Here is a 132,159-nt window from a genome sequence, read left to right on the forward strand (position 1 = left end):
ACCTGTGGAGGCGCAAGGAATGACTGACCGCAACTCTGGAGGAGGCGGACCTGTGTGGGAGCGGCAGTGGGACCTGAGAGAAGGCGGAGCGGCCATAAAGGTGCGCTGCAGAGGAGGCCCAACACCGGAGGAGGTGGACCTACGTGGGAGCGGCAGCGGGACCTGAGAGAAGGCAGAGCGGCCATAAAGGTGCGCTGCAGAGGAGGCCCAACACCGGAGGAGGTGGACCTGTGTGGGAGCGGCAGCAGGACCTGAGAGAAGGCAGAGCAGCCATAAAGGAGCACAGCAGAGGAGGCCCGACACCGGAGTGCTGCGAGTTGGGAAAGAGTCCGAGAGCGGGAGCAGTCAAACAACAACAACTGCAAAACCACGAAAGTGACGTCACAACCAGGGAATGAGCTGATTGGTAAGTAGGACCTGGTGAGTATTTCTACAGTCCAGTCGTTGAAGTAAAAGTAAGGTCTCTAGTTTAGAGTAAGTAGTGTTTAAAGGGAAGTAAGGTCCCTAGTGTATTTAATATTCTTTAATTTAAAGGAAGTAAAGGGAGTAAGTTAAGGGTAGGACATGGCAGGACAGCTCGGTAGCGTGGAGTGCTCCTCCTGTGCTATGTGGGAAGTCAGGGACACTTTCGGTGTCCAGGGCGAACACATGTGCAGGAAGTGTCTCCAGCTGCAGCTACTCGAAATCAGCATTTTGGAGCTGCAGCTGGAGTCACTGTGGAGCATCCGCGAAGCTGAGATCTTCGTGGATAGCATGTTTAACGAGGTGGTCACACCGCAGGTAAAGAGTGCACAGGCAGACAGGGAATGGGTGACCACCAGACAGAGTAAAAGAACTAGGAAGGTAGTGCAGGAGTCCCCTGGGTCCATCTCCCTCTCCAACAGAATTTTCGTTTTGGATACTGCTGATGGAGATGGTTTCTCAGGGGAATGCAGCAAGAGCCAAGTCCATGGCACTACGAGTGGCTCAGCTGCACAGGAGGGGAGGAAAAAGAGTGGGAAAGCAATAGTGATAGGCGATTCTATTGTAAGGGGAACAGATAGACGTTTCTGTGGCCACAGACTTGACTCCAGGATGGTATGTTGCCTCCCTGGTGCCAGGGTCAAGGATGTCACTGAACGGCTGCAGGGCATTCTGAAGGGGGAGGGCGAACAGTCAGAGGTCGTGGTTCACATTGGTACCAATGACATAGGTAGATAGAGGGATGAGGTCCTGCAACAAGAATTTAGGGAGCTGGGTGGCATATTAAAAAGCAGGACCTCAAAGGTTGTAATCTCTGGATTACTCCTGGTGCCATGTGCTAGTGAGTATAGGAATAGAAGGATAGAGCAGATGAATGCGTGGCTAAAGAGTTGGTGCAGGAGGGAGGGCTTTAGTTTCCTAGATCGCTGGATCTGCTTCTGGGGAAGGTGGGACCTGTACAAGTCGGACAGGTTGCACCTAAACCAGAATGGGACCAACATCCTTGCGGGGAGGTTTGCTAGTGTGCTGTTGGGGGGTGTTTAAACTAACTTGGCAGGGGGATGAGATATGGAGTGGAGCTATAGTAGGGGGTGATGCACAGCCAAATATAGAGGAAAAAACAAGTCAGCCTGGAAGGCAGAGCAAATATGTAATGGCACAAGGGAGTATGGCAAGGCTGGATGGCATTTATTTTAATGCAAGGAGTCTTGCGAGTAAGGCAGATGAATTGAAGGTGTTGATGAACACATGGGAGTATGATATTGTTGCTATCACAGAGACATGGTTGAGGGAGGGTCAGGACTGGCAGCTCAATATTCCGGGGTATAGAATCTTCAGGCGAGACAGAGGGGTGTGTAAAAGAGGAGGGGGTGTCGCAATATTAATCAAGGAGTCAATTACTGCTGTAAGGAGGGATGATATCTTAGCAGGTTCCTCTAATGAGGCCATATGGGTAGAACTTAAAAACAAAAAGGGGGCAAGCACTTTGCTGGGAGTGTACTATAGGCCCCCAAACAGTCAGGGGGAGATAGAGGAACAGATATGTAGGCAAATCTCGGAGAAGTGTAGAAATAATAGGGTAACAATAGTAGGGGATTTCAACTTCCCCAATATTAACTGGGATAGTCAGAGTGTGAAAGGCTTAGAGGGTGCGGAATTCTTAAAGTGCATCCAGGAGAGCTTTTTGAGCCAGCATGTAGAAAGTCCTACAAGAGAGGGGGCGGTACTGGACTTAATTCTAGGGAATGTAGCCAGGCAAGTGGTAGAAGTGTCAGTAGGAGAGCATTTTGGTGACAGTGACCATAATTCAATGAGATTTAAGGTAGTCATGGAAAAGGACAAAGATGGACTGGAAATAAAAGTTCTAAATTGGGGGAAGGCCATTTTTAATATGATAAGGCAGGATCTGGCCAAAGTGGACTGGGATCACCTACTTGTAGGAAAATCCACATCAGAGCAGTGGGAGCCTTTCAGAAAGGATATAGAGAGAGTACAATGCCAACATGTTCCCGTAAAAGTCAAAGGTGGGACCAACAAGCCCATGGAACCCTGGATGTCAAGGGATATACAAGAATGGATTAGGAAAAAAGGGAGACTTTTGGCAGATACAAAGGACTAAAAACAGTGGAAGCCCTAGAGGAGCATAGAAAGTGCAGGGGGGTACTTAAAAAAGAAATTAGGAGAGCAAAGAGGGGGCATGAAAAAACACTGGCGGGCAAAATAAAGGAAAATCCCAAGGTGTTTTATAAGTATATTAAGGGCAAGAGGATAACCAGGGAAAGAGTAGGGCCCATTAGGGTCGAAAGTGGCAATCTGTGTGTAGAGCCGGAAGATGTGGGTGAGGTTATAAATGAATATTTTGTATCTGTGTTCACTATGGAGAAGGACGATGTAGGCATAGAAATCAGGCAGGGGGATTGTGATATACTTGAACAAATTAGTATTGATAGGGAGGAGGTACTAGTGGGTTTAGTGGGCTTAAAAGTGGATAAATCCCCAGACCCAGATGAGATGTATCCCAGGCTGCTGTGTGAGGCAAGGGAGGAGATTTCAGGGGCTCTGACACAAATTTTCAGAACCTCTCTGACCACAGGGAAGGTGCCAGAGGACTGGAGGACAGCTAACATAGTACCATTATTCAAGAAGGGTAGTAGGGATAAACCAGGGAATTACAGGCCAGTGAGCCTAACATCAGTGGCAGGGAAATTATTGGAAAAAATTCTGAGGGACAGAATTAGTCTCCACTTGGAGAGGCAAGGATTAATCAAGGATAATCAGCATGGCTTTGTCAGGCGGAGATCATGCCTAACCAATTTGATTGAATTTTTCGAGGGGGTGACTAGGTGCATGGATGTGGGTAGTGCAGTTGATGTAGTCTACACGGACTTCAGTAAGGCTTTTGACAAAATCCCGCATGGGAGACTGGTCAAGAAGGTAAGAGCCCATGGGATCCAGGGCAATTTGGCACATTGGATCCAAAATTGGCTTAGTGGCAGGAGGCAAAGGGTGATGGTTGAAGGTTGTTTTTGTGACTGGAAGCCTGTGCCCAGTGGTGTACCGCAGGGATCAGTGCTGGATTCTTTGCTGTTTGTAGTTTACATTAATGATTTAGATATGAATGTAGGAGGTATGATAAGTAAGTTCGCAGATGACCCGAAAATTGGTGGAGTGCTAAATAGCGAAGAGGGAAGCCTCAGGCTACAGGACGATATAGATGGGTTGGTCAGATGGGCAGAACAGTGGCAAATGGAATTTAACCCTGAAAAGTGTGAGGTGATGTATTTTGGGAGGACTAACAAGGCAAGGGAATACACAATGAATGGTAGGACCCTAGGAAGGACAGAGGATCAGAGGGACCTTGGTGTGCATGTACATAGATCCCTGAAGGCAGCAGGTAGATAAGGTGGTTGAGAAGGCATATGGGATACTTGCCTTCATTAGCCAAGGCATAGAATATAAGAGCAGGGAGGTTATGATGGAGCTGTACAAAATGCTAGTTAGGCCACAGCTGAAATACTGTGTGCAGTTCTAGTCGCCACACTATAGGAAGGATGTGATTGCATTAGAAAGGGTGCAGAGGAGATTCACCAGGATGTTACCTGGGCTGGAGTGCTTCAACTATGAAGAGACACTGGACAGGCTGGGGTTGTTTTCCTTAGAGCAGAGAAGGCTGAGGGGGGACCTGATTGAGGTGTACAAAATTATGAGGGGCATAGATAGGGTAGATAGAAAGGAACTTTTCCCCTTAGTAGAGGGGTCAATAACCAGGGGGCATAGTTTCAAGGTAAGGGGCAGGAGGTTTAGAGGGGATTTGAGGAAAAACTTTTTCACCCAGAAGGTGGTTGGAATCTGGAACTCACTGCCTGAAAGGATGGTAGAGGCAGGAACCCTCACAACATTCAAGAAGCATTTAGATGAGCACTTGAAACGCCATAGCATACAAGGCTATGGACCAAGTGCTGGGAAATGGGATAAGGATAGGGCTTGATGGCCAGTGCGGACATGATGGGCCGAATGGCCTCTTTCTGTGCTGTATAAATCTATGACTTCTGAATTTCCGCATTTATCTGCTAAATGGGCTAAATCCTGCAATTGTTGTCAGTTTCAGAAGGGTAATGACGGCGAACACCCAAACTGGCCTAATCAACCTGATGTTGAGCCCCATTCCTGGCGGGAGGCTTTTAAACAACACCATTTAACTTCAAAAATCTGGACCAAAAATGCCCAGGACCTGGAATCCTCAAACTGTTTGTATTTATTTAGGCGGAAGAAGGATGACGGCGAACGCTGACAGTTTCGTCGTCATTACCACTGCAAAATCCGGGCCAATTGTGTTATCAGAACCACTGATTTACGGTGGTATTCTAGTATTTTTACCTGTTATTTGAGATTGAACTCTGGAATTTTGATAATTTTTCTGTGAAAAGTGTAAATCAGTGGCCATTATTATTATTGCTGTGATATGTTCCTTTATATATGTACTCAATTTTATCTTAATTTTTTGAAACACTGAAATGGGCTGGTGCAACATTGGGAGAGAGGGAAGAGGCATAGGGTTCAGCAGCACTAGGGAAGTCCTGGGATTTCATAGTATTAGCAGACGGGTGAGCACTGGGGTTTGGAAGAACTGAGGTCGGGATCCTAGACTTTGGCAACGCTGCGGCAAGGGTCAATAATCGTTTTCTCCTAAAACATCTTTGCTCATAAAGGTTTCAAAATACCCTCCCCCGCCTTCTCTAACCCCCACTATTGCATTAGTTAAGAGTGTTTCAATTCGGCAAGGTCGGAGTCCCGTGCATGCACGTCAGCGAAGGAGGAAGTTCTCATTGCTTATCAATATGCACATTGAAGGGTAAGCCAAAAGAAGCTTCCGGATGAGGCTTGTTTACTCATGCGTACATTCTCGGCATTCTCAGTAATTGGTGGATTGTGTAAAGTTGAGGTTTTGCATCCGAAATATTATACACGCTACAGCGGCAATGGAAACAACAGAGGAGCCCCAGGTGATTGACTATGTGTTAGTGTACGAAAAAGGAAACGGTCACCCTTACGCTAAAGAGAGAATGGAGTTTCTGAGGGAAGTGAAAAAATTGGGGCTCAACCTGGACCCTGATGTGACCGACAAGGAAGGGGCTGTGAGTTTAGGTAATGAGGTAATGGCGAATGATGAAAACAAACAGAGAGACACAAATCAGATTATTAAAATCTACGCTCCGTTTAAGATATTGAGCCAAGCAGCTGAAAAAATGAGATTGAAGATGCCATTGAATGTTCAGGTAAGAAAATCATAACCACTTCTAAGAACAACTTATAAAGATTCAATGCAGCATCTGAGAATGATCACATTCCCATTGTAACTATTGCTTATCCACAGAAATACATGTATCTCAGAATGACCCGAGTTATTGATTATAATTTATAACCCCTTTTTGTTAAAAAGGTGTGTCGTGTACACGGTCTGAGGCCTTTTATAATGTGCATCCTTGGACTTTACACTCATGCCACAAGGAACTCTATTTATTGCAACAGAGTGTACTGGATATAATGTATAATTTAGCATTATTCAGAGTCACTGTGGAAGATCTTTCTGAGAAACAGTGTGTAGAAAGTATGCTTTCTGAAGGCTGGCATTCACGTCATAAGATCCCTTTTATAAAAAAAAAATCAAATTCCAGAAAAGAAACTTGTAAAAGGTGTGTGCTGTCCCATATTGTCCCTCTAAACCGGCTTTGTTCATCAGAGATTGTTTTGTGTTTTCTTGCACCAATTGGCAAAACAAAAACATTTTCAACCTCCAACCTGTGATAGATAAAATGCTATAAATGGCAAAAAAAGGTAAATAAAATTTTAAAAAGCAAACCTAAAGTCTAAAATTTAAACATTAATAGAATTTTACAAGTACCTCAGTCATAGAAAAATAATTATGGAGCCCTTCACAGAATCACACAGACCCCACAGTGCAGATAGAGGCCATTTCGGCCCATCGAGCCTGCACCAACACATATCCCACCCGATCCCCATAACCCAACGTATTTAATCCCCCTAACACTAAGGGTCAATTTATCATAGCCAATCAACCTAGCCCGCACATCTTTGGACTGTGGGAGGAAACCGGAGCACCCGGAGGAAACCCACGCAAACACGGGGAGAATGTGCAAACTCCACACAGACAGTCACCCGAGGCCGGATTCGAACCCGGGTCTCTGGCGCTGTGAGGCAACAGTGCTAACCACTATGCCACCGTGCTGCCCTTCTCTGGTGTTACTTGATAAAGTTCCACAAGTAACTGTTCAAGTATGAGTCTAACAATGAGTTGGCAAGCTATTTGGCTGAGCCCATTCCTGTCTTCACCCAACAATCACTTTCAGCAAGGGTTACTGGAATGACGTATGAAGAGAGATTTCGTCAATTAGGCTTATATTCGCTGGAGTTTAGAAGAATGAGAGGGGATCTCATTGAAACTTATAAAATTCTAACAGGACTAGACAGACTAGATGCAGGAAGGATGTTCCCAATGGCAGGGGAGTCCAGAACCAGCGGTCACAGTCTAAGGATAAGGGGTAAGCCATTTAGGACAGAGATGAGGAGGAATTTCTTCACCCAGAGAGTGGTGAACCTGTGGAATTCTCTACCACAGAAGGCAGTTGAGGCCAATTTATTAAATATATTCAAGAAGGAGTTAGATATATTTCTTAAGGCTAAAGGGATCAAGGGATATGGGGAGAAGGCAGGGACAGGGTACTGAATTTGGATGATCAGCCATGATCTCATTAAATGGCGGAACAGGCTCAAGGGACCGAATGGCCTACTCCTGCTCCTATCTTCTATGTTTCTATGATAAGAAACCCTGGCAGATATTTTCTCTTCCTGGCTCAGGGGCAACTGAGCCCAACTTTATGCTGGGCGGGAGCAGAAATGTGCTCGTCAATGCACGCCGCCCCATCCCTGCCTCCCTCCCCTGTTCCCTGGCATCCAAGTCCGATGGCGGAAGGTACAACCATTCATATATGGGTTAGCTTATGTAAAAGAAATGCAAATGAGGAAAATATGTCATCCAACATACCTCCAGCATATGCATCAGTTGAATGCTGGAAGCAACACTGGCCGCCTGTTAAGCCCAAGCATCCAAAGTTTAAAGCTTCAGTATTGTGGATCTGAGAGCTGGTTAAATATGCGTAAATGAGAAAGGTAAGTTCATGTGTCAAGCAACACTGAAACTCAAAAGGCAACAATAAGAATCAATTGAACTCCTGGGTCGTTACTGCCCACACCTCCCCCATCTCCTGTGACAAGTTACCAGGATCCTTGTAACAGTTATATCTATAACAAATTACAAAATGAAATATTTGCTTACAAATTACAAATACTAAAAAGCAAATTCATTTTTGTGTGTTGAAATTTTGATTTTGGTTATTTCAGAATGTTAACATTCCAACAACTGGTCTGTCGAACTTGCTGAATTATCTTGAGACAGACAATGAAGACGACTATTTCAGTGCACCTTATAGACATGACAAGCAACATCTATTTGCAGGAATTGATAAGAAGACCACTTTTTTTCGTCCTGCCGTGAGATCTCTAATTGTAAATTGCATTTTTTGTTGTGATAGTCATTAGTTTTAATTTGTACTACACTTGTTTACACAATAATGGTTTCTCCCTCCCCCAAAAAATGTTTTCCAAGCGTGTAAATACATTTCTGGAGGATTACTACATATGAATTTATAATATACTAGCAGGGGAGCCCGGCGTTGTCAGGGCAATTTTGGGCCGCGCGGTCTCCGTGCCCCTGTGTGTCCCCCCTCTCTGTCCCTCTCCTCGTCTCCCTGTGCTGTCCTCTCCCTCCCTCCCCTCTCCCTGCCTAGCGCCTGAGGCCCGGTGCTGTTGTGATAGCGGCCGTGCGGGGCCTAGCGGTTGAGGCGCGGCCAGGCTGTCGGACCGAGATGGACCCGAGCTGAGCTCCCCCGCGAATCGCGCGGCTGACGGCCGGCCGCTGCCGCTCCCCCGACCGCTGTGTGTGTCGGGCCGAGCGGTTGCGAGGCACGGCCCGAGTGAGCCCAACTTACCTGCCACTCAGGCGGAGCGGGATCGGGAGCCGGAATGTGGAGGTTTGTTTTGGTGTTGCTGTCCCCGTGGGGATGGAAAAAATGGCAGCGAAGTTTAGGGAGACTGGAGGATTAGGACCCGCCCGTGACGCACTGATTGGTCAACCATCAGGTGAGTGAACTGTAGGATTGGTCAAGCAGCACGTCAGTCAACGCTAATGACAGGTAGGATTTTTGAGCTTTTTTTGTATATTGTCATAACAATTTTTGTGTGACGAAAAAGTAAATATGCCTACGAGAGTCCCCTAATGATAAGCTTTCTTTTGATATACATATATGTGTAGGTACACTCTATAACTTTTGATTGTATAGCCGGACAGAGAGACAGACAGACAGAGAGACATACCGTTTTATATATATAGATTTTAACTCCTGCAAAATGCAGAATCTTACAAATTGTGCAACAAAAATGTGTGAGATCAGTGTTTTTAAACTTGGGTTGTGATTCTCAGTTCCTACAAGCTAATTGCAAAGACAAACAGGTAGATTCCAAAATGAATTATTTCTGTACAGAGTACAGATACTAAAGAAGGTCATTCACTTTTTTGAAATGAATGGAAATGATAATTAGACAGTTTCTATGACGGGCGGCTGATCCGTAAAGCCAGTTTTGCACCTGAGTAGTAAGTTGAAAATCTATTGTCCTGTGTGGCGCTGATCCCTAAAGCTCTTCAGACTGCAGTGTAAATATTCCCTGGTAGTCTTATTTCACTTTTATTTACACCTCTGAAGCCCCTTGAGACTTTTTCCTATGGTAAAGACATAATTGTAAGTTGTTGTTGTCACTTACACCCTTCCTCTCACTCAATGAGTCTGGCAATGTGCAGTGGAAAAAAATAATGTCATAGTTTTGTAAATTCTGCCAAATTTGTGGAGAAAATAGTCAATTTTGTAGTAAACGTTTGGTCAAGTTAAATTTCTTTAGCAGCCTCCTAATCTACCCAGAAGGATCCTGGATCATTGCCTTGATTGTGTTGGCTCCTGATGTTCACCCATTTTGAGCAGTGCAGCTGGGAGATTTGCCTGCAATACTTGGAATCAGGAATAGGTGATCAAGGATTCTCCTAAGACAGTTGTAAGGTCCAATGTTTCTGTTTACAGGAATGGGAATAACAATACATCTTTGAACTTTATTCTATCACTTACCTTTCATCCCTAGTATCATTAGTTCTTCATCTATTGCATCTATTTGATGTCAATATTTCTTGCTATTTGCTTGTCTTTTTCACCCTTTTTCGCTCACCAGTAAAGTTTTCGCTCACCAGTAAATCTTATCATTCCTTCAGTTCAGTGTTTGCCAGCTGCTGTTGAATTTGCAGAATTGATTTTTCTGCACATCAAAATATTTCTTACACATATTTCTTAGCATACGTGTCTTGTAAAACAATAAAGTCAGCTGTGATACTGAGCACACAGATCAATCCTGGGCCATTCCTGGTCTGAATGGGTTAGTACCACACTGGGTGGTGCATTTACCCGCTTAGCCAAAGGGGAGGCTAGCCATTGTGAGCTCAGACCTACCTGTTAGCAGCAATAAACATTGGACCTAAATTGGCTGGAATGGTGTGTTTGGCAGCGCACACCGTTAATTGAACTTTTCAGCTCACTGTTCATATCCATCTTTATTGATGTCATCATTTGCTGGAACGTCGATTCATCTGTAGCATGGTGAGGTCAGTGACGAATCAGAGACCTTGTGGATGGCTCAGCCAATGGTTAAGATACAGATCAGCCATGATCTAATTGAATGGCAGAACAGGCTCGAGGGGCTGAATGGCCTACTCCTGTTTCTAAGCTCTTACCCTGCACTATACTATAAATACCTGACAATAGATGCCATAAGGCAGATTGAGGTGTGGCACTGGGAGATGCAACTTCTGAAATCAACTTTAAAAAGTTAATTACCGTTAACAAAAATGTTTTAAAAGGCTGTTAAAACTAATCTCTGAGTCTGCACATCCCTATTAGGAGCACTTCCCCGATGCCCTTTGTTTACATGCAGAATGGACATCAATTGGGCATCATAGATAATTAGCACATTTAGCGAGTGATAACCTTTTCTGTTGATAAAAGTGACAGGTTCCTCAAATGGAGCGGCACATGGGTCCCAGCACTACAATTCACAATTCACAATTCAAATCGCTTTATTGGCATGATAAGTTACATCTTATGTTGCCAAAGCATCAAAATACATTTATGGTTTAGCACATAAACGCAGTTCTATTCATACAGTGTATAAACAGGTATACCCCTGAGTGTATAAATATACATTCGCATTGTTTATATATATTCTTTTCTTAGTTTACTGGTTGTCCCTCTGTTCATGGCAAGCTGTAACATAGTGTGCCGCCAGTGTTATACAGCTTCTCTCCTCTCCCAGTAGGAATGGGAGTTTTTGGTTGTCATTCAGATTTCTGAAATCAGGGCATATTTGTGAGAATTTTTGGTAGAAATTCTCCCTGATGCCCTGATATTTTCCACAAGCTGTGAGGAAGTGCATCTCTGTCTCCACCACTCCCTGACTGCAGTGAGAGCATATCCTGTCCTCTCTTGGCAGCCTGGTCTGCCTGTGTCTGCCTTTTTCGATCGCTAGGCTATGTTCGCTAAGTCTGTACCTTGTCAAGGTTCTTCTCAGTTTGTTATCCTTTACCATGGTCAGGTAATCAGCTATGTTGTATTGTCTGTTTAGGGCCAAGTAGCAATTGAGTTTGCTTTGGGTTTTTGTTGTTTCTGCCCAATATGTCAGATATTTTTCCTTTTGCTTAGCGACGATTGTGTTGGGTCGAATTCTTTGTGTTACCCTGTCACTGTCCTGGGGCTGGTTATTGTTAGTATTGTTAGTAGTTACTTCACTGAGTCCCAGGACTAGTTGACTGAGGGTATTCTTCTTTATGGTCAGCTCTTGGCATTTCAGGGCGTCGTAGTGATAGCATTGGGGATTGCTCATTTGTAGGTGATTCCAAAATTTGGTGGCTCTTTTTTGGATAGTGATTATTAATGGATATTGGCCTAGTTCCGCCCTGCATGCATTGTTTACTGTTTTCCTTTGAGTCCGGAGGATACTTTTACAGAATTCTGCATGTAGGATCTCAATTGGGTGTTTGTCCCATTTTGGAAATTCTTGTTGAGTTAGCGGTCCCCATACCTCACTGCCATAGAGTGCAATTGGTTCAATTACTGATTTGAAAATTTTGAGCCAAATGTTAATTGGGATTTCTATTTGGATTGATTTTTTGATGGCATAGAAAGCCCTTCTTGCTTTCTCTTTCAGTTCATTCACAGCCAGTTTGAAGTTTCCCGTAGAACTGATTTTTAAGCCCAAGTATGTGTAGTTAGTGGTTTGTTCAATTTTGGTTGTTCCTACTGTGAAATTTATTTTGGGTCCCTGATGTTTGGATCTTTGCTGGAACACAAGGACTTTGGTTTTTTGGGGATTTATTGTCAGGGCCCAAGTCTGGCAGTACGACTCCAGCAGGTCCAGGTTTTGCTGTAGCCCCTCTTTAGTAGGTGACAGCAGAACCAGGTCGTCTGCATAGAGGAGGAATTTAACCTTGGATTCATATAGGGTGAGGCCGGGTGCTGTAGATTGTTCAAGTAGTTTTGCCAATCCATTTATGTAAATATTAAAGAGTGTCGGTGAGATTGGCGAGCCCTGCGTCACCCCCCGCCCCTGTGGGAAGTATTTTGTTTGTTTGTCTCCAATTTTAACTGCACATTTGTTGTTTGTATACATTGATTTAATTACATCATATGTTTTCCCTCCTACCCCACTTTCGATAAGTTTCAGGAATAAACCGTCATGCCAGATGGAGTCGAAAGCCTTCTGGAAATCTACAAAGCATGCGTAGATTTTGCTTTTGTTATGGTGAACGTGTTTGTCAATTAGGGTCTGTAGGGTGAAGATATGATCGGATGTTCTATAGTTTGGCAGGAATCCAATTTGGCTTTTACTCAAGACATTGTGCTCCTCAAGGAAGTTTATAAGTCTTTTGTTTATGATGCTACAGAATACCTTCCCCAGGTTACTGTTTACACAGATGCCTCGATAGTTGTTTGGGTCGATTTTGTCCCCACTTTTGTATATGGGCGTTATGAGTCCTTTGTTCCAGATATCAGGGAAATAACCGACACTCAGAACCAAGTTGAAGAGTTTTAGGATAGCCAGTTTCATTTTGTTGTCTGTGTGTTTAATCATCTCGTTTAGTATGCCGTCTGTCCCGCAGGCTTTTCCTGGTCGCAGGTCCTTGAGTTTTTCAAGAAGTTCTTTTTCTGTTATTATGGCGTCCAGCGGGTTTTGGTTATCTTTTATGGCCATTTCTAGCTTTTCCAGTTTTTTGCATATTTGGTGTTGCTCTGGTCTTAGTGTGTTTTTCTGGTATAATTTTTCAAAGTGGTTTACCCATGTGTCCCCATTTTGAATGGCCAAATCGTCGTGTTGTTTTTTGTGTAGTGTTTTCAAGTTTTCCCAGAAACAATTGGAATCAATGGATTCCTCCATGGAGCTGAGTGTATTCTTAATATATTGCTCTTTTTTGGTTCTGAGTGTGTTTCTGTATTGTGTTAGTGTCTGACAATAAGTAAGGCGTAGTTCCTCGTTTTCTGGATGTCTGTGTTTTTGGTTTGATATTTTTCTAAGTTTTTTCCTCATGTTATGGCAATCTCGGTCAAACCATTTTTCATAGTTTTTTGTTTTGGGTTTGTTCTTGCGAGCTTTCAAGTTTGCATTTGTTGCCAAATTATCAAAAATATTGTTTAGTTTACTAACTGCCCGGTTTACGCCTTCTTTATTGTGAGTGTATATGTTATCCAGAAAGGTGTCTAAGAGAGCTTGAGTTGATGCATTGCTAATTGTTTTCTGGTATTTTTCCGTGTCGTTTTTGGCCCATCTGTACGATTTTTTGGTGTTGTACAGTTTACTGGGTTGTGTTTCTATGTTGTTTGTTTCTGTCTTTTTGAGGAACATAGTAATTTGACTGTGATCTGACAGTGTTGTTTGTGGTTTGACTGTGAATGCTCTGAAAGAGGATGGGTCTAAGTCTGTAATCATATAGTCTACTGTGCTGCAGCCAAGAGGTGAGCAATAGGTCGATCTTCCTAGGAGGTCTCCTATGAACCTACCATTGACAATGTACAGACCCAGGTTTCGACAGAGCTGTAGTAGCTGTTTTCCGTTGGTATTTGACTGCTTGTCGCAGTTATGCCTGTATGGAAGGGAAGGGATGTCAAAGTGGTTATTCCCGAAAACGTAATTGTTTCCCTGATTATTGGTGAAGTCTGGTTCTTCGCCCGTTCTTGAATTGAGGTCCCCACAGATCAACACGTTCCCCTGGGCCTGGTATTGGATAATTTCCCCCTCCATGTTGGAGAAGGTGTCCTCTTTAAAGTACGGGGAATCGATTGGAGGGATATAAAGTGCGCAAATGTAAACATCTTGGGTGTTTGAGATAATCTCCCTCTCAAGTTTGAGCCACATGTGGTTTTCGCCCTTTTTTATAAATTTGATGTAATTCTTAAGTTCTGTTTTAAACCAGATCAGTATGCCTCCGGAGTCTCTGCCTTGGGTTACACTTGGTAATTTATTGGAGGGGACCACCAGCTCAGTGTACCCTTGGGGACAGCCAGTGTGTCCTTTTCCTTTATACCAAGTTTCCTGTAAAATGATAATATCTAGGTCTTTAGTTTCATCTATGAACTCTGGGGTCCTACTTTTCACTTCTCGCAGTGAAGAGCGTAGACCTTGGATATTCCAGGTCGAAATATATAAGGATTTCATGTTAAGTTTGATCTTTTACTATGATAGGTTAAAGAGTGGTACGTGTTTGTCGTGTCTAAGTGTGGGAAAAAAAAATCACATCAGTTGTCTACAAAAGTTAATACAATTTGGTTACAGTTCTTTCTATTAATTAGTCCTTGATCCATAAGGCGGAAGTAGATGCTGCTGCACATCTGCTTATTGTCTCTTAATGGATTGTTTCTGTCTGAGGTATTGCGCACGTCCTGTGCATCTCTCCCTCTGTCTGGCTGGGAGCAGTCCTATTCCCCTGTGGGACAGGAGTGGTGCAGGTCTGATATTGTTGTTTTGCATGGGGATCCTCTCTGGTCTCGGTTGGTGTGTTGGTGGTCCTTGTAGTGTTCCTGATATGTACCCCGCTGATCTCTGGTGGTCGGGGGGGGGTCCTCTTGGAGTCTGGGTATGGACCCGGTTAAAAGCGACGTCCTTCAGGGCTTTAGCAAAGATCGATATTCTTTGCCTTTGGATGTGGACGTGGTCGTAAAGACATTCCTCATCGAGGGTGGGGTGTTGGGCCAGGTGTACGTTGTGGTTTGATTCGCAGTCTCTTGCTATGCTGTCATTTATCTCATGAATTGTGTTGTTGTTGAAGTCTGTTCTCGGCAATATTGTGGAAACAGTGATTCTAGTGTTTGGAAATGTACTGCTTGCTTTCCTAATCATTGCTCTGAGCGATGTTGCTACTTCTTTCTGTTGGGTCTTTAGGTCATTTGTGCCCGTGTGTATTATTATGTGTTGGGGGGAGCCTAATCTGGCTTTGGTCAGCCATCCCATGGCTCTGTTTGTTGTTGGGCACCAGATCTTTTCTACTTTACTTCTAGGGAATAGCTTTTTCTCCCATAGAAATTTCCCATTTGAGTCTATGAGTATTACGACGTCAGCCTTGTTTGTGTTTACTGTCTGGTGGCTTTCGCTTGGACTCATAGTGTGTGTGCTGGGCTGGGGTGTCTGGTGTGTGCGTACCTCTTGTGAGCGGCCCGCTTGTGGTTCCACGGTGGTGGGGGAAGATTGCGAATCAGTATGCTGGTCGGTCTGTGTGGCACCCCTTGTATTGTGTGTCTGTTGCTTTTGTTCCGTGTGGGAGTGCAGCCGTTCCGTCCGGCTCTGTCTTGTCTTATCTCTAGCCTCTGGTTGCTGGTCTAATGGTGTTATCTCTCCTCTATGGCTCTCTTCTTTTTCCTGCAGCTCTTTCACCTGATTCCTAAGTAGATTCACCTGGTTCTCAAGTAGCTTCAGCTCTCTCTTGTGTCTCTCCCTCTCCTGATTTTGATCGTCATTCATTTTGAGGAAGTCCTCTCTAAGTTTAACCATCTCTATCTCTAATTGATTAAATTTATCTTTTGGTTGTATCTGGCTGTGTGATCCCGGGGTATGTGTCTGGTCGGCCCTGGAAGGCTCACTCACTTCCTGGCTAGGCTGGTCGGCCCTGGAGGGCTCACTCACTTCCTGGCTATGCTGCTCTTCTCTTGGTGAGCTGGGAATGGTAGGGGGACTATGTGTGGCTTCCTCCCTGGTAGTTATGCTGGGGTTTGTCAGTTGTATCGTGTGGCTGTGGTTCCCCGGGGTTAGTGTCTGGTTTGAACTGTGTGGCTCGTTCACCTCCTGACCAGGCAGATTTTCTCCTGGTAAGTTGTCAATGTTGGGGGGAGTGCGGGCCACTCTGGGGCTGTTCCTTCCCCCCTTAGTTAATTTTTTCAGTGTCCTGAAGGCCGTTGCAAATTTGTCGAGGTTGCCTTGCACTAATATTGTTCCAGTATTGTACGCGTTGACCGTCATAGTTGAACTGTCTCCTGGTGTGTTAATTTTCATTATGGACCCATTTGCGGTATTTTCTAGCTTAACATTGGTATAGTGTGATTTTATTGCTGTGATCCAAGCCACTGGCTGATCTGAGTAGAAAATGAGGTTACTTTTTGTCCCATTGTTGTAACAGTCAGCAAAAAGTGTTTCTGGTTTTTCTCTCATCTGCTCATGCTTGATCGCTTTTATAGCTTTTTTTGCGGTGTTGGGGGGAATCTGGAAGCGGGGCTGTTGTGGATCTTCTGATTCGCTCATTTTTGGTAAAGTATTGTTGATCTTAGAATAAGCTTTTCTGGGGCCCCGGGTTTGGTGTTTCCCTCTCCCTGTTCGCGAACTTTCCCGGTCCCCCTCTCCGACCCCGTGGTCCCTGGGCCTCGGCTTCTGGGTTCACCCTTCTCAGGTCTGGGTCTGTGAGCCGCTGTTTCCCGGTGCCTTCGGGCTGTTCCCCTCCCCCTCAGAGGTCTCTGTGCCTCTGTCTCGGCCTGGCTCCTCGGGCCTTTCCCTGGCTTCAGTCTCCCTCCCTGGGCCCTGTACTCACAGTCTTGGTTTGCTTCTGGAAGCCTTCTGGTTGCTCCCCTTCTCCTCAGAGGTCTCTGGGCCTGGCTCCTCGGGCCTTTCCCGGGCTTTCTAGCCCAGCCGCCGCTCGGGCTGTGCCTCGTTCGCCGTTCGGGTGCTGGACTGCGGTCGTCGCTCGGGTGCTGGATTGCGGCCGTCGCTCGGGTGCTGGACTGCGGTCGTCGCTCGGGTGCTGGACTGCGGCCGCCGATCGGGCCGTGTCTCGTTCGCCGCTCGGGCTCCCCGAGTCACCTCGTTCCGGCTGCCGCTGTGTCTCCGTGCGGCCTCCCCGATTCGCCTCGTTTCCCGAAGCGGCCTCCCCGAGTCTCCTCGCTCCGGCTGCCGCTGCGTCTCCGTGCGGCCTTCGCGCCTCGGTTCCCGATGCGGCCGAGTCACCTCGCTTCTGCTGCTGCTGTGGCCCCGTGCGGCCGCTGTTCTTTGGTTTGTATATTTTTTTTTCCCTTATTTCTTTTTTTTCTTTGGCTTTTTTTTTTCTAATTTCCTCTGGTTTTTTTTCCTTTGGTGGTCTCTTTGATGGTCTTTTCCTTCCTTACTTAATCTAGACTAAACTAAACTTAAACTTAACTAAACAAACTAAACTAACTTAACTAGAACTAAATTTAACTTTAAAACCTTTTAAAACTTGAAATGAACCTTTTTTTTCCCCACTTTAAACACTAAAAACACTAAAAATTCAGCAGCCCATCTTCAGCGTGTGTATTCACTCTGTCTGGCTGTCTGGCACCCTGGGGAATCCAGCAATCCTGTAGAGGTTGATGGACCTTTCTCTTTGCTGTGCAGGGGACATGTTGTATTTAATGAAGTTGAATGCCCTGCGGAAGATAGCATCTGTCACCTGTTGAATTCAGGTCCTCCCAGCTCTTGGTCCTATGTTACAAAAGTTTGCAGTGCTTGACTGGAAGGAACCGATGATATAGAAATTGAGGACTGTTGTCACCTTCATTGCCACCAACAAGGCCTTGCGGGAGGTGGACTTTAGGTCTTAATGGAGAATCTCACAGAGATGGTCAATTGCTTCCCTGTTGGAGTGCAGTCTGTGCACACAGAGCTTCTCCGACAGTGCCTCAAATGACCTGTGCACTCTCCATGACAGGTAGTAGCGAAATTGGTTCAGTCATCGGCCATGGTGCCTCAAATGATGCGCCTGCTCCCTCTGCTCCATAATAATCGGGAACAGGGAAATGCCCAGTGGATAGGCCATTACAATGCTTTCACCTTCCTTACAGGTAGAAATCAGTGGGGGCCCTGAAAGTAATTGCCTTCAAAGACTAACAGCACTCTGGATGGCAGAACTGGCAAGAATAAATTGCCTAATTGAGAGATTTAGCAAAAGAAAATCTTAGAACAATTTCCAGACTGTTGGGGTGAGGCACCACAGTTTCTAGGGTCCCTTTTTGGCCTCCCAAGCTGAGAGTTGCATTGGCCATAAATCACGTCATTACCAGGTCAGCCATGCCATTACTTTTCAGCCTAACTGGCTATGGCACGAATAATGGCGTAACACAACTCATGGCATTACTCCATTATTTCCTGGAACTTTTACGTGTTAACAATGCTGCATGCCATTAATACAACATTACTGTGGTGTTAGTTTGCAGTAAATTCAGGTCCAAATATTAAAATAGGGGGCAACCAGGAAGTAACTCATCCCCCAAAGAGCAATATTGAGGGTGCAGTGCACTCCACCGCAGTGAGCTGGGCACCAGTGGTTATATAGGCTTCAACAGTCAAGGACAGCATTCTGATCTTTACACAATTTAACTGATTGAGTTCACCTAGCTAATGTGAAATTTATAAATATGGCCTTTTTTCATTAGCCATTTGCATTCTCACTATAGTACAGCGAAGATTCACCAGACTGATACCTGGGATGGCAGGAATGACGTATGAGGAGAGATTGGGTCGATTGGGCTTGTACTCACTGGAGTTTAGAAGAATGAGAGGGGATCTCATTGAAACTTATAAAATTCTGACAGGACTGGACAGACTAGATGCAGGAAGGATGTTCCCGATGGTCGGGGAGTCCAGAACCAGGGGACACAGTCAGGATAAGGGGTAGGCCATTCAGGACAGAAATAAGGAGGAATTTCTTCACCCAGAGAGTGGTGAACCTGTGGAATTCTCTGCCACACAGGGCAGTTGAGGCCAATTCATTAAATATATTCAAGAAGGAATTGGATATATTTCTTGAGGCTAAAGGGACATGGGGAGAAAGCAGGGACAGGGTACTGAGTTTGGATGATCAGCCATGATCTCATTGAATGGCGGAGCAGGCTCGAGGGGCCGAATGACCTACTCCTGCTCCTATCTTCTATGTTTCTATGTTTCTGTACTTGCTGAACAACTGGCTTATATATTTTGAAGATGTTTGAATCTTTTAGCACATTTGTCAGTGTGATCCAGCATGTTGTCACATGCTCCTGGTTTAGTCTCATTATGATTCCCCTGCTGACTGAGTCCTGCTCACTACTGCTGCCAACTGAATCCTGCCTATTGTCATAGTGGTAAGCTTTCCTCAGCCACCAAAAGTTCATAGAATTACATAGAATTCACAGCACAGAAACAGGCCGATCAGCGCAACAGGTCTATGCTGGTGTTTATGCCCCACACGAGCCTCCTCCCACCATACTACATCTAACCATATCCACATAGCCTTTTATTAATTCTTCCTCTTGTACTTATCTAACTTCCCCTGAAATGCATCTTTGCTATTCGCCACAACCACTCCATGTGGTAGCAGTTCCACATTCTCACTACTTTTTCTCCTCGATTCCTTATTAGGTTTATTAGTGACTATATTATATTTATGTCCCCTAGTTTTGGACTCTTCACAAGTGGAAACATCTTCTCTATGTCTACCCTATCGGCCACCTTCATAATTTTAAAAAGGTCATCTCCCAGTCTTCTCTTTTCCAGAGAAAAGAGCCCCAGCCTGTTCAGCCTTTCCTGCTAGTTGTACTGTCTCAGTTCTGATATCATCCTTGTAAATCTTTTTTGCACTTTCTCCAGTGTTTCTATATCCTTTCTGTAATATGGAAAGCAGAAGAGTGCACAGACTCCAAGGTTCTATATAAGTTTAGTATCACTTCTCTGTTTTTGAATTCTCCTCCTCTAGTAAGTACAGTGATTTGTATGTTTTATGGCTTGTGTTACTACTTTAAATGATTTGTGAATCCGTACCCCTAAATCCCTTTGCGCCTCTACCCCATTTGGACTCTTGTTTTCCAAGGAGTAGGTGGCCTCCTTATTCCTCCTACCAAAATGTACCACCTCACACTTACCTATATTGAAATTAATTTGCAATTTACAAGTCCATTCTGCAAGTGTTCAGTTTCAGCCTTGGCTTAGCACTCTTGCCTCTGAGTCAGAAGGTTGTGGCTTCAAGTCAGTACTCCTTCACGTTGAACACTACTTGGCGGAAGCACTGAGGGTATCAAGGTTACAGAATGTACTCTGGGTGGGAGACAAGAATGGCTTGGTAGTACCACCACTGACTGGTATTTATTACCAATCCCTAGTTGTCCTGTACAACTGACTAGCAAGCCGAGTCCTAAAGAACATAGTTGCCAAAGTGACTTGCAGCAGGTGGTGAGATAACCAACATGAGGAAACAACCTACTTGACTTTGTCCTCATCAATCTACCTGTTGCAGATGCATCTGTCCATGATGGTATTGGTAGGAGAGACCACTGCTCAGTCCTTGTGGAGACCGAATCACATCTTCACACCGAGGACACCATCGTGTCGTGTGACACTGCCACCATGCTTAGGGGACTAGATTATGAACAGATCTAGCAGCTCAACACTGGGCATCCATGAGGTGCTGTGGGCCAACAGCAGCAGAATTGTATTCCACCATAATCTGTAACCTCATGGCTTGGTATATCCTTCACTCCTGCATCATCCGCAAACCAGATGACCAACCCTGCTTAAAAGAGGAGTGTAGAAGGACTTGCTGGAAACAGCACCAGACATACCTGAAAATGAGGTGCCAACCTGGTGAAACTACAACACAGAACTACATGCATGCTAAACAGCAGAAGCAGCTTGCTATAGTCAAAGCTAAGTGATCCCACAACCAACAGATCTGCAGTCCTGCCACATTCAGTCATGAATGGTGGTGGACATTTAAGCAATTAACGAGAGGAGGAGGCTCTATGAACACCCCCGTCTTCAATGATGGTGGAGCCCAGCACATGAGTGCAAAAGACAAGGCTGAAGAGTTCGGAACCATCTTCAGTCAGAATTGCCAAGTGGATCATCCTTCTCAGCTTCCTGCTCACGTCCCCACCATCACAGATGCTAGTCTTCATGTGGAGTGAATCGAATTGGCTGATATCTAGAAGTGGGTGAGTGCACTGGACACAGCAAAGGCTTTTTTTATTATTCATTCTCGGGATGTGGGCATCGCTGGCGAAGCTAATATTTATTACCCATCTCTGGTTGCCCTGTATAACTGAGTGTCTTGCTTTGACACTTCAGAAGGCAGTGAAGAGTCAACCACGTTGATGTGGGCATCACATATAGGTCAGACCAGGTAAAGACAGCAAGTTTCCTTGCCTCAAGGACATTAGAGACCTAGTTGGGTTTTTACGACAATCTGACAGTTTCCTGGTTAATTTTACTGATACCAGATTTCAGGCCCCAACAACATCCTGGCTATAGTGCTGAAAACTTGTGCTCCAGAACTAGCCGCATCTAGCCAAGCTGTTCCAGTGCAGCTACAACTGGCATCTAACCGACAATGTAGAAACTTGCCCAGGTATGACCAGTCCACAAAAAGCAGGACAAATCCAATCCGGCCAATTACTGCCCCATCAGCTGACTCTCGGCCATCAGCAGCATGATGGAAGGAGTCATCAACAGTGCTGTCATGCAGCACTTACTTACCAATAACTTGCTCACCGATGCTCAGTTTGGGTTCCACCAGAAATTCTTGGCTCCAGATCTCATTGCAGCCTTGGTCCAAACATGGACACGAGCTCAAATCCAGAGGTGAGGTGAAAGTGTCTGCACTTGACATCAAGGCAGCATTCGACCGAGTGTGGCACCAATCAGCCCTAGTAAAATGAAATAAATGGGAATCGGGGAAAACTCTCCAGTGGCTGGAATCATACGTAGCATAAAGGAGGATGGTTGTGGTTGTTGGAGACCAATCATCTCAGTCCCAGGACATCGCTGCAGGAGTTTCTCAGGACAGCATCCTCGGCCCAACCATCTTCAGCTCCTTCATCGGTGGTCTTCCCTCCATCATAAGGTCAAAAGTGGGGCTGTTCACTGACGATTGCACAGACGATTGCACAATGTTCAGCTCCATTCACAATTTGCCACATAATGAAGCAGTCCATGCACAAATGTTGCAAGACCTGAACAACATCCAGCCTTGGGCTGATAAGTGGTAAGTAACATTTGCGCCACACAAATGCCAAACAATGACAATCTCCAACAAGAGAGAGTCTAACCACCACCCCATGGCATTCAATGGCATTACCATCGCTGAATCCCCACCATCAACATCCTGGGGGTCACCATTGACCAAAAACTCAAGTGGACCAGCCACATAAATGCCATGGCTACTAGAGCAGGTCAGAGGCTGGGTATTCTGCGACGAGTGGCTCACCTCCTGACTCCCCAAAGTCTCTCGACCACCAACAAGGCACATGTCAGGATTGTGATGGAATACTCTCCACTTGCCTGGATGGGTAAAGCTGCAGCAACACTCAAGAAGTTCGACACCATCCAGGACAAAGCAGCCTGCTTGATTGGCACCCTATCCACCACCTTAAACATTCACTCCCTCCACCACCGGTGCACAGTGTCTGCAGTGTGTACTATCTACAGGATATAATGTAGCAAGTATTCAAGGCTTCTTCCGCAGCATCTTCCAAACCCGTAACCTCCACCACCAAGCAGGGCACGTGGCAGCAGGTACTTGGGAACACCACCACCTCTAAGTTTCCCTCCAGGTCACACACCATCCCAACTTGGACATATATCGCCATTCCTTCATTGTCGCTGAGTCAAAACCCTGGCCCTCCATACATAACAACATTGTAGGAGTACCTTCACCACCTGGTTCAAGAAGAAGGCCCACTACTACCTTCTCAAGGGCAACTAGGAATGGATAATAAACTGCTGCTAATGCCCATATCCCAAGAATATTTTTTTTTAAAGCCCCACTCCAAGGAGTTGAACACATAGGAGGAGAAATTCGGCTTGTTAGCGCCTGGGGGGCCGCTAATGGGTTTGCGGCAGGGCGCGGTGAATCCAACACCGCACGCGACATTCACCTGGGATTTAGCTCTACCGATAACATTTGGCGCCTACGCCTTTAGCGGCTGCCAGATTGTGATGTCAATGCGTGTGGAACGTCCCGTTAATGGCCCAGATGCAAAATTGACTGCCGCCCACCTGCCTTAGCGCCTGGCGTGAACAACGGCAGGAAGAGGAGGCGTGATGCAGTCGGATGGCCGCTGTAGGAGCGGTATTTAAAGGGATCAACATCCGGTTTCATTTTAGTCACCAATCAATGCTGCCTTCTCAGCTTGATATAGGGAAACAGCCGTTTTCAGTGAGGTAAACGCTTATTACTTTCAGAAGTGTTCTGGCTGCTAAAAATTTGTTAGTTTCATTGTGCTGAGATTTCGAACTCCTACACTTGGATACGTTAATGGGGGCTGTACTGGCACTCGACCTCGCCCTCCAGTATCAACGTCGGAAGCGCCGGAGGCAGAGACAAAGATTGGAAAATGTGGCCAGAGGGAGGAGGGCCAACAGGGCTGTCAACAAGAGTTCTTACCCTCCCAGGGTATTCTGGGAACACTTCTACTTAAATTTAACTGAGGAGCAGTGTCTTAGAAGGCTCCGCTTCAACAAGGAGCTGGTCACAGAGCTCTGCCACCTCCTGCAGCCGGACCTCGAGCCTCAGATCAGGACCGCCACTGCTCTCTCAGTGGCAGTCAAGGTCACCGTCGGCCTCAATTTCTACGCCAACGGATCCTTCCAGTCTGCAGCAGGAGACATATCTAACATTTCACAGTTCGCCATCCATCGCATCTGGGAGGTCACAGAGGCTCTTTACAGAAGGAGAAGGGACTACATTTCCTTCCCCGTGACCAGAGAGAAGCAGGACGAGCGTGCATGTGGCTTTGCCAGGATTATGGGCTTCCTCATGGTGCAGGGCGCCATTGACTGTACCCATGTGTCTTTGCGGATACTCCGTAACAATCCTGAGGTATTCCGTAACTGCAAAGGATACCACTTACTTAATGTGCAGTTGGTGTGCGACCACAGGCAGCAAATCCTCATCCTGGTAGCAGCCACAAAGCCTTCATCTGCGCCAGGATGTGTTCCAGCACTCTTCCAGCCACCACATCAAGCTCGTGGCTGGCTGGTCGGAGACGAGGGCTATCCGCTCTCCACCTGGCTCATGACTCCCCATCGCAGCCCCGACACTGCTGCTCAGCACTCATACAATGAGAGCCATGCTGCTACTAGGAACATCATCGAGCAGACCATTGGAGTGCTCAAGCAACGGTTCCACTGCCTTGCCCGCTCGGGAGGAGCCCTCCAGTACTCGGCTGAGTGGGAGTCCCTTTTCGTCATGTTGTGCTGCGAGCTGCATGCTGCACAACTTGGCCATCATGAGGGCCCAGCCATTGCCACCAGGCATAGTGGGATCACCTCAGGAGAAGGAAGAGGGAGAGGAGGGGGAGGAGGAGGAGCAACAGGAGAAGGAACAGCAGTGAAGGAAGAGGCAGCCACTCAATCAGCCTTCTGGAAGGGCTGATCAGCCTGATCAGACTACTGTTCCAATAAATTCTACCCCACATCCTGGTTGCTGACCACTTCCTCATCATTTCATCCATTTTGCTTGCCATATCACAGCGTAAAAGCTGAAATGAGAGATAGCACAAAATCAGCAAAATTCCATTAATAAATGTATCAACATTCAGTAAACACATATATACAACAATATTACCTAATCACCCTTGTACAAACCCTCACTTTCCCTCTTTGCAGTGCCTTTTCCTAATCTATTGCTTGTGATATCTTGAGACACAGCATATATATACAACAGCACAACATAGCTTCCAGTAAGAACTGTACTACACATGGCTTTATATTATATACATCAGTAGTCCACCAGATGGCTCTATTAAACATCGCCCTCCTTATTGAAGAAGTTAATCATAGCAAATAATCATTGTGCATGACTTGCATGGTATACACAACTCTTGGTATACATATCTCAAATGGAATCCATTTTATGTTTCCAAATTCTACTATAGAATTCTGTAACACAAACAAAAGATATGAACTTATTTTCCATATTTACAGATTAAACTTAACCACTGGTTTTCTGTTTTGAAGAGGATACCTTTTCTTGAACAGAACTTTCAGATCTTGTTGTAGGACTTTGACTCATTCTAGGCTGAGCCTGCAGAGATTTTTTCTCTCCAAGGGCTGACCTTGATCTACATTTGGACTCTTTACACTTTCAGACTGTTTGTCTGCCTGACTCAGGCTCAGATTTAAATTCTGACTTTGTCTTGGACTTGTTTCTGGTACATCTGATGTAGGATTTGCTACCGGTACTCTACTTGTAACAAGACTATCTGACTCATCAGAATAAATTGAATCATCCCAGCTTTCAACTCCTTCCACATCTGTAGGTAAGATATGATCAATGTGAACAAACCTAACCTTTCCATGATCAAACATCTTGACCAAATATGTGCGAGGGCCACATATCTTCACTACTCTTCCTGGTAACCACTTTAACCATTTATGGTGATGGTTCTTCACTCTAACCTTCTGGTTCAACTTCACACTTCTCTCTCTAACTACCTTTATCATGACTCACTTTCTGCCTTGATTGTTTCTCTTCTACGGACTGTGCCAAGTTTGGCTTTAACAACGAGAACCTGGTTCGTGGCTGTCGTTTGAGAAACAACTCTACTGGTTTTCTACCAGTAGTGTTATGAGGAGTATTCCAATAGGTAATCAGAAAATTTGCCAGTTTACGGTCCAACGACAACTGATGTTTCTTTGGATTTGGATCCAACATTTGCTTGATGAGGGCATGTTTGAGAATTTGTACTGTGCACTCTGCTATGCCATTTGAGGCAGGGTGGTACGGTGGAACTTTGGTATGTTTCACACCGTTTCTGCTCATGAACTGTGTGAACACTTCTGAACAAAACTGTGGCTCATTATCAGACACAATTTCTTCTGGAAGGCTGTATGAAGAAAACAATCTTCACAAATTGTGTAGTGTTTTGCTTGTTGTTACTTTCCACATCGGAAACACCTCTACCCACTTCGAGTGACTATCACTCTGAACAATTGCTGTCCTTCTAGCTCAGCAAAATCTACATGTAACCTTTGCCATACTCTGGGAGGCCATTTCCATGGCCGTAATGGTACTGATTATGGTTTCTTGCTCACCGATTGAATTGTTGTACACTGACTGACTATGTACTTTATCTCTTTATCTGAACCTGGCCACCATAAGTAACTGTGTGCAAAACTCTTGGTCAAGCACATTCCCAGGTGCTGGTCATGAACATCTCCTAACAATTTAGACTTGAACCTATTTGAGATAAACATTCTTGCTCCCCACATGATACAATCTTTATCCACTGACAGTTCATTCCTGCGAAGTATGGATGGATATCTTCCTCTGATACCTGGTTTGGCCATCCATTTGCTATGTAATCATTCACCTTTGACATAATTAGGTCAGGTTTGGTTGCCCTACCAATCTCTTCATCTGTGACTGGCAGCGCATTAATGTATGAGAAATAGAACACTTCTTCCTTATTGGGTGTAACTTGTGATGGGGATGGCAGTCTGGACATAGCATCAGCATTACTGTGATCAGCTGATTGTCTGTACTCAATGTCATAATTATACGCTGACAAAATCAAAGCCCATCTCTGCATTCGGGCTGCAGCTAAGGTTGGAACTGGAGACTTTGGATGGAGGATTGCTGTCAGGGGCTTATGGTCAGTAACTATGGTAAACTTACGACCAAACAAGTATTTGTGAAACTTCCTGACCCCAAAAATCAATGACGAAGCATCCCTTTCGATCTGCGCATAATTCCGCTCACTGGCACTGAGAGTGTGTGAAGCAAAAGCAATTGGTCTCTCCTCCCCACTATCTCATACATGAGAGATCACTGCCCCAACTCCATACAGAGAGGCGTCACACGCTAGCTTGATCTCCTTAGTTACATCATAGTGAACCAACATGGTACTCTCTACTAACTGCCTTTTACACTCTTTGAATGCTGTGTCGCATTCTTTTGACCACTTCCAAGGGATCTGTTTTCTCAACAGCTCATTCAGTGGATGTAACAATACAGCCAAGTTTGGGAGGAACTTTCCATAATAATTCAAAAGACCCAAAAATGATCGCAGTTCAGAAACATTCTTTGGAGTGGGTGCATTTCTGATTGCTTCCAGCTCTCCCATGGTTGGATGTAAACCATCTTTATCTACTCTGTGCCCTAAGTACTCCACTGAGTTTTGAAACAGCTCACACTTGTGAGCTGTCACTCATACTCCGTGCTTCTCTAGCCGTTTGAGCTCTTCATTCAACACCTCATCATGGATTTGCCTGTTTGGTGCTGAAATGAGTATGTCATCCAAATAACACACTACCCCATCAATCCCTTGCAAAAATTTGGTTCATCACGCCATGGAATATGTCAGGGGCAGAAGACACTCCAAATGGTAGCCTATTGAACTGATACAGGCCTCGGTGAGTATTTATAGTCAAGCATGACTTGGACTCTTCATCTAACTCAAGTTGTAGGTAGGCGTTTGTTAGATCTAACTTCAAAAAGATCTGGCCACCTGTCAGCATTGTAAACAAATCTTCCACATTTGGCAACATATTGGGTAGATTATACTCTAGAACCTGGTTTACGGTTACCTGTAATCACTACACAACCTTACCATCTGACTGAGGTACAACAACAATGGGTGTAGCCCAATTACTCCGATCTACCTTAGAGATAATGTTCTCAGTTTCTAGTCTTTTGAGTTCTTGCTCAACTTTCTCCTTGAGTGCGTATGGTACGGGACATGGCTTGCACTAAACTGGTCTTGTGTCCTTCTGCACTCTGACAATCGTTTTGAAGTCTTGGATCAGACTGCCTGCTTCGCTGAACACCTTCGGATACTGCTTGATGACATCATCTTTCGATGCAAATTTCACTTCCACATGAAAAATCTCATTCTAATCCAGCTTCAATGATCCCAACCAATTTCGACCTATCAAGGCAGGCTTGTCTCCTGCCACTACTATGAGAGGCAAGTTCTGACACTGATCCTTGTATTTCACTAGTATGGTGACACTTCCTACTACAGGGATTTGCTCTCCTGAGTAGCCTCGCAGCTCTACCTTCGATTTCTCTAGCCGATAATCAAGCAACTTGTCACGATATAGTGATTCCGGTACTATGCTCATGGATGCACCAGTGTCGATTTCCATGGGTATCCCAGTTCCTGCGACATCTACTTGGATGACGATACCTCGCGAATCGCTGTTAGATACCTTCGTGCTCCTGATGACATGAATCTCCAGAAACTCCTCGTCCTGCTGCTTCTCTTAAATGGTATATAGTGTCTGGCAATTTCTTCTTCTAGCATTGTCAGTTGGTTTACTCTTTTGTCGGCACGCCTTCACAAGATGCCCAGTTTTCTTGCAGTAGAAACAGTCTGCCTTCACATATGGACAGCTATGAGCGATGTGTTGTCCCAGGCACCGATAGCACGACTTCAATGCACTGTTACCTTGGCCAGTTGCTGAGGCCTTGGGGCCCAACTGCCTTTTACTTTTAGCCTGCAGCCAATTCACCTCGGTTGTCTGACGACTGGAAATGGCACGGAACTCTCGGGAGTATCAGTCAGCCATATCCATCGACATAGCTGTCTGACAAGCTAAGTCAAAAGTCAAGTTAGGGGTTGTCAACAATTTACTTCTGATGCGTTCATTTTCAACCCACAAACAAAGCGGTCATGCAAAGCTCGGTCCTGAAGTTTCCGAAAGGACAGTGAATGGATAGCTTTTTTAAAGCTACAATGTACTCACTGATAGCCTTGCCATTTAATTGATCGCGTGTTCCAAAATGATAACTTTCAGCAATTTCCAGGGGCTCGGGACTGTAGTGTTGTTCTAACTTGGTTAGGATCTCCTTCAGTGGCGTGTCCTTTGGCTTGGCGGGAACAAGCAAATTTTTCAGGGTTTCATACACCTCGCGCCCTGCTTCAGTCAAAAAAAAAATAGCCCGTTTCACTTCTAAAACCACCCGGTTATGGTTTACATCATCGGGGACTTCGACAATGCTATTCGTGGTGAAAAACATTTCTAGCCGCTCCACATGCGCTCCAAAAGTCTCTCGGTCACAATGGAACTCACCCAAGCACCCTATTATTCCCATAGGCGTGGCCATCTGGACTCTGGCAATGTCAACAGTTCAGCCGCATGTACTCGAAATTTGCCTCGAATTTTTACGTTTTACTGCAAAACGAAGAACCTCTAACAGTTCCTCCATCGGTTGGCAGGATTATCCTCCAACAAAAATTTCAGCTAGGGAATCCGCAATCGCATCCTCATCGCCAATTCTGTGATATCTTGAGACACGGCATATGTATACAACAGCATAACATGGCTTCTGGTAAGAACTGTACTGCACATGGCTTTATTATTATATACATCTGTAGTCCACCAAGTGGCTCTATTACACAGGTCCTACGTAGTCTGAGTGTCGGTGTCAGAGACTACAGATGGCCTTGCAGGACGCCCTCGACCAGCTCTGAGCCTGGAGGCCCAGCTGTAAACTGCACCACCTCAGGCTGGGCGGCGGCAGTCTGGCCTGGCTGGATGACGGGCAGCGGCAAGGGGAATGGCGGGGTGGCAGTGGTGGGAGCAGGAATGCTGTCATCCTGAAAGAGGACAACAGCTTCCTGCTCCACTAACCCACTGGCACTCTCCCGGGGCAGCACCTTAGCATCCCTATCAATCTGCTGAAGCACACATTGCTGGCCTGCCGCGACACTGTGAGATCCCCGCTGGACTGTGGTGGACCCAGCGACGATGGCAGCAGTCAAAGCTTGCATGGCATCAAGCTGAGACTGCATTAGAGCAGTCTGAGACTCAATGGCAGCAACCATTGACTGCATTACAGAACTAAGACGTTGCGTGGCTTCCGCCTGTGCTCCAATGGATGCTGTCACATCGCCCATGACACGCGGCATGAGGTCTGGGTCCCCATGGTCTCTCAGGGAGTCGACCATGCTTTGCAGACTGCCAAAGATGGGCTCCATGGTGTGCGCAGAGCTCTGTGCAATGTTGGAGGCGGACTCCTCCATGCTCCTTACCATTGCCGTGAGGCTCACGGGCACCCTTGCCATTGCACCTATGATCTCAGTGTGCAACAGAACTCTCCCTCCAAGGAGCTGGCTCCCGAGCTACCCTTTCCTCCTGGCCTTGCTGCAGCCCATTCGTCCCCAGTGCAGCCCCCCTCTAGTAAACTTGCCTCTAAAGATCGCGTCGTCCCAGTATCTGAGGTGCTGCCTGTGGGTGTGACATGCAGTGACGCGGTGCTTTCTTCCTCCTCCTCTTCTCCTGCCTCACTCTCAGTGGGGGACTCAGGGACAGGCTGGTCATCTGGTTGCTGATTACCTGAAAGCATAAAGGCACAAGACTTGCATTAAGGTGAGGGCAGGGGGGCAGGAAGGGAGCAAGGAATGCAGACAGTATAATGAGCTGGAAAGTGGGAAAGGCTTGTGCTGTGAGGGGGAAGTGGGATGAGAGAAGGAGAGGGGATGAACATACTGTTGTTGCCCCCAAGGGGGTTAACGTCGCTGATAGCCACAGTGCCCACCACCTGACGCCCAATGACTCAACACTCGCTCCTCCAGGTCTGTAAGCTGTTGGATGTCTGCTTCACCCCCGCCTGTTCGTTGCTGCTCCCTCTTATTGTGGGCCAGCTTGGCCTGCAAGAGAAAGGAAAGTGTGTGAGTGAGTGTGGAGCAATGTGTTTGGGAAATGTGCCTGCCATAGTTGAATAGCTGTGATTGTAGGCAAGGCGTGAGATGTGGATGTGAGTTTGAGTAGGTGGAGATGCTTGGTGGGTGAATGATGGAGGTGTGGTGGTTTGTGCTGTGTGTACAGACTGAGGTTCAGATGCTGGTATGTAGGACTTGTTGAAGCATGTGCTCATCCTGACCACCCGAGTGAGGTCTTTGAATTTTTTACGGCACTGTGTGAGGGTCCTGAGGCCCACACTGCTGGCCGAGATGCCCTGGGCCACTTCCCTCTACATCGCCCTGAAGACATGGGGCAATGGCCTCCTGCCAGTGACCGGGAACAGCACTGCTTTCGACTGCTGTGCCCAATGCCTCTAATGCCTTTTCGTTGAAACGGCAAGCACTCTCCCTGGGACTGGGATTAGCCATGAGGATAAGAGGTGCAGCTGTTCAGTTGGAGGTCGCCTTCAGAGCCAGCAATGTTGAGAATGAGGTTGTGCTGAATGATTGAACCTCCCCTTTAAGAGCTGGAAGGAACCAGTGTGAATGATGAGTCCTGATTGGAGTGCACCTGAAATTGGTTATCGCTCTGCGGGTAGCGCCCCGCTCTGTGTGTAGCGCCCTAAGTTAGGTGATTAGCGCTTGATTTAGCGCTCCAGTGCTCTCCTGGAGCGCTAACAATCAATTTAGCGGGAGGTCAGAAGGATTAGTGCCTGGCGCTAATTCTCCAACTTTTTTTAATTTAGCGCCCCAACTGGGGCGATACCGAATTTCTAGCCCATTTTAAAATCTAGGCAAAACATTTTCAGTGCAGTACTGAGGGAATAATATAACATTGGAGGTACAGGTAGACTATCCCTTATCCGAAAACCTTGGGATCAGCTGTGTTTCGGAATTCGGAATTTTTCGGATTTCAGAACGGATGAAATGGACAGGGGGGAGGGGAGGAGTCGGACATGGGGGGGGAGTCGGACATCGGGGGGGGGGGAGTCGGACATGGGGGGGGGAGTCGGACATCGGGAGGGGAGTCGGACATCGGGAGGGGAGTCGGACATGGGGGGGGGAGTCGGACATCGGGGGGGGGGAGTCGGACATCGGGGGGGGGGAGTCGGACATCGGGATGGGAGTCGGACATCGGGGGGGAAAGTTGGACATCGGGGGGGGAGTCGGACATCGGGGGGGGAGTCGGACATCGGGGGGGGAGTCGGACATCGGGGGGGAGTCGGACATCGCGGGGGAGTCGGACATCGGGGGGAAAGTCGGACATCAGCAGGGGAGTCGGACATCGGCGGGGGAGTCGGACATCGGGGGGGGAGTCGGACATCGGGGGGGAGTCGGACATCGGGGGGGGAGTCGGACATCGGGGGGAAAGTCGGACATCGGGGGGGAGTCGGACATCGGGGGGGAGTCGGACATCGGGGGGGGAGTCGGACATCGGGGGGGTAGTCGGACATCGGGGGGGAGTCGGACATCGCGGGGGAGTCGGACATCGGGGGGAAAGTCGGACATCGGCAGGGGAGTCGGACATCGGCGGGGGAGTCGGACATCGGGGGGGGAGTCGGACATCGCGGGGGGGAAAGTCGGACATCGCGAGGGTGGGGCGAATCGGACTTCTCGGGGGTGGGGAGGGTAGGGAAGCTTGTTGAGCCTGAGGAAAACACTTCTGCTCCTCCTTGCCCACAAGCAGTGCAATAAAGGCACTTACCTCACGGTTCCAGCCCTTCGCACCTCCTTTTACCTTAAGCTTTTACACTGGAAATACAGAGAGACGCTCCACGAAAAAACTTTCGGTTTTCAGTGGTTTTTGGTTTTCGGAAGTGCGGATAAGGGATAGTCTACCTGTACTGACTTACAGATGAGAAATCTGGACTGCATGTACATTTGCAATTATCCTTGACTTGTGTTTTGAAATTTTTTCATAATTTTTCCATTGAAAGCTTTTAGAAAAAATAGTTACATTTAAATGTTTTTTGAAGCACACTGGTGGTGAAATTGGCCTGTGGTGGTAGTGGAATATGGGCGATAATGAATTGGCAGCACGCTTTATACCACACCTGATTTTCCTCTTCCTCAAAGTCAGTGGAAAAGAAAATCGAGCGCGGTGTAAAACGGGCTGCCGATTCATTATTGCCTATTTTGCACTACCGCCAAAAAACAATTTCGCCCCTAATGTGTTTGCGCAAGCTTAAAAAAAGCCACTTGAGATGATAGGTGTTTAAAATGCTGATGTTATCACATAGACCACAAATAATAAGAAATCCGATAGCTTGTCTTGGCAATTAATAAACGGCTCACACTCATCATGCTGGGAAATTTCTGATCCCTTTAGGCTATGATCAGAGGGAGATAAAAAAAAAGACAGTGTGAATGATGAGTCCTGATTGGAGCACACCTGAAATTGGTTATCGCTCTGCGGGTGGCACACCGCTCTCTGTGTGTAGCGCCCTAAGTTAGATGATTAGCGCTTGATTTAGCGCTCCAGTTCTCTCTTGGAGCACTAACAATCAATTTAGCGGGAGGTCAGTTCTTAAAGGCACTTGGCCAAAAATTTTTTTAAGGACAGCAGGTTCCAACAAAGGCTGCAAGAAGTTTAGAATTCAGGTGAGTAATTAGAAGTTTCTTTCAGTCAAGCAAGATAACCCACTGATATGGGGAAAGTATCTTGTTCATTATTACACAAAGTTGTACTGATTGGAATAAATAAATCTAATCGTAACTGTTGCTCTATATCGTCACATGATGTGAAATAGAGCAGTTTAACGATTTGTATTTGGTTTCTTTTTACCAAGTGCTTACTTAGTCTGCCTTTGGAGAGATTGAAGATGCATATGTGTGAATGACACACATATTCCATTCAGATGATAAGGGGATACTATTCTTGCCCTTGGGTTACTGTAAGATTATAATCTTTTTGCTTATTTAATTTTCTTTTTAATACTTTTTTGATATGTAGACAATCATAATTATAATTGGCAGAAGGATAGATGAGAAATTACTGAGTAGCTTGGCTTATAAAAAAGAGCAACCGTTTTAAAATAGTACATATAACTGAACAATGGTACATTAAGATATTGCAGCAGGACCTTGGCAAAGGCTGCGAACTGCTCAACCATAGCAAGAACTAGACTGATAAGATAGCAAAGCAGACAGACAGGGAAGATGCCTTAGTGTCAATCAAGCTTCTTGAAATAATTTAACTGCTGTGGAAATATACAAAAAAAAGGAAGGACTGGGTAAAGTTAGATGACACGAGATACCCTATGGAGAGAGAAAGGAAGGTTGCGTGTAAGCCAGCGATTGGATCAGTAAGACTCCATGGGGACAAAATTCGGTTGCTTTGTACCTCCCGTTAGCGCCCTGGGGGGGCGCTAATGAGGCGCAAAGCTCCTTGTGCCTGGGCGCGGCGCCACTAACACCTCCCACGAAATTCAGCGGGAGGTTAGCGGCAGCAGTAGCCGGTAGTGCCCCACTCGCGCCCTGGCCGCAAACTTCAGTTGCACCCCCTGACCTATTGGCGGACAATATGTCCAACAGGGTCAGGGTGGCGTTTTTACAGCCGCGGCGGCGCAAGTTAAAGAGCAGATGTCGGGCAGCCATTTCTTTTCTGGCCGCCTGCCAGCATCTGCCCCCTTTTCCTTTTTTTTCCAGGGTGCCAGCCGTGATCGCTCAGCCCGGCACTCCTCTTGAGTGCCGGGCTGCTCTCCCGGCACCCTGCTCCACTGTGGTCCAGCAGGGCCCCGGTGTGCGCAGCACTAGGCCCCTCCCCTTTAATTAGGGGACGGAGGCCTGCAATGACGCGGCGCTACATGCCGACACAGGTGGCGCTGTTGCACGTAGCGCAGCAAAATTCACTGGTAGCATCCCAAGCAAGTGAGGGAGCACTTCCAGTAGCGCCCTGCCTCCTGCTTGGGGCGCTACCACTGAACTGGTGAAGTTAGCGCCCCAAAGGGGGCGCCACCAAATGTCTCCCCCCACAGGTTTTGAATGAGAGTAAGGGTATAAGAAGGAGGTTTCGACAGCCACAAAGTGTAGAAGATTGGAGTCGAGTTCGGGTTACGTTATCGTATAATTAGATGCCCAGAACACTTAAGAGAGCGTCTAGTACTACTATACCCAAGAGAATATTTAACATGGTTCATTGTTTCATATATGTTCAATCACAAATTTAACTTGATGAATCTCTCATTCAAAAATATACTTTATTGTATTCCTTCATGTTTCAGTTAGTATAACATCAAACATAGTAAGTCCTGCTATGATAGTTCTATCTCTCCAAGAGGGACAGGTATAACAAAAACCATGCGATCATTTATAGAATGATGGTAGCATTCTTTCTGAAAAGTAATTGTATCACATTCTGTTTATTCTATAGGTTCACCACATTCTGAACGACCTCCAAATACCCATTGAAAATCATAAGAAGAAAGGTAACATTAGGGAGCCATCAATTTACAGTTTCAGCATTTCTGTTCAGGAAGTATTTTTTATTAAATGTCGATTACAATGATGTGCTGCACCAAAGAGCTACATTGCATTATGGATGGTTTGCAATAACCTACTGAACTTTTAAATATAAATTACATTTTATTAAACTTTTGGTATCCAGTTTGCTCTGCCTTTTTATAACATCCTTATAATTGTTGTTGTTAATTGCAGGGGAACCTAATGAAGATACAGAACTGCATTCCTTTTTGCCGCCTAGTAACACAGAGGAAGGTATGTCATTCACTCGATTTAGAAGTACAATGTCCAACCTAATTAAACTAATTTTCTTTCTTTTATCCCAAGAGATATAAAGGTCGACTTTCCTTTCCTCACCCACACCAGATGCTGGACAGGCCTAGCATGCACAAGTGCTGTGAAGGCCTCAATCCAGCCAATGTTGCTGTCCTGGGTCATTAGCGCCCCCGCCACAGCCCTGTGCCCTCATAAGGTATTGTACTATCCAACAGCAGCTTAACGGTCTCAAGGCACCTCCTCCTCCTCGTCCCCTTCCTCCTCTGCCTCGTCATCCTCCTGAGGTAATCCCGCAGCCCCCATGACTGTGAGGAATTGTTGTGAGCAGAAGCCTTTAACAAATAATGAGTGACTTCTGCACTTGAATGAACAATCCCTGTCACCAAAATAACTTGAAATAATTAAAGAGAGCTGTTTCAGTTGTAGGAAGGAGCAAACAGGCACTGAAACTGCAAAATCCTGTCGGCTACAGCTGATTGGGGATGGTGCCTTTAAATATCGCTGCTGCAGCCTGCTTTTTGTTTGTAGACGCCAGCTCTCCCTATCGTTGTTCTGCGCTGTCATTAAGGTAAGTGGCTAGATCCAGTGTTGGAGATCGGATGTCCAGTGAGCGTTGCACACTCACTGAAGTCACAATCTCCATCATGGCGAGCTCCCTGGCGATCAAGGTTACCGGCAGTGCTATTGGCACCACCGATATGGCGTGTGGTGCTGGAACCGGCATCAGCTGTCATTGCGGCATTTCAGCACCATCTCCTGGCGCTAACCGCCACACGAATTTCCCCCCGTTAAACTCTCTATTTTAGATTATTTAAATTAATCAAAAGTTAGTTAGTCTAATAGAGGAGAAATAATTTGATAGGACTGTAAGACTGTAATTATAGGTTTATGTTGCCATGGTCCAGATTCAAAGGGCCAATGTTAATTCAGCTGCATCCTTTGTATAAGAAACATCCTAATCGAGTTTAATGGTTTTAAGGACACCTTCAGTAAAAAGTATCTCGAGACTTTTCAGTGTTTGATCGAATTCTGTTAATGTTCAAATCTTGGTTTGTGTATTAAATACTATTGCAATGATCGTAATTTATTAATAAAATAAAATTTCTGGCTGCTAAATTATTTAAAATGAGTTGTTGGCAAATCAGCAATCTCCTCTGTTTCCTGATTGGCTAAGAGTCAGGAAGTGAAAGGAGCATCGCCCCACGTGATCCCAGGTTCGCATACACACAACGGTGCACTCCTGGGCTCCGTGGGCCACTACGCTGTGCACAACTCTGCACCGTTTGAAAGCAACTTCTCGAAGGGGAGTTCACACAAGGTAAGTGAATTTCGTTCAGATGTTGATTGCGTACTCCTCAGCTACGTCTCCGACCGCAAATTCAGGGCCATTATTTTTGAAGTGCATTCACCATTGTAATGTAGTGAAATGTGGCAGCCAATTTACACTCAGCAAGATCCCACAAACAGCAGTATAATAAACGTATGCTTGAAGAATGAATGTTGACCAGTACATCAGGAGAACTGCCTTCTTCAAATAGTGCCATGGGATGTTTTGCATTCACCTGAGAGGGCAGATAGGACTTCAGTTTAACATCTCATCCAAAAGACAGCACCTCCAGCAATGCAACACTCCCTCAGTACTGTACTGAAGTGTCAGCCTAGAATAAGTGGTCAAGTCCATGGAGTGAGGTTTAGAACCCACAAACTTCTGATTCAGAGGCGAGAGTATTAGTATTGAGCCAAAGCTGACACATTTCACATAATCCTTGAATGATGTTAAACTCAATTTCTTATTCACATATATTTATATTAAGACAGAATGTTCTCTCATTCCCTGACTGTTATTCTTATTAAAGCAGGTTGTTGTTTTCTAACAAATAGATTGTGAGAAAGAAGATGGAAAAATGAAAATGATTCGCACTTTACCATACTTACTAATGAAGAAAGCATTTCAATCTGCCTTCACACTGCATGAAGAACCCAAAATCAAATCTGAAGGGGAACCCAGTGCATCTTCATTACAGGAAAATGGTGGTAAGTAGAGAAAGCCTCATGACCAGTGTGACTGACTGCAGATGAATTTTGGTAATGGTGGATAATGCATCAGATAATTCATGTGAATAGTGGGTGCAAGATTTTAGCTTCTGCCTTATCTGCTCTGGTCCCTCCCTAAACCTCTCTGCCTCGCTATCCTCTTTTAAGACACTCCTTGAAACCTACATCTTTGATCAAGATTTTGGTCACCTGTCCTAATATCTCCTTATGTGGTTTGGTGTCAAATTTTGTCTGTTAACGCTCCTGTGATGCGCCTTGGGATGTTTTACTAAGGTGCTGTATAAAAGCATGTGTTGTTGTTATCTTATTATTAGGTTTGAGACTCCAGTGTCAGCAACTTTAATACTTTATTAAGAAATACAAGATTTAGCCTCTGTCCTAGCTTATATTGACACATTAATCATAGATTTCTTTTATTCGTTCATGAGATGTGGGCATCGCTGGCAAGGCCAGCATTTATTGCCCTTGAGAAGGTGGTGGTGAGCCACCTTCTTGAACCGCTGCAGTCCGTGTGTGAAGGTACTCCCACAGTGCTGTTAGGGAGGGAATTCCAGGATTTTGACCCTGAAGGAACGGCGATATACTTCTAAGTCAGGATGGTGTGTGACTTGGAGGGGAACTTGGAGGTGGTGATGTTCCCATGCAAATGCTGCCCTTGTCCTTCTAGGTGGTAGAGGTCGAAGAAAACACATTACTTACATGTAGACAATCCACTGGATGGATCTGTGGATGCCTTGAGCTTGAACTTGTCTTAAGTTCAAATCGCCCCAGACCAGTGGAATACACCAACCTTTATATCTCTTCTATAACACACCTACTTTAGTTACAGGATATGATGTAACCACAGCACCACGTGTTATTCCCTTCGGCTGAAAAAAGGTAGAAACCAGTTTTGTCTGGTTCTGTAATACAGACATCTGGGGGGTAAATTTAACCCCCAAAAATGGATGGATTTGGGTCAGGTGGGAGGTTAAAAAGTTAAAAATCTGAAACAGGAACCCAACCCATCTCGAACCCGCCCACTTCCGGTTTTAACGGAGGTGGGACAGGGGTTTGGGTGGGCGACCAATCTGCTCTCAGGAGGCGGGTCAGTTGTTGAAACCTTTTAAGCAGGCTGCGTGCCTTCATTTTAACAGTGTTTTTATTTTTAACCCATGTCAGCTGGGTTTCCCGGGCCTCGGAAACCCGACAGGCAAAAGGAGGCAAGAAGGGCAGGATCTGTAAGGTCAGTGCCTTCACAGCACTGCTTGTGGGCCAGGAGGAGCAGGAGTGTTTCCCCCCAGCCCAACAAGCTTACCTGTAAACCCCTCGCAATCTGTATGCTCACCGCCCCCTCCCGCGATCGGATCTCCCGACATCGGACCTCCCGACGATCATCTCAACTGCCCCCCCGGCAATCTCTACCTCCCAACCACGATCTCACTCCCCCGACTAACATCTCACTCCCCCCCGACCACCATCTCGTTCCCCCGACCACCATCTCGCTCCCCCGACCACCATCTCGTTCCCCCGACGACCACCACATTCCCCTGACCACCACCTTGCTCCCCCGACTAACATCTCACTCCCCCCAACCACCATCTCGTTCCCCCGACCACCACCTCGCTCCCCCGACCACCACCTCGCTCCCCCGACCAACATCTCGCTCCCCCTGTGATCTCTCACCACCCCCCTCCCTCGACCGCAATCACTCCCTGCCTCCCTATCTACTCCTCTGCTGCATTCTTCTGCTGCAGGCTTTCCCGCCCGACAGGCAGTCAGCCCGTCAATCAGGCTGGCTGTCAGGTGGGAGACCTAAAGAAAGAATGTAAACAATGTCTGCAGTTAAGAACTGCAGGACCTTCAGGAAACCTGTACGTCCATAACTCACTCCCCCCCCCCCCCCCCCCCCCCCCACGCAAATATTGGGCCCTGGTTTCATCTCTGAGCTCTTCAAGGTTGCTCTGAGAAATCTCCTGATCTCCATCCTGTAACCCCTGCTAGAAGCTGTACATATGTGGACATCTGGTGAGGATAAGGTCAGGCACAGGCTGCAATACCCTCTAGATTTGAATAGCAAATTAGATGCGCTACTGCCCCCTGTGGAACCAACCCCAGCAAGTCAGCACTTTCAGGAAAGCAGAAGAGAAAATCTGGAACCAAAGCTAAAAGCAGGGAGGTTCTCAATGCACAAATGCCTGTTAGTAGTTGTGCATAATTGTATTCCACTTCCTTACTGGAAGTCTTTCTACGATCTATGTTTAGGGACTCAATTTAATTGTTAAGAAAGGAATCAAAATAGTTTTTGTTTCACTTGATGCAACATCTGATTTTACATTTTGCAAATGTGTATTAAATGTAATGAGTCTTGTTAACTTTCTGCAGATCTTCACAACAGATGGACGGATCTTAATAATCTGTGGGCTAACACCTATAGATTTCAGCCATTATGGAAGATTAGAAACTATTTTGGAGAAAAAATTGCATTTTATTTTGCTGTGATGGAACTTCTTTTATTCAGCTTAACTTTTCCTGCACTCGTTGGTTTAGCTATTTTCATATATGGCTTTTATCAAAGGTAATGAAATTCAGGTGCTTACTTTCTAACAGAATTTGAGTGCAACGCCTTGTGATAAGAATAAAAAAGGTAGGATAGAAAGAAGGTTATTTTGTCTCTCAAGCTCACCCTGTCCGATTGACTCATCACATGAAGACCCATGCTCTAGCCTTACCTCTAAAGCACACGTGGTGTCAATATCTGAGATGGTGAGATTGAGTGACGCTGCACCATTAGGAAGGCTGGCCTTCTCATCCTGAAGTGGCAGAGTATGTCCACATCTTCAGCAGCTGAAATGAAAGAGAAAGACAAGAGTCAGTTTTTAGTGTAAAGGGGGAGAAGCGAGAGAAGTGGCTGCAGTTTGCCATGCAGAGTGTGTAGGGTGAGATAGAAGTAATAAGGAACAAAGAGGATAAGGTGTGAAGAGACCCTATGCAATGTTTTCTCTAGCGTTGCAAGTCACTACAGCCACGACTCTGCCCCTGCCCCTGATAGCCAGCGGCTTTCTTTAAGTGGGAGAGGCTGTGCAGTCCGGCTCGGTCTCCTCTGCTAGCACCCTGCCGTCTGCAATTTTGGGCTACATTCTGTAAGAAAGAAGGGAGTGTGTTAGTGACATCCTCGTGAGATGCTTAGGGAATGTGCCTGTCTTGGTAGAATAGCTAGTATGCAGTGTGTCAGATGTGAGGTGTGGGGAAATGAGGGCTGCAAAAGTGGTGAGTGTATGAGTATGAGGAGAAGGAGGCGTGAAACGTGGTGCAGTGATTGCAGGAGATTGTAGGGAAGCGGGAAGGGCAGCATTGTGAGTAATGAGGCTGGAGGTGTGAGCAGAGAGTAAGAGAGCAGTATTATTACCTTGATAACTCTGGTGAGGTCATTGAACATCTTTTGGCACTGCAGCCATCTCCCGGGAGATAAACTCTTGGCATTGACCTCTTCTGCAATGCCATCTCACTGGCGGCAGAGCTGTTGCTGGGAGGGCTTTCTGCTGCCTGGGGGGAACAGGATCTCCCTCCTCCTGTCCAGCGCCTGGATTAGGGCCTCCAAAGCAGCATCCAAGAACCAGGTGGCACAATCTTGCAGCCATTTTTATATTTAGAAGCTTTCCCTGTTGTCTGCAGCCAGAGTGCACCTCCCCTTTAAGAGGTGCTGGCCACCTTTAAGTGGCATCAGAGACACCCGATTTCCAGCCTCCCCAAACAGGTGTACAGGCAATGAATAATGCTGGCTGCTCACTTGACTCATTATAGCGAGCACGCAGCACGAATATTACATGCTGTCTGGGACAACACTAACAGGTGCATGCAGTGTGTGCCCCGCCCCCTGTGCATCAGGTTTCTGGTGCAGTTGAATTTCTAGGCCACAGTATAGTACATATATTGCTACAGCAGTAAACATAACATTTAAATATTCAAATAAATTTGATTGCTGTGCCAGTCAATGATCCCTGTAATTTTTCTTGGCGTCGCATGGCCCCCAGAAGGGGCTGCGCAGGCCATTCAAAATACTGTGTTTGTGCGGTTTTTGCATTGAAAAGCCGTCAAGCCTGTAACATTTGCATACTGAATTATCATTGGCCCGCAGGCATCTGTAAGGAATACCTATTATATTCACGTGATCACATGCTGAGTTGTCATTGGCCTGCAGGCATCTGTAAGGGGTCCTAACTCCATCTTGTCCCCACTGCGTTATAATTGAGATCGCAGACCTAGTGTTTAATAAAAGAGTTAAACTGTAATACTCCGTTGTCCTGCAATTCATTATTTTTGTACAAAGTGTGCAAAACAAGACGTGTCAGAACAGGGATTTGAAATGGACATCGTTGGAGCTCCCTTACCCGAATGAATTGGGAATCTTTGAACTTACCTAGAGAATGGAGCAAGTTCAAGCAACACGTGGAGTTGATGTTTTCGGGTCCACTGAAAAGCAAAGGGGAGGAAGAAAGATGCAGCTACCTACTCCTGTGGATCGGAGAAAAAGGGAGAGACATTTTTAACACATGGGCCTAGAAATTGAGTTGGCGCCGCGCCAGGGCTTTAGCGCCGGAAATTTAGCGCCGGCGCTAAGTCCCCCTGCGCGCGCCAAAAATTCAGTAGCGCCACGCCCAGACGGCTGCCGGCGCTACTGGAGGGTGTCAGCGCCTCGCAATGGGCGCTGACTGCCGCATTGCGGCGCTAATCCGCCGCTGCGGCACCCGATGCGGTGCGGCAGGCTGGGGAAGTGCAGGCCTCCTCCTTCCGTTGAGGAGCTGCCTGCACCCGACCGCTGGCCGTTGATCTGTGGAGAAAAATGAGCCCGGCACCTCGGAGAAGTGCCGGGCTCGCGGCCCACACGCATCTGTGCCGCGGGGGGGTGTTGGAGGAGTCCGGGGAGGGAGGTGCGGGCAGGCGGCTGCCGGGAAAGCGGCCGGCCGCCGCGCGACCTTAATGCGCCGGCGCTAAGACCCGTAGCGAACTTTTGAAAAATCGTTGGTTGCGGCTGCCACGGGCGAGGCGGCCGCAACTCAATTTCGGCGTTCGGGCGCGTTGCCACGGCAACCGGGACGCTGCGCACACCGATGACGTCATCGGTGCCGGCGCAGCGCAACCGGCTAACGCCGATGGCAGCGCCCAAGTGAATTTCTCAATCGGCTGTACTTGCGGCGCAAGGCCCTCTAGCGCCTCAAAATGGGCGCTAACCCCACTCAATTTCTAGGCCATGGTCTCTCACCGCAGATGAAGCAAAGGTACTGAAAAGTTATTTCGACCATTTTGAATCATATGTGATGCCCAAGCCAAATACGATATTCGCTAGGTACAAGTTTCAGAAGAAAGTACAAGGAGCTAGTGAGTCGCTTTGAACAGTTCGTGACTCAGTTAAAACTGCTGGTAAAAGTCTGTGAATATTCAGATAAAGATGAGATGGTCAGAGACCGCATCGTGTTTGGAATACATTCAGCTAAAGTGAGAGAGAAACTGTTGAATGTTGGGTCCGGGCTAACGCTGGACAAAGCTATGGACATAGCTAGATCACACGAGATAGCCCAAGCACAGTTGAAAACCATAACCGGCGCCACGAGCAGTTCGCGTGAACAGAGAGTGCACGCAGTTAATAGACACACACCAAAGAACACAGCCCAGAGAGCGTGTTTCAGAACAGAAAGAACAGAGATAGTTCTAAAAATGAGCGACACAGACATAAAACGCTTCAAAAACTGTAGATACTGTGGAAACAAGATGCATGGAGAAAAGGAGTACTGCCCTGCCAAAGGAAGACAATGTGGTAAACGGAACCACTTTGCTAAAGTCTGCAGGACTGTTTTTGGAATAGCAGTACACACAGTGAGTGACAGCCAAATGCCAGATAGAGAGCCAAATGCAGAGGAACTGTTTATTGATTCTGTGTCACAGAAATAACAGATTTCAGAGACTGAGCAAGCCTTTGCCGATATTGAGATAGGAAAACAGAGCACAGAGCTTAGGTTTAAACTAGACACTGGAGCTCAGGTTAATGTAATTCCTCTGAGTGAGTATCACAACTTGAAGGATGAGTGTGAGCTACAGCCCACCTCACGCAGACTGACCAGCTATGGGGGTGAGCAGCTCATTGTAAAAGGCACATGCGTGATGAAATGCAAGTACAAAGAAAGCGACATGATGTTGGACTTTTACATTGTTGACACTCAAGCACCTCCAGTGCTAGGTCTAAAGGCATGTTTAGACATGGACCTCGTCAAGCTAGTGCTATCATTGACAGCACCAGTTGAGAAGCAGACAGTCATGGAGGAGTTTGCTGACGTTTTCAAAGGAATCGGACTATTCCCAGGTGAATGCACTATTCACCTTGACCCAGCAGCAACCCCTGTGGTTTGCCCAACGAGAAGGATACCCCTTGCTCTACGTAGTCGCCTGAAGGAGGAGCTGCAGAGCATGGAGCATACAGAAATCATCGTCCGGGAAACAGAACCGACAGAGTGGGTCAACGCGTTAGTAGTGGTTGAGAAACCACGTACAGGCAAGCTCAGAGTCTGTCTCGACCCCAGAGATTTGAACAAGGCTATCAAACGCCCTCACTACCCTCTACCAACGCTAGATGACATCACATCCAAGCTAGTGGGAGCACGTTACTTCAGTGTAATGGGCGCACGATCAGGATACGGGACTATCAAGCTCACGGAAGAGTCATCTAAGCTAACAACGTTCAACACACCATTTGGACGCTACCAATTTCTGCGTTTACCATTTGGACTTATCTCAGCTCAGGATGAATTCCAGCGGAAAATCAACAAAACCAGGCCTCGACGGAGTAGTCGCAATCGTAGACGACATCCTCATCTATGGCAGGAATAGAGAGGAACATGACAGGAGCCTCCGTGCGATGCTACAAAAATCACGGGAGAAAGGTATCCGGCTCAAACCTGAGAAAAGCATAATCGGATCCACCGAGATCAGTTATTTCGGGCATCGCCTCTCAACTGCTGGCATTAAGCCGGATCCAGAGAAAATCGCCGCTGAAGAACCGCGCAGAGCTAGAGACAGTACTAGGCATGGTTAACTACTTAGCCAAGTTTGCCCCGAGCCTCTCCGAAATCAACGCACCCATGCGTCAGTTGCTCAAACAATCCAATGAGTTCCTGTGGGACAAACAACATGACACAGCATTTCAGAAAATGAAAGACCTAATCACCAGAGAACCAGGACCAGTCCTTGCCTACTTCGACCCCAACAAAGAGCTCAGACTACAAGTGGACGCGTCGAAATACGGACTAGGCGCAGTATTACTGCAAGAAGGAAAGCCCATCGGCTACGCTTCCAGATCTCTCTCAGACAGTGAAATCAACTATGCTCAAATCGAGAGAGCTATATGCAATCCTGTTTGGATGTAAGCGTTTCCACCAGTACGCCTATGGCCGACAAGTCATTGTGGAATCCGACCACAAGCCCCTCGAGTTAATCATGAGGAAACCACTAGCCGCAGCCCCACCAAGGCTACAAAGAATGATCCTTTAGCTACAGAAGTATGACTTCACAATCATTCACCGTCCAGGCAAAGACATTCCTGTCGCAGACACGCTCTCCAGAAAGTCTCTTAGCTACCAGGACAGCAGCCTCAGTGAAGGCATGGATGTGCATGTGCACATGGTGTACAACAGCTTACCTGTGAGTGACTCAAAACTGAAGGAGATCCGAGCAGGACAGAGAAAGATGCACAACTCACACTGCTGAGCAAAGTCATACATGAAGGATGGCCTGAGGAAAGGAGGAAATGCCCTCGGAGCATATCTGAATTCTGGAACCACAGAGACGAACTGTCACAAATCAACGGAATCGTCTTCAAAGGGGAGAAAATCATCATTCCTACCAGTCTCAGAGAAGAGATGTTGACAAAAATTCATGCTGGACATATGGGCATGGAAAAATGCAAACAAAGAGCACGTGACATTATGCTTTGGCCCGGAATGTGCAAACACATTGAGGACATTGTTGGAAAATGTTCCATTTGTCTAGAACGCCGCCCATCAAATGTCAAAGAGCCCATGATACCTCACCGTATCCCAGATAGGCCCTGGCTGGTCGTCAGCTGCAAGCAAGTGCATGCAAAACGTGTACAGAGACAGCAACACCAAAAGAGATACTATGACAGGTCAGCTAGACTACTGCCGCCGCTGCACAATGGAGAATCCGTCAGAATCCAGGAGCATGACTACTGGAAGCCAGCAGTCATCATCCAGCCAGCTGACACTGCGCGATCGTATCACGTCCGCACCCCAGAAGGACAGGTGTACCACCACAATCGCAGGCACCTCCTGAACACCAAGGAACAACACCGTCATTCCGACGAGAGGATCAGTTCAACAGAGTGTGATGAACAGAGCAATACACAAAACACATCATACTTACCTGAACCTAAACCTGAACCTGATTTGTTGACCGATTCAGGAGCATGCTCAGTTCCATACCACACAAGGTCGGGATGAGAGGTCAAGCCTAGAGTTATCCTTGACTTGTGAACTGTCAAAGGGTGTAGGCGGATCGCTGCCCTAAAAAAAAAACTGTACATCGTTATTGAAATGTTGAGATGTTTTCAGTGCTAGTTAAATGCTGAGTTTACTTATATGTTTGTGCTACCGAGAACATTATGTAGAAGAAAAGTTTAAAAGTAATGCATAACATTTTTCTTTTAAAAGAAAGGGGATGTAACATTTGCATACTGAATTATCATTGGCCCGCAGGCATCTGTAAGGAATACCTATTATTCACATGTGATCACATGCTGAGTTGTCATTGGCCTGCATGCATCTGTAAGGGGTCCTAACTCCATCATGTCCCCACTGTGCGGAATGATTGAGATCACAGACCTAATGCTTCATAAAAGAGTTTAAACTGTAATACCCCGTTGTCCTGCAAGTTATTATTTTTGTACAAAGTGTGCAAAACAAGACAAAGCTGGCTGTGCGGATCCCTGGAGCAGTGCAAGGCCCGCAGCTTAAAGGGAACATTCATGCCAACACTTAATCCAGAATGCTCAGTCTGAATTAATGTTTTATAAATGTTTACATGCTATTGTATTTCTCTTTTCAGTGTATCATGTTACAATTACAACAGTGACGTTAACACATTATTGTATGGATATAATTGTAGCATAGTCTGTTCAACTCCAAACATGATCTCAGAAGTGGCAGATAAGGCAGTAGATCAAATCAGGTAAATGTTCATTCAGGAGCATATTTCAGATGTTTTTTATGTCCTACTTTTAAATGTTGCTGAAACAATTTTTAGTGCAAGCTAATAAAACGGAGTTAAAAAATCTCCTTCATTCAGACTAATTTAGGTAATGTTTCATTATAATCAGCCACTCGCAATGCTAACTTTGGATTTCTATTAAGAGATTCACAGATGTGAAATGCAAGGGCCGATTTTCACTAGCATCCCAGGAACACGCACAGAAAATGTGGCAGAGACCCCTGACGGCTGGTCTCCGTCCCCTTTATGCTGCCCTGGGACATCCAAGACTTCCCCCGTGCAGTAGGCACATGCCTTGGCACGGTCATTCAAATGAGATGGAAGGGGCATTGCTGGCCCTGCTACCAAATTGCCCTGTTTGTTTGCCAGCCAGATGCCCATTTTTGAGGGGTGCCCTGCACCCAGACTCTCTCCAAAGGATCAGAGAGAGCAAGGCAGCAGCCCTAAAGGTGTGTCCTTTTTTTTTCTTGGGCCAGGGAAAGGTTGGAGTCCCACTGCCTGCTACTTGTGGACAGCAGACAGAAGGCCACACCCACAGCGGCCATCATCAATGCTGCAGAACTCTCACTCTGCTGCAGAGACCAACTTTCTTTTCTGCAACTACAGGCGGGTTCAGGTCACTGCTGGTGGAATAAAGTTTGGGTGAGCTTGGCCTGCCCAGTACCCTGACACAGGGCTCAGAGGAATATCCATCCTATAGGTTTTCAGTTCTCTATTTTGAGCAAGTTTTAAACTCCAATTACTTCAAGTAATAAAAAATTTGTTAAGTAAGATTAGATAGGGGTATTAAGGGATATGGAGCTAAAGCAGGTAAATGGAGTTGAAGTACAGATCAGCCACGATCTAATTGAATGGCAGAGCAGGCTCAAAGGGCTGAATGGCCTACTCCTATTTCTATGTTCTTATGTTCCATACCAATAAGGGCCAGAGAGTGAATAGAACACTGTCACTCACAAGTGAGATCTTTTTCAGACCAGTCAGACTTGTGATTTATGTCTTTCACACTTAACAAAAAATAATCACCATTATCATATCCGCTATACATTAAAAAAAATATATCTAATCTCACATTCCTTTCTTTCAGGGGTATATGTGACAATGTTGCTGGAAGGAAAAGAAATATTGAACAAATACTTAACAGGGCTTGTGCTACTGAGCAGCACAGTGATTGTATTTTTCAGTAAGTATGAAGTTCTTGACAGATCAGATAAATGAGGTATTAATGGCTGTGCCATAAACTTAATAGTTGTTAATGTAAACTTTGCCAATTAATTCCCATCATCTAAAAAGAGAGATTACCTAACTTCAGTCGTGTCTTCTTCATTATGAGAGTGATGCATTCTCCACACACTACAAGAACTTGCCCCTTATTATAATTGGTTTGGGGCAATCAGTTGACTGGAACATAAACATAAACATACATCTTTTATAAACATATGAAAAAGACAGGAGAAGACCAGTTGATTCATCAGATCTGTCCCATCCTGACATGGTGCAGCCTAATCACACTATTAAACACCCACCCTCCTACACCCCCCCTCCCTTGCTTCCCCCCTCCTCCCCCAGCAATCCACAGTCATCCAATCTCCCGGGCAAGGCAAATAATATATATAAATGCAAGTTGTTGTTATAGAGGCAAAGAAAAATCAAAAAAAATCTTAGGCCAATTTAGGAAAAAAAACTGAAATTCTTCTCTAAACCCTACAGGCAAATGAGCAAGTGCCAGGAGACGGCACTGACTGTATTACTGTCCCTGTTAACCCACCTACAATCTATAGCTTGAGGGGTCTTTCACTTGCAGGAACTTGTCCAGCTCCCTTTTGAATGCCTGCAGTGAATTCACACTTATTGCACATACAGGCCAACCAAATCCAGAGATCAACAATACTCTGCAAAAAGTAGTACTTCCTAGCACCTAACCAAGCTCTATGCTTTCGTAACTCCTATTGATGCCCCCCATTCTTCCCTACCTGTCCAGCTCAAGTAATCTATCCATGTGGACAGAATCTAATCCATTCATGGTTCTAAAGACCTCAATCATAACCCCTTGAAATTTACACTTTTCCAACGTAAAAAGTCCCAGCTTTCCAAGCCTGTCCTGATAACCAAGGGCCTTTAAACTGGGTATCAATCAATTGACCATCCACTGAACCTTTTCCAGAACCTCAACATTTGCCACCATATAAGGGGACCAAAACTGGACACAGTATTGTAAATGTGGCCGGACCAAGCCCTTGTACAAGGAAAGGATTGTACTTCTAGCTTTATATTTAATTGTCTTAACTATTTATCCTAACACCCTATTCACTTTTGCAACATCCTCGCAGCACTTGGACATTCAGTGACATGAACTGTAATCCCCAAGTCCTTCTCCCGCTCAGTAGCCATGAACGCACAACCTTACATGGTGTATACATGCCTGGAACTGCTTCTCCTCAAATAAATCATCCTGCACTTGTCGATATTAAGAGAGAGCTCCCAACTACAGGCCCGTTATGCACTTCAAGGACCGTTAATTAGGCTGCAGAGGAATCCGGGAAAACTGAAGAGCATGCCCGGCACATGCTCCGCTCAGTTCTGCTGAATTTTGGAGCGGGACCGTGAAACAGACTTTTGGCCCCTAATTAGCATATGCAAGGCACCGAATGCTTACCAGGGATGCCTAAATATCGCCCGAGGTAATATGGTGTCAGATGTACTTCAAGGGCCATACGAGTGCACCTGTTTTTGCTACCTGCAGCTCGTTGGCCACATTTAAATGAGGCCCAAACTGAAAATGGCTGGACTTGGGTGGGCGATGTGGCCGCTCCACCGACAGCACGCCCATTTCAGGCAGATGTTGAAGATCGCGCCTGAAGTCTCCCAAGGCTCCAACTGGAATTGTCAACTTGATTGGTCTCAGAATTGTACAGGCTGGGCAATTGCAAGGAGAGTAATTATTCTTTTTACTCACTGCTGCACCATATATATTCACAACAGGAGATCAATGAAACAAATAAAATATATTATGTTAAATGTGCCAATTGCTTTTGTTTTGTTGGTGTTTTTACTGTTTCTGTCACATTCTATTTTCCTCATAGGGTCCCTTTAGATGATGTCTTTAATGTAATCAAGTCTTCCTTTGACAATGCTGCTACACCATTTTTCGGACTTTTCATTTGTCTATGGGGTAAGGATCCTCTGTTAACTACAATACAATATAGTGGTTGGAAGAAAATAAGCTGATCACACATCGCATCTGAAGGAAAATATAATTTGAAGTACTATTTATACATTACATAAACTCTATCTGTGGGGGACGGTAAATTCCACGGAAATGCACATTCTTGCTAGTTAAACTCGGCTGTACCTTTCACCAAGCTGCTTTTGAAATCATTGTGCATTGCTTCAGTGAGTGAATATTTACAGGTGTGATTGATGCAAAATCAGTTGCTGTTTTTTCCCTTAAATAGGATATAAATGAAGTGGATATGAAATATGTTGCTTGTGTGGGACAATGGTGCGGATGCAGCTGGGCTCTGTGTGCTTAGTTGAGTGAATACCCTTGGGAGCTTTCAAAATCTGTGAGCTTAAACAGGATGACCCTGAATCTCCACAGCAGTTCTGGTCTCCTGCTATAACTCCAGCAGGGGAACTGGTGGAACCCGCAGTAACATTCAATAAATGGTCATTTCCCTGGCAGTTTTGCTTGCCTGCTGCCAGTGGGAGACCAATGCAACCTCCTGCAGAATTGCAGCCCCACTGTGTTTTAAATTAGTGTGTAGTTAATCAGAATATTTAACATTGAATTAATGGCAAAAGAATTGGGATTCTTAAAATGTGCATTTGATCAGAATGTACACTTAATAGATATTTTGGAGAGAGCTATGTGATTCACAATGACATGATAGAAAAAGTGATAATTATTCTAGTTTCTTCCCACAATTTTCTCTCCTGACTATGCTGATGCTTGCTAGTGTTATCATTTCACAGGCATTCCCACGTGGAGAGCCTCATCCCAAGTGATCATTCTTCACTTGTGACAGTGAATGTTGACAGGCTATTTAAATGGGGGGTGGGGCACCACAGCCTCGCCTAGTCTGGTTCTCCTTCAATGTCCAGATATGTGTACTGTCCAGGAGAGGTCACTGGCGTGGCTAGCTAACAGGAGCAGAAAGCATCACTAATTTTTCTCCTTTGTAACTCAGGGCCAATTGTAGCATCTCGATCACTGCTCCAGCTGAGATGAGCTAGCTCTTTTTTAAATGCTGCATTTTCTAACCGTTTGTTACAATTCAGACTTTCACCCAGCACTTTTAACAAAAGAAATTCCTATAAGCAGACCACATCTCCTGTGAAATTAAACTTGCACCCTTATGTGTGACATTAATGGGATAGTGTGCAACAAGACTAACAGTCAGTCCATTTCTCAAGTTGAACGCCCTCTTCTATGCTTGAGCCCATGCTCTCTGCTTCTGGAGTCTATGGCAATCGCAAAAATACTTTCAGAGTTTAATTTTAAGAATCGTGAGTAATTGAATAATATCTCCTTCGAGTCTTCGCTTATTCAGAGTAAACAATTCCAGGCTATTCAATCTCTCCTCATATCTCAGATGCCTTAAGCTAGGCGACAGTTTCTGCATTGCCTCAAATGCCAAGATATCCTTGTATGGAGGTGACAAAAATTCTACACAGTATTCCAAGTGTGGTCATACCAATGTCTTTCACAGATTCATTATCATCTCCTGGGATTTGTGCTTATCCATCTGGCTATACATTCCAAGATCCAATTAGTGTTCCTTACTTCTGCCACACACTGTTGGTTTCAGTGAACTACCACAAATAACCCCAGAATCTTCCTGTAGCCCAGAGCCATTTACTTTATATTCCCACTGTTTATTTCCCTTCCTTAGTCTTGTTACCTTATATTTAACCTTATTAAATGGTGTTTTCCACTCATAGCCCAACTTCCCAACCTATCCAGATTCCTTTGTATTTGATTTGTCTGCTCCCTAATGTTTGGACCTCCCCCCCCCCCCCCCCCCATTTGGTTTAATCTGTAAATTTAGACTGTTTTGCTTCTATACAGTTCCAAATTGCCGTAACTTCCCCGGATGTCAATTAGCCACAGCAAACCGAAGTCAATTTAAAAATGCTTTGCTTTATCTACAGTCATGCAAAAAACATGTAACAGAAAATGTCCTCTTTGAGGCACGATGTGACTCTGTTTCCATCACACTGTTGTTCCCTCTGTGACATGCAAAGAGAGTAAGCTGGCAACTTGCCCCCAAGCGTCTGCCAATACCACTCATGAGATATCTACTGGAATGTGTGCAAGAGCAATGCAAGTTGGCTGGTCCTCATACTTTTGCCGATTCTCCATTCTTCACTTTTCCCTGATGCCCCGACAGAGATTAGGAAGACAATGTGTGGAAAATCATGGGCTTGAACATCTTTGTTCTACCGTTTAACACACAGCACACTACTACACAGTGCATTACACTATTGCTGTTTGTAAAATTCTAAGCTGGATGAGTAAAGATATGGTTTCATTTCCAGGAACGATATTTTTGGAAGTTTGGAAAAGGAAGAATGCAGAACTAGTGTACGAGTGGGATGTTGAAAATTTTGAAAATGATGAAATAGTCAGACCTGAATTTTATGGAACAGAACCGGTATGCATTTCATTTATATATATATGTGATGGAAAATGGTGATATCCTTTGGAATTATCTACTGAATGATGTTGGGTGCTTAACACATCGACTCAAAGGCTGCATGAAGAATAACTCACTGGAGGCCACCGAGAGAAAGGTGGCAAGCAGGAAGATGGAAAGTAGGGAGACCAAAAGCAAAGGTTTGTGAATGGTGGACAGAACAAGGACAAGTGTGGCAGCACATGCCAGTGACCATAGGAGATATATAGCAAGTAACAGAGTGATGGCAAGTGAATGAGAGACAGAGTGTGGACAGCACGGGTAGTAGTGGATTGCTGGGTCTTTATGGAACCCACCTTTTTTCATTTAATTGTTTTCAATGGAATGAAATCAGGCGGGTTCTATAAAGGGCGGGTGACTTGTTCAACTAGATTATCACCAAGGCGGTGAAGACGAAAATCAACCCCGACAAATATCTGGCTCCAAAATCTGTTTTCATCTACAGGTGAAATGCAGAATAATAATTTATTAGACATGCAAAAAAATTACTTCAGATACACTAAGTATTCAGGATAAAAAGATTTGAAAGGAGGTGCAAAAGGTTCACCATATACAGGTATCATTAAGAGCAAACACAGTAAATGCTGGAAGCACTCAGCAGGTCAGGCAGCATCTGTGGAGAGAACAGAGGAGTTGACATTTGGAGTGTGGAAATTTGTCAAAAGCCACATTGTCTTTGTTCTCTCTATAGATGCTGCCTGGCCTGCTGAAGGTTTCCAGCATTTTCTGTTTTTGGATTTTGTTTTTTAAATTCAGAGGCAATTAGCAGTATTTAGTTTTTCTCATGTGTTTCTTACTGACGCTGCTGTCCCTCAGCGCTATCTACACTGTCTCCCTTAGGTGAAAGTAAACAAACTTGACTGTCAGTGTGTAAAACGAGCACCGTCTCTGACTTGTCCTAATATTCATCCATTTTGTAGGATCCAGTCACGGGTGAACCTGAAGCCTTCTACTCAGACTCCAGACAAAGGCTGAAGTTGGTGCTTTCACTTTCAGTAGGGATTGTAATGGTAAGCAATTTATTTGAAAGAGAATGTATATTTCTTTTTCTTTTCAATCTCTCCTTTTCTCTTGATTTTAATCTTCAAAATGTGACTTTACCCTGCTTCAGACTCCCCAGCCCACCTGGAAATCTGAAAGTCAAGACCGTCGGGACTGTGGATATCACCATGACTGCTATTAATGTTACTGTAAGACTGGCTTCTGACAGTCAGTCAGGGAGAATAATCGGTCAGCTATATTTTATCATAAAAGAGGTGGATCTTTCTGTCTCCCTAAATTGCAGTACTGAGGGAGTGCTACATTGTCAAAGGCGCCATGTGTGAGATGAGGCATTAAACCAAGGCCCTCTCTGTTCCAGCATTTGAGAAGAAATAGAGATTGTGGAAAGAATTCAGTGAAGATCAGCAAAGGTGATTGCAGATTTAAGTCACTGAGCTATGAAGGGAGGCTATCAATCAAAGCAGGGGCTGGGACAGTAGGCACGAGCTGGCAAACTATGTAACGCTGTTAACAGGGTGAGTAGGCAAACTATTTAAATGGGAGCTGCGGTGGAGAGGTTAGACCAGTCTGGCAACACCAGTCTGGCAGTGGGGTGTTACCTGGGGAAACAAAAGTCTCTGGCCTAGAAATTTGACCGCACAGCATCCATTTTTCGAGCGCTATTCGGCCCCTTAAGCCTCTAATCTGGTGGGTAGGAAGTGCATGCTCATTATGAGCTGGTGTAGGCAAAAAAATAGGCATCCAGGTCAATGTCCCCTTTAAGCTGCGCGGCTGCGTGGCTACACTGCGCTCTGCAGCTCCCACGCAGCCGGCTCACCGGCATTTAAATAGGAAGAACCACGCAGGCGCGGTATTTTAAATGGGCCATGCAGCCCCTTAAAGTGGCCATGCACTAAAAAAAAATTAAAGGGTGCATTGATCCACGGCCTTCGCCTGACAAATTAGGTCCTTTACATATTCAAATAGCGCTTATATGATGCTTCCTCTGCAATATTGGGTTGCCCTAAATGCTGACCATATTCTCCAACTTAGCATGTGACATGCCAATGGCGATCAACGGGTATGGTTGGATTCTAGTGGGTTATAATTACCTGTATCTTGCAGAAGTTCAATTACGTGTTGTGCATCTATGTATCTGAGCTGAACTCAATTTTGAACTTAAGTATTAAGAGCATAAGAAATAGGAGCAGGAGTAGGTCATTTGGCCTCTCGAGCCTGCTTTGCCATTCAATAAGATCATGGCTGATCTGATCTTGGCCTCAACTCCACTTTCCTGCCTGCTCCCCGTAACCCTCGACTCCCCTGTAGCTCAAATATCTGTCTATCTCAATCTGAATATATTCAATGACTCAGCCTCCACAGCTCTCTGGGGTAGAGAATTCCAAAGATTCACGACCCTCTGAGAGAAGAAATTCCTCCTCATCTCCATTTTAAATGAATGTATTAAAAATGAATGAGATAATTATATCAGTTAGAAAAACCCAATGTTCTTTTTTGCATTATATACAGGTGGGCTGTGTATTCATCAGTGTCTTGGCAGTGGTCATCTATAGAACCTGGGCCAGACTGCGAGTGACGACCTCGAACTCATTTGAGAGTTTTCTCTTAACTACTGTTGTTAGCTCATTACTCAATGCGTTGTCCATTGCAGTCCTGAGAAAAGTAAGTTTATTCGGTTATTATGTCTGATAATGCTGACCTAATGCTTCAATAGAAGCAACCTGACGACTGATAATTAACAAATAGCATTGCATAAAATCACAAAACTTTGTATGGTGTGAAAACCAAATAAGATCTGTAACTGACAAATTTCAGCCACATCTGTGCTGTCGCTTTCATAACAGAATACCTTCCAAGCTTGTTATTTGACGTATTGATGCGCTATCAATTACTCATAAAAGACTGAGAGTTAAGAGAGTAACTAAAGGCTTTTATTAACAAAAGAATGAAGGTCTGCCTCGAGTGGTCGACCGGTCCAGAAATACAAAGGGCTGGGGAGCAGTCACCTTTATACTAGGACTTGTGGGAGGAGTCAGCCGAGGCATGTCCAGGCATGTACACAGTGGAATACAAACAGTGGTTTACCACATTCACCCCTTGTTTAAAATTGAGTCCGGCGGGGTGAAGTGTATTAAAAGTTAGTGTATTGGAGTCTCTCCGGAGGTCTTGTCTGCCGCTGTGATCGGCGTGGTGACGGCAGGGGTAGTGGAGCTTCCGGCGTCGAGTCCTGCGTGGGCTGTGGCACAGGCGTGTCGTCCTCGTAGATGTCGAGCGGGTCGCGGGGCCCAGGCCTGCCGTCTGCTGGGGCTGGATATCGGATCGTGGGGGGGGGTGGTAGTGAGTAGTGGGTTACTGCGGCCCCCGAGGGTGCAAGGTCTCTTATGGAGACTGTGTCCTCCCGCCCGTCCGGGTATGCAATGTAAGCATACTGGGGGTTGGCGTGGAGGAGGTCGACCCTCTCGACCAGGGGGTCCGTTTTATGGGTCCTCATGTGCCTTCTCAGTAGGACCGGCCCTGGGGACGTCAGCCATGGCGGTAGCGATGTCCCCGATGTGGACTTCCTTGGGAAGACAAACATTTTCTCATGAGGGGTGGCGTTAGTGGCAGTGCAGAGCAGTGACTGAATAGAGTGGAGCGCATCGGGGAGCACATCCTGCCAGCGGGAGGTTGGAAGGCCCCTAGACTTTAAGGCTAGCAGGGCGGCCTTCCAAACTGTCGCATTTTCTCTTTCCACCTGTCCGTTCCCCCGGGGGTTGTAACTGGTGGTCCTGCTTGTGGCGATACCCCTAGTTAGCAGGTACTGATGGAGTTCGTTGCTCATAAACGATGAGCCCCGGTCGCTATGGATATAGCTGGGGAAACCGAACAGGGTGAAGAGGTCGTTCAGACATTTAATGACCGTGGCACTGGTCATGTCCGGGCAGGGGATGGCGAACGGGAAACGGGAGTACTCATCAATAATATTGAGGAAGTACACATTGCGGTCGGAGGAGGGGAGAGGCCCTTTAAAATCAACGCTCAGGCGCTCGAAGGGGCGAGTGGCTTTTATCAGGTGGGCCCTGTCTGGTCTATAAAAGTGCGGTTTGCACTCAGCGCAGACTTGGCAGTTCCTGGTCATGGTCCTGACCTCCTCAATAGAGTAAGGCAGGTTGCGGGCCTTGATGAAGTGGAAGAACCTGGTGACCCCCGGGTGGCAGAGGTCATTGTGGAGGGCCCGCAGTCTATCGATCTGCGCGCTGGCGCAGGTGCCACGCGATAGCGCATCCGGGGGTTCATTGAGCTTCCCGGGCCGGTACAAGATCTCGTAATTGTAGGTGGAAAGTTCGATTCTCCACCTCAAGATCTTGTCATTTTTGATTTTGCCCCTCTGCTTGTTGTTAAACATGAAAGCAACTGAACGTTGGTCAGTGAGCAGGGTAAATCGTTTTCCGGCCAGGTAGTGCCTCCAATGACGCACAGCCTCCACAATCGCCTGGGCCTCCTTCTCAACAGTGGAGTGTCTGGTCTCCGGGCCTTGGAGGGTTCGTGAGAAGAAGGCCACGGGTCTCCCCGCCTGATTGAGGGTAGCGGCCAGGGCAAAGTCGGACGCGTCGCTTTCCACCTGGAAGGGGATGGATTCGTCCACTGCGTGCATGGTGGCTTTGGCAATGTCTTCCTTGATACGGTGGAAGGCTAAGCGGGCCTCTGCCGTCAAGGGAAAAGAGGTGGACTTGATCAGCGGATGGGCCTTGTCCGCATAGTAGGGGACCCACTGGGCATAATAGGAGAAAAACCCGAGGCACCTCTTCAGGGCCTTGAGGCAGTGGGGCAGTGGGAGTTCCATAAGGGGACGCATCCGGTCGGGGCCGATGACTCCGTGTTCCACAACACAGCCAAGGATGGCGAGGCGGTTTGTGCGGAATATGCACTTCTCCTTGTTATATGTCAGGTTCAGGAGTTGGGCGGTGCGGAGGAATTTTTCGAGGTTTGCGTCATGGTCCTGCAAGTCACGGCCGCAGATGGTCACATTGTCCAGGTATGGGAAGGTGGCCTGCAACGCATTTTGATCTACCATCCGGTCCATCTCCCTTTGGAAGACGGAGACCCCGTTGGTGACGCCAAAGGGAACCCTAAGGAAGTGGTAGAGGCGGCCGTTTGCCTCAAAGGCAGTATACTGGCGGTCCTCAGGGCGGATAGGGAGCTGGTGGTACGCTGATTTCAGGTCAATGGTCGAGAAGACGCGGTACTGCGCGATCTGGTTGACCATATCAGCTATGCGGGGGAGTGGGTAGGCGTCCAGCAGGGTGTAGCGATTTATTGTCTGGCTGTAGTCGATGACCAGGCGCTGCTTCTCGCCGGTCTTAACGACCACAACCTGGGCTCGCCAGGGGCTGGTGCTGCCCTCAATAATCCCTTCCTTCAGGAGCCGCTCCACTTCGGTTTTAATGAAAACCCTGTCCCCGGCACTGTATCGCCTGCTCTTTGTGGCGATGGGCTTACAGTCGGGGGTGAGGTTAGCAAACAGTGGGGGGGTGGGTGACTCTGAGTGTGGAGAGGTTGCACCTGGTGCGCGGCGGGCAGGGACTCGGAGGCCATAGAAATCCGCTGGTGCGCAGGCAGGACTGGGAGAGAGCAACGCCGCACCGTGTCGGGGTGGATGAAGCTCTCCGTGCTCCCAGAGTCAAAAAGGCAGACTCTATCGTGGCCATTTACCTTAATGTCCATTGTGGAACTGGCCAGCTGGTGCGGTCTTGCTTGGTCCAGTGTAACGGATGCCAGCGTAGGGGTCGGTGTGTCGCTGCGGGTATCAGATGAGGCGGTGTTGGGGGCCTGCTGCGTTCCGGCTGTCGTCCAAGATGGCGGCGTCCCTGATCCCCATGTGGCTGGAGGCGTCCAAAATGGCTGCTGTACCGGTGGTTCGCACATGGCCGGGGAGGCCCAAGATGGCGGCCCGCATGGCCCACACGCGGCGCTGCTGGGGTTCGGGGTGGCTTTGGCCCTGCAGACGTTAGCGTAGTGTCCCTTCTTCCCGCAGCCCGAGCAGATCGCGTTTTTCGCCGGGCAGCACGCTCTGGGGTGTTTTGCCTGGCCACAGAAGTAGCATTTCTGGCCTTGGGGCACTGCTGTCTGGCCTTGGGACACTGCTGCGGTAGTTGGGCCGTTGCTGGGGTGTGGCTGGGGTGGCACGGCGCTGTGAGGCGGTCCTACCGTGTCCCAGGCTGTCATTCCCCGCGGCGTCCACGGTGCAGAGGAGTAGGCATCCATGCCCCGGTAGGCTGCATCCAATGATAGTGCGAGTTCAGAGGCCTTGTTGAGGTCGAGGTCACTCTGCTCCAACAGTCGCTGTCGGGTGTAATTGGATCTGTGGCCCGCTACAAAAGCGTCCCGGATAAGTTCCTCTGTGTACACGGCGGCCTTTACATCCTTACAACCACAGGCCCGGCCAAGCACAGACAGTGCCTGAAGGTATTCCACGGTCGATTCCCCAGGTTGTTGTTTACGACTCCCCAGAAGGTGCCTGGCGTACACTTCGTTCACTGGGCGCGTGTACTGGTCCTTGAGGAGCTTGATAGCGTCCACGTACGAGGTCGCGTCTTGGATGACCGAGTACACTCGGTGGTTCACTTTGGAGGCCAGGACATCCAGTTTGTCCTCGTCCGATTTGATTGCTGCGGAGGCGGTCAGGAATTTTTCGAAACACTTAAGCCAGTGAGTAAACTTGGTGGATGAGTCCGCCTCCCGATGATCTAAGTCCAGGCATGCTGGTGTGAGGATCTTCTCCATTATAAAAATTTTGTTAATAAAATTGATGCGCTATCAATTACTCATAAAAGACAGAGTTAAGAGAGTAACTAAAGGCTTTTATTAACAAAGAATGAAGGTCTGCCTCGAGTGGTCGACCGGTCCAGAAATACAAAGGGCTGGGGAGCAGTCACCTTTATACTAGGACTTGTGGGAGGAGTCAGCCGAGGCATGTCCAGGCATGTACATAGTGGAATACAAACAGTGGTTTACCACACGTATTTACCAATTAAATTCAAATCTCAAAATGTCTAAATTGTTACTTGTAAAACCTGGCTTGACGTTTTCAGGATCTATCTGTGTCATTTGGGGAATGGGTTACAAAGTCAAAGTTACACTTAGGTTTTCTGGCGTCTGTTTTAATAAACCTTTCTTCTATTGCAAGCAGTAGTGATAAGAAACCCTGCTATGTAAGATACTTTAATCTGTTCAAAATCATGATGGGTTTTGACAGAGTAAATAAGGAGACTCTGTTTCCAGTGGCAGAAGGGTCAGTAACCAGAGGATACAGATTTAAGGTAATTGGCACAACAACCAGAGGCAACATGAGGAAAAGAAAATTATGCAGAGAGTTGTTGTGATCTGGAATTCACTGCCTGAAAGGGTGGTGGGAGCAGATTCAATAATAACTTACAAACAGCTGCAAAGTCCTGGACTCCTGAAGGGACCACTTGAGCGATGGTCTTAAAGGGCCAGGTTACCAGCCAAGCATCACAACTGTCTGTTTTTTCCATATAAATTAATTATTTATACAGATTCCATTCCTCATCAGGGATATTAAAGCTAAATTTGTTATTGTTATTTGTGTCTGTATGTCAGTATTTATGCTTGTCAAATGAAGAGATGTCTTTTTCTACTTTTTGCACCTAGTTTTGACGTCAAGCATGCCCAGGTCAGGGGTAGTATAGTCAGCTGCAGAATAAAACTCGCTGTACCCTGTCATAAAGAGCACGCCCCCCACTATGCTGATGTAAGGTGTTTGATTTCCTTCAACAACTATCCATGTCACTGCCAACTTATTATTGGTGTCAAATTGTAAGCATCTTTATGCTGTTGACTCAGACTCACACACAGGAACTGGGCACAGACTGCCCAAACTGTTATCATAGGATTATTTTAGCCACCAGAGAATGGTAACTTTTATTATATCAGATATACTGGGCCTCAAACTCGGGTCTCCGAGGTGATAAAGCAGTGTATCATCCCACTGTACCGCATAGCCCGCTGTGTGTATTAATCTCCTCAGTGCTCTTTGATATTGTAATTTTAATAATCTGAAATGACCCTTTAATGGGATAAAACTTCAATGTTGTGGTATGCAAGATATATTATGTAATTTGACAATTGTTATTTTAATTTTAGGTGTACAAGATAATCGCATTTAAAATGACTGACTGGGGTAAGTAGTTATATATTTCAAGTGTTTCAACACTAGTCTGCTGCCCATGGGACATGACGTTTTCCATAAATTTTAGTATTATTATTCAAAGTAGCCTCCTGTATGTGGTTTATGAATATTGTAAATAACTGGGGAGCAAAATAGAGCCCAGCACAAATCCAGAGGACAATGGAAAGGTCGAAGGAACATGGAAAGGATGCACATCCCGATGAGGAAAACTAGCAAAGCCAATGTTATAGTGGCTGAATAAGGGAATCAAAAATAATCTAAAGACTGTGAACGTGTTAACATTAGTGTGGCTGTATGCCAGTACTCACAGTGTGATTTTACCCTATAGTTGTATATCATGAACACTAACTTATACCAGAAGATGATACTAATGTATAAAAAGAGGAAAGAACTTGTATTTATATAGCAGCTAGCACACATCCTTGGTATGTCCCAAAGCACTTTACAATGTATCACTTCCATTGCTTATTTCAGTCTTTTCTTTTCTCTGTAGAAAACTACAGGACTCAGACCGATTACAATGATGCTCTGATAATAAAGTTATTTGCCTTCCAGTTTGCCAACAGTTACTCATCTCTGTTTTATATTGCATTTCTCAGAACGGTAGGTAATGCATCTGACGGTTTATTAAAAAGTGTCTGGTTGCATTAGAACTCCAAAGTACTAATCACTGATCTAATTTAATTTTAGAACAATGAACAATTTTTCACATCACTTGGCTTGCCTGGTTTGGAGGATAACTGTGGAGAGCTGAACAATTGCATGACAGAACTTAGTTTTCAAGTCCTTACACTGATGATCACTGAACCACTTCCGAAATTTATAAAAGATGTTATTACACCGTAAGTCTGTCTTTGTAACGCTGATCATTTGCTTTAAAGATTTAACTGATGCGCAGTACAGCAGTTATTGGAAATGTAATTTTATGGTACATTTAAAATTATTTAGGTTGTGGCAGTCCAGTACTATATGGCTAAAGGCTTTGAGCCTCAAACCCCTCTGATTCTAGCGGCTTCAGCTGTGATTAGTTTTATTTAGATAGGCCACAGGTGGAGCCCACCTGTTAACAGCCATTGAGAGAGAGGCAGAGAATGCTGGAAACACAGAGGGGCCCCGATTTCAATCTGAAAGCAGCTTCGGGCGGGGGGGGGGTTGGAATTGCGCGGGGGGAGCCCAGAAGTCAACTCAGCGGGTCAGAACCTGCGACCACAACTGAATGGAACCAATTCATTCTGACTTCCAGGTTTCACGTCTCCAAGCTGCGCAGCGGGCGTGATACGCACCCACATGACGCGATCTCAGCTTAAAGGGACAATGAACAAATGTAACTTGGAGGTGTTCACGGTGGATGCAGCCCCTAGAGCAAGGGCAGCACCCAGATTCAATGATGTGCCACTGGAATTACCACTGGGTGCAGTCAGCAGCAGGAGGGACATACTTTTCCCCAGCAATGGAAGGAAGAAACCTGCTGCTCTCACTAAGAAGGCGTGGTTGGAGGTAGTCGAGGCGGTGAGCAGCAGGAGCATTGTGCTCAGGCCATGGATGCAATGTAGGAAGTGGTTTAATGACCTAACCAGGTCAGGAAAAGTGAGTACATTTGCTGATTCAACTACATCCTCTGCTTTTAAGCCCCGCTCCCTTTCACTCTGTCTTGCCAAGCGTTCTCCATCACATGACTGCTCACACCCACTCAACTTTCAGCAGCACCTAGCTTTCACTTTCTATGCACCATCACCTCCCTATTTATCCATCCACCATTGCCACTCACCCCAATCCTTATGCAATGCGATACAGGTGTCTCATATCACCCTCACCGAATGCACTTCATCCATCGGGTGAATACCTCACCTTCACTCATTCACAGGTCTGTTTTTTTGCCCATTGTAGGAAAAAATGCCAAATGCAAAAGAGAGGGAGAGGACTGCAGGTGGGCCACCACAAATAGTCCAGCTAACAGATACAGAGGAGTACGCCCTGGAGATAAGTGGCACACCAGGGTCCTTCTCGGTCGGAGATGGAGAGACAGGGAGCTCACAGATAGCTGGTGACAGAATTACAAATATCTCTGACACACTGACTTCATTTCATCAATGACTGTACTATGAGAAGACTGAGTATGTATTGTGAATTTGCCACAGCTAAATCATATCCCTTTTGTCTTCCAGGGCCTTCACGTGTACAACAAGTGTTGCAGGATATGCATGAGGATGAATCCTCAGAAGACCTCATTCCTTCTGAGGGTGCACCGTCACAGGGTATACAGCCATGCACCAGCACAGATACTCGCACTTCAGTGGGTTCACTTAGAAAGTTAGTTGGTTTTTCACCTGGTGATTTACAGTTTACAAGTGAACACAAGCAGACACTGGTGGCAGGGACAGCTGTAGAGAGTCCGCGTCGGGGGGTGCAATCCTCTCCAAGCTCTGCTTAACTGGACACAGATGCTGAACCCAGGGGGCTATTATTGAGAAGGAGAATTGTAGAGGTGCATCAGCAACTTAGCCAGGCACTGACAGACGTACCACGCACACTCTCCACAATAGCGGAGAGGTTGGAGGAGTCCATGTAGGCCATGATCACGGCCGTGCAGAAATTGGATGCCAACTTGTCTCCTGGCTTAAACAGGATGACGGAGCTTATCCATGGCCTTGCAATGCGTCAGTGATCTTCAACAATCTGGTCTGCAGCAGAGTGATAGGAGTGACGTTGTCCAGGAGAGGGATGGTAGCAAATGGGAACTCCACTCCAAGCGCTCCCACTTCTCACCCATTGTCACCCCCCCGCCCCCCTCAGCCAGTCCCCGACAACTGCCTTGTCTCCCAATAGCCAAGTCTGCCCCTGCATAGGTGCAAGTGGAATCATCTTTGGCAGGGCCCTCAGGGGCTCCAAAACCCAGAGGGTACAGGCCAAAAGCATCTCAGCAGTCAGGACAGGGATCTTAGCAGCCTGTCTCTAACTCTGCGGAAACCACTAATGTTGCACCATGTGGTAGGAAGCATACGTTAAAGAAATTGTATGCACATGGGTGTTTGACAAAATGTTATGTTATTAAGTTTCCATTTTATAATGCCACATAAAATCTATTGATTAGCATCACTTCCATGTCTTATTGCGTCCCGAGTGCCAACTCGCCCTTTCACTTGTTTCATGGTGAATGTCAATATGTGACGGGACCCATTGGGTGGATGTGCAATCAGTGAATGAGTGGTTGAAGGACTGTTTAGTGCAAAGGGCGAGGGATGGGGGTGCTGGTGGTGGGAGCGAACCGCAGGATTTCATTTCTTAAGTTTTACTGTGGGTCAATCCTCACACCTTCACTGCATTAGGGCCCCATCTTCATCCTCCTCCGCCTGCTCCTCCTCCTCCATGTTCTCCTCATACGAAGATGTGTGATGAGCCCCTTCGTCCTCCTCGATCTCCAGTCCTCTCTGCTGCGCAATGTTGTGTAGGACAGAACACACCACATTCTGGATACCCTCGCTGGCGAATACTGAAGGGCTCCCCCAAACCTATCGAGGCACCTGAAGCACATTTTCAACATTCCAATGACACACCTGGTGGTCATGTGGCTGTTGTTGTAGCACTCCTGCGTCTCATTGGTGGGGTTCTTCATAGGTCAAGTTTGAAGGGGGTATTCCTTGTCTCCTACGAGCCATTCTGGAAACCTTAAATGAAAAGGTCTGGGATGTTGGACTGCCTCAGTATGAATGCATCATGACAGCTCCCAGGGAATCTGGCGCGCACCTGCACACATCATCTTGTAGCTTATAAAAACTCCTGATTGCTGTGGTGGTGCTCAGATTGCCACGTGTGTGCAATCAATGGCACCCTGTACCTGTGGGAATCCAGCCAGAGAGGCGAATCTGAGTGTCCGCTCATTCTGGCTTTTGTCATCACAGGGGAAGTTTAAGTATCTCCCAACCCTGGCAAAGAATCCATCCGTTGGCTGCCTCATGCATTTATGTTCAGCCGACTGTGGGACCCTCGATGTCTCCACGAGCGCCAAGTCCAGCAGGGAGCAGGCTGCAGATGACGGCCACCACCAGACGTGACAACCTCAGCTTACGGAAGCACTGCTCTTCCGAGAGGTCAAGGTAGCTGAGCCTCTGTCTGTAAACCCTGTGATATGGGTAGTGCCTCCTGTGACCTCGACACCTCTCCTGTGCCCCTCCCTCCCGTGCCCCTCCCTCCCGTGCCCCTCTCTCCCGTGTACCTCCCTCCTGTGCACCCCCCACTATGCCCCTCCCTCCTGTGCATCCCCCCACTGTGCACCTCCCTCCTGTGCACCCCCCCACTGTGCACCTCTCTCCTGTGCATGTGCTGATTCCACCACAACACGACGCAGCTGCCGTGGATGGTGATTGTCTTCCTCTTCTGATGTGTTGACATCTCATCCTGATCTTGTCAGTTTGAAAGCCTCCAAAGTTGAGGAAAAGCTGTATCCACACAAAAACTCTCTGCCAAACGTTTGCCAGAGAGAACTGAGACACCAGCTGTAATAAGTGAGGTTTTATTCAGATGGGGCAACCACAAGTTCAAATACCCACCTGAACTGTGGCTCAATCTCGCCTCCGTTTCACTGATCAGTTTCCCGAGCCCCGGGAAACCCGTGCTGGACACGTTAAATTTAAAGCTAAGTTAAATTCAATTGAAAAACACCTCATTAACGACTTCTAAGGACATTAATTGCAGCAATAATGACCCACCGGCCTGCACTGAGGTTGCTCGCTGACATCCGAACAAACCTCTGTTTAACCCAGAAGCGGGCATGTTGGAGCCGGGTTGCGGTCACAGTGTCAAATTCAGTTATTTTAATTACCCACCCGCCCCAAAGTACCCATTCTTAGAGGTTAAAGTTCAGTCAGCATCTGCGGAAAGAACAGACAGGTCAAGGTTTTGGGTCGGACCCTTCTTCCGTCTAAAGGATTAAAGATGAGTAAGCACTTTAATAGAATCAGAGAAAAGGGGATGTGTTAAAATGTCTTTTCTTCTTTAATTTTTCATTTCTGAAGAAGAGTCTGTCTGTCCTCTATTTTTGTTGCACTTGCAGCTTGTTGTTTTATTTGTAATGGTAGAAAGACACCAGCCATGAAAAGGCCAATGGCACTTTCCATTGCTGAAGTCTTTGATGTTGCAGCCCTGAATAGCAAGTAATGTAACAACATTAGGGTAGAAAGTGGAAGTGTAGAATGAGCTATCGCACAAAATATTCAGCCTTCGTGCTGGAGATGATCCTGAGTCACGGGTGGAAACAAGAATGTACTTCAAGGTGATGCCAGGGCTGCATGATGATGAGTGTAGAACTAGCAAAGGAGCCACTTGGGAGCTTTTAGTTATATATCATTTTATGTAATTTGATGCAATTCTATAAATTGACATTTATATTTATATATAGTTGAATTCATATTGATTAAGGCATACATATTTCTAATTTGTATATTGTTCATATGTGAAGATATATTCAGTGCTCCCGTATTCCCAGTGGGGTGCCCTGCATCAAGGGAGCACTAGTTAGAGAGTCGGCGCTCCACTGTTGTAGCCCTACTCCCATCCTTTTGAGTGTGGTTCCCTGCTGGGATTGTGGCATCAGTGAATTTACCCTGCAATATTATATGTTGTATATTTCTCATGCAGCTGTGACGCATAGATTTATTTAACTGCTCTGCAAGTGACACATTCATTCATGTATTTATGCAATTACAACACATTCTGTGCATGGATTAATTATTTATGCAACTGCAATACAAGAGGGTCACAGATTTATTTTTTACTTATCTACCTGCAGTGGGTGAGGAAAATATTATTTATTTATGCACCCAATTCATATATTTTTATCCATGAGCTATGCCGGAGGAGATCCACTAATATCACATAAACATACTGTGGGAGTCGGGGCTAGATGAGGATGTGACTCCAGCAATATGCACCAACATAGGGGCATTCCTTTACACCTGCAAGTGCAGTGCTTAGAACTGATTCTGTTAACTCTTACCAGCACTGAACATTAAGAGATGGATACTCGGACATGTAGCAACCATGTCAGGGCCATCTGGAACGGATTCTACCTGACGCCTGCTTTTACTACCAATGGAAAATGAATAGTAAATCTATCCTCCCCTAGAGGATCCAGGAGGAAAACATTTCCAACACTTGGAATGTAAGGATAGAAATTATTTGGTGAAATATTATTATACGAACAGTTAATGCATTTGTATCAAATTCTTCTATCTGCTACTTCAATGGCGTGGTCTACCCCTTAATATTAAATGGGTTAATATCTCAGTTAAAATAGCAGATGGAGAACTTTGATACAGGTGCATTAAGATTTTGTATGATAATACTGCACAGCTTATAACATCTAAAAAAGAACCAACATATCATCCATCCTCAGTAAACAAAAACTGTAAAGAACAACATTGTGGGACAATATTTTATCTTTCGTTATCATTATTTTAACATTTTACCTTTGGGCAATGTTTTTTTTTAGGTGTATAAAGAAGCTGATGAAACGATGTGGCTGTGGTAAAAATAAAGAATCCCTTCAAAAAGACTGCAGTACAGTGGATGAGTATATTCTCATGGAGTACAACAAACCTGACCTTGGAGACTTCACACTGGAGGAGTACACTGAAAAAGTCACACAGTATGGTTACCAGATGGTAAGATTGAACACTGGTTACTACACAGTTACCAGAAAGGAACCACATTCATTAAAGTTATAAGTTAGAGAAGTGCAGACCGATAGAGATTTGACTTCTAAATTATGGGATTAATCAAACCTGAGATTTGAACTCCATGCTATACACTGTCTGAAGTGTGCGTCTCACGCAATAATAATTCCAGAACTTGGCCTGTGTGGTTCATGCACTTATTCCGTCTTTTCTTACTGCTAAGTTCAACCTTGTGCAGCAGCATAAAGAAGAAAGAACTTGCATTTGTAAAGCACCCTTCACATCCTCAAGATAACCCAAAGCATTTTACAGCAAGTGAATTATTGTGAAGTGTAACCACTGTTGTTTTTGTCGATTAAATGCAGCAGCTAATTTGTACATTAGTCAGGCAGTATGGTCAGTAAATGATGTTGGCATCGTAATGATGCCACACAGCCCTGGTGTACATTTGATCATGAGGTTCCCACCTCTTTCAGATAGGAGCTCCAGCAGTACGCAATTAGTTTTGATCCATTTTAATATATTAAATAATACTAACCTGTAATTTAGGACAAACAGTAACTTCAGTTGGAGAAATAAAACATATTTACAGTGCTGTGACTGAAATGTTAAAATTTAGTTTCTACCGGCCAGAATGAATCAATTAAAGGTGATTATTTTAATTCTTCACTGTTTGGTTTACAGCTCTTTGCTGTCTCATTCCCACTGGGACCATTCTTTTTCTTCCTAACCATCTTCTTCGACATACATGTGGATGCTAAACGACTGTTACGGATGTGCAAACGCCCCGTCGCTCACATGGCTCAGGACATTGGTAAGGAATTGACTTTAGTGCTGCAGGGAAGGAAATGGCATGAGTGCTATATATAAAGATATGTCACAAAATGTTGAATCTGGAAAAGATATATATAGCATCCACCTAATCTGTGACTGTCAAGTCATAAGCTGAACAGGAAACATGGTACCTAGAAATGGTTAATGCTTTGGAATCATTCTGGGCTATTTGTTTTTATATAATGTACACCACTAATTGTGCAAAGGAATACTCCGTTTTAGGTTTCTTTTTGTGGGTGTCAGTGCAGATGCAATTATCACGCACTTCATATCACTGACTGATGACTCACTATGAAGGATTATTGTTTATCGAATCATTGATGCAAATTTGAATAGAGACAATTCCCAGTTGACAACCTGGAATTTACGTGGCATTCCCTTTATTTATCCACTTCTTCACAAAACTCTATTAAATTTGTCTACGGTCTTGATTGACCCTGAGTAGCCACATCTTCTATGGTGGTCTGCAGCTCAGTCAAGTGATCATACTGCACGGATGCAGGTTTCTGGATTTCTGTTCAGCACATTCTGAAATATGCCATGAGGCGCTGATGTTGAACTAACAAAGTGTGTTTATCAGTGCCAGTCTGTATTTCCAGGCTGCTCTCTCCTGCCTCACCACCACAGTATAAAAGTTTGCACATCCATTCTGTCAGTGCACGCTGATACTTGAAAATTTTGCCATTCCCTTATCAAAATAATCATTTTCTCATGATAGATCATCAACAAAATCTTAATATGCCTTAACAAGCATTTTCTATTTTCAGTAGCAAACTTTAAACAGCAATAATAATGGCAGGAATGGAATTTACTGCTCTTTATCCAGTTTCCCATCCCTGGGTGTCCTTGTGCACCAGTCGCTGAAGGTAAGCATGCAGGTGCAGCAGGTGGTTAAGAAGGCAAATGGTATGTTGGCCTTCATAGCGAGAGGCTTTGAGTACAGGAACAAGGATGTCTTGCTGCAGTTGTACAGGGCCTTGGTGAGACCACATCTTGAGTATTGTGTGCAGTTTTGGTCGCCTTATCTGAGGAAGGATGTTCTTGCCATGGAAGGAGTTCAGCGAAGATTCACCAGGCTGATACCTGGGATGGCAGGAATGACGTATGAGGAGAGATTGGGTCGATTGGGCTTGTACTCACTGGAGTTTAGAAGAATGAGAGGGGATCTCATTGAAACTTATAAAATTCTGACAGGACTGGACAGACTAGATGCAGGAAGGATGTTCCCGATAGTCGGGGAGTCCAGAACCAGGGGTCACAGTCTAAGGATAAAGGGTATGCCATTTAGGACAGAAATGAGGAGGAATTTCTTCACCCAGAGAGTGGTGAACCTGTGGAATTCTCTACCACAGAAGGCAGTAGAGGCCAATTCATTAAATATATTCAAGAAGGAGTTGGATATATTTCTTAAGGCTAAAGGGATCAAGGGGTATGGGGAGAAAGCAGGGACCGGATACTGAATTTGGATGATCAGCCATGATCACATTGACTCTATGACTCTATGAATGGCGGAGCAGGCTCGAGGGGCCGAATGGCCTACTCCTGCTCCTATCTTCTATGTTTCTATGTTTTAGCTCAATTCCCTGTGGTTGTTATATTTAAGGCTTAGTGGGAAAATATGCCCCCTACTACCAGTAAAATGTTACTGCACCATTTTTTTTCTAGTTTGTGGATGGATATATGGGATGACTAATGTGGATTCTGTATTGTCAGGTCACTGGTTCACAATATTGGATCTAATAAATATCGTGGCTGTGGTGACCAATGGCTGCCTCATTGCATTCACTGCAGAATTTGGGAGGGAGAAGCTCTTTTATGAAAAACTTGCCATCCTGATTGTGTTTGAGGTATGATAATTATTTTAATAAATGGCAGCTTATATGGTCTGCTGGGGTAAACTGTGCTACAATACATTTAAGAAAAAAAATGAATGAGGTTTTACAGGTAGTCTGTGCTGTAATTTATAAGGTATAATAATTTCTGCTCACTTGATTAATCCATTTAAAGATCCATGATAGAGAGAAAAGTGGCTTGTGCCTTAATCATTTTCTCCGTTTTTTTCAGTAATAATGATGAAAACGTGTAACATGATGGCATGAGGTGCTAGGTGGTGCAATGGGTAAAATACTGGGACCTGGATTCAGATCTACCAGAGTGATGAGATGAATGTTTCCTTCTATTGCCAATTAGGATTGTATGTGAAATGAGTTTAGCTAGTCTCAACCAGTCGTAGCACTATCAACTCAAATCAGCTAATTAAGCACAAACCTGGAATCTTCCTGGTCTATGCTCCATACTGGGCGCTGCATGTTTGATCTTAAGCATGTCCCATTATAGATAAATATGAACTCTATATACTTGTACTTTGTAATAATTACAAAGAAAGTTTAACTATCTACTATATATATTTTATTGTAAATATATTAGTACTAATTCTACAGCAGTGGCTTACGCATGTCTTTATTTTATTCATTCCTGGGTTGTGGACATCGTTGGCAAGACCATCCCTAATTACCTTTGAGAAGGTGGCGGTGAGCCGCCTTCTTGAACCACTGCAGTCCTTGTGGTGAAGGTACTCCCATAGTGCTGTTCTTATTATTGTTTCTCATAGTGGTTTGCTAGGTCATTTCAGATAGCAGTTAAGAGTCAACCACATTGCTGTGGGTCTGGAGTCAAATATAGGCCAGACCAGGTAAGGACAGCAGATTTCCTTCCCTAAAGGACATTAGTGAACCAAACGGGTTTTTACGACAATCCAATAGTTTCATGGTCACTAGCTTTTTATTCCAGACTGAATCCAGACTGAATCCAGTTGCTGTGGTGAGATTTGAACTCACGTCTCTGGATCCATTAGTCCAGGCTTCTGGATTACTAGTCCAGTAACATAACCACTATGCTACCGTTCCCTTTAGATGGTGTACAGATGGTGTAAGAAAACATATTCTTTTATTTCTTTCAGCATATTGTATTTGTAGTGAAATTTCTGCTGTCAACTTTGATACCAGACGTTCCTCAGCACATAAGCCTGGCAATAAAGAGGGTAAGTCTTTAATGGCAGAATTATCTATCTAAAATGCTTTGAGTTAACAGTGAAAATGGGCACATGCTTGGCAACATTAATTTTGCATGGTTAATTATAGGAAATGATTCATGTCTAAGTAATGAACATATTAAAAGCATGTGCAATCTGAAGTAGTACAATCTGAAGTAGTACATCAGTATGGTCACGGGTTACTATGCTTCTAGTAAAATATAAAAATATATAATTGTTAGCACAGTCAAATCAGCATGCATGCCAGTCAGATACAAGCAAAATTCCAAATAAACATGTTTTTTCAATTCCAAAATCATTTTGTTACCATTCTTGTTACATATGCTGTACGTGTCTGACTGTACACAAATGAACAATACATAACAGGATTGCATTGTATTTGTTACTTTAGGAAAAATATGAAGCACAAAAGAAAATGGAAGCTAGGTGCTGCAGTTCATTTTAGCCGAAGTGCGATAGCTGTGTAAGTAGCTGATTTGATCACCTCGTATTCCTAATAACTAGTCTTTGCTTTTACTGATAACCTCATAATTTAACGTTTATTACAATTTTAAGGGGCTTTGCTGTGCCTTTGGGGAGCATGGAGAGGTTAACAATTGTAGGAACGGCTTGGAACAGAATGAGTGGTTATCAATGGAAATCCGTTGTGTACTAACTGCTAAATCATGGCACAGAATTTCAACTTCAGCATAATCTTTGAAGGAGCCAGCTCTGCTGAAGTTGTGTTATACCAATGCTAATAGTACTTATTCATCACAATTACAGTTTATCATAAAAAATGCAAATACTAAAATATGCTCCAGAGTGTCAGCTGTCGCTCCGTAGTAGTTCGATTTCCTCCAAGTCAGAAGGTTGTGGACTCGAGCCTCACTCGAGGTATGTAAGCCCACAATCTAGGCTGACACATCAGTGTAGTACTGAGGGAGTGGTGCACTGTCAGAGGTGTTGTCTTTCAGATGAGATGTTAAAGCGAGATCCTCTCCTGGATGTAGAAGATCCCACAGAACTATTCCAAGAGCAGGGGAGTTCTCCTGGTGTCTTTACCAACCCTCAACCACACCAATTATCTCATTGCTATATGGGGGATCTTGCTGTGTGAAATTGGCTGTCACTTTTCTCTACATTACAACAGCTACTGACTTCAAAACTACTTAATTGGCTGTGAAACCCTTTGGGAATTCGTGAAAAATTGCTTCATAATTATAATTTTGTTTGATCAAAAAAATTGCAACAAAAGTAACCAGCATTATTGGATTTTTTGACTTGTTCTTCAGATAATTCTGAACATTAGAGCACTTGCTTTGTTTTTTATCAATAAGAATATACATGCACTTTGAATATCGCTGAGCAGATTACTTTTTTACATCAGGAATTTCTCGTGCTAGACATAAATTCATGACAACAGTGGGACAATTGTTAGAAATGTTGAGGCGGCAACCATCTTTGTTTTTTTTATTTCAGCTAGGAGACGTTGGCACCATTCATTTGTGTGCTATGCTGTCTTTCTGCAATGCTCTTGTGCTGATTTTGAGCAGCAGAGACGGAGTGGTGGCAAAACTGCTTATTAATTTCTTTTCAAAGGGCTTGCATACCATAACACTATCATAATGATACCATTTGAACTTTTAAAACAATGACACATGAAGGAAACATGTTAAAGTGTTGATCATACCACTACAAATGACAGGCAACATGCAAAGCACGAATGAGGTATAAGGTTGGCCAAGCAGCAAATTCTGTGAATGCATTCCTCATTCTTTTGTGTGCCATGTTAGCACCATTTTTCATTTGTGTGTGTGTAACAAAAAGATAATGACACCAGTAAATGCCAAATAGATCTTCAGCTGATGCCAGAGAAAAACTATAGTAGTGACGGGGGGAAGGGATGGGGGTAAGCCTGGTGTTGCGGATTGCCTGCCCATTATACAAATCATCTGATTTTTATTTCCATGAAAATCAATGGCTCTATGGCCTAGAAATTGGGTTGGGGCGCCAAAGTGGCGCAAAAGTCGGCTAAGCGCAGGATTTAGCGCAGCGATCGGTGTGATACCGATCGCCAGAAATTCAGTTTCAGTGCCCCTCGAGGGAGACGGGGCGAGGCTCGAGGCGCTCCGCGTCCCTCTTAGGGCGCTGAAACTGAATATCGCAGCGCAACGTGCCGCAGCGCCACATGCTGCGGCACGGCACGCTGCGGTACTGCAGGCCTTCCTCCCACTGTTAAGGTGGAGGTGCCTGCAACAGCGCGATCCCCGAACGCGAGTGCCGGCAAATGAGCCCGGCACCAAGGAGAAGTGCCGGGCTCTCGGGAAACAGCCGGCAATGCCGCGGGGGCGGGGGGGGGTTAGGAGGCCAGGGACGGAGGTGCTGGCAGGCGGCTGCCGAAAAAGCGGCCGCCCCGCACCTCCACCTTAACTTGCGCCGCTGCCGGCACAGTAAGGCCCCGTGAACCGGGCGCGGGTAGCGAGCGGCGCAACTGCGGCGTTCGCTACCAAATATCGCGAACGGGGCACGAATGGGGCGCTGCGCACACCGATGACGTCATCGGTGGCGGCGCAGCGCAAATGCCTAACGCCACCATTAGCACCCCTACTGAATATCGCCGGAGACGCAGCCAGTGGCGCGACAGCCACTGACTGCCTCTTTAGGCGCTAACAGGTGGCGCTACTCACCCAATTTCTCCCCCTATGACTCTTTCTCACTCTTCCTAGTTTTGTGGAATTCTTTCCTTGGCATTATCTACTCTCTCCTGTATGTCTTTTATTCTCTTGCTATGTCTTTATTTCTTTTTTTTAAATTCGCTCCTTTTCCTTTCACCTGTAGATTCAAGGGTCAAAATTTCTGATTGCCCCAGAAATAGTCTTGTCTTTGTCTGGGAACGGGGGCCTAAAATGTGTATTGTCTTGTGTAAAGATAACAAGAGAATGGGGCGGGGTGTTGAATCCTGGGTTGGGAAGGAGTACGGTGTTACAGTATGCAACTTGGGATCTCAGGGAGTGAGGAGGTTTAAGTGGTGGCTCAAAGGGAATGGGGAAGCTGAAGCAGAGTGGAAGGAAGGGAAGTGGCAGAAACTTTGCTGCAGAGTGATAGTCAAGAGGAAAGCATATGAATCAGACCCTCATTACAAGAGATTATCAGTCACATGGTTAGCTGGACCAATCAGAACTGGGGGACATAATGGACAACTATGGATGCATTATTTTTATTAATAGGAATCTATATATATATAAAACGGTCCGTCTCTCTTTCCGTCTTTCTGTCTTTCCATCTGTCTGTCCGGCTGTACAATCAAAAGTTATAGAGCGTACCTACACATATGTTATATCAAAAGAAAGCTTATCATTAGGCCACTCTCATAGGCATATTTACTTTTTGGTCAGACAAAAATACTATACAAAAAACGTTCAAAAATCCACACATTAGCGGTTGACCAATCCTACCTCTCATTAGCGTTGAGTGACGTGCTGCTTGACCAATCCTACAGTTCAGTGACCTGATGGTTGACCAATCGGTGCATCACGGGTGGGACCTAATCCTCCAGTCTCCCTAAACTTCGCCGCCATTTTTTTCATCCCCACAGGGACAGCACCAGCCAAACAAACCCCCACATTGCGACTCCGGGAGCGGCAGGTAAGTTTACACACAGCGGCCGGGTCATCGGCAGCGGCCGCCCGTCAACCACGCCACCCGCGGGGGAGCTCAGCTCGGGTCCATCTCGCCCCGAGAGCCCGACCAGGCCTCAAGCGCTCGGCCCGACACACGCAGCGGGCGGGGCAGCTGCCGGCCGTCAACCGCGCGATCCCCTGGGGAGCTCAGCTCGGGTCCGTCTCGGCCCGACATCCCGGCCGGCCCTCAACCACTAGGCCCCGCACAGCCACTATCACAACGGCACCAGGCCTGAGGCGCTACGCAGGGAGAGGGGAGGGAGGGACAGAGAGAGGGGGAGAGACGGGAGGGAGGGACAGGAGAAGAGAGGGGGAGAGGGAGGGAGAGAGAGAGGGGACAGACAGGGGCAGGGAGACCGTGCAGCCCAAAATTGCCCTGGCAACGCCGGGCACCCCGTGCTAGTACTGAATAAATTAATTATTCCAAAATGTTAGATTATTATATAAATAGATTTTAAAGTAATTGAAAATTATCAAATAAATACTCAATAATCTATAATGGTTCCAGCATTTAATATTATTACTTGATTGCCAATATATGAATTAATCTAATAATATAAATTGTAATATACTACCGATAGATGAATGCTCCAACTTTAATATATAATAGATCCGTTACACATTTATCATTGTGTGACTGCCCAGAAATATCTGGATCTGGGCAGACACTGTTGAGTCCTTCCACTGAATCCATATAATTCATTTAAAAATTACATTTGTGTTATAACTAACATTTGTAGACAGGAGAAAGCACATTTTTAAGCTAATTAAACCAAATACATCAGACAGCGCACAACAGAAATCTGAGTTGAAGATGCTATCCTACAGAAGTTGGCAATCATGCAACAGTTCTGGCAGGACACTTCAGGTTCTTCAGTATTGAAGCCAGTTCATAGGATCATAGAATGGTTACAGCACAGAAGGAGGCCATTCGGCCCGTTGAGCCCATGCCAGTTCTTTGCAGGAGCACTTTAGCTAGTCCCACTCCACCGCCTTTTCAGGCAAGACATTCCAGGTCCTAACCATTCGCTGAGTAAAAAAGTTTTTTCTTATGTCGCCTTTGGTTCTTTTGCCAGTCACCTTAAATCTGTGTCCTCTGGTTCTCAACCCTTTTGCCAATGGGAACAGTTTCTCTCTATCTACTCTATTCAGACCCCTCATGATTTTGAATACCTCTATCAAATCTCCTCTCAATTTTCTCTGCTCTAAGGAGAACAACCCCAGCATTTACAGTCTATCAACATAACTGAAGTCCCTCATCCCTGGAATCATTCTCGTAATTCTTTTCTGCACCCTCTCTAAGGCCTTCACATCCTTCCTAAAGTGCGGTGCCCAGAATTGGACACAATACTCCAGTTGAGGCCGAACCAGTGTTTTATACATTTTATCATAACTTCCTTGCTTTTGTACTGTATACCTCTATTTATGAAGCCCAGGATCCCGTAAGCTTTTTAACTGCTTTCTCAACCTGCCCTGCCACCTTCAACGATTTGTGCACATATACCCCCAGGTCTCTCTGTTCATGCACCCCCTTTAGGATTGTACCCTTTAGTTTATATTTCCTCTCCTCATTCTTTCTACCAAAATGTATCACTTCACACTTTTCTGCATTAAATTTCATCTGCCACGTGTCCACCCATTCCACCAGCCTGTCTATGTCTTCTTGAAGTCTATCACTATCCTCCTCACTGTTCACTGTACTTCCAAGTTTTGTGTCATCTGCAAATTTTGAAATTGTGCCCTGTACACCAACATCCAAGTCATTCTTGCACCTCTCTGTAATTTCTCTGCAAATTTGCTCCTCTATATCTTTCCCACTAGTTGGTGGCCTATAGAACACACCTAGTAGTGTAATGGCACCTCTATTATTTCTTAACTCTAGCCATATAGATTCAGTCCTTGACCCCCCCAGGACATCCTCTCTCTCCAGCACTGTAACATTCTCCTTAACCAATACTGCCACTCCACCTCCTATCTTTCCTTCCCTATCTTTCCTGAACACCCTATATCCATGAATATTTAATACCCAATCCTGCCCTTTGTTGAGCTAGGCCTCCGTTATTGCCACGACATCATCTTCCTATGTGGCTGTTTGTGCCTGCAGCTCATCAATCTTGTTTACTATGCTTCATGCATTCACACACATACACTGTACACCTATCTTAGACCATCCTGTGTTCTCTCTTAGTCTGATCCCACCTAATACCTTACTATTTCTTGCTTTAGTGCTATCCGTCTCTCCCAATCCTTTGTGCCCTTTGTTTCTCTTTTCTAATGCTACATCCTGGTGCCCATCCCCCTACCAACTTAATTTAAACCCTCCCCAACAGCACTAGCAAACCTCCCCGCGAGGATATTGGCACCGGCTCTGTTGAGGTGCAAGCCGTCCGGCCTGTACAGGTCCCACCTCCCCCAGAACCGGCCCCAATGCCCCAGGAATCTGAAGCCCTCCCTCCTGCACCATCTCTCCAGCCATGCATTCATCTGCGCTATCCTTCTATTTCTATACTCACTCGCGCATGGCACCGGGAGTAATCCAGAGATCACTATCTTTGAGGTCCTGCTTTTTAATCTCATTCCTAGCTCCCTGAAATCCCGATCGGTGTTGAGTTAGTTTAATTCTGTTGGAGCAGAGGTAGGAGTGCAATTGGTTTCAGTTCCCCTAGGTAAGGGAGGGAAATAAAGCAGCTAAGATTCCCACTGCTAAATGTTTTCCTTAGGCAAGGAGTAGAAGGGTTCATCCCACACACCTATCGGGGAAACTGTGTATGAAGGAAATGTGGATCACAGATAAGGCGACAAAATGATAACCCTGATTCCCTAACCTGCACTTCCTGTGAGCGCAACTTCCTACTGGAAGTGCGGAAGCAGTAAGTTAGCCCTAAATTACCTGCTGAAAGATGTGAATGGCTATCAGATGAGGACAGAACGAGGGCTGGGCATTATAGCCAATAACCTGCTGACACTCACTATCTAGCATCACATGTGAGAAATGGCTGCTTAAGTAGGTATTGAAGGCTGCCTGGTATCTGTGGAACCACCAAAAAACTAACTTCAAGAGAAAGGGGAGAAATTGAAAAACAAATAATTGTAATGTGCTTACTATATTTTTTTCCTTTAGATTCACAGCAAGAGACAAGAACAGGAGTATGTTTTGTCCGTATATGTAACCATCACTGAAGAAATATCTGATCTGCACTGAAGTTGAATAAACAAAATATTGTAAGAGAAGGATTACTTGATCCTCCCACATTTAACTGTGTGAGGTGCAAACTAAATGACCAGAAAAACAAAATACTGGGGTTATGCAACATGTCCCTCAGTCTCTTGACTGGAAAAACAAAGGCAGTGGGGAATCTCACCCGCCTCCTGTACATGTTGGAAAATCGAGGGCTGCGCGCCCACAAATTTCTGTTTTCGTTGTTGGCGGGTGAGATTGCCCATCACTCATACGTACTTGGAAAATTATCCCTCCTTTGTCAGTGTCTGTCTTTTCCCCTTTTGGATTCTGGTGGCCCTGCTGTGCATTTCCAGTATTTTTGAATTCATATTTACGGCATTTGTTTTTTTTTCTTTTTATCTCTTAAAAATGAGCCATTTCACTTTAGTAAAGGCACAACCTCAGACTAGTTCTCTTTACTGAAACAAGACTTTTCAAATGTATGTAAAACAAGTGCTATATAATGTCAGTGTATGAAATCATTCTTGGTGCAGAAGCTCAACATCGAGCTGCATTTTATACTTTTGTCCCCAATGCCAAGCCCAATATGAACATAATGAGGAATAATTGCTCGAGTCACTATGCGCAATGGCATCGTAAATGTGTCCATGAGGATTTCCTCTGGTCAGTATTTCTAGTGAACATCGTTATGATTTCAAAGCAGAAAGTGCTGGAATTACACAGTAGGTCAGTCAGCCTCTGAACAGAGAAAAGAGACGTTATTGTTTCGAGGGCAGGCCCTTCGTCACGTGTTTATGATTGCACTACAAATACAAAGCAGAGGAAATCTTCCTGAACACGTTATAAAGATGCTACACATAACAACCAGAGCAATTCATTCACAATGGTCATTTTTGACTACATATCTGTGCCATCACTAAGACCGTCTGCTTCCACCTCCGTAACTTCGCCCGACTCCGCCCCTGCCTCAGCTGCTGAAACCCTCATCCATACCTTTATCATCTCTAGACTTGACTGTTCCAACACACTCCTGGCCGGCCTCCCATCTTCCACCCTCCATAAATTTAAGGTCACCCAAAACTCTGCTGCCTGTATCCTAACTCGCACCAAGTCCTGTTCACCCATCACCCCTGTGCTTGCTGACCTATAATGGCTCCCGGTTGAGCAACGCCTCGATTTTAAAAGTCTCATCCTCGTTTTCAAATCCCTCCATGGCTTCGCCCCCCTCCCCATCTCTGTAACCTCCTCCAGCCCCACAACCATCCGAGATATCTGTGCTCCTCTTGTGCATCCCCGATTTTAATCGCTCCATCATTGGCAGCCGTGCCTTCAGCTGCCTAGGGCCTAAAGTCTGGAATTCCCTCCCTAAACCTCTCTGCCACTCTACCTCTCTTTCCTTCTTTAAAACGCTGCTTAAAACCTACCTCTTTGACTAAGCTTTTGGTCATCTGCCCTAATATCTCCTTATGTGGCTCGGTCTGAAATTTTGTTTTATAACACTCCTGTGAATGCCTTGGGACGTTTTACTACGTTAACGGCGTTATATAAATACAAGCAGTTGTTGTTGTTGTTGAAAGCAAATAAGTATTTCCGCCTCCCTCCCCACTGCCAGCTAGGATTTTTAATGTCAACATTGGTAGAGAGAGAAAACTCAACTATTTGGGCTTCTGTTCATGTCTGTGTGGAGTTTGCACATTCTCCCCGTGTTTGCATGGGTTTTCTCCGGGTGCTCCGGTTTCCTCCCACAGTCCAAAGATGTGCGGGTTAGGTTGATTGGCCATGATAAAAATTGGCCCTTAGTGTTAGGGGGGATTAAATACGTGGGGTTACGGGGTTACGGGGATAGGGCTTGGGTGGGATGGCTGTCGGTGTAGGGACCGGGTGCTAGGGTTTGGATGATCAGCCATGATCTCGTTGAATGGCGGAGCAGGCTCGAAGGGCCGAATGGCCTACTCCTGCTCCTATCTTCTATGTTTCTATGATATGGCCAAGCATCTGTTTTTATTCATTCTAAACTTGTGTTATGCTGAAGCCAGGTCTCCACTCCTGTTTGGGCACGTAGCCTTTTACTCCATTGAAGGGATAATTCGGTAACCCAATGAAAAGATCTTGCCTACCTCTTCACATATTACATGATTATAACTTAATACCTTTCATGCTACCAGGTGGGGAGCCTGTGGTGGAACACAATCGCTGACCTGGAAATATCTTCATGCTGGCACAAACAGTATTTACATTACTCTGCCAAGTAAAAATATTTGCTCTTTGTTGAATTCATGCAATACACTGTTGATTGACAACATTACAGTGCAGTAGCAAAAGTTCTGAAGGGGGATGAAATTCTTCTGTGCACTATTTTCAGTGCAGTATTTCAATTTTCTGCATGTGCTATTTGACCAATGTTGTATTATATATTTGTAACTGCAAGGATTTTCTTACAGACATTAAAAATAAATCTTGTTTAATATTTAGGATTTCTTACTTTAACTAATTTTTGCTATATCACAGTAGATTACACATAGGAGTTGTACTCATATTCTGGCCTGAGATCTATTTGATGCATGTCTCCTTAATCTTTGACACTTGGCAAACTTGCTGTTCCATATGCCTCTGGGGCACCATTTACAACCTGCCTTTCTATGAGCTGTTGAACAAATTGGGATTCACAGTTGTTATCGCTCTCCAGCAAAAGAATTCTATTAAGAAGTAGGGATATCCAAGTGGAATCCCTTCCTGTTAATGAAGATTGCATGATTGACATAATGACCCTGACATTCCACAGAGATTCTACTAGGAGTCTGGTGGAACCCCCAGGAGATTCAATAGTGGCAGAACCTCTGTCCACCCTAAGGCAGGGGGCAGGTCTGGGGGGTGGGGGGCACGCCCTAAGCAGGAAGTTCCCACTCCTGCTCCTCATTCAGGACCTGGCATTGTGTGGCAGCCATTATGCTGAGTGAGTGGAGGTGTACTGGCCTCCACAAAGGTGGATGTGGGCCCTACCTTGCTCAGGGGGCCAATAGGAACATTGCTAGGATCTGGCGAGGGGTCTGAGCAACTTCCGCTCTCAAGTGTGGGCTATCGTGGGACTTTCTGTGGGCAAGGGGAAGATGGGTGCCACAGATGTACCTGTAGTGACGCTTGTGCTCATCTCCCCCAGTAAAGAGAGTTGTTACTTGAGCTCCAGTTTGCTCTTTTTCCTCTCCCTCTCTTTCCTAATCAAAATGTTACGCTGCTGGCTTTTTTTAAGCTGCCACAGCCTATGAACTGCTGTAGCTACATATGCACTTTCAACCTACCTTGTACACTAAGTTAAACCCCTCCCAGGAAAATGCAGTAATTTTCCAACAGGATAAGAACATAACATAAGAATGAAGAGCAGGAGTAGGTCATACGGCCCTTCGAGCCTGCTCCGCCATCAATAAGATCATGGCTGATCATCTTCCTCAACTCAACTTTCCCTCCCAATCCCCATTTCCCTTGATTCCCCTGATCACGTGGGCATGTGGAAGCCCTGTCTTATTCCTCCGCCATGCCTAGGAAAATTCAGGCCTGATTGGGTGAATTATATTTAGTGCATTATGTATTTCACCAATCCAGGTGAAAATTCATTGGATGGAAAATGAGCCAGTGGGGAATTCTGGGTAGATGTATATTCAAAAATCCACCTGCACTGCTTTCATTCGTAAGTTGTGGGATACAGCCTATGGTAATTTGGATGGTTAAAGATCCTCTCTATAGATCAGAAAGTTTATTACTGGAAAGGAACAATATTTATCTGTTGCATTTTCTGCAGTACTACTAGATTAGTGATTCATTTCTTAGATTATCAGACGGTGCAGGCAGCAGTAGGGTGGCGGGCGGGGGGGGGAAGATTGCAGTGGCTACAGCGACAGTGTGAAAGGAGCAGTAAGTCATTCCCCACCATGTCTGAGGCACTACCGCCCTGTTTCTGCCAGGTGGGAAGCCTCAAAATCTCCCCCTCTAAGTCCTTTGTCTCCAGGAAACTCCATTAAACTCTAGAAGGAATAAATTATACTAATTTTGGATCAAAACACTGCTTAAAAAAAATTCCTTTTGTTACAAGTAAACTAAAACATTTAACGCAGAGTTCTATTCTTGCTGAGGACTAACACATCTTGTGACAGTTTGGGCTGGATTTTGTGAATGGAGGCAAATTGGAGGCGGGACAGCTGCTTGTCGTGCCAATGTCCTGCCTCCATCCTTGCCTGACCAACCAGAGGGATTTTCCCCTGATTGAGCTTGTTAAGCCCGCCCTGTGGGCTCAGCAGACCAATTAGGGAGGAAGTCACTGACCGATCACGTCAACGTCAGACATGCCATCTGTCAAGACTTCTTCAGAGAAGAAATGTCAGCGTTTGACAGCTCTGTGAAGCTGTCAAACACTGACATTCTCTTTAGTTTGATGAGTCCTTGTGTTGAGGACTCATCAAACCTTTCAAATTTGTTAATTTCACATAGCTATTGGAACGGAGGTTCCAACAGCCATTCTGTGAAATTGACCAGCAGGATGTCGGCTCTCCCGATCCACCGCGGCTAAAGGCTGTATGAAGAAAACAAGGCAAGTGAACACTTTTTTAAACTTATCACTTGATATGCCTATCAATTAGTCCAATAAAAGGCGACGAGTTAAGAACGTAACTGAAGGTTTTTATTGGCTAAATAACAGAGCCCACCCTCGTGGGTGATCCGATCCAACAGGGAGGAATACTAGCCAGTCAGCTACCTTTATACCTGGGCAGGTAATGGGCGGAGTCGGAGGTGGTCAGCCCAGGTATAACAGTGCGACAAGAGGCGACCTCGTGTAGTGATGTGACAGTGAGAACAGTGAGAACAATATACAGTGATAACTATAACAGTGGTTTACCACATTCACCCCTTGTTTAGATTAGAGTCCGGCGGGGTGAAGTGTATTACCAGCTCTGGTATGTCAGTCTGTCCGGAGGCTTCGTTAGCCTCTCCGATCGTCGCAGCGGCGGTGTTACATTATCCGGTGTTAAAGCTGGTGTCTGCGTAGTCGGCAAAGGCTCGTGGGGTTCCGGCATGCCGTCTACCTCGGCTGGACTCGGGGGGTTGGGAGGGGGGGGTGAGGGTGCAAGGTCTCGTAAGGAGACAGTGTCCTCCCGTCCGTCTGGGTAAGCCACATAGGCGTACTGGGGGTTGGCGTGCAGGAGGTTCACCTTCTCGACCAGGGGGTCCGTTTTATGGGCCCTCACGTGCTTTCGCAGCAAGACGGGTCCCGGAGAGGTCAGCCAGGTTGGTAGGGTGGTTCCCGTAGTCGACTTCCTGGGGAAGACAAACATTCGAGCATGGGGGGTGGTGTTAATGGCAGTGCAAAGTAGTGACCGGATGGAGTGCAGCGCAATCGGGAGGACCTCTTGCCAGCGGGAGGTTGGGAGGCCCTTAGACTTTAAGGCTAAGAGGGTGGCCTTCCATACCATCGCGTTCTCTCTTTCCACCTGGCCGTTCCCTCGGGGGTTGTAGCTGGTGGTCCTGCTTGCTGCAATACCCCTCTCCAATAGGAACTGACGGAGTTCCTCGCTCATGAAGGAGGCGCCCCGGTCACTATGTATATAGTTCGGGAACCCGAACAAGGCGAAGAGTTTGTTCAGGCATTTAATGACCGTGTTACTGGTCATGTCTGGGCAGGGGAAGGCAAAGGGGAAACGGGAGTACTCATCAACGATGTTGAGGAAGTACACATTACGGTCGGATGACGGTAGGGGCCCCTTGAAGTCGATGCTCAGACGCTCGAAGGGGCGGGTGGCCTTGATCAGGCTTGCTCTGTCCGGCTTATAGAAGTGCGGTTTGCACTCAGCACAGATCTGGCAGTTCCTGGTCATGGTCCTGACCTCCTCGATGGAGTATGGCAGGTTGCGGGCCTTAATGAAATGGTAGAGTCTGGTGACTCCGGGGTGGCAGAGGTCATTGTGGAGGGTCTGAAGTCTATCACTTTGCGCGCTGGCGCATGTAATGCGTGAAAGAGCATCAGGGGGGTCGTTCAGTTTACCGGGCCGGTACAAGATCTCATAATCATAGGTGGAAAGCTCGATTCTCCACCTCAAGATTTTGTCGTTCTTGATCTTGCCCCTCAGCTTGTTATTAAACATGAAGGCAACCGAGCGTTGGTCGGTGAGGAGGGTAAATCGTTTGCCTGCCAAGTAGTGCCTCCAGCGCCGTACTGCCTCCACAATTGCCTGGGCTTCCTTCTCGACCGACGAGTGTCGGGTCTCGGGGCCCTGTAGGGTCCTTGAGAAGAAGGCTACCGGCCTACCCTCCTGGTTAAGGGTAGCGGCTAGGGCGAAGTCGGATGCATCGCTCTCCACTTGGAAGGGGATTGACTCATCCACTGCGTGCATTGTGGCCTTGGCTATGTCTCCCTTAATGAGGGAGAAGGCCGCGCACGCCTCTTCCGTGAGGGGGAAGGATGTGGTTTTCAGGAGGGGTCTGGCTTTGTCCGCATAATTGGGTACCCATTGGGCATAGTAGGCGAAAAGCCCCAGGGTTCTCCTAAGTGCTTTTGGACAGTGGGGGAGGGGTAGCTCCATGAGGGGGCGCATTCTTTCGGGGTCGGGGCCGATGACTCCGTTCTCTACTACACAGCCAAGGATGGCAAGGCGCGCTGTGTTAAACACGCATTTCTCCTTATTGTAGGTGAGGTTCAGCCGTTGGGCCGTACGGAGGAATTTCTCCAGATTCACGTCATGGTCCTGCCGGTTGCGGCCGCAGATGGTGACGTTATCGAGATAGGGGAAAGTGGCCTGTAGTCCGTTCTGGTCAACCATCCGGTCCATCTCCCGTTGGAAAACCGAGACCCCGTTGGTGACACCAAAGGGGACCCTAAGGAATTGGTAGAGGCGGCCATTCGCCTCGAAGGCGGTGTACTGGCTGTCCTCCGGGCTGATGGGGAGTTGGTGGTAGGCCGACTTGAGGTCGATGGTCGAGAATACGCGGTATTGTGCAATCTCATTGACCATGTCCGATATGCGGGGGAGGGGGTATGCGTCCAGCTGGGTGTATCTGTTTATGGTCTGGCTGTAGTCGATAACCAGGCGATTTTTGTCGCCGGTCTTGACTACCACCACCTGGGCATGCCAGGGGCTGCTGCTCCCCTCAATAATGCCCTCTTTCAGGAGTCGCTGCACCTCAGAGCTAATGAAGGCTCTGTCCCCAGCGCTGTACCGCCTGCTCTTAGTAGCGACAGGTTTGCAGTCGGGGGTGAGGTTAGCGAACAGGGAAGGTGGCGGTACCTTGAGGGTGGATAGGCTGCAGGTGTTACGCGGTGGGCGGTTTAACTTTCGCTGGTTGTCGACTGTGAGTGGGGGGAGGGGTCCACCGTATGCTAGGGTTACACTTTGGAGGTGGGATTGGAAGTCCAGCCCTAGTATGACGGCAGCGCACAGCTGGGGGAGTACGAGGAGTTTAAAATTTTTATACTCTGTCCCTTTAACCGACAATGTCACGACACAGTAGCCGCTGATGTCTGTGGCGTGCGACCTCGATGCCATCGAGATGCGGCTGCGCGTTGGCAGGACGGGGAGGGAGTAGTGGCTCACCGTGTCTGGGTGGATGAAGCTCTCCGTGCTTCCGCTGTCGAACAGGCAGGTCGTGGCGTGGCCGTTGACTTTGATGTCCATCATTGAGCTGGCCAGGTGGTGCGGGCGGGCTTGATCCAGGGTCACGGAAGCTAGGGTGTAGATGAGCGCGTCGTTGTCATGACAAGATGGCGGCGAAGATGGCGGCCCCCGTAGTTCACATGAGGCTCTGTTTAAATCGTTTGCCCCGCACAAAGGTGGCCGCCCCTGCTGTTCCCATGAGGCTCTGCAGGCTTCGGCTGCCCCGCACAAAGATGGCCGCCCCTGGTTTTCCCATGAGGCTCTGCAGGCTTCGGCTGCCCCGCACAAAGATGGCCGCCCCTGGTTTTCCCATGAGGCTCTGCAGGCTTCGGCTGCCCCGCACAAAGATGGCCGCCCCCAGGGTTCGCATGAGGCACTGCTGGCTTCTGAGGATTTGCTTCTGCAGGCCTTGGAGAAGTGGCCTTTCTTGAGGCAGGTTTTGCAGGTCGAGTTTTTGGCTGGGCAGCGCGACCTCGGATGCTTCTCCTGGCCGCAAAAGAAGCAGCCAGTGGCCCGATCGGGGTTGCCTGATGTCGGGGCCGGTACCGGGGCTAGCGGGCCCGGTCGGATCCGTGATGCAGACGCTGAGGTAGGTCCCGGGGGCAGCGCTGTGAAGGGTGGTGGGGTGGGGGTCGGGCCCGAGTCCCAGGGTCGCGAATAGTACCTGGCAAACGCTTCCTGGTCTTGCTGGGTGGCCTCTAGGGTGAGGGCGAGGGCTTCGGCCTTGTCCAGGTCTATGTCCTTAGCTTCAAGCAGTCTTTGCCATGTGTAGTCGGAACGTAGGCCTCTCACCAAGGCGTCGCGGACATTGTCTTCCATGTTCGCAGTAGCCGTCACCGCTTTAAAGTCACAGTTCCTGCCGAGTTGTCTCAGCGCTCGTGAAAATTCAGCTATCGATTCTCCTGGCTGTTGCTGGCGAGATCTTAAGAGATGCCTAGTGTACATGTAGTTTACCGGGCTCCGGTACTGCTGTTTCAGTAGGTTGATGGCGTCGTCGTACGTAGTCATGTCCTGGATGAGTGTATATACTCTCGGGCTCGCTTGGGCTTTCAGGACTCTTAGTTTGGATCTCTGAGGGACGACGGCTTCCTCCAGGTACGATTCGAAGCAGTCCAGCCAGTGTTTGAAGTCGTTGGCTGAGTTTGGTGCCTGTGGGTTTAGATCCAGGTATGATGGTTTCAAGGCTTGCAGCCAAGCCGGCTGGTGTGGCCCGTTGTCTGGAGGCTGCTGTTGCTGTGCTGCTGGGTGAGCTCCTTGCTGTTGCTGTTCATTATCAGACATCTTTAAAATTTAGTCAATAAAATTGATATGCCTATCAATTAGTCCAATAAAAGGCGACGAGTTAAGAACGTAACTGAAGGTTTTTATTGGCTAAATAACAGAGCCCACCCTCGTGGGTGATCCGATCCAACAGGGAGGAATACTAGCCAGTCAGCTACCTTTATACCTGGGCAGGTAATGGGCGGAGTCGGAGGTGGTCAGCCCAGGTATAACAGTGCGACAAGAGGCGACCTCGTGTAGTGATGTGACAGTGAGAACAGTGAGAACAATATACAGTGATAACTATAACAGTGGTTTACCACATCACTCACCTTGCATATTTACCACTCCACACTTGCACCCATCACTCACCTCTACATCTTACTTCCAGGTGCCTCTGACCGCCGCAGACCTCCTCCACGTCTCCTCCAACCCGGCGGGGTTCTCTGAGGTCGGGAAGCCTTCACCTGTGAAGGTAAAATGGCACTAACCCTTTTTTCTGCCTGTTAACAGACAGTTAAAAGGATTAAATGCCTTTCCCGCCTCCTGGCAAAAGGGCACAGAGGTGGGATGGGGGCGGCTTTGCCATCCGCCCCCACTTTCTCCGAATTTACTGGCTGTCCCGCCTCCTTGGGGCTTGGAAAATCCAGCCCATGGATTCCAAATAGAATATAAGATTCTAGTCTACCTGCCCTGTGTCAATATGTGTACGAACAATTCTACCTACAAAAGTAGCAATGCCAGACATCTTGTTTAATGATTAATATATTTATGGTCTATTAAACTCAACAAGATATTGTTCAGATAGAAAATTCAAGGCGATAGGCCTGTAAATTTAAGCTTGCTGTGTGAGATGTGCAATGTCGCAGCACGCTATTGCTTCAGCACTGTACCACAGATTGGGAGCAGGAGTTACTACTCATGATTGCTCATGCAACATGTTCCTTAGCTGAGCTGTCATAAATTGAGGCACCAAACCGCGAGAGAGGAACAATCAACAGGCGATTCACTCATGCCACCCTTATGGATCAACAGGAGCACTGACAGATGCTTAAGACTGAGAAATGAAAAAGAATAGTCACAGTCTCTACAGTTAATAACATACCTGTGAAATATGGGCAACAGAAGAAGAAACTTAGCACAAAATAAGAGACTGATCAGCACAATCTCACTTCAGAAAAAGAACTTTCTCAGAGATGACACTTTCACCCCAGCAATTTCAAATCAGATTCAAATCCAAGGTGACAAATGTGAAAGGACATGTAAGGAATTAGCACACGCTAGCGGGGTTGGGGTTATTTGTCGCTGGCCAGTCAGAAGCCTCTGAGCTGCTCCAGGGACCCCCTCGCGGTTTCGAAGCGCTCCCCTATTCCTGAGTTCTGACCGCCGGACTTATTCGGTAGCGATGTAGACAGAAAACAACGTGACTCGTGGTTTGGGTGCAAAACAGACCAGTATTTATTGAAAACAAAAGAAAGAAACAACTTAGAAAAATCGATATAGCTCTTATGCCTGGTACAACACTTTTGCTTAACGCAATACCCTCAGTGTCCACTAGAGCGCTCCCTGCTCAGTGCAACACTACTTTATTTTAAATCCAGCACCTTTTGCTTAAAAACCCTTTGCTCATTACAGCACCTTAGCTTAGTGGCTTTTACTTAAAAACAGCACGTTAAATACAGTTACTTAAAAAAACAGCTAACAGCGTTCACCACAGCACTTATTTGCTTGATGCAACACTCCTTTTAATACAGTTTTAAATACAGTACTTTGAAACAGCTACTCCTTTTTAATACAGTTTTAAATACCGAATTCAGTGTTCACTATAGCACTTCTCTGCTAGGTGCAACACTGTCTTACTTAAATAGGGGAGGAGAAACAGACACAACGAAGGAAGATCGACTAAAATCACAGTTCTTAACAAAATTCCCTTTAATTCCCACCCCTATACCTATCCTAAGTTGCCTTGTGGAAGGCCAGAAAATATATGCTCACCACTGGACATGCCTGCTCCGTGCCCTGTGAACTTAGATCTTCACTGCCCCGAAGTAAGAAACACCGCAGTGTTTTAAAAGTAGACTGCTGGTGTTCTACCTCCTCAGGGAGGCTCCCACGCTGTAGAGGCACACGGAGGCGAGGCCAGAGAGAGAGAGAGCTTCTGGGAAGCTATCTTTTATACCCCCAATCGGGGCCCACCCGGATCCAGAGGTATCTGGGCTAAAACAAAAGGGATCCAACTGCCCCATTGTCCAGTAATGGGTTTGGATGAATCACCCATTCATTTTAAACTGTTCCTTTTCTCAGTTTAAATGTCTCTTCAATTGGCTGTGCTGAGCTTTGAATGTATTTCCATTCATGATTGATGGGTTTTGAATGGAGCTGTCCTGGTTTGAAAAAAACATGTCTTTCTGTGATTACTATGTAAACAGCTTGGGAGGCTAGTGTAAAGAGAAGCCATTGTTAGCCATTGTTCTTGTGGTCAGGCTGAAACTGCAGTCAAGTGGTTAATCCTTTGTGCAAACATCTTGTAGCAGTTTCTGTAAACATATCGATTGTCTGCGGCAGGGGGGTGGGGACTCCCCTTTGATTGGCAGCTCCATTGAACCTTTCTCACAGACACACAGAAAGCTGTTTTCCAAGTCCTTTGTCTTCGGCCATGCAGTCTGACGGCATTTTTGATCCCTGAAACTTTTAAAGGTGTATCACCCAGGGATTCTTTACTCAAAATTAATCTTCGGAGCTGTAAAGTATCGCGAAATCTTACAGTCCCCCATCGGATACTAAAACTTGCTTGTAGTATCCTTGCCGAAAGTGAGCAATAATTTCTGCCCCCCCCCCACAAACAACCTTCCCTTATACTTAACTAAATCTATCTTTGATCCCCCGACACCTCCATCTCCCCTGCACAGAGAGAATTGTAGTATGGCAGGCATCTATTGACAGAAAACCAACAATTAATTAAAATAATCAATACACGGAGGGGGTCCAATGCCCCTGCACCACTTATATTCACAATAAGTCAAGCATGGAGGGGGTCCTACACCCCTGCACTGCTTGTAACATAATTTTAACATCTTTAAAGGGATTGTCATCTAGCCAACATGTCTGTTAAAAAAAATGGAAGACAAACGAGCTTCCTTTAACTCCACACAAACAGTAAAATAATTAACAAGTTCTGTAAATTCTTAGTCTTAAATTGTATTTCCAGCAGCAGTTTTTAAATGTTGTGGGCACCTACTCCTGCAGACCCCTTCCTTCATGGACTAGGGGTGCTTCCTCTCTCGAATCCCATGACTCGTTGGTCCCCTGTATTTTCCGGAACTCTGAAAAAGACAAAGAAAACATCTCGCCAGGTCCCCTGGCTTTGGGGAGTGTAATCGGGTCCCGCGACCTTGATCCACAATACAATTCTGGAACCGTACCACACTCAAAACTTATACACTAATATTAATTTCAATACAAAAAACAAAATTAACACATTCTACCTTAACACACGTTCTACCTTAATAACATGTTCTACCTTAATACACGTTCTACCTTAACAAAGCTATATACAAGTGCTGCCCATCTCCGGGCGGCCAGCTCAGTCCCTGGTTGGGCTGCCACAGACTGCTCCCTGCTGCGTGGCTGGACTGATTCCAGCTTCTATTCCCTCGCAGCTTATGGCTGCTGGTTGGGAACCTCTGCTCTTTGGCCTCTCCCTGACTCGGGAGACTGCCCTACTCCACTGAAAAGTGGGTGACCATACTTCCTTGGGCTGGGGTACCCGAAGAGATCTCCTAGGGAGTGTCACCAGTGGGGCTACCCTGGCGAGCAGACTCTTAGCTTGGGTCACGCTCCCTGCTGGCTGGGGACCTCCTCCTTCGGGTCCCTCCCTTCCCAAACCTGGGCTGGGAACAGGCAATCCCTTGTTGAGAGCCTTCCCCTTCAGGTCTAAAACCTGGTTCAGGCTCCTCCCCGAAGGCTCACAAGAGAGGGGGGAATCGCTCGGGCCAAGTGCTGGGGAGCTTCTACAATCCCAGCTATCTGCTCCTCTGCCCCCTGCTTAAACAAACTGCTTTGTTTGCTATAACTGGCTGCCTGCCAGTAATCCTGTTCAAAATCATGAATGGCTCCTCCCCCCACACAAGTCACAGCGCCTGCCTGTGAACTTGGGCCTGCTGTGGGCTGGGGATTACTATTCTCAGGTTCACTCCCAGCTGCCTGTTTCCCTGTGGGTCCCATTAAGCTAAACGGGACCTTGTTAGACTGGGGTGAATGGGTCAGGTCTTGAGTGGACCACCGTGCTGGAGGCTCCAGTCTCCACTGAATATCTCCCCTGCACCATCTCCTCCCCCATCTCAACATAGGGCCTGCTCCCCTCAGCATTTTTGCGGGGACACAGGTCGACAGGCTGCGTTGGCTCTAGTCATTGCTGGGAGTGAGGTGGGGCAGACGGGGTCAGAGCACCGGTGGTGGCTGCTATTTTTCCCTGGTTGGTCAGAAGAGACCGTAGGGACTGTAAAAATGACTCAATTGCTGCGGGAGGGAGGTCTGGCCCTGCCTTTTGGGCTGGGGCTGTGGGATACCTTTCCCTTGTCCTTCCAAGGATTTTTACAGTCTTTTCCCCAGTGACCGTCTTTCCCACACCCATAGCAATTTAACCTAGCCTGGGAGGGCCGGTTCCCCTCCTGGTGCCACTCTTTCTTACTCTGGCTCCCAGGTTTAACCTCATGGACTCTTCCCTTGGGTTGGGGAGCCTCGATACCCCTCATGTTCCTGAAGGCTACCGTGAGCTGGCGGATCAGTACTCCTTCAGTGGTCTGGGGGTTTCAGGGGTCAAACCAAGCCATGACCTGGGCTTGGATCTGAGGTAGGCTGTTTGTCATGAGACACCGGAGCCAGTGAGTTAATTGGACTGGGTCCAGTGCTGCCCGCCCTGGCATTCCCGGGCATGCACTGCGGTAGACTGGCCACAGCCTGTCTGCGAATGCCTGTGGGGACTCCCCTGGGAGCTGCACTGTGCTTTCCACCCGAGCGAACGGGCTACCATCATTGAGTCCCATGGCCTCCAATACCTCATTCTTAAGACCCTCATAATCCCTCTGCCCCCTCTTGCACTCGCCAGATAGGGACTGGAGGAGATCACCTGCCAGGGAAAACAGCAGCATTTTTGCTTGCTCTGCCTCATCGCAGTCGTTTACACAAGCTGCTTGCTCTATCTCCCTGAAGTGCAGAGAGGGGTCTCCCTTTTTAGTGAGCTTGGGGACATGGCTAACCATGTCCCTGAGCTGGTGGGTGCCATACGGCACCAGAAACTGATTCTGGATATCCCCTGGGTCATCTTCATCAACGTGCGGACCGTACCTCTGTTGTCGGAGGGGGTACACTGGTCCTGGTCCCGGCCTATCTAGCGGGGCCTGCTGTGCTTCCTCTACCTTCCCATCCTCCACCCCCCTTTGCTGCCAGAGCTCCCGAAAGCTCGGAGCCGTGGGTGGCGGTCGTGCGACCTCTGACTCCCTGACCAGCCTTTCCCTGGGTGTTGCCTGTGGGACGGTTTTAATTGGGTTGCCAGTAAAATCCGACTGACCTGCCTTCGGGCTGATCAGGCATATCATTTGCTCTTTTTAAAGCCATACTCAGGCTTTCTATCTCAGCTCTACAGGGGCCATGATCTGCTTCCTCAAACCCTTGCTCGCAGGCCAGCTTATATGCTGCCTTTACTTCCCTAACCTTCTCCTACTGCTCTTTTAATTCTTGTATGAGGTGAGCGTTCTCCTCCTGCACCCTCATCTCATTGTTCTTGGCCTCTGCCACTAGGCACTTCAGGTACTCTGACTCGTAACTCGCGTGGCTTTTGCCCTCACTAAACTGAACTACCAGGCGCTCCACCTTGGCCTGGTATTCCTCAACTTCCCTTTCCCTATCCCAACTCTCTGTTCTGGCTTCCCTAAGCCTGCGGGTAACCTAACCACAGACAAACTAGTGGGATAAAAAGGAACCCAATAACTGCTGCTCTCTCCAGACTCAAACCACTGTCTGCCACATCGCACACCGTTGCCGACGCTCCTGCCGCGGTCGCCATTTTGTAAGGAATTAGCACACACTAGCGGGGTTGGGGTTATTTGTCTTTGGCCAGTCAGAAGCCTCTGAGCTGCTCCAGGGACCCCCTTGCGGTTTCGAAGCGCTCCCCTATTCCTGAGTTCTGACCGCCGGACTTATTCGGTAGCGATGTAGACAGAAAACAACGTGACTCATTGTTTGGGTGCAAAACAGACCAGTATTTATTGAAAACAAAAGAAAGAAACAACTTAGAAAAATCGATATAGCTCTTATGCCTGGTACAACACTTTTGCTTAACGCAATACCCTCAGTGTCCACTAGAGCGCTCCCTGCTCAGTGCAACACTACTTTATTTTAAATCCAGCACCTTTTGCTTAAAAACCCTTTGCTCACTACAGCACCTTAGCTTAATGGCTTTTACTTAAAAACAGCACTTTAATACAGCTGTAAAGTGTTCACTGAAGCACTTCTCTGCTTAGCGCAACACTCCTTTTAACAGCACTTTTAATATAGAAACACTTTGCTCACTACAACACCTTAGCTTAGTAGCTTTTACTTAAAAACAGCACTTTAAATACAGTTACTTAAAAAAATAGCTAACAGCGTTCACCACAGCACTTCTTTGCTTGGTGCAACACTCCTTTTAATACAGTTTTAAATACAGTACTTTGAAACAGCTACTCCTTTTTAATACAGTTTTAAATACCGAATTCAGTGTTCACTATAGCGCTTCTCTGCTAGGTGCAACACTGTCTTACTTAAATAGGGGAGGAGAAACAGACACAACGAGGGAAGATCGACTAAAATCACAGTTCTTAACAAAATTACCACCCCTATACCTATCCTAAGTTGCCTTGTGGAAGGCCAGAAAAATATATGCTCACCACTGGACATGCCTGCTACGTGCCCTGCGAACTTAGATCTTCACTGCCCCGAAGTAAGAAACACCCCAGTGTTTTAAAAGTAGACTGCTGGTGTTCTACCTCCTCAGGCAGGCTCCCACACTGTAGAGGCACACAGAGGCGAGGCCAGAGAGAGAGAGCGCTTCTGGGAAGCTATCTTTTATACACCCATTTGGGGCCCACCCAGATCCAGAGGTATCTGGGCTAAAACAAAAGGGATCCAACTGCCCCATTGTCCAGTAATGGGTTTGGATGAATCACCCATTCATTTTAAACTGTTCCTTTTCTCAGTTTAAATGTCTCTTCAATTGGCTGTGCTGAGCTTTGAATGTATTTCCATTCATGATTGATGGGTTTTGAATGGAGCTGTCCTGGTTTGAAAAAAAACATGTCTTTCTGTGATTACTATGTAAACAGCTTGGGAGGCTAGTGTAAAGAGAAGCCATTGTTAGCCATTGTTCTTGTGGTCAGGCTGAAACCGCAGTCAAGTGGTTAATCCTTTGTGCAAACAGCTTGTAGCAGTTTCTGTAAACATATCGATTGTCTGCGGCAGGGGGGTAGGGACTCCCCTTTGATTGGCAGCTCCATTGAACCTTTCTCACAGACACACACATAGCTGTTTTCCAAGTCCTTTGTCTTCGGCCATGCGGTCTGACGGCCATTTTTGATCCTTGCAATTTTTAAAGGTGTATCATCCAGGGATTCTTTGCTCAAAATTAATCTTTGGAGCTGTAAATTATTGTGAAATCTTACAGACATAGAATAACCCACCACAGTATCCAGGCCCTAAAAGGTCATATTTGGTTATTTCTGAAAAATGTGGTATAAATACATATGGACTAGAGACAATTACAGGCTCAAAGAATTCAAAATAGGAGTATCTGGGCTTGAGTATTAAGATGGAGCATTGCATCCTTCAGATCACTAAGTATAAACTTCAGATTGGTTCACTATACTGAATGCTTTCCAATGTGACTTACAACAGCTACACTTACACTCAGCCTGAAGCTCCTGTACCTCCATGTCTGCATGCATCATCCAGAGCTAAGATCGCAACGATACAAATTCAAACTTTTGAATAATCCACAATCACCCTCTCCGCATCTTTCATAATTCAAATAAAGATCCAATGCCCAGAAAACAGAGTAACACTGCTGAATCAAATTATTTATTTCCATTTTATGCTGATCTAGACCGATTAAGATGAATTTCCCTTTAATACAATCTGCCTATAGAACAAAGTTCTGCTCCTTGTGGGTCTTGCAATGGAACATTTACTCGGCTCTCAACCAGGTGAATGGTTAACTTTCTTTGGCTTGATTTTAGACAAGCACAGCAGTCAAGTTGAATTGCAGAATCATGCTTAGCTGGGTTTGTTTTAGTAGCTTCAAAGTTTAGTTTCTGAATGTTCTCTTGGAAGTAAATGATATTCTTTATGAATTTTGTTGTTAGTCAGTCACTCTAAAATATAATCAGATCAGCCTTACTGATGTCCACCACTAAAGACTAATAGACACATCAGCAACGATTGTCAGGTATGAGCTCTTCAATACTCAGGCCACCGTGGAGGAGGATATTTGCCTGTGTCTATGACACTGCATTCTGGCAACATCCAGAGACACATGTCATGGCGATGTTACACAATAGTAAGCAGCTGACTGGGTACAGGTGGTGGAACAGATTGACTCTTTAGTTAACTTGCTGACAGCACTGGTGAGACCCCGGAAAGTTTTTTTTCCTCAGGGCCCTTGGGTTGAGCTCCCTTGAGTCCGATGCATGTCCGTCTGTTGGGGCTGCTCAGTCAGAGCCCAGTTATTCGGTGGTTGAACCTCTACCTCATCCAGAGTGCAACTCTGTCTTTTCCTGAGTGATCTGTCCAGCCGGTACTTCTGCGAAATCTGTAAATAGAACAGATGTGAATAGTATTCAGATATAATTGTGGCAACGCTTTCAGTCTCAGACAGTTTGTTTGGTGGAGAGTGGAAAAGATTGGAATGATGGCTGTAAATTTGAAGGCTGATAAGACTTTACCTGTCGCACTGTAATGGAACTGTTGAAACTTTCACGTGAAAATATTTCAGCAAATTACAGCAAAACTGTTTAAAGAATTACTTATTATTAAAAAAACTCTCGCTGAGGTCAGCCTATTTCATGTGCAGCTGATTATGACATCACTGGAGTGGAAAACTAATGTAATGATTGCTTACGGTTACCACGTGGTCTGAAAATAATGGCCAATAATCTATGATGGCAATGTAAGTCACAGAGTTCAGGAAAATAGCCTTGTAAGTTATTTTCATGAATGCTCACAGTATGTTTAAGATAAGAAACAATTCTTTAAATTGAAAAACAATTGTGCAGGACATCGCAAGTATTAGAAAAAGTAGGAGCAGAGATGAGGTAAATCAAGAATAGGTGACAAAATTTGTTTTTAAAACTTGTAGATTGTAGAAGAAAATTAAAACTTTGAGGAAAGGAGTCCCACGATTTTGAGAGCCAGAGGAAAAAAAAAGAGTTAGACTGGGAGACAGTGTGGTGAGCCTTCAACAGAGTAAAAATGCAAAGAGGGGGAAAGCATGTAATGCAATGAATAATGAAGCGTGGTTTAACCTTTCACTTGCTGTATACAATGTATCGTCACAGACTTGTTTAGTCTCCTGAAACAATGTTCTGTAAAGCCTCTCCGCGCCCCACCACAATCAGACAAAACTCTAGATTATCCATCCAACCTTACAGCCTACATTGTTTATTGTAATCTTTGTCATCTCCATTATTCATCTTTTTCCCAGTTGCTTTTCTATCTATTTAGTCCTTATAACCTTCAATATTCCTCCTAACCAGATATTCATCTATCAGTGGAATAGCATGTCACTGGAGCACCCAGTCAGTGGAGGGCCCAGTCAATGGAGCACCCAGTCAGTGGAGCACCCAGTCAGTGGAGCACCCAGTCAGTGGAGCACCCAGTCACTGGAGCATCCAGTCAGTGGAGGGCCCAGTCAGTGGAGCACCCAGTCAGTGGAGCACCCAGTCAGTGGAGCACCCAGTCAGTGGAGCGCCCAGTCAGTGGAGCGCTCAGTCAGTGGAGCGCCCAGTCAGTGGAGGGCCCAGTCACTGGAGCACCCAGTCACTGGAGCACCCAGTCACTGGAGCACCCAGTCACTGGAGCACCCAGTCACTGGAGCACCCAGTCACTGGAGCACCCAGTCACTGGAGCACCCAGTCACTGGAGCACCCAGTCAGTGGAGCACCCAGTCACTGTAGCACCCAGTCAGTGGAGCACCCTGTTGGTGGAGCACCCAGTCAGTGGAGCACCCAGTCAGTGGAGCACCCAGTCAGTGGAGCATCCAGTCAGTGGAGCATCCAGTCAGTGGAGCACCCAGTCACTGTAGCACCCAGTCAGTGGAGCACCCAGTCAGTGGAGCACCCAGTCAGTGGAGCGTCCAGTCAGTGGAGCGTCCAGTCAGTGGAGCGCCCAGTCAGTGGAGCACCCAGTCAGTGGAGCTCCCAGTCAGTGGAGCTCCCAGTCAGTGGCGCGTCCAGTCAGTGGAGGGCCCAGTCAGTGGAGGGCCCAGTCAGTGGAGGGCCCAGTCAGTGGAGGGCCCAGTCAGTGGAGGGCCCAGTCACTGGAGCGCCCAGTCACTGGAGCGCCCAGTCACTGGAGCACCCAGTCACTGGAGCACCCAGTCAGTGGAGCACCCAGTCAGTGGAGCACCCAGTCACTGTAGCACCCAGTCGGTGTAGCACCCAGTCGGTGGAGCACTCAGTCGGTGGAGCACCCAGTCGGTGGAGCACCCAGTCAGTGGAGCACCCAGTCAGTGGAGCACCCAGTCAGTGGAGCACCCAGTCACTGTAGCACCCAGTCAGTGGAGCACCCAGTCAGTGGAGCGCCCAGTCACTGGAGCGCCCAGTCGGTGGAGCGCCCAGTCGGTGGAGCGCCCAGTCGGTGGAGCGCCCAGTCAGTGGAGCGCCCAGTCAGTGGAGCGCCCAGTCAGTGGAGCGCCCAGTCAGTGGAGCGCCCAGTCAGTGGAGCGCCCAGTCAGTGGAGCGCTCAGTCACTGGATCACCCAGTCACTGGAGCACCCAGTCAATGGAGCACCCAGTCAATGGAGCACCCAGTCAGTGGAGCACCCAGTCAGTGGAGCACCCAGTCAATGGAGCACCCAGTCAGTGGAGCACCCAGTCAATGGAGCACCCAGTCAATGGAGCGCCCAGTCAGTGGAGCGCCCAGTCAGTGGAGCGCCCAGTCAGTGGAGCACTCAGTCACTGGAGCACCCAGTCAATGGAGCACCCAGTCAATGGAGCACCCAGTCAATGGAGCACCCAGTCAGTGGAGCACCCAGTCAATGGAGCACCCAGTCAGTGGAGCACCCAGTCAGTGGAGCGCCCAGTCAGTGGAGCGCCCAGTCAGTGGAGCGCCCAGTCAGTGGAGCGCCCAGTCAGTGGAGCGCCCAGTCAGTGGAGCGCTCAGTCAGTGGAGCACCCAGTCAGTGGAGCACCCAGTCAGTGGAGCACCCAGTCAATGGAGCACCCAGTCAATGGAGCACCCAGTCAATGGAGCACCCAGTCAGTGGAGCACCCTGGCACTGGAGTGTCAGCTCAATTTATACACTCAAGGTCCTGGTATGGGGCTTCAGTCCGCCCTCTTCTGGCTTAGCAATGAGATTACTTCTAATTGAGCTAAGTTATGAAGCCTACCAGGCAAAGGGGAGGTGTAGAACTTAGGTAAGTGTATAGGGATTTATTAAAACAGGTTAAAAGGAGAATATACCGAAGGATGTTAATCACAATATTAAAACATTCTTTCAGTAAAAGGGTAGTTGAAGAGGAATTTGGAAAATCTTTATTCTCTGATTTTATTTTGTTTATTATGTTTGTCATCAGAACATGTATGCAATGTTTATGTAGAAACAAAAACAAAAATATTGTCTGAAAAAAATCATTGGAAAGTTAACTGTAAGTTCAACCTTTTACAACCTATAAGAAGAAGGGATGTAAAAAAGGTCTCTTACAATACAAACTTTCACTGAAGCTCAGGGAGCAACAGAGCAACAGAGCAAGGCACAGTGCCCCAGGTTGATTAGAGTCGCAAGTTAAAATTAATGCCAAGGGATGCTTTTAAAGCAATACATATTGATATAAATCGTGCCATTCATGTAGAAATGACTTATGAAATATACTGGGCGGCCTGCTGGTGGCACTGTCCAGGGAGAGTATAAATACTCGGGCACGGGCCCAGCTTGCTCAGGGACGTTTTGTAAACAGGAACTAGTGAAGGATAACTAGACTTCCATGTTGTGAAACAGTCGATTAAAGCCTTGTTTAATACTCTGACCAAGTGCCTAGTAGTTTTCTTACATCACATATTACATGTTTGAAGTGGAATAAGATAAACAAAGTCAAGCTAGGGAGATCAGATAGCACGAGAGCCAACTTGGCCTAACTGACTAATGTGCAAATCAACATGTCTGTAAGCCCTAGCACAGCTACCTGGCAATGACGGAAGACAACTGCCTCTGCTGTGAGCTACCGTTTCATTCTGGCCCACTGGCAGTGCTGACAGGCTGCTAATCCTGGCCTACAGTGACAGAGAAGAAACAAATGTTCAAAAGCCGGTTCTGAGGCACACCTTAACGTAGCTTGCTTTGCCAGATATTGGGGTAGAAGTTGGTATGCATGCGTGTGCAACTGTGCATAACGCTGGAAAATTTAGCAGAGGGATGGCCTGCACCCAATCGTTCAGGCCAGTGCTAAATTCGTCGGGCTGATATTTTAGGCGTTCTGGGCGGCCGACTGAATCAGGCATTAGGCTTCTTGCATATATTAGCTAGGGGCCTCACGCCTGTTTAAGAACCCCTCTGGGAAATTTATTTCCATTGAACAGAGCAGGTGTAGGCCTGCCCCACTCAGGAATCTACAACGGCCGCTGCAGCTGCCAACAAAAATAATTTAAAGAAAAATTAAATTTATACATAAATTTTCCTGTGGAGCCAGGAGGAGCAGGAGTGCTCCCCTGACTTCACAGTCATCATGTTGCTCCCTGTTGCCCGCTCTAACTCTCCTCCCGGAACTTACCTTCGGGCCGCTAGTGGCGAGGCAAGCACCCCGACATCTTCAATATGTGAGCTGGCTCTGGAGGCACGACAAGGGCCGGCAGCTCGCACATAAAATGTTAATAAGGCCCACGGTCTCCCCGTTGGGGCAGCAGTGCCAAGTCAAATTTCTACCCCATAGTGTGGGCTGTTTGTGTGGTTAATATGTATGACTGCATGAAGTGAATGAGGTGAGTGAGTGAGAGAAAGGTAACAAGGCTTAAAGGAGATACAAAACACAAGAGCAAGATGGCATTAGTTTGAGGAAGGCTTGTGTCTTCACATTTGTCGACTTGCTAGATACATTTATAGGCAAGGATGTCCACAATGGCCTCCACAAAGGGATTCAAGGGTTTGTAATTTCTGGTTAATCTCCAGTTTGGGCTTATTCCCTTGTATTGTGTGCCATTTTGTCATGCAAGCAGAAAAGTAGTCTTGGGATGTTGTAATTTGAAAGACCTTGTACAGTGGTGGATATGTGTCTAATCTGTAGCTCATCCTGTGTGTAGGTAGTTTACCATGCATCATATAGCTAGGTTATGTTGCTGTGACAATGGTTTCAGTAGCAAGTTGCACTTTGACTGTGTGCCCTATTGGAGTATGGGCATGCATGGTAAGCAATGAAAGAGCTATAAGATTGTCTTAGAGCATGGCAGTGCATGTGTAGTAGATGGACACAAAGCACTTTAAAGCATACATACTTAGGCCATTTACCTGGTATATGGTACTATTGTGTACTCATACCTTGGCTGCTTTCTTAAGGTCTACCATCTTCTTCTGCATCTGTTCTCAGGTGCTATAAATAGCATTAACTCAGGCTGCCATGTCCTACCAGGCATCCTGCACTGCTATCCTCTAAGTGCCAACAAAGCAACCCTCTTCATACTGATCTCATGCAGCTGCATCTGTACCAGCCATCAAACAGGGGTTGCAGGCTACATTGCTCCATCACTTGCTCATAAACTCAGTTACCTGCCTCCACATCTGTTTTCGCACCACTGTTTTTCCCAGTCACCACTTTGGCATTTGGGAAGCCTGCCAAATAATTGTGGCTTACATTAAAGTGGCCATATGCCTTTAAATCCTGTCTGCAGCCCTTTAAGAGCTGCAGCTACATTGGTTATTCTATCCTTTCCCATTGAAAGCTTCCAGGGGGAGGCTCAGTCCAGCTCATTCTGCCTGTCTAATTCGGGCCAGTCCAATAGATGCGCTGAGGTTGTCCGTTCCTATTCAAGTAAATGCAAAGCTTGCAGTGCACTTATCTGGCAGCTTGAGCACCAGGATTAGAAAATCTCTTCCATTATTTGGCGTCTTGGTCACCACGCCATAAAAAGGAGGTGCATGCATTTGAGAGGATGCAGTGGAAAAGCAACAATGTTAATCTCAGGTGTAATGGGGATCTGCTATGAGGAGAGATTATAGACGCTCAGTGGATACAATCTAGAGAGGAAGGTTTATGGGCACCTCACTGTGGTGTATAAAATATTCAATGGTGTAATTAATTCACCGGAAAGGCAGCAAAAACTCCCCTTTACGCCTCTTCTCTGGGGTTTCTGCCAATCTTCCGTCAAAGTTACGACGGGAGATCAGGAGAACCTTACCTTTTGTTGGCAGCCGCAGCGGAGTGTCGAGTATGAGGGTTGGTGGCAGGAGGCCACATGACAAAACCTCCAGGAATGCATCCAATCAGTGTTAGCAATCCTAACTACCAGGGCAGAATGTGCCATCACACTTATCTGGGCAGTGACTTTCATATTCCCCAAAAAATATATACTGGTCAATAGAGTCAATAGCTGGAACACATGCCTTAACAAATAATGTTTCATTTGCAACTATGTTAAAGGTTCTTTTTAAAGGTTAGAAAGTAGCTCTTGTTATATGAGCCATGGCAACTCTGGGGTAGAAATTGGGCCTCGTTGCGCCCGTTTTATGGGCATAAAAGGGACGCAACAGGATCCAATTTCAAGGACCAAAACCCTGCAGCCCAAAGACTCCTGAAAAATGTCTGGCCGGAAAGTGGGCCTGAAAGTGTTAACCCCCTAGCGATGTAAATGAGGGGCCAAACACCTGTTGTAAAAACGAGCAGGGCCGGTGGCGGGTCTGTCCCGCTCAGGATTCTTCAGTGTCCGCTGCAGTTGCCAACAAAAGGTAAGGTTTTTAAAATAAAACGTTAAAAAAAAATCTTCCTGTGGAGCCAGGAGGAGCAGAAGTGCTTCCCTGACTCCACAGTCATCGCGATCACCTCCTGCTGCACCTCCACCCCCCCCCCCCACAACCTGTCTGCATTTGAGAAGACCAAAGTGGATATCCTTACATATAAGAGCCAAGTAGGTGGAGTAGCAGACCTCAGATATATATTTGCATATTTTTGCTGTTTTTTTCATGGATGCAGTTGCTTGGTTCAATCTATCAATGTCAGTAAAATTGCCTGTTTTACATCAGTTAATCAAATTATTCAGTTGTAGACAATGTTTTTATTTTATTTTACTGGAACATTTTGTTTCCGGTGCCATAGGAGTATGAACCAAATGAGCAGCATGGTGACTACATGCTGGAACACTAGCACACACAGTTTCAGGCGCACAAAGAGGCAGGTTTAATCTCCCACTCCACTGACTTGGTAGTCTGAGTCATGCTGCTCTGGGAAATGCCAAGCAGAAGCGAGGCGTCTCCCTGGGTAGGAAGGAAAAATCACCAGTCTGTTCCACATCAGACTGCTGTCATATGCCATCTGGCTGCTGGTATAAAGCAGCATTAGCGGTGCTCTGGAAGCAGGAGGCACAAGTAAGAATAGCCATGAGGAAATAAGGTTACAAGCAAAAACAATGAGCAATGTGTAAGAGTGGTATAATCTTACTTGCCCAGTCAGCCACTGGACTCAATAAAGATAGTTTTATTAATCTACTTAACCCTTGTCTCAGAGCGGCTGCAGGACATTTTGGAGGGGGAGGGTGAGCAGCCAGTTGTTGTGGTGCATATAGGTACCAACGATATAGGTAAAAAACGGGATGAGGTCCTAAAAGCTGAATATAGGGAGTTAGGAGGTAAATTTAAAAATAGGACCTCAAAGGTAGTAATCTCAGGATTGCTACCAGTGCCACATGCTAGTCAGAGTAGAAATAGAAGGATATTTCAGATGAATACGTGGCTAGAGGAATGGTGCGAGGGGGAGGGATTCAAATTCCTGGCACATTGGAACCGGTTCTGGGGGAGGTGGGACCAGTTCAAACCAGACGGTTTGCACCTGGGCAGGGCCGGGACCGATGTCCTAGGGGGAGTGTTTGCTAGTGCTCTGGGGGAGGGTTTAAACTAAAATGGCAGGGGGTTGGGAACCTGAGCAGGGGGACAGAGGAAAGGGAAACAAGGATAAAAGCAAAAGATAGGAAGGAGAAAAACAAAAGTGGCAGTCAGAGAAATCAACAGTTTAAATCAAACATGGCCACAGTAAATAATAATTCTAATAGGTCTAAGAGCATTAAAAAAACAAGCCTGAAGGCTTTGGCCTAGAAATTCAGTTGCGTTCGCCAGCCGTTAACGCCATAAGAGGGGTAGGTTTGCAGCGCTAGGCGCTTAGCGCCCGGGCGCAGCGCGATCTGCGCCTCGCCCCAACTTCAGTTGACATTTAGCGCCGGCGCAAAGTGTTAGCGCCCGCTCAGCTGCGCGCGCAGCTTATGACGTCATTTCGTCGTGCAACGCTGTTTGTGCGCCCCAAACCGGAAATTCAGTGGCGCCCGCCCAATGTGGGCGTGGCGCTGTTAAGAACTGTGAAGTGGAACGCAGCAGAGGCCCTGTGGGCCTCGGGGAGCGCTAATTAAAGGGCACTTTCACTGAACTATAAAGGCCAGCCATTTTGCTGCAATGACTTTAGTGCTTTGGATTTCTGGACACAGACCAAGGAACAGACCTTACTGATTTGGGACAACATAGGAGAGGTATTTTTGGCTTCTGGCCAGAGCTTGGAAATTTGACTCTTTGTGATTTCACTGTTTGCAAGTTCATTATGGGGGCTGCATGGGGCTCCAACCCTCAGTTCCAGCATTATGTGCGAAGGGCTCGCAGACGCTGTGTGAGAGGGCCAGCCATGCCTAGACGCAGAGGGGCCATCAGGCGTCGGCAACGTAGGCCTTACCCACTCAGGGAATACCGGCAGCAGGTGTCCTATCTCACCATGACTGCCGCGCATTGTGTTAAGAGGCTGCGCTTCAGAAGGGAGGTGGTTGCAGAGATCTGCCAGCTGCTTCACAGAGATCTGCGTCCACAGCTGATGTGCAGGACCTCTCTGTCGGTGGAAGTGAAGGTCACGGTGGCTCTGAACTTTTATGCAAGCGGCTCCTTCCAAGCCGCTGCTGGGGACATAGCGAACATCTCCCAGTTCGCCGTGCATCGCTGCATCTGGCAGGTCACCGATGCCCTTTTCGCAAGGAGACAACAATTCATCTCCTTCCCCATGACCCTAGAGAGGCAGGAGCAGCGTGCAGTTGGATTTGCCAGGATCGCCGACTTCCCCATGGTGCAGGGCGCCATTGACTGCACGCATGTGGCTATGCGGGCACCTATCAACAATGCCGAGGATTACCGCAACCGGAAGGGCTACCATTCCCTTAATGTACAGCTGGTGTGTGACCACAGGCAGTGCATCCTAGCTGTCAATGCCCGCTTTCCAGGAAGCAGCCACGATGCATTTATCCTGCGCCAGACTACTGTGGCTGACATGTTCGAGGCACAGCCTCCACCAAGGGGATGGCTTATTGGGGACAAGGGCTACCCTTTGTGTACATGGCTCATGACCCCGCTCCGCGCGCCCAGGACCCCTGCGGAGGAGGCATACAACGAAAGCCATCAAGCCACAAGGAACATCATAGAGCAAACGATTGGCGTCCTGAAGCAACGGTTCCGCTGCCTGGATCGATCCGGCGGATCTCTACAGTATTCGCCGGATAGAGTCTCCCAGTTCGTCGTCGTTTGCTGCATGCTGCACAACCCTGGCTATCCGCAGGACTCAGGCACTGCCACCTCACGTTGGGCCACCACCTCAGGAGGACGAGCACAAGGACCATGAGGAGGAGGAGGATGAGGAGTACCAGCCCAGAAGGGAGCCACAAGGTCCAAGGGCCGTCCGCCGGCGGCTTATTGAACGACACTTCTAGGCCCCCTGTCAGGGAATGGCTTGTGGCAATGAACGCACCTGAATGCAGCCGCCCCGCAAGCCCTCAGCCGGTTAATGCAACAACCACTTGAAACATGACACCTGGACAAGCTGAATAAATAAAAAGCTTTATTTAACAAACTCAGGGCCCTTCCCACATGAAACAGAAAAACAGACAAGACCAGTGAAAAACATATCTCACTCCCACAACCTGGGGAGGAATAACAAAACTTGACAATCCAATTGGCCTTCATCTTCGGCCTTTCCAAAATAAGCCCCCCCCCTCCAGAACACAAACACCCCCATATAAAAAAACAGTTGGCCACACCCTCTACTTGGTGTGCCGAGAGGGCGAGTCCTTGTGCAGGCTTCTCCGGCCCCTGACCGACCTGTTGCTCCGCCTCAACCTGGGCCCTGTGGGTGTTGGAAGGCTGGGGGAAGGCTCCTGAGGGGCACCAAGCGTATCGGCAGATGCCCTTGGGGGTCGGCCTAGACGAGGTCCGGCCCTGGAGGGGCCGGCTGCTGACTGCTGCAGCTGTGGCTGGGCAGCATCAGTCTCTGCAGCAGCTCGTCGCACCTTGGCTGGGGGAGTGGCAGTGGCGGCTGCAGCAATGGGGGCAAGCTGGCTGATGCCAGGCGCTCGCTGGTCGCCAGAGACACAGGCACTCGGCCGGGCTGGCACTGCAGCAAGCGCAGCAATCTGGTGGAGGCCAGACCGCTGTGCTGCAGCAGGGCGGCGGGTGCCCTGTCGATGCTTCCGTGTCACAGCGAGTGTGGCAGAAGTGAGTGCCCGAACTGCCCTGTTCTGTGCCCGCATCAGATCAGCCAGTGTCTGCACGGCACCACTCATGAACTCGCGACTCGCGTCCTGTGCTGCCGCGAGTTGGTCGACACCCCTGGCCTGTGCTGCAACGAGTTGTTCCACACCCCTGGCCTGTGCTGCCGCGAGTTGTTCCACACCCCTGGCCTGTGCTGCCGCGAGTTGTTCCACACCCCTGGCCTGTGAGTCCCCGAAAGCGGCCACACTATGAGCCAGGGACTCAATGGCCTGAGGCAACTGTCCCACAACCCCCATGAACTCGTTGTGGCGCCGCTCGGAGGCCGCGGACATTTCATCAAGGAGGCGCACCTCCTGGGCGAGGACCGTCTCCGGACTGGAGGGCGGACTCTCCATCTGGGGAGAATGCCGCTGAGCTGCCCGACCCTTCCCGCATGCCTGGACGCCACTGGGCCCAGGAGCTGCGCCCCCCTGCAACACTTCCCCCCTCTGGGGTGAAGGCCGCCGTGCTGCCCGACCCTTCCCGCGTGCCTGGACGCCACTGGGCCCAGGAGCTGCGCCCCCCTGCAACACTTCCCCCTGGCTCTCCTCCAGGCAAGACGTGTCCCCTCCATTGCCATCCCCTGGCGCGGATGAGGGTTCCCCCGATGTGCCGCCTTCCTCTTGGCCCTTGACGTCCTCCTCTTCCAAGGGACTGGCACACTCAGCTTCATGGACCTCCTCCTCACCAGCTGAAAGCAGGAAGGCACAAGAGTAGCTTTAGAGTGAGGACAGGGCGTCAGCGAGGGAGGCATGAGTGGTGGCATTATGCGCATTGGTCGGACAGTGGCAAAGGATGTAGTCTGAAGCGCAAGGGGAACGAAAGAGGTCCAAACGGTCATGTCCTTACCATTGGGGCCCAGCACAGGGTCCACATCTCCAACAGCAACGGGGCCAACCACCCGGCCACGCATGAGTCGAGCCACGCGCTCCTCCAGGTCGCTGAGCTCCTGGAACTGGCCACGGCCTCCCCCGGTGACATTCCGGCTCTTCATATTCTTCGCCAGCTTGGCCTGCAAGAGAAAGGACGGCCTCTAAGTACAGTGTGTTGCCCTGTTGTGTGCACTGCCTCCCATGGTCGAATAGCTTGGCCAGTGTGTTGCCCTGTTGTTGTGTGCACTGCCTCCCACGGTCGAATAGCTTGGTCAGTGTGGGGCCCTGTTGTTGTGTGCACTGCCTCCCATGGTCGAATAGCTTGGCCAGTGTGTAAAGTGCAGAAAGTGCTATTGATGATCATGCCAGTGCCATAGTTGCTGGAGGAGGGCTGGCCATTAGGCTTTTGAGGTCCCTTTGCCCATAATGTGAGGTGCACATGCAAGGATGAGGAGGACACTGGAAAGGGTACTCACCCTGACCATCCGAGTGAGGTCGTTGTACTTCTTGCGGCATTGTTCCGCACTCCTCGGGACATCGCTGGTGGATGACACCCTGTGGGCGATTTCCCTCCAGGCTCTCCTGTACTGCCTCCTGGGAGCCTTCTTGCCACTGTCCGGGCACAAGATCTCTCTTCTCTTTTCAAAAGCCTTAAGCAGCACCCTCAAAGCATGCTCTGAGAAGCGCTGCGCTCGTTCACGGGCCTTCTGCATGGCTTCAGGCGCTATTTGGGTCCACCAGCAGTGTTCAGGCCTAGCTGCAGGGCTCCACTATCCAGGGCGTGGCAGCAGACCAAGTCGACCCTTCCCCCTTTAAGAGCTGGCTGGCGTCAGGGTGTCTGCTGTCAATCAAAACATGACCGCACCTGCGCTGCGCCCGGCCTCGGCGTTATCAGTCCGCACCGCCGGCTTAGCGCCTAAAGATAGGAGTGCAACGCCAGTTTCAGCGCTCGCCCAAACTCCTTGGACAAATCTACTGAATTTCGGCGAAGTGGCCTACACTTTCCGGCGGGCGCTAACTTTAGCGCCCACCCGACATTAGCGCCCCAAAAGTGGCGCGACTGAATTTCTAGGCCTTTGTGTCTTAATGTGAGGAGCATTCGTAATAAGATGGATGAATTAGCTGCGCAAATAGAGGTAAACGAATATGATTTGATTGGGATTACGGAAACATGGCTCCAGGGTGGCCAAGGCTGGGAACTCAACATCCAGGGGTATTCAATATTCAGGAAAGATAGGCAAAAAGGAAAGGGAGGTGGGGTAGCACTGCTGGTTAAAGAAGGGATTAACACAATTGTAAGGAAGGATATTAGCTCTGATGATGTGGAATCTGTATGGGTAGAACTGAGAAATACCAAGGGGCAGAAAACGTTAGTGGGAGTGGTATATAGACCTCCAAACAGTAATGCGGAGGTTGGGGATGGCATTAAAAGGGAAATTAGAGAAGCATGCAATAAGGGCACAGCAGCCATCATGGGTGACTTTAATCTACATATAGATTGGGCTAACCAAATTAGTAACAATACTATGGAGGAGGAATTCCTGGAGTGTTTACGGGATGGTTTCCTGGACCAATATGTCGAGGAACCAACCAGAGATCAGGCCATCTTAGACTGGGTATTATGTAACAAGAAAGGATTAATTAGCAATCTTGTTGTACGAGGCCCCTTCGGTCGGAGCGATCATAATAAGATCGAATTCTTCATTAAGATGGAGAATGAAGTAGTTGACTCAGAGACTAGGGTCCTGAATTTAAATAAAGGAAACTACGATGGTCTGAGGCGCAAGTTGGGTAGGATTGATTGGGGAATGTCACTCAAAGGGTTGACGGTGGATAGGCAATGGCAAACATTCAAAGACCGCATGGATGAACTACAGAATTTGTTCATCCCAGTTTGGCATAATAATAAAACGAAAAAGGTGACTCAACCGTGGCTAACAAGGGAAATTAGGGATAGCATAAGATCCAAGGAGAGGACATATAAATTGGCCAGAAAAAGCAGTAAACCTGAGGATTGGGAGCAGTTTAGGATTCAACAAAGGAGGACAAAGGGATTAATTAAGAAGGGGAAAATAGAATATGAGAGTAAGCTTTCAGGGAACATAAAAACTGACTGTAAAAGCTTTTATACATATGTGAAGAGAAAAAGATTGGTGAAGTCAAGCGTAGATCCCTTGCAGTCAGAATCAGGGGAATTTATAATGGAGAACAAAGAAATGGCAGACCAATTAAATACATATTTTGGTTCTGTCTTCACAAAGGAGGACACAAATAACCTCCCAGAGATGTCAGGGAACATGGGGTCTGATGAAAGGGAGGAACTGAAAGAAATCAGTATTTGTAGGGAAATGATGTTAGGGAAATTGATGGGATTGAAGGCCGATAAATCCCCAGGGCCTGATAATCTACATCCTAGGTTACTTAAGGAAGTGGCCCTAGAAATAGTAGATGCATTGCTGATCATCTCCCAACATTCGATGGAATCTGGAACAGTACCCATGGATTGGAGGGTAGCTAATGTTACCCCACTATTCAAAAAAGGTGGTAGAGAGAAAACGGGGAATTACAGACCGGTAAGCCTGACATCGGTAGTGGGGAAAATGCTAGAGTCCATTATGAAAGATGTAATAGCAGAGCACTTGGAAAACAGTGACAGGATCGGACAAAGTCAACATGGATTTACAAAAGGTAAATCGTGCTTGAGTAATCTACTGGAATTTTTTGAGGATGTAACTGGTAAAATAGATAAGGGAGAACCAGTGGATGTGGTGTATTTGGACTTTCAGAAGGCTTTCGATAAGATCCCGCATAAGAGATTAGCGTGTAAAGTTAAGGCACATGGGATTGGGGGCAAGGTATTGACTTGGATAGAGAACTGGTTGGCAGACATAAAGCAAAGAGTTGGAATAAACAGGTCTTTTTCCGAGTGGCAGGCAGTGACTAGTGGGGTACCACAGGGATCGGCCCTTGGACCCCAGCTATTCACAATATATATTAATGATCTAGACAAGGGAACTAGATGTAATATCTCCGAATTTGCAGACGACACAAAGCTGGGTGGGCGTGTGTGCTGTGAGGAGGATGCCGAGAAACTCCAGGATGATTTGGACAGGTTGGGTGATTGGGCAGAAGCATGGCAGATGCAATATAACGTGGATAAATGCGAGGTTATCCACTTTGGTGGCAAAAACAGGAAGGCAGATTATTATCTGAATGGCAATAGATTGGGAGAAGGGGAAGTGCAACAAGACCTGGGTGTCCTTGTGCACCAGTCACTGAAGGTAAGCATGCAGGTGCAGCAGGCGGTTAAGAAGGCATATGGTATGTTGGCCTTCGTAGCGAGAGGGTTTGAGTACAGGAACAAGGTTGTCTTGCTGCAGTTGTACAGGGCCTTGGTGAGACCACACCTTGAGTATTGTGTGCAGTTTTGGTCGCCTTATCTGAGGAAGGATGTTCTTGCCATGGAAGGAGTTTAACGAAGATTCACCAGGCTGATACCTGGGATGGCAGAAATGACGTATGAGGAGAGATTGGGTCGATTGGGCTTGTACTCGCTGGAGTTTAGAAGAATGAGAGGGGATCTCATTGAAACTTATAAAATTCTGACAGGACTGGACAGACTAGATGGATGCTCCCGATGGTCGGGGAGTCCAGAACCAGGGGTCACAGTCTAAAGATAAGGGGTAAGCCATTTAGGACAGAAATGAGGAGGAATTTCTTCAGCCAGAGAGTGGTGAACCTGTGGAATTCTCTACCACAGAAGGCAGTAGAGGCCAATTCATTAAATATATTCAAGAAGGAGTTGGATATATTTCTTAAGGCTAAAGGGATCAAGGGGTATGGGGAGAAAGCAGGGACCAGGTACTGAATTTGGATGATCAGCCATGATCGCATTGAATGGCGGAGCAGTCTCGAGGGGCCGAATGGTCTACTCCTGCTCCTATCTTCTATGTTTCTATGTTTCTAAATGTCACTACCAATTACACAGTACAACCTCAAATACTTGTCTGTGCTCAGGACCCAAAGGTGATCAATCTTCCTCCTATCAAGGGCACTAGTGTCACAAATTGCCCCAAGAGCTCAGCCTAACCGGGGGCTTGACTTTTCTTATATTGTTTTTTTTTGCATGTCTTGCACAATTACCACCCCCCCACCCCCCACCCCCACCACCACCACCACTTTGGCCCTATACAGTATTATTCTTTAGTATGGAGATGTTCATCTTATCTGGACTGGGTCTGGAGATATTAAGATCTCACCCACCAGGACAAAGAATCCTTACAACTATATAAGGCCAAGTTGTTACAAAATGTATTAATTGAGTTAAGTTTCAGAGAACAGACTTTGAGCTGATAACACGCCAGGCCTTACTTTTCCCTTTGTAAGCTGCTGGGTTGGCAGCTAAAAACTGCTGTACTGGCAGTTTTAATTGTAAGCCCCCCACCCCCATGAGCCTTTGCTGTCCAATTTGGTCTATCTTTTCAAAGCATGCTGGATAAAGGTACTGGATTCCTGTCTCTCACCATACATCAGAACGTTTATCATGAGTGAATGGTCCTTATAGTTCTGACATATGGAAATCAGGTTTGACAACTGATTCACATTGCAGTCTACAAGAGATAATCTAACTTCACATCTTGACAAATTCTGTATCATCTTATAAAAATTCAGAATTATCTACGATAACACTTTGATTTATATTTTATAATAACATCAGGACATATACCTGTACACATCTGTGATGTCAATATGGAGTTGTCCAGATGTTTAACTTAAACAATGTCTATAGATGTGCAATAAAACAGAAAGTGTTGGAAATACACAGCAGGTCAGTCAGCATTTGTAAAGAGATATGACAGGTTATGATATTTCAGTAATGCACCCTTCATCAGAACTCTGATGAACTGTACACACCTGCTGTGTATTTCCAGCATTTTCTGTTTTTATTTCAGATTTCCAGCATTTGCAGTTTTTTCTTCTTTCACGTTCTAGAAGTGCACGCAATAATTCTATAGATGCATGTCACGGAAAATCAATTTATTCACAAAATATAACTGCTCATCACTTCCTGTGTCATTTAAAGGTTCATGAATATATTATCCTACATTACAACAGTGGCTACACTTCAAAATTACTTCACTGGCTGTAAAGTGCTTTGGGATGTCCAGTGGTCGTGAAAGGCGCTACATAAATGCAAGTCTTTCTTTTTTTTCTATATCGTAAATACTAAAGCTGAATCTAAAATCTGAGTGTACTCTGCCTTTTGAAGATCAATTAAAAACCATTCAAATCTGAACACTTACTGGTTCAGTCTTCAACTTCTGGTGTTTTGAAGCAAATTACAATACTGTGCCAAACATTAAAAATGCTTTGCTTTTCTGATGAAGAAAGTACTCCTTTAAATTCTTCAAAAATCCCAGCTAAAAATATGGGCTGTCACATGTATACAATTACACTCTTAAAACAACTGCAACAACAACAACAATTTGCATTTATATAGCCCCTTTAATGTAGAAAAACATCCCAAGGTACTTCACAGAGGCATAACAAGACAAAAAATAAAGCAAAGTGGTTCCGTCTGTGAGACTGGGCTTGCACTCTTGTAAGTCTTCGTGTAATGCAATCAGGATCTTTCGGACTTTGAAAAAAATTGTGAGGGAACATTCAATTAATTCAAGATTAGACAAGCATTGGAGTTAGAACTAAACCGAACATCTAAATCCTGGCAGGCATTTTTATCCCCAGGTATCTGGGGTTTTCATATTACGGTTGACTCAATAAGAACCCAGTAAATGTGGTATTATTATTGTTGTCTGCATAAAGTCCATTTTTATGATTAACTACTTCAAGCCAAATTTCATCCCTTTTCAGAAGTTTGAATACAGCAGTGCCAGATTTCTGCATAGTTTTCAAGAAATTTTGTGTATTGGATTGCATCTCCATTTTTCATTAATGTCACCTTCATGTCATCCCATTTACAAGACTTGTGAATTCACCAGAAATTGGACTGTAGACATTTTGAACATTATAAAATATCTTTGAAAACATAATCAGGATATCTGAAGGTGGTTGAGAACTTGTGAGACCCACATGGAATGCATACACTCTCTGATGTGTTGAAGTACTCACTCATTGGGCCAGGAGGTCCTTGTTGCCCAGCTTTCCCAGGATACCCAGGCGGACCTACATCTCCATTTGGACATATAAAGAGAAACAAATAAAACATTTGTTATTACTGAGTCCATCTTATATAATTGAGAAACAATAGAAGTAAAATTAATAATGTAAAAAATAAATCAGAAATCAGTGACCATATCAGAGCTGTTCTTCTTGAAGATCCTGTGTGAGGGACTTGCTTTTTCTAAAAGTACAAATCATACCAATAACCCATTAAAATGTGTTACTTAGTGTAATGTTATCTTAATAACGTAATTACGAGTCTCCCGAGCAGTTGTAGTGGAGTGCCATTTATTCAGTCCTGACTCTGTGTCTCCTAGTACAGTACTTCAAGCATGACCAAGATGGCGTCGGATCCCGCCCCCGGATATGACGTCAGCCGTCAACCAGCTGTCGATCAAACCCCGCTGTCTTTACGACAGCTACGGTTATCCGTACATCTTCCCCCTTCAATGAAGACATAACACAGTAACAACATAACACATAGAACACTTGTTAACATCATATAGAAACAGTCAGTGTAACTACACCGTTGAACTAATTGCAGGTAGGTATAAACCTTACCCACACCCAGGAGTCCATTAACTGTTTACAGTCTTATCAATCCCTGTCTACAGGTCAAGTTTAACTACAGGCTTTCTGGTGCGCTGTGACCTGCGTGGCTGAACGGGTGTTTGCTGAACCACCCCAGTTGTATCCCTTAAGTTCATGTCTGTACCACACAGGTCCCTTGTCACATTATCACTACTGTGTCCTTCGTCACTTTGTGGCATTTCCCTCATCTCATCTCTTTGTGGCATTTCCCTCATCTCGTCATCCTCTCCGTCCTCCTGAGGCTGAAAGGTCTCTGTGGTTTTCAGTAGGTGCCTCCTGTTTCTGCGAAACACATTGCCGTTCTCTGTCATGACACCGTATGACCTGGGGGCGACCTGTTGTAGAACGGTGGCTCTTTTAGGCCATGACTCAGGCTCTTCAATGCGAACTATATCTTTCTCCTGTTGAGGCATTAGTGTAGTGGCTGTGCGGTCATGAAGTGTTTTTTGTTTCTGTTGTAGTTTCCGAGCCTTGTCTGCCCACACCTCATCTCTGTGGTCAGGTGTGACATAACTGGGAAGTCGTGTACGGATTTTCTGACCCAGTAAGAGCTCAGCTGGAGACTTGCCACTTGCTAGCGGGCCTGCCCTGTACGACATCAGGACCAGATATGGGTCAGTGTTGCTGTGTGCTGCTTTCTTTAATAGTCTTTTCACAATCTGTACCCCCTTTTCCGCTTTTCCATTAGCCTGAGGATAGAGCGGACTGGAGGTTACATGATTAAACTCATACTCTGAAGCAAATAACTGAAACTCATGACTGGCATAGGGAGGGCCATTATCAGAGACCAGGGTTAGAGGGATGCCCTGCCTGGCAAAGATTGACTTCAGGTGAGTTATCACAGCTCTTGATGTGGTACTGGACAAGAGAGCCATCTCCGGATAATTGGAATAATAATCAATAACTAACAAATAGTCCTTCCCTTCATAGTGAAACATATCAGTTCTGACCTTTTCCCAAGGATGTGATGGGAGCTCTGTGGTAATGAGGGGCTCTTTTGTTTGCTTGTAGTGATACTCCTGACATGTAGCACACTCGCTGATCAACTGGTCAATATCAGAGTTCATGTTTGGCCAGTAGAGTGCCTCACGTGCTCTCCTTTTTGACTTTTCTGCACCCAGGTGCCCTTCATGTATCCTGTTGAGCATTTCTCGTTGCATAGAGGTGGGCACTACTATCCTGTCACACTTAAGCAGTAGTCCATTGACCACAGAGAGCTCAGACTGAATGTGATAATATTGTTTACATGACCCTTTCTTCCAGCCCTCTTGAAGATTTCTCATTACTTTACTCAGGACTGGGTCCTTTGATGTCTCTGTGACTATCACTGATAGTTGTTCCTGTGTGGCGGGCAATGCTGCGTAGACCATATCCACATGAAGAGCCACATCCTCTTCTGATTCACTGTTTTGCGTGGCGTAAGGTGCAGCCCTGGATAGTGTGTCTGCAATGAACATTTGTGTCCCTGGCACATATGTTAGCTCAAAATCGTAACGTTGAAGTCTCATCATTAGGCGTTGTATCTGTGGTGACATGTCACACAGATTCTTCTTTGCGATCCCTAGCAGTGGCTTATGGTCTGTTTCTAGGATAGCCTTGGGAAGACCATAGATGTAGGTATGACATTTTTCACACCCAAATGCCAAGCCAAGGCACTCCTCCTCGATTTGCACGTACCAGCACTCTGTAGCTGTCATGGAGCGTGACGCATACGCCACTGGTCACCATTCTCCTTCATCTTTCTGTAGAAGGACAGCCCCTAATCCATTCTTAGAGGCATCTGTGGACACTTTTTGTCCTCTTTTTAGGGCAGAAGAACTTCAGTAGGGGTTCACTTGCTAGAATGTGTAGCAGCCCCTTCCATTCTCTCTCATGTTCATGTCCCCATTGGAACTCTGTCTCTTGGTGCAGCAGTTTTCTCAGATGAACAGTTTTCACTGCTAGATTTGGAATGAATTTTCCTAGGTAGTTAACCATGCCAAGGGCCCGCTGAACCCCTTTCTTGTCCTTTGGTTTCTCCATGTCATGTATAGCCTTTACCTTTGACTTGTCTGGCTGAATCCCCTCTGTAGAGATCTTGTCTCCGAGGAATGTGATTTCATTGACACTGAACTGACATTTGTCTTTATTTAGTTTGAGTCCATACTGCTGTATTCTCTGAAGTGTTTTCTCCAGTCTGGTGTCGTGCTCCCCGAGTGGAGCCCCATACTACCAGATCATCCACGTACACCCGCACTCCCTCCAGGCCCTCGATGATTTGCTCCATTGCTCTGTGAAAGATTTCTGGGGCGGAGCTAATACCAAAGGGCAGACGCTGGTAGGAGTATCGACCAAACGGGGTGTTAAAAGTGCACAGCTTAGCACTTTCTTCATCAAGTTTCAACTGCCAGAAACCATGCGAGGCGTCCATCTTGGAGAAGACTTTCGCTTCTGTCATTTCGCTGACTATTTCCTCTCTCTTTGGAATTTGGTAGTGCTCTCTTTTGATATTGGTGTTAAAGTCCTTGGGATCCATGCAGACACGCAATTTATCAGTTTTCTTTGAATTGACGCAGACCATGGAATTTACCCAGTCAGTCGGTTCCTCAATCTTCTTTATGACAGCTAGTCCCTCCATGCGGTCTAGCTCTTTCCTCAGTTTTTCACGGAGAGCCACTGGAACTCTCCTGGGTGCGTGAATCACAGGTTGTGCATCCTCTCTCAGTTTGATGGAGTATGTAAAGGGCAGTGCTCCGAAACCCTGAAATACATCTGCATATTTGTGTGCTATAGTCTCATGAGTCAGATTTGTACTATCTTGGGGGGCACTCTGCACACAGTTCAGTTCATTGATAGTATAGACTCATTTTATCAAACCCAAATCCACACAGGCCTTATCCCCCAACAGTGACTCATGTCCTTCAGCCACTATAACAAAGGTCAAAGGGTGAATGTGATTTTTTACCTTAACATTCAGCCTACACGTTCCTTTTGTTTCAATGCTTTGTCCATTGTATGCCTTCAAAGACACTGTCTTGTTCAGTATTTTAGGTCACACTTTGAGATTCCGTGCATCACTCCAACTTATGAGGTTTGCCTTAGCACCTGTATCTAGCTTAAAGGGAACAATGGTGCCATTTACCAGCAAGGGAGCTATCCAAACTTCAGTCTTTGGCCCTACAGAGTGCACTTCATTAGCATTTTTGCCCTGTTTTGACTCATTTTGCAGTTTCTCCAGAGTTTCCGCCAAACTCATGATGGAGGATCGGGAAAACCCCTGTAGAAATTCTAATCCATACTCTTCATTCTTACAACCAATGTGCAGTAAGATTTTTCGGTATTGAATTTCATTTGCCATTTGTTTGGCTATCTAAGTTATTTCATAGCCTATATAATTCATTGGATAAATTTTTCGCTGATACCTTTGACTCTGTATTTTGGTGTCATCAGTTAATTTTATACGTTTACATTTACTTTCAATATTTAGGTTATTAAAGTAGATTAGAAACCGCAAGAGTCCAAGTGCTGACACCTGCAAGGCCCCACTAAACACCTCCCCTCATTCTGCCATTATTCCTTTCATGAGCACTCTCTGCTTCCTATTTAAAATGCAACTTCTGATCCAACCCCACATTGTACATTGGATTCCTATGGCTTATAATTCAATTAGTAATCTTTCATGTGGCACTTGGTCAGAAGCATATCTGTAATGTCCTCACCAAATTCAAGGAGGTTTGTCAGGCAAGATTTTCCTCTTCTAAATCCATGTTGGCTGTTTCTAATTATATTGGCCCAGAAATTCGGGTCGAGGGCTTCCCGCGGGCTGGCCATTGAGCTGTGGGCCCGCGTGGAATTCCGATCCTGGGCCTGCTCCAACTGCCAGCGCACAGTGCTTGCGTATCCCAGGGGCGCAGTTAGTTTGATGCCTCCCCTGGGATCACGTGGGCCATGGGGAGCCAATCGGAGCAGGGAATGCCCATTCATAAGTTTGACAGGAAGAGCTGTCAAAACTTAGAAATACTACGGGCCCCAAAACATCACTAAATCTTCAAATAAATGTTTTAAAAACATCACATTTTTTAAATAAACTATAAATTACATGAAATAACTATTTTAAACAATAATTTAAATTTTTGAAAAAATAATTTTATTTTCTAACGGGGCTAAAATAAACTTACCTTTCTTTAAAGTATTTAAAAATATTAAACCTGTGGAAAAAATGTTTTAATGTTAATGAATTCACCACTTACCTTGTAAAAAGCAGGCCTTACGCCTGCTTTTTAAATGTGTAACTTCTGCAGACTTACCCTCCCGGGAAAACCTGTTAAAAAAATTAAAAAAAAACGGAAGTTCGATGCGCACGCGCAGCCTCTCCCATGCACGCGTTCGACCTTTCAACCCCTTCGTTCAGGGGAACGGAAGTGCAGGATTCCCGCACATGCGCAGTGCATGTAGGAAACCGGCACTTCCATTGTGCTTACAGGTGAGTACGCCGTGCGTACTCACCCGTGGAGACCCGAATTTCTGGGCCAAATCTTTTTGATATGATGTAGAAGGTCACAGGATAGAACTTTTGTAGAGATCAAGATTATTTACAATGGTAAATCCTCTCTATTATATATAAAGTGTGATGTAATTTAATCAATTACATACTTAGTAATTTACTTATAATTTAAGCAATTTAGAAGAACATGGGAATTGCTAGATGAAAAAGACCAAGATCCTTCTAGTTCGCCTTCTACCATCGTGGTAGTTGCATGATATGACGATAATGGAGTTGTTGACTAAACATAGCAATCAATCTCTATCAATTAGTCTACAACAGACAGAGACGAGGAGAGAAAAATCCCAATGGAGGAAAGCTTTGGTTCATAGTCACTTGTTCCACCAAGCATGCTACACTTACCACGTCATGTCTCAAGTTGCTCATATACTGTATCCAAAAATGTTATTTTCTGAAATAAATCTATCTAATTTGCATTTGAATGAATCAATACTAACTGCTTCCACCATCTCCCTAGGGAGCCTATTTCATAGATTGAACACTCGCTCACTTCTGCAGAATTTACCTCCCTTTATTTGTTTAAATAATTTATTAAATAACTAGCTGGGGAGCCCCGCGTTGCGAGGGCAATTTTGGGGCGCGAGGGCAATTTTGGGGCGCTTGGTCTCCCTGCCCCTGTGTGTCCCCCCTCTCCCTGTCATGTCCTCTCCCTGTCCTATCCCTCCCTCCCCTCCCCTGTCTCCCTCCCCTCGCCCACCCCCACTCCCCTCTGTCCTTCTCTCCGGCCCCTCCCCCTGCCTAGCACCTGAGGTCCGGAGCTGAGGTCCCCCGCATATGGCGCGGCTGATGGACGGCCGCTGTGGGCGGGCGGGCGGCGCATGCGCGGTCAGTGGGCAATTTTGGGGCACTTGGTCTCCCTGCCCCTGTGTGTCCCCCCTCTCCCTGTCATGTCCTCTCCCTGTCCTATCCCTCCCTCCCCTCCCCTCCTCTCCCTCCCTCCCCTCCCCTCCTCTCGCCTCCCCCACTCCCCTCTGTCCCTCTCTCCGGCCCCTCCCCCTGCCTAGCACCTGAGGTCCGGAGCTGAGGTCCCCCGCGTATCGCGCGGCTGATGGACGGCCGCTGTGGGCGGGCGGGCGGCGCATGTGCGGTCAGTGCGGGCGGCGCATGCGCGGTCAGTGCGGGCGGCGCATGCGCGGTCAGTTTCGGGCGGCGCATGCGCGGTCAGTGCGGGTGGCGCGAGCGCCCCGCGATTTCCCGAGGCTCGCCCCCCCCCCCGCGATTTCCCAAGGCTCTTCCCCCCCACCCCGCGATTTCCCGAAGCTCTCCCCCCCGCGATTTCCGGAGGCTCTTCCCCCCCCCCGCGATTTCCCGAGGCTCTCCCCCCCCCCCGCGATTTCCCGAGGCTCTCCCCCCCGCCCCCCCCGCGCGATTTCCCGAGGCTCTCCCCCCCCCTCTATTAAATTGTTATTTAATTCCCTAACACATCATTAAAATATTTACCTTAGTTCCCTAACACACAGAAAGTGTGGGGGGAAAAATTGTGAAAAATCAAGATGGTGGCCACTCACCTCGGTTCAGAAGGATAAGGCCCGCCCACACACGCACCGATTGGTCGACCGGTCAGGTCACCGAAGCGTAGGATTGGTCAATCGTTGAGTCACTCGACACTCAACTGTAGGAAGGAACCCGCCGTCCGATTGGTGGACCTCGACGTCACACGGTCGCTAATGAGATGCTAATGAGCGGAACGCTGAAAGTTTTTGGGATACCGCGGGCGGGATTTTTGTCCGGCCGAAACGTAAATATGCCTATGACTGGTCCGGAATCGCAAGCTTTCTTTTGAGGCGACGCGCGCGTCGGTACACTCTGTAACTTTCAAACGTATAGAGAACGGACAGACAGACATCAGGACAGACAGACATCAGGACAGACGTCGGGACAGACAGAAGAGCCGCTTTATATATATAGATAAGATTTGTTTTATAAGGAGATTAAACTACAATGTGTACTGTACTTGGATGAACAACTAACAGAATAGCATTTGCTATTCCAGAATAACTGTATAGGTTGAGAAACAAACATATAAAATAAATGTACTTTATTATTATACACCTTAACAAAAACTTAATTGAAGAATATCTTAAAAAAACACACATTTAAAAATCATGCACATAAGTGGAGTATTGAACAAATATAGTACTGCTGTGTGACAATTTTATGACAACTTTTGTTTGCTTTGCTTAGAGATAAATCTTTCTAATATAAAAATAATAAAAGCCTGAAAATTACATTGTACTATGTTACCATACAAATGTTTATCACGTTTATATCCATTTCCTTTTATCACTGTTTTAATGGAGGCATTAGCCTATTTATTTTAAAGCAGTTAACACCTCCATTAAAATAGCAGTCAAAGCAACTCAATACTATCTTGTTCTGGGTTTGTATGATAATATTGAACAGTGTAATTTCCAGGCTGAAATATTTTTCAGTGATGTCATAGGATAAAACCACGGAAATAATAGAATTTCTAAATATGTTGACAATATTAAAAGGGTTATGACACAGTTGTCTGATCAGACCTCGTTCTCCCCTTTCTCCTTTGGCACCTGGTGGACCATCTCTGCCTGGAAGGCCATAATGTCCAGAAGTACCTGGAGTGCCTGGAAATCCGGCATTACATGTTTCGTCATCTGGCTTCTTAGCATTGGTAGTCAGACTTCCAGTTAGGAGACAAAAGCAGAGTCATGCCAGCAGAAACATCACCTAAAATAGAAAGTTTAGTGGGGTATAGCAATAAGCACAAATAGAAATAGTCCAGCATTATTTACTCATCGGGTTATCAGTGCTGGAAAAATGCACATTGGTTCAGTTGAAATACAAGCATTTAAACCTTTCAACGTGAAACACCCTGACTGATCACTACTCTGTGGTTTCATAGTGCTGCACTGTTCTTACCCAGTGACTGCACAATAACATTATTTGCTGCACAAAGAGTCTTGTCCACTTTAAACTTATAAAAATGTTCTATTACAACTGACACGATGGGTCGAAGGGCCTCTTTCTGTGCTGTATAACTCTATGACTCTATGAATTATTTTTAACTTGTCACATTTACTAATCTGTAGTCTATTTTAAAAATGTAATGCTGGATTGGCCAGTTTTAGTTTTGAGTTCAAATATCCCATTGCCATTTGCACTTGAAGTATACCTGGAGGGTGATCTGAGCAGTCTCATTAGGCGAGGGAAGTCACTCTCTTGTGCATTGCTGAACATGCCTTCCAGCAGATCATTGAGAGAGCAGCACTAAGAATGACCATGGAGATATGTACAGACCAGGGGCGAGAAATTGGGCTCGGTAACGCCCTTGGATCTGCAAAATGGCGTCCGCAGCACACGTGCACGCTTGTGACATGAAGCGTGCCAGACACCATGTTGGTGCAGGCATTAGCGCGCGGGCAGTGAACGTCCGCTGGAAGTATACAGAGCAGGCAGATCATGATGTCAGTCAGTGGGCAAAGCTGATTTGACACATGCGCTGTCATATTGGAGCTGAACACTCCAGCCGGCACCCTCTCTTAAGCTCATACAGCTGAACACGCGTTAAGCAGCATGAAGGAACCCCCATCAGTGTTATTTAAAGAGACCATCAACTATTACAGGTAAGTTGCTCATTGATTTCTTCTGGTTGTTGCTACAATTCTACATGTTTTTGGTGCTTTCCATAGTCGTTTCAAGTTTCTAAAGTCTACTGAGAGTTGGTGTGACAGGTGCTGAAGGACTTTTTGCCTACTTGAAGGCTTCTGTACAGACTAGTTGCTCCCAGACATGGGTGCACAAGTAGGCCTTCCTCTTGGAACAGAGCATGACTGGGAGAATGAGCAGAGGCCATGCAGAGCAGGACAGGCTGCTGGAAGAGGGGGGAGGAGGAGGAGGAGGAGGAGGGCGGCTCTCAGCAGGAGGCAGTATCCCCCCAGGGTACTATTCTCCTACCTGAAACTCAGCGAGGAACAGTGTGTGAGACGTTTGCACTTCACTAAGGATTTTCTCACTGGAATCTGCCACCTGCTGCAGCCACAACTGCAACCTCAGAGCAGGGCAAGGACCACATTACCAGTGCCTGTGAAGGTGACTGTGGCGATGAACTTTTATGCGTCTGGCTCCTTCTAGGCTGGAGCTGGAAATATTAGCAACATCTCGTTGCTAATATCTCCACTGTTGCATAAGGAAGGTCACTGAGGCTTTCTATTCAAAGAGAGCTGACTACATTTCATTCTTTCTTGCCAGAGACAAGTAGGCAGAGCAAACAAGAGCGTCTGCTATGATTCCAGGCTTCCCCATGGTGCAGGATGCCATTGACTGCACGCACATTGCTTTGCGGGCGCCACATGTCAACTCTGCCATGTACCGGAACCGAAAGGGATTCAACTCCCTCAACAACCAGTTGGTGTGTGACCATAGGCAGCATATCATGCAGGTCAATGCCTGGTATCCTGGCAGCAGTCATGATGCCTTCATTCTGCGGCAGTCCACTGTTCCAGCTGTATTTCAGCCACCACGGCGAACCAAAGGGTGGCTACTGGGCAACAAGGGCTGTCAGCTGATGACATGGCTCATGACTTCAGTTTGCAACCCACGCACATTTGCGCAGCATGCATACAATGAGAGCCATGCTACCACAAGAAAAGAGGTAGAGCAGACTATTGGTGTGCTAAAGCAAGGATTCCGCTGCCTGGACTGCTCTGGAGGAGCCCTGCGGTACTCAGCTGAGCGAGTCTCAAGATTCATGGCGGTCTGCTGCACGCTTCACAACCTTACCATCACGAGGGGACAGCCCTTGCCAACAGCTATCAGATGAGAAGCTGAGGAGCACGAAGAGGAGGAGGAGGAAGAGGAAGGGAGGCAGCAAGCTAGATAGCCCCTTTCTGCCCGGGCTGTATGTGAAGAACTCATTTGAGTGCGATACAAGTAACCGCAACCCCAATTTCCCCATTCAATAACATTCCCACAGTCCTTACTCTCCCTCTGTGACTGACCATCACATCGTCCTCTTGGCCACAATATAAAAATTAAAGCCACCACAAAATAAACATTCCAAACCAAATTTACAAATGAAATCCTGCTATATTGCATACAGATATAAACTAATCACCCTTGTGCATTCCCTGGCCTGTCTTCCGTGTGTCTTTACTACCCCAGTAGCTGCAGCATGGCTGGTGGAAGGCTGCTAACTTTCAGTGGGGGAGCCTGCAGCTGGGCTTGATGGACAACCTCGAACAGCTCTGGGCCTAGAAGGCCTGGCTTCAGACTGCACCATCTTAGCATGGATGGCTCACTGACAGGCAACAGCATGGGCAGTGGTGGAGTAGCAGGGGTGGGAGGATGAATGCTGTCATCCTGAGAGAGGACAGCAGGTTCGTGCTCCACAGTGCGAGTGGCATCTCAGCAATCCCAGTAATCTGTTGGAGGACAGATTGCTGGACTGCTGTGACACCCTGCAAACCCTTTTGAACACTGGTATCTGCAGCCAGGGTGGCAGCATGCTGAGCTTGCATGACTCCAGTCTGAGCTTCCACTGCAGCACTCAGACTTTTCATGGAAGCTGCTTGTGCTGCAATGGAAGCTGAGACATCGGCCATCAGACGCTGCATCATGGGTGGGTCCACAAGTGTGCTAATGGAATTGGCCAACACTTCCATGCTGGAAAGGATTGAACACAGGCTTTCTGGCAGGCTTCCCAATGCATCAAGCATTTTGTTGTGTATACCCATCAGCCTTCTTCTGTAGCCTGGCCCATCGAAGTCCTCATCTGATTCCTGTGCTGCAGAATTCGTGTACGATCCTGCCTCTAAACTGTCCTCTAAGACAGGGGCTCTCAAACCGAGGTCCACGAAAACGTTTCAAGCGTTCCGCCAGAGAATGGCCGGTTTCTTGGGGCAGGGCCTATCTGGGGAAGTCCGAGGCTGGGGGCAGGCTCTTGGTCGGGTTGAGGGACCAATCGCAGGGAGGTTGTAGTTGGATTGGGACGGAGCAGCTCAGTGGCCTGTGGGGCGATGTCCGGTAGATAGGTCCAGGGGGCAGTACGGGCTTGGCTGTGGTGCGAGGGTCCCTGGCTACCTCGGGGCATCTGACGGGCTTCACTGGACAGGGCGCTGTTTACCGAGTCCGGGTCCCAGGCCCCGGCTTTGCAATCCGTTGAAACCATTAGCAGGAGGCTCCGCTCGGAGGTGTCGGGCCTGCAGTGTTTCCAGAACCTTCCGTTGTCATCAAAGCCCAGTAGCTGAATGTTTGACTGGAACTCGGATATGACCCTCACCCCCCCCCCCAAACTGTGGGACAAACTATCCCCCCCCCCCACAGACTGTGGGACCAACTGTCCGCCCCCCCAGACTGTGGGACAAACTGTTCCCCCCCCCCCCACAGACTGTGGGACAAACTGTCCCCCCCCCCCCCCACAGACTGTGGGACAAACTGTCACCCCACCCCCCACAGGCTGTGGGACAAACTGTCTCCCCCCCCCCCCCCACCCCAACCCCAACAATATGAGCCAAATTGGGTTAATTTGCTGATAGCAACATTAAACACTGAAATATGTACCTTTTCTTTATGCTTAAAATACTGCAGCATACATACAAAAAACGTAGGAGGAATCCTATACAATGGTAAATTCTCCATTTGATTTCAAAGGAGACAGAAAATTGAGTTTTTGGTCAGTATTAGTTAAATGGGACTGGTAATTCTCTTCATACTATTATAGCATTTTCTAAAAATGCCAATTAACAGGAAATGGGTCCAGTTTACTTTAGACTTGACTCATCACCCAGTATGATTCACTGTTTTCATATGCATGACATTGAAGCCAAATGGAAAATGGTACCACAGAGAATCTTTGTCTGAGCTCTTCACATCGCAAAAGATGTTATTTTGGGAGGCGCACCATGATTGGTTCCTTGAGAGGCAGCAGCAGGAGGACAATAGGAACACACTATAGGAAGGATGTGATTGCTTTGGAGAGGGAGCAGAGGAGATTCACCAGGATGTTACCTGGCCTGGAGCGTTTCAGCTATGAAGAGAGACTGGACAGGCTGGGGTTGTTTTCCTTAGAACAGAGAAGGCTGAGGGGGGACACCTGATTGAGGTGTACAAAATTATGAGGGGCATAGATAGGGTAGATAATAAGGAACTTTTCCCCTAAGTAGAGGGGTCAATAACCAGGGGGCATATTTTCAAGGTAAGGGGCAGGAGGTTTAGAGGGGATTTGAGGAAAAACTTTTTCACCCAGAGGGTGGTTGGAATCTGGAACTCACTGCCTGAAAGGGTGGTAGAGGCAGGAACCCTCACAACATTCAAGAAGCATTTAGATGAGCACTTGAAATGCCATAGCATACAAGGCTACGGACCAAGTGCTGGAAAATGGGATTAGAATAGACAGGGCTTGATGGCCGGCACAGACACGATGGGCCTCTTTCTGTGCTGTATAACTGTATGACTATGACTCTAATGAAGAAAAGTGTATGGATCAGGAATTAATTATCTTGTTCCATATGAAGTGCATTTTGTACAGAAGTTCAGTCTCAGCAGGGAGATCACCATGGAAATCTGTGAACCGCTCACTTTAGATCTGAACACCATATCTGCTAATCCTTTAAATCCTCCTGTGACAGTTAATGTTGCAGCTGTATTTCTTCATAATGGGCTGCTTCCTAGCTCCCAGAGAGCTTATGGGGGGTAAATGTTACTTTCAGTGGGGAGGTAGCAGATTGATTGATCATTATATATTGAAGGAAAATCAGACGGGGTATATAATGGGCAGCGATTTGCTACCACCAACTTTACACCCCTGCTGAAAGTAAAAATGACCCTCTATATTTGCATGTGGTGTATTCTTCAGCTTCATTCACTTCTCAAAGAAAGAGAAGCAACAAGTAACAAGGCAGCAGAACTTGAATGCACTTGCTGGTGCCTTGGACTGTGCACACACTATGATATTGGCTATCCTATTGTGTGGTCTATGTTAACACAAAGTGATTCCACTATCTGCACATGCAGTTATGTGCAGAAAACTTTTCACTGTCAAATTTCTAGGATTGAGGCATTTTGCATTCATCCCGAAAATTCCTTTTGTACTAGAATTGTCTGAGGAGGATAACAGACTGCATGGCTCTTGGAGATCAGAAGTTTGGGCCCAGAAATTCAAGTCGGAGGCTTCCCGCGGGTGCAAGCCTCCGACCTGCACTTACCTAGCGTGCCGGCCGTTGAGCTGTGGGCCCGCGTGGGATTCCGATCCTGGGCCTCCTCCAACTGCCGGCGCGCAGTGCTTGCGTATCCCAGGGGTGCACTTAGTTCGAAGCGTCCCCTGGGATCACGTGGGCCATGGAGAGCCAATGGTAGCAGGGAAATGCCCATTCATAAAATTGACAGGAAGAGCTGTCAAAACCATAAATACTATAAGCCCCAAAACATCACTAAAACTTCAAATAAAAAAATTTTTTAATCACAATTTTAAAATAACTATAAATTATATAAAATAACTATTTTAAACATTGGCCCAGAACTTCGGGTCTCCACAGGTGAGTACGCACGGGGTACTCACCAATAAGCCCAATGGAAGTGCCGGTTTCCTGCAGGCACTGCGCATGCGCGGAAAACCGGCACTTCCGTTCCCCTGAAAGCAGGGGTTAAGAGGTCGAACGCGTGCGCAGGAGAGGCTGCACGTGCGCATCGAACTTACGTTTTTTTTGCAGGTTTTCCCGGGAGGGTAAGTCTCCAGAAGTTAGACATGTAAAAAGCAGTCGCAAGGCCTGCTTTTTACAAGGTAAGTAGTGAATTAATTAAAATTAAAACATTTTTTCCACAGGTTTATTATGTTTAAATACTTTAAAGAAAGGTAAGTTTATTTTTAGCCCCGTTAGAAAATAAAATTATTTTTTCAAAAATTTGAATTAATGTTTAAAATAGTTATTTCATGTAATTTATAGTTTATTTTAAAAATGTGATTTTTTAAAATGTATTTGAAGATTTAGTGATGTTTTGGGACTCGTAGTATTTATAAGTTTGACAGCACTTCCTGTCAAACTTATGAATGAAGCATTCCCTGCTCCGATTGGCTCTCCATGGCCCACGTGATCCCAGGGGATGCTTCGATCTAACTGCGCTCCTGGGATACGCAAGCATTGCGCGCTGGCAGTTGGAGCAGGCTCAGGATCACAATTCCATGGGGGCCCGCAGCTCAACGGCCGGCGCGCTAAGTAAGTGCAGGTCGGGGGCTTACACCCGCGGGAAGCCCCCGACCCGAATTTCTGGGCCAACAATTTAAATTTTTGAAAAAATTAATTACATTTTCTAACGGGGCTAAAAATAAACTTACCTTTCTTTAAAGTATTTAAAAATAATAAACCTGTGGAAAAAATGTTTTAATTTTAATTAATTCACCACTTACCTTGTTAAAAGCAGGCCTTGTGCCTGCTTTTTATATGTGTAACTCCTGGAGACTTACCCTCCCGGAAAAACCTGGAAAAAAAAGGAATAACCTCGCAATTCTGGTATCATCAATTTAAATCTTTTTTGCACCCTCTCCAGTGCCTCTATATTATTTTTATAATATGGCGACCAGAACTGTACACAGCACTCCAAGTGTGGTCTAACCAAGATTCGATACAAGATTAGCATAACGTCTCTCCTTTTCAATTCTATCCCTCTAGAAATAAAGCCCATTGCTTGGTTTGTTTTTTTATGGCCTTATTAACCTGTGTTGCTACTTTCAGTGATTTGCTCTTCTACTCCATTTAGATTATTATTTTCCAAGTAATATGTGACCGCCTTATTTTTCTTACCAAAATGTAACACCTCACACTTATCTATGTTGAAATTCTTTTGCTAATTATATGCCTATTCTGCAAGTTTATTAATGTCTTCCTGTAAGTTGTTGCAGTCCTCCTCAATATTGACTATCCCCCTACCTCCACAATTTGGTGTCATCCGTAAATTTAGAAATTGTGTTTTGGATTCCAAAGTCTAAATCATTAATATAGGTTGTGAACAACAGTGGTCCCAGCACTCCTTGTGGAACCCCAATTCCCACCTTCTGCCACTCTGAATAGCTACCCTTTACCCCTACTCTCTGCTTTCTGTCTTGTAGCCAGCTAGCTATCCATTCTGCTACTTGTCCACTGACTTCACATGCGCTGACCTTATTCATTAGTCTATTATGTGGTACCTTATCGAAGGCCTTTTGGAAATCTAAATATATTACATCTACTACATTACCCTTGTCCACTCTCTCTGTTACCTCTTCAAAGAATTCAGTGAGGTTGGTCATGCTTTGAAATTCATGCTAACTATTCATTATATTTTTGGTTTCTAGATGTTTTACTATTTTCTCCTTTAGTAGGAATTCCATTATCTTCCCTACCACTGATGTTAAGCTGACTGGTCTATAGTTCCCTGGACATGTTCTATCTCCCTTCTTAAATATAGGTATAATGTTACCTATCCTCCAGTCCTCTGGCACTACACCCTTTTTCTATTGAATTATTAAATATGTGTAATAGTGCCTCTGCTATCTCTTCCCTAGATTCTTTTAAAATGAGAAGAATAACAACGTAATCTGTTTCCGCTGGTGCTACTTGAGGGATGAATGTTGATCAGGCCATTAGGTAAACTCCCTGCTTGTCTTCAAATAGTGTCATGGGATTTTTTTTACCATCCATCTGAACCACCACAACATGCAGATGGGGCCAGGCTTTAACATTTCATGTGAAGGACATCACCTCCCACAATGCAGCTCTCCCCCACTACCACACCAGAGTGTCAACACAGATTATGTACTGAAGTTCCGGAGTGGGGCTGAATCCACAATCTTCTGACTCAGAGGCAAAAGTTTTATCAACATTTTTCAAGTGCTATGCTGCATGCAGGTGCAGCAGGCAGTTAAGAAGGCAAATGGTATGCTGGCCTTCATAGCGAGAGGATTCGAGTACAGGAGCAAGTATGTCTTGCTGCAGTTGTACAGGGCCTTGGTGAGACCACACCTTGAGTATAGTGTGCAGTTTTGGTCACCTTATCTGAGGAAGGATGTTCTTGCCATGGAGGGAGTGCAGCGAAGATTCACCAGACTGATACCTGGGATGGCAGGAATGACGTATGAAGAGAGATTGGGTCGATTAGGCTTATATTTGCTAGAGTTTAGAGGAATGAGAGGGGATCTCATTGAAACTTACAAAATTCCAACAGGACTAGACAGACTAGATGCAGGAAGGATGTTCCCGATGGCGGGGGAGTCCAGAACCAGGGGTCACAGTCTAAGGATAAGGGGTAAGCCATTTAGGACTGAGATGAGGAGGAATTTCTTCACCCAGAGAGTGGTGAACCTGTGGAATTCTCTACCACAGAAGACAGTTGAGGCCAATTCATTAAATATATTCAAGAAGGAGTTAGATATATTTCTTAAGGCTAAGGGGATCAAGGGATATGGGGAGAAAGCAGGGACAGGGTACTGAATTTGGATGATCAGCTATGATCGCATTGAATGGCGGAGCAGGCTCGAGGGGCCGAATGGCCTACTCCTGCTCCTATCTTCTATGTTTCTATTTTTCTATGAGTACAAGGAAGAGAAGCTTCTGGTGTTTTCACCAGAAAGTAATGTCATAGATATGGCCAGAGCTGCCAGGAATCCAGGGTGTAACAGGGGCTGTCAGAAATGCTGAAAATGGCTGAGGTGATCAGGAATCCCAGATGTATCAGGGCTGCTAGGAATAGTGTTGCCAACCTGCCAGGATTGTCCTGGAGTCTCCAGGAATTTGAGTTTAATCTCCAGGACATTGCGGCGAGCAACTCAGGAACAAAAAATCACAGGGGCATTAAAAAAATGGTGTGTTTTTTTTTCATTTTCTTTCAATACTTTCATTTATTAGTTATAATAAAAAAGGCTATTTGACAGTCAAGAATTATCCAATTGCATCATGAAGAGATTGTTTGCTTTTCAATTAGTGCAGGAAGATGGTGTGCCATGAGAATGGTGTGTTGGAGGCGAGCAGGGGGAGGCAGGACATCATCTAATGAAACTCCAGGAATACATCCAACTAGAGTTGGCAACCCTGGCTAGGAATCATCTGACTGAGAATTGCTTCAGTTAAATCATTTCCACTGTGGCTACAGATAATGAATTATTAGTTAGCAGATTATAACCTCTGCCCCAGTTTTTCGGACGGCAGTTGTTGCTGATGATTCTGCTATTCCCATTTACACTCCTTCTAGACCCATCTTTTGTTTCTTTACTTGTCCCATTACTATCTCCTTTTGCCTTGCACCATCATCCCTTTTGTCATTTAATCTCTCCTGCCTTCCACCCTATCACAGACCTTCCCTTTTGTTCTTTCCTTCCTTCCCCCCTTTCCTTGCCTCTGTGCGTGCTTAAAACCTGTTACATCTCAAGCTTTTTCCAGTTCTGGCGAAAGACCATTGACCTGAAATATTGGCTGGAATTTTTACTATGGAGTTGGGTCTGGTGCGGGCCGCGAAGCAGGTTGGCAACGCGATGTTCTGCTCAGCGCGTTCTTCAGGGTGACTTTAGCTTAATGGCCCCACTTAAAGCAGTCATGCACGTTTCCCGGCCCAATTAAATGGAGCGGGTCTGATGACATCATCGATGACTCGTTTCCAGCACTCATATTTAAAGCAGCAACTCACTTGAAGATTGCTAGAGGAGTGTGGAAGCTGAAATACAAAGGGCTGAGTACTGGTCTAAACCAGCAATGATGGACAGTCAAAGGCAGAGGGCTGCACCACGATTTTCTGACGCATCCCTGCATACTCTGGTGGAGGCAGTCGGCGCAAACAGGGATGTCCTGTCCCCTGCTGATAGGTGAAGGAGACCTCCAAAAGACACCAAAAGAGCCTGGCTGGATACAGCTGAGGAGGTCAGCAGCTGGGATGTGGTCAAGAGGGCCTGGATCCAGTGCAGGAAATGATTCAATGATCTCATGAGGTCAGGAAAGGTGAGTGCAAGGCCACACTCGCCCTCATCCTGATGTGCCTGTCACCACATCCCCATCACTCTGCCTTCCCAAGCCTACTCCTGCATAACATTCCTCACACCAACATACCTTGCATGTCCACCCATCCCTTTCTATGCACATACTCACATCCCCATCTGACTAACCACCCCTTACACTCACCCTCATCCTAATGCAATCATAGCAAGTAACACCACAGAAGGAGGTCATTTGGCATTGTCACCCCACTCCCTCAAAGTCACCCTCTACAAATGTAACCCATCCATTCCTTACACTTATTCCATTACTCTCATTCAAACTTCTCTTCTTTCCCTCCTTGCAGGAGAAAAGAACCCAGAACACGCGGGAAAGGCAGAGAACCGGAGGTGGCCCTCCAGACTTCAACGAACTAACACCAGGAGAGGAGGCGGCCCTGGAGATATCAAGAGTTGCAGAGCTGCTGGCAGTAGGAGATGGAGAGAGGGGGACACCCCAGCAACCTGGTGACAGAATCACATCTCATAAAGCCACATGGCATACAACAGTCACTCATATGGTGACTGATGTCAGCAGTCAGTGAAATGCCATCATGTGCATAATGGTAACATTATCCATTCTTTTTATAACACTTCTAATTCATCTCTTTACTCTCCCACAGGTCCATCAACTGCACCAACCCCCCCCTCCAGTCTCTGAGGGACCACCGTCAGCAGACCCAAGCGCAGCCAGCACCAGAGTAGATACGCACACCTCGGCGGGTCCTTTGCGCCATAGAGTAGTGTTGTCACCTGGTGTCTCACACTTCACAAGTGAACAATAGCAGATGGTGTTGACAGGGACAGCAGTGGAGACTCCTCACCGGAGGGTGCAGGACACTCCAAGCTCTGCTGAGCTGCATGCAGATGCTGAGCCTCGGGGGCCATCGAGAAAGAGGGCGATCTTGGAGAGGCAGCAACAATTGCATGAGGCTCTGGCATCTTGTGCAGCCATGATGTCTGCAAATGTACAGAGAATGGAGGAGCCCATCTCCAACATGA

The 132,159-nt window shown here is 46.5% G+C and overlaps 1 protein-coding gene across 1 annotated transcript; it reads left to right on the plus strand.

Annotated features, from left to right (window-relative positions):
- Positions 1-4,906: 4,906 nt before the first annotated feature.
- On the plus strand, positions 4,907-80,587 carry LOC147111871 (anoctamin-7-like). The gene is made up of 21 exons (XM_085999211.1): positions 4,907-5,738; positions 7,882-8,046; positions 35,152-35,206; positions 35,436-35,495; positions 37,398-37,550; positions 39,936-40,128; positions 46,665-46,787; positions 47,911-48,006; positions 49,907-49,995; positions 52,365-52,480; positions 53,443-53,532; positions 55,034-55,186; positions 60,668-60,704; positions 61,207-61,316; positions 61,404-61,555; positions 67,201-67,372; positions 68,069-68,198; positions 69,932-70,065; positions 71,178-71,258; positions 71,662-71,733; positions 78,054-80,587. The coding sequence occupies exons 1-20, from the start codon at positions 5,442-5,444 to the stop codon at positions 71,713-71,715; spliced, it is 2,460 nt and encodes an 819-aa protein (XP_085855337.1). The 5' UTR covers positions 4,907-5,441; the 3' UTR covers positions 71,716-71,733; positions 78,054-80,587.
- Positions 80,588-132,159: the final 51,572 nt, after the last annotated feature.

The sequence above is a fragment of the Somniosus microcephalus genome, chromosome 10 (assembly GCF_052327205.1).
Source record: "Somniosus microcephalus isolate GS21.2 chromosome 10, FLI_Smic_1.0, whole genome shotgun sequence".
Lineage (NCBI taxonomy): Eukaryota > Metazoa > Chordata > Chondrichthyes > Squaliformes > Somniosidae > Somniosus > Somniosus microcephalus.

Excerpts from the sequence above, each read along its gene's own strand:
- LOC147111871 (XM_085999211.1), top strand. The coding sequence starts at position 5,442 with ATGGAAACAACAGAGGAGCCCCAGGTGATTGACTATGTGTTAGTGTAC. Across the intron at positions 49,996-52,364 it reads ACTTTTCATTTGTCTATGGG|GAACGATATTTTTGGAAGTT; the intron begins GTAAGGATCCTC and ends TTTCATTTCCAG. Across the intron at positions 68,199-69,931 it reads TCACATGGCTCAGGACATTG|GTCACTGGTTCACAATATTG; the intron begins GTAAGGAATTGA and ends CTGTATTGTCAG.